We start from the raw sequence: 142,606 nt of genomic DNA on the forward strand, positions 1-142,606 counted from the left end.
GGGATCAGTTGAATGTCAACATATTTCTTTGTGAAGTAAAAGTCTCAGAGCCCTGCTTTAAGAGATGTCTGATGTCGCATCAGTTTGAGGTGGATGGAAACACAGCTAAGAGCCTTAAAATGTGCCATTTCAAGCCACATGAGAGTTGAATAGTTTGTATAACTTGAAGAGTAAACAACAGCAGCAGCAGAGGAGTAAAGGGTTGATTAAAAAAAACCTGAATAACTTTTTAACGTCAAAGGAAGGAGGGTAATGTAATTGCCCATTGAAGTAGACTACACATTCCCCAAACAGCAGCATCAAACCAGAAGAAAAAGTGCACGTTCAAAAGCACTTAATTCCCAACAGGGTTCTCAAGTACTGCGTGATTATATAATTATCGCGTCAAAGTATAATTTGTTATGGTTATATAATTATCACCTCTACAGACTGATCATATTTCTGCATCACCTGTCAAGTGTGAGAATTCAAGCAATTTAATTATTACAGTCAGATCACTTCTGAAATTAGGCCTTTAATTTTGGGGAGAAGCAACGTTGAGCTGCTTTGATACTTTAGAACACTGGAGATTAATTGAATGGCATGATAATTTGGAAGGTCTCAACGTTTCACTCACAATGTGTCAGAAATGAAAAGCCTTTTAGATGTTCAAATGCTTCTACAAACATTGAGAATCTGATGGGAGAGGCCTATAATCATATTACGGTCGTGTTTATTGACAGTAGCCTATGTGGAGTGGCATTTAACTGGTGTATCCTGCAGGGAAAAGGCAAAATAGATAATAAAGGCAGGATGGTGGGCATGTTTTCTGCCCTATTGATACACAATATATATAAAGATAGAGAGACTTGAACGTTTAATGCGACCCCGCAAATGTGTTTCTTGAATACACCCCAAGCTGCACTACGACTACCAGGAAGCAACAAGAACTGACACTGGCGCGTTCATTGAAAATTAACCCCGGGCAATCAACGTTGTCAACAACAGAAAAAACGGACGAACTGCTTAGGCTACTGAAAATATAGTTATCAATCCTTCGTTGGGTTATAATCATACACCGGCCATGGAGATACGATCTCTCATTAGGAAAATTGGTAAGAACGACGCAGTTTGACAAATTAACTAGCCCAATAGCTACTGTAGCAAGCTTCTAGCTTAAGTTGAAAAGTTTGAAAACAACTAGCTAACCGCAAAACAATGTGCCAACATGTAGCAGAGCTACTGTACTAAACCATATATTAATATATTTACTATATAAGAGTAGAAGAACCAGACTATCTAAGAGTACTAAGAGTTGGTTACAGATATGGTGCTGATTAACTTTAGGATAGCTGTTCAGACTTTACAATAGAAGGCACTTGTCAATCATGTCTGCCCCTCAAAACAGGTCATTCTTTGTTGGAGATCAGAGTTCGTGCTCTGAAGAGCATCATATGTAAACTGGACCATTTCCTATTGTCCATTTCTGATGTGGTCCAAGAGAGAATGCTATTCGTCCTTCTCCTGGAATGGTTTAACTTTCCTGAGGTGCCAATGCAAGAGGAGGTCCTTCAACTGCTGAAAACACTATCTAAGGTAGAAGCCTGGTATACATTGTAACCAACCTACTGTACTGACAGGCAGTTTTTCAGGTCTATACACTATTTTGAATACCTTGCCAAATAAAGTAAGCTAAACACAACATATATAATGAATGTCAACTGGACACTTAATGCAGTAATCATCTACACTATATGACAGACATAGGCCATGTCTGTGCGACACACTGAAGAAGACACCACGATGCTTAAATTCTTGTCCAAATGCCTCAATTTTTAAGTTCACTAGCTAGCTAGACGCTTACATTTTTGTCCCCAAAGCATGAGACAGGAGCCCAGATGCTGAGAGATGTTGGGGCAGTGGAGTTTTTCACACAACTCTCCCCCAACGTGGAGCCCGAGTTAAGGAATGTTGTTGATGGCATCGTCGACCAGCTGTTTCATCTGCCTGATCTGTTCACTGCGGGTCCGACTGTCTACTCCCAAGAACAGGCTGTGATGACCTCTACATGTGAGGGGCAATGAATCTTTGTTGGTGATTTGTAGATGAATCTATAAGGATTTCATTATTTTTCTATGTATGCCACACATCTTTGATGGCAAATAATACACACACACACACACACACACACACACACACACACACACTGCTAAATATTTATTGACTATGCTAGGCCAGGGCTACTTACTTGTTTGGGGCTAATTCATGGGAGTGTTCTCTAGTTGGAGTACAGTTTCATTACGTCCAATTTAAATGTTGTTGCAGTCCCCCCGGAGCAGAGTGCTCCAACAGTTGGTTACTTCCAGAGCGGCAAGCCAAACCAGGCAGACATTCCACCACAGAGAAAAGCAGGTATGGAACCACCTGCTCTGCTTTTGGCCCCATCCACATCAGTATCACATAGGAAAGAGCAGTCATCATGTATGGATGGTAATCAACATGCTGTGAAACACAATTGGTGTTGATCTATTTGTGTATATCTACTTTTACAGTGAGTAACACTGTGAGATGCTTAAAGTTTTCTACATTCCCTTGGCTGACTTTGACCACTACAGACCGACACATACTGTCATCCAATGAGAGGTGAGTGTTTAACGATCCGTAGTTTGCAGATATGAACATAATACAAGTACATGTTTTGCTACAAGACGAGGCCACGTACCCAAAGCGGTTCATAATAGCTCAGACGCAAACAACCTGTGTGTTTTCTTTCTGCTGTTTCACAGCTCTTTGAGGAGTAACAACCACAACCTGGTCCGTACCACATGCGAGCTCCTGCGTGATGTCATCATGCAGGACTTCCCAGCTGAGATCTTCCTCCAGAGACCCAGCATAGTCCAGGTAACACCACTTGATTATCCCTTTCTGCATTTTCACACACCTTGATCCAAGATTTTTGATGCAACAGTCGTTATTGGCCTTCCTTCTGCCGCTAGACCTGCGTAGATCAAAGGACTCTGATTTAGAGGCATGACGTTACTGGCAGAAGGCAGGGAAATTCATCTTGCATTGTACAAATGGCAAGTTGAAATGGTGAAACTCCAAGTGCTCTTTTTTTGTGCCGATTATCCAGGTTCTATAAGAATTTTTTTCTTCCCTCCAGTATCATGTGGTTGAGCACCTTGTGTTGTTGAAAATGATATATGATTTATCTGGAAATGTTGTATGTTGATATATGATTTATCTGGAAATAGTGTTGTTGTTCTGTAGCCTACATGATTCTGTGTTTGCCACTGTCTCTCCTCAGAACCTTCTGTCCCTCTTAAGGCTGGGTCCAGGTGAGGGGGAGGCAGGCTACTTACGCCTGCAGGCCGTGTCCTGCCTGCGACAGCTCAGTGTGGCTCTTAGAACCAGACTGCGCTTCCATCGAGACCCCAGCTTCTACTCGGCAAAGCAAGGTTTTAAAATGTTACCTTTTTTTAAACCAGCAGATCCCAAACAAACGTGAGATAATAGATAGAAAAGCAAAGCTATGACCCTGACAGGAACTGAGTTTCTTAACTCATATGTCTAAGTATAGAGAGAGAAAAAAATGAAAAAAGCTGATGATTCACATGGTAGTCTTATTGCTCCTAATGCATTAATTATGATTCATTTGCATAGGTATCAGGCTGTTGGAACACCAATTATCTCTCAACACCTCTATTTATAGATCTATTCACTGTTAAATAGTCCAGGGACTTGAATGGCCACAACTGACTACAGTATCAGGGAACATCTCACTTCGACAACACAAAATCTAGATGATACCCATTATGTGCTGCCCACTCTAAAATAGCACGTCTCCCACCTACATCTTCATAGGCGTATTGTATCAATTCCCAAGTGGGATGGTGATAACCAGTTTTAGACTCTCCTAGACCCAGTGTCCCAGAACTCGTCCATGTCCTACTCCCAGATGGTGATAAGTCGCTGTGGATAAGAGCGTCTATAAAAAAAAAACATGATAACCAGTTTAAGTCTATCCTAGACCAGTGTCCCAGATCTCGTCCATGTCCTACCCCCAGATGGTGATAACCAGTTTGAGTCTCTCCTAGATCCAGTGTCCCAGAACTCGTCCATGAGCTACTCCCAGGACGTCCGTGGGACCCAGGTCCAGCGCTCCTTGGCCTCCTCTCCTGGGGCGGAGTGCTCACCCAGGCCCTCGGTCGTGGGCCGCACAGGCCAGAGGGCCAGCGGGGACGGCCAGGACGGCGACGCCGCCTCCAGCAGGTTTGTCTCCTTCTCCGGGCTTGTTTTTCCTCTACAGCCCTCTTTGTTTCTGTCGGACCCACTTGTTTCGTGGTTTTTCTTTCATTCTTCGTTTGCGGCTCTCCACAGCGGCAGCTCTCGTGGAGCTGGAGGAGGCTCCCAGGCCTTGAGGCTGAGCCCCCAGTCTCCTGCGGAAGCTGCCCAGCTGGAGCTGCCTGACCTGGGGGCGGAGGACGTGTTGGAGCTGCAGCTGCAGCAGCTCAGCTTGCCCCAGTTCGCAGTCACCACCATGGAGCACGCCATACCCCTGCTCAGGACAGGTGTGCGTTTGCGATCGTGCGTCGATCAAGTAGTGTGAAATTGTTTCTTTTTCCTTTTCGGTTGACACGTCAATCATATAATTTTTTGGTATCTACTCTGCTGTCTTACCAGTCTTCTCTTTTTTTTTTTTTATAGAGAGTGAGTGTGAAAGTGTCCCAATATGTGTGCCTGTAATTCCTAACAAATTGAAGGTGTTGCTGGTGTGTTTTTTAAATTTAGGAGTGTACCTTTCATTATTCTCACTCTTTCTCACCTTATTTGTTCTCCCTTTCTCCCTTTCTCCCCATCATCCTCTCTCTCTCTCTCTCTCTCTCTCTCTCTCTCTCTCTCTCTCTCTCTCTCTCTTTCTCTCTCTCTCTCTCTCTCTCTCTCTCTCTCTCTCTCATCCTTTCTCTCTCGTTCACTTTCTCTGCCTCTCTGGGACTCTCAGATGGTGTGCGTGTGTTCCAGCGTGTGTTGGAGCTGTTGTGTGAGACCTTAGTGCTGCTGGGGGACAGTGTGTGTGAGCTGGTCTGGGAAGACCACAGCCTGGTGGGAATGGATCTGGCAAGTCGAAACAACAACAACATTTATCTCTATGAATATTAATTGCTGTACTTCCCAACAAGTGGGTTGTATACAATGCAGATTGCAGTCACCTAGGGCATGCTTGATATGGAACATATCAACAGTGTGTATTATGTTAAGGGTGAGTTTAGATGTGCTCAGTTTGTACATGCACAAGAACACACATGCTCACAAAACAAACACATAGCCTATTTAGATCATTATCCTACATAAGCCAATGGTATTCACATGCACAATTAACTTCACTTTGAAATGGGTTCTTGCTAGCTAAGGTTTTATAGCTAGCGATATATAGAGTGACTGATTTTCTGGATATGTTTTTGAATGTCTGATGAATGTAGACATTTTGTACCTCAGGTTTTGTAAACAGCATACCGTTCGTTGCCACTGCCCTCCTGAGAGGCCCAGTGTGTAGGTCTGGCACAGGAGAGCAGCCTCCAGCCTTGTTCCTGCAGAGCAACCTTCCTGTTCGTTTAGGCTCCAACCTTAATGTAGCACACTGGGTTCTAATAATTTGCTGGGCTACCGTATTGAAGCAGGTATTGAACCATTGAACTGCAAACACCTACGGGAACGTAGCTCTTCAGACACAGGGTAGGAGAGCGCTGGTGTTGATCTGTTTGTCCCTGCTGGTGTTTACGTGCCTTGTGGGGAGATTTGTAGACTTGTTAAGCCCCCTGCTTTGAAATGTTTTACACAGGCCCAGAGTATGATGGCTGTTTTGTCCAGTGTAAGACCAGTGTAATGGGATGGACCTTTGGGGTTGTCCTGTGAGATTGTAAGCCGGTATATGGGAAGGATATTTGCTGCCCCCTGCTGGGCATTCCCTGCTGTTGTAGCCTTGAATTATGAGGCTGTTAACTCTCTTGACTACTATAAAAGATTGGTTCAACGATTCGCCACTGGTAGCAATCATTTCTATCAATCAAAAACCTCAAATGTTTTTTATGACTCCCAGTAAGTCAGCTAGATTTAAGTGGTGACCGATTGCAACTTCAATTGCTTTCCAGAGAGAGAAGCTGCAGAGCAGTGTTGCCGAGATGGGAGAGATCCTGAGATATCACCAGAGCTGTCCAGCCGATAGTCCTCCAGACTGCCTGCTCCACCACCGGATGGCCTACGTAGGCACGGCCGTGTTCAGCATCAGGCTCCTGCAGACCGTCCTGCCTCTGGAGAAAGTGTGTGTTTGTGTGTGTGTGAACTCCCTGTATGTCTGTTTCATCTCTGCCGAGGCTCTCTTCAGCCTCTTCCTCTTCTCCGTCCCAGGCCAGTGAGAACCTCCCAGAGAGCACTGCGGCCGTCCTCCTCCCTCTCTGCCTGGACCGGCCCTTCAGCCTGGTGTTTCCCAGCATGCACGAGGCGGCCGTGGCGTACCTGGAGCAGGTGAATTCGGACGGCCACGCCCTCTACCGGCGGGTGACCCGTGCGGCTCTCTGGATGGAGTCCACCTGTGCCTTCCTCAAGGAGATGCAGGCCGAGGTAACCGACCCCCTGAAGCATGTTTCTCAACACCAAAAATAATAATAATCGATTTTTGAAATCTGTGAATCGATGTTAATCGATAGAAGACTGAATCGCGATTAGAATGTGAATCGATTTTTTCCCCTACCGAACACGTTTCCCTACACAAGAAGGGGTTCCGGAGCGATCCTCGTGTTGCACATGAGATGCTGCCAGCTGGGGCGTGCACTTGCATGTGAAGAGCATGTTTCCTCTCGTCTCACAGGGAGAGAAGAACTGGCCGGAGCTCCTGGAGCTGGCAGACCAGGCCGTAGAGGGGCTTCCATTTCACCAGCACCTGCCCATCATCAAGGAGTGCATAAACATCTGCTCAAACCTGTAAGATCCTACCACTGTGGACTGGAATTCTGCCAGTTGCCATGATGAATAATGGAGTTTTTTTTAAAATATGTTTTGTATAGATATAATTTTCTGTTATGAGAAACAGTCAAGCTACAAGGTTTTGAATGGCTGGTTTCCAGAATGTAACTGTTGCTTCATGTCCCTCTGTTCATGTCGGGGGGGGGGGGCTGTCTGTCAGGTGGAAGATTGACCAGGCCAGCCCGTTACTAAAAACAGAGAGTCAGAAGGTGTTTCTCAAGCTCCTGTCCCACCCCCTTCTCCCGGTGAAGACTGAGACCTACTCCTGCACCCTGACTGTGGTCAAGGTGAGCGATGCCATGCCTCTAATGGGGTTTGTCACGGTCGTCTGTGGAGCGGTGCCTCGGAGAGTCATAACAGCAGCTTTTATATTCTCACATTTGCCCCCTGTAGGATTGTCTGGGGGTTCAGAATAAGTCCAAGCCTGGGTCATCAGTCTGCGCTGGGGTCCGCTTCCTGCTTCATGCAAGAGTCCTGTATGAGATCAGTGCCTTTGGCCTCCAGGACCCAGCGGAGAAGGTGTGTGATCCATGAACATATACTTATCATCACTCAGCTATCATGTTGTCCTAAGTGACTGCTTGGGAGTCACTTAGGGAGTCAGGTGGCTGAGCGGTTAGAGAATCGGGCTAGTAATCAGAGGGTTGCTGGTTCGATTCCTGGCCGTGCCACATGACGTTGTGTCCTTGGGCAAGGCACTTCACCCTACTTGCCTCGGGGGGAATGTTCCTGTACTTACTGTAAGTCGCTCTGGATAAGACCGTCTGCTAAATGACTACATGTAAATATAAATGTAAATGCTTACGGTCAGGTTAGACTGAGACGTGAGGCCGTCTACATGCACATAGCCATAAAGCATCCAGAAGCATCCATGTTGGCTCTGTTAGCGCTTAGGTGGCTTGACTTATAGTGTAACAGCTTGTTTAATGTTTACTGTTGTGGGTTCAAAAGTTTACGTGTGATCCATAGGTGAATGCGGCTGCCAAGGATATCCTGCTGTTCCTGCTGAAAGGGAGATTGATGATGACAGCCTCCACCTGGGATAGATTCAACGAGGCACTTTACCCAGTCATCCCTATACTGCAGGTACAGCGCTGTGTGGCCCTGTGTACGCTCTGAGAGCTGGGAACCACCAGGGTAGGGGCACACAGCTCATAAAGGGAAATCTCATTTGGAACCTGTAATGCAGGCATTTTAAAAAGGATTTTCTTATCTTAACAAACAAAAAAGTCAGTAAAGTAATCAAAGGGTAATTTTTCTATTCCTGCAGTGCAGCAGCAGCATATTGAACCTGGGCCAAACAATATTTAGTAATTTTCAAATTTACATATATTGTGATGTTGTTTTTTTCATGTCAGAAACAAGCTTTTATTAAATGCTTGGCAAAAGCAACATCAGTACTGAAAAAATGTGCATGAATATGCAAAAGTTCTTGACTCGGTCGTCAAGTTAGATTTGATTAGCCTAGCCCATCCAGCACTGTGCCTGTCATGTTGGCAGAGGCTGCATCAAACCATCTGTAATCAAAATTCTGCATATTTATTTACTTTTGTGCTCAGCTAGAATTCCCAAGTGTCACCCATTGTCTGTTCAAGCAGCCTGAAAACAGTGTGTGTGTGTGCGCCTGTCTGCTTTGTTTTTCTATGTGTGTGTGTGTGTGTGTGTGTTTCAGAGTTATGCAGACACAGAGGATGCGCTGGGAAACTGTGTGCTGCTGATAAGTGAAGTGTCAAAGCTGGGGAGAGACGACCTGGTGCCAAACACCACCAGGTTGAGAGCAGCGCTCCGGCTCCTCTTCACTAAACAGCAGACGTGAGTGTGTGTGACTGTGTGAGAGTGTGTGTGTGACTGTGTGAGAGTGTGTGTGTGACTGTGTGAGAGTGTGTGCGTGACTGTGTGAGAGTGTGTGTGTGTTTCTGAGCAAATGTGTGTAGTTTGGTGTGCATGCGTTGAAAGGAAACCTGCTTGTGCGTGCGGGGTCGGCTGTCTGATGAGTTGGACATCAAACCTGGTGGGGTTTGCTGAATCAGAGAAGTGTCTCGGAGTGGAGTGTTTTCTGCTCTGCAACAGCTCTGATGGACGTGTTACAGCTGGCTCCTGCTGCATGCTGATGTTCTCATCAGCCAACCTGAACCTCACTATGCTGCTTATCCACACAGCCATGCTGAATATGTAGACATCAATCTGCTCAAACCTGAACTCCTGACGGTCCTAAGAGGGTTATACAACATAGGCATAATATGATTGATTTAATTGCTGAATCAAAAATAACTCCTACGTTGATTTATTGATGGACAGGCAATAGACATGGATTGATTAATCAATTGACTGGTTGGCTGTTGGTTGAATATTTGATGCGTTAAAGTAGATAGATAATAGATTATTTATTGTGTTGTTGCGTTATGTCTTACATAAATCTATATCTGTTCTAATTGCCATAAATGTGGATGTATTCCGTGTTTTATATTAGAGATTGGAATATATCATATCTTCATTCAGGCCCTAATTTATGGGTTTCACCTTCATAAGAAATAAGCTGTGTGTGTGCATGGGAAATTTCTGGCATATTGTTTCAGCTCATTAAACGTGGGATCAACGCTTTTCAAGTGGCATTAATACTTTTATTACAATTTTGTCAAAGCTGCCTCTTATTCTTCAAAGGTGTCTTTTGCAAGGATATTATAAATGGCATGAATAGTGTTTTCTAGACTTAACAAATTAATGAATAGCTGCTGTAGTAGAAACAGGTGACTGCCTCACGACCCTGTCTTTGTTATTTCAGGGTGAGAGTGAAAGCGGTGGAGCAGCTGGTCTCCTACCTGGCCAGTGACGAGGCCCTGACCCTGACCCTCACCTCCCTGCCCTCCATCTTCTGCCTCAGCAGAACCCTGGACATCACCCTGGACAGCAGCAACAGGTCTTTCCTTAAGGTTCGGCTTCATAACCGCATGGACTCTGTCTCACACACACACACACGTGCTCAGAGGAAGACACACACACACACTGTGCTCACCCTCCTCCTCCTCCCTCCCTCGGTGGTGTGGGACCCAGGCTGAGTCAGTGGAGAAGCTGTTTGCCATCTTGACCTCTGACAACGTGGACTCCTCCCTGCGCAGGTCAGCTGCCGAGCAGCTGGCCGTCGTCCTGCAAGGTAACGTGGAAACCACGCTTTAAAGCACCTTCCGCTGCACCGCGGGAACACCCGTCGCTAACGCGTCTGTCCGTCCACCGTGTCTTCAGACACAGCCATGCACCCTGTGCTGAAGAGTCTAGGAGCGGCCGACACGGTCACGTCCTTCATCACAGAGAGCGTCAGCGGGGACGTGAAGGTGAGAGCCTGCACACACCGCTCAAGGTCCGCCTTGGGGGACATACACCCAGCAGAAATATAAAAGCAGCATGCAGCCACTTTTTGGATTTCTGACTGAGTTACAGTTCTTATAAGGAAATCATTCACCCTACAAAGGGAGATGGGAGGGTGAAGGTGACACCTGAACATCGAACTTAAATCAAGATGGAAGTCCTCCATCACTGGAAGGAGACGGCTGCCCTTGAATCAACCAGTAGAGTGGATCGTTGTGTGTCTGTGTTTCTATGATGTGTGTGTGTGTGTGTGTTCAGCTCCTGAACATGGACAGTGTACTTTGAAGCTTGCGTGTGACAGGGATGAGACTGCCAGTCAGAGTTAATGGTGTCCAGCATGAGCCAGCCCAATGGAATTAGAGTTTTTAATCCAGGGCTCCCCGAGCGCTAATCCGCTGATTCTATGGGATTGAATTTCATTCTGCTAAAGGGAGAGTACTAGTCCAGCATTGCTGGTTTTGCCAATTACATACAAGCCAGAGTATACCCATCTGTTCATTCAAGTTCACACTAGTGTGTGTGTTTGTGTTTGTGTTCCCTCAGGGCCCAGGCAGCCTGCTGGAGCCCTGTGTGTGTATCCTGAGGAAGCTGGTGTTTGCAGACCCCTCCCTGAGGCACAGGCTGGCAGAGCAGAACGGTCTGCTCCTCGCTCTGCTGAGGGGTACGTTCACCACACTCAGGTCTGCTCCTCGCTCTGCTGAGGGGTACGTTCACCACACCCAGGTCTGCTCCTCGCTCTGCTGAGGGGTACGTTCACCACACTCAGGTCTGCTCCTCGCTCTGCTGAGGGGTACGTTCACCACACCCAGGTCTGCTCCTCGCTCTGCTGAGGGGTACGTTCACCACACTCAGGTCTGCTCCTCGCTCTGCTGAGGGGTACGTTCACCACACTCAGGTCTGCTCCTCGCTCTGCTGAGGGGTACGTTCACCACACTCAGGTCTGCTCCTCGCTCTGCTGAGGGGTACGTTCACCACACTCAGGTCTGCTCCTCGCTCTGCTGAGGGGTACGTTCACCACACTCAGGAAGGGCCGTTCACAGCCCAACACAGGATGTTGCGTAGCTTTGAGGCACACTCGCAAGACGTCCTTTGATAATCATCGTATCAGTGTAGCACGGCTCTGAGCATCTCTCACAAGACTTTCACAGTCACTTAGTTACATTCGCAGCTAAGTACATGTTGTTTACCACTTTTGCCCAGAGCCACATTGACAAGACCTAATTACATGTACCGAGCGCTAGTTGCCTAAATGGCGGTGTTTTCATAGCAGGCGGTGTACAGTGAAGCCCCTTCCCCCAGCCTTACATTTGTATTTTAATAAAGTGACTGGGTGGTTTTAATGGTTGTTTTGCCTCCCTGCTAGCTACACTGCTCATTAAGGAGAATGGAGGAGATGTGCGCGAGTTGGCTGCTTTAATGTGCTTGCTGCTCTTTGATGAGATAGCCACGGTAGACACATGGTGAGTACTCTCATCTTGCGCAACGGCCTGTTCATAGTCAGCTGTTGTGACAATGTCTGGCTTCAGTCTCTTACTCTCTGACTTTTATCGCTCTGGCGCTCGCTCGCTCTCGCTCTCTCTGTCTCTCGCTCTCTCTCTCTGTCTCTCCTCTGTCTCTATATGTCTCTCTCTCTGTCTCTCTTTCTGTCTGTCTCTCTATCTCTGTCTGTCTCTCTGTCTGTCTCTCTGTCTGTCTGTCTGTCTGTCTCTCTCTCTGTCTCTGTCTCTGTCTCTCTCTCTCTCTCTGTCTCTGTCTGTCTATCTGTCTCTCTCTCTCTGTCTATCTGTGTCTCTCTCTGTCTCTCTCTCTCCAGGTGTGACAAAGCGGGCACGTCGTCTCTCTCGCCCTTCTCTCTCCCTGTGTCAGTACTACGCAGGTAACGCAATCCCCTTCTTTTTATTGACTTTATTTATACAAAATGATATATCAGCGTGTGCTCATATGATCTGAAGCCTCAGTGTGAACAGTACCCCCCCCCACTTCTCCCTATTAAATTCCAGGTACAATCTCCCATTTCAATCTGCCTCCCATCATGCGGTCAGCCCCCACTGCTCAGTCCTGCCCCCCTCTGCTGACCTGCTGTCCCTCCCCCCAGCCCGACACGCCCTGCAGCTGGCCTGGAACTCTGCATGGCACTCTGGGATAGACAACCTCCTGGAGGAACGCAGCAGCATGGCCGAGTAAGACACGTTTCAGGCTAGGAATAAGCTGCATTATGTCTGGGAAACTGAGCCTATGAAAACCCTCAAACCCTCAGCACGGTGTCTGGCTAGCATGACTGTGACACAAGTATTTTGGAACTCTGAAAGGTTGTTCAACACTTTGCACAGATTGCATTACCATCATTACGTAGATTGCCCTTTAAAAAATTCTTAAGGGCCGTTATCTGCGGTTGCTACTGTATTCATCTTGTGCCTGGGCCCAGACATTCTAACGTCATGCAGCTCATGCACAGGCTTTACTGACCCACCTTCTTCAAATCAGTCAAGTTTTTCTGCAAAGTACCAATTTCTACCCATTTTGCCGGTGATTGCCTGTTGGGCATGATAATTATATTTGTGCTACTGGCATTGTGCTTGCGTAATCAATATCCCACAACTTCACCCTCTCCTCCCCAGCTTCCACAGTGACCTCATCCTATCAGAGGCGCAGGTACTGTTGCTCCGGGCAACGCACCTCCCCAGCGGCCTGCAAGACTGCATCCAGGCCATCGTCATGGCGGCGGGACACAGGTCTGTGACCTCTGCTGTGTCCAGGCTCCGCCTCTACCGGCTTACTGATAGGCTGGCCCTCATGCACGCCCACACACCGGGCTTCCAGAAAACACTGAGTTCACTCACCTGGCAGCCGGCCATCGCAAGGTACACAATCCTGTTTGGTACATGGATGTCACGCACAAAACGTGTCTCAAAAGTTAAAGGTAGTCCGACATATTATCAATTAAGTTTTGTCTTTCTATCTGTCTGACCCCCTCCTCCCTCCCCTTCTAATTCTCTCTCTCTCTCTCTCTCTCTCTCTCTCTCTCTCTCTCTCTCTCTCTCTCTCTCTCTCTCTCTCTCTCTCTCTCCCCCCCCCCCCCCCCCCCCCCATCCCTTCTCTGCCTTTGCTCAGCGCAGGTTTCTGCAGGTGCAGCCAGCATGCATGGAGGACGAGAGGTTGCTGGTGGACATTGTAGCGTTTCTGAACGGCCACTTCGAGCAGCCTTGTCCTGAGTCTGAGAGGGAGGACCAGGATCTGCGCTGGATCATGGAGCTACTCCTGAACCAGGTAGACTGGCGAGGCTGGGCATGGGGCACACATCACACACACACACCAAACACAGGACTGGATGTCTATGTATATTAACTAGTATGTTGTAAAGCAAGCACAGTATGAAAAGATGTTCTTGGCTGTGTGTGCATGTGTTTGCGTGTGTTTGCTTTTTGTGTGTGTTTGTGCTGGTGCGTGTGTGTGTGTGTTTCCATGTGCCATGCAGGAAACAAACTCCCTGCTGGCCCCTCTGCTCGGCACGCAGCCTCAGACGCAGGCTCAGACGCAGGCTCAGACGCAGGCTCAGACGCAGGCTCAGACGCAGGCTCAGACGCAGGCTCAGACGCAGGCTCAGACGCATGGGGAGTCTGAGGAGGTGAGGAACCTGCTTCACCAGAGACTCCAGAGAGAACTCACCTCCTTCTTTAACACACTGCTGCGCCGCCTCCAACACACCACCGACAGGTATGTACACAGCATACACACACTCCTACGTACACGCACACACACACACACACACACACACTTTACCATCCACTTCATTCTGCAGATATATATATCTCCACGGAATTAGGATTCCTTGTTGAAAATGGATGAATCAGTGTTATGCACACTGATATATGCTGACTTGTGGTATTATTTAGATGCCTGTAGGGCCAAGATGAATGTTTTAAAGTGCTACCACGTCTAATAGAACAATGCCTATGGCTGCATGGGAAGATGTTTTCTCAAGTCTACTTTGCAACCCATCTGATGTCTGATAATGTGGAAGTTAATATCGAAAATCCTAGGCGATGACTCCTATAATGTAGACAATAAATTCAATTGGAATTTAAGAAACGATCCATACTTTACTTTGAGTAGCACAGCTGCTCATCGATCCACATAAACTCTCTCATTATTCCTTATCTGTGTTCTGTCCAGGCTGTGTCTGACTATGGCGGGCCCGTTTGAGAGCCAGTTGGCCATGCGTTTGCTCCAGAGCCTGCGCGTGTCGGACGCCCCACGCTTCTATGGGCTGCCCAGCCTGGAGAGGACTCTGCTGGGCATGGTCCACCTGACGGCCCGGCCTGGCTGGAGCTCCCAGTGCCACTCACTGGAACCCCACGCGCTCCGTCTCAAGTACCTCAGCGGCCTGCTAGAGGTAGCTGTGTGTGTCTGTGTCTGTGTGTGTGCGCTTGTGCATGCATCTGTGGTCTGTCTTTATGTGTTGTGCTTTAATGTGTTTGTGTGTGCATCCAAGTGTGTGTGTGGTTTGGGGGAACTCTCTTCCAAGCAGAGACAGATGGAATTTGCAGTGGCACAATTTTGTTATGCCCGAAGAAATTTATTCATGTCCTAGAAGTATTGGCCTACCTGTGGAATTAATTAAAATCCCCCCCCATATATGGCTACGAGATACGAATAGATAAAGTTTTCATCAATTAAATATGCAGACCATGGCGTTAAGCTGCTGATGAGATATCATCCCTGCAGATTCCATCTGGCGCTCAGCACAGCCTCGCCTGGCCTCGGACCAGCTCCTGCAGAGTGCCAGGATGTACAACCAGTCCTTGTTCAAGCTAACTCTAATATGCTTTCAAACGCTTGGCCAAGGCGTGTCAATTAACCTCAGCTCACCCCAGCTGCAGCCCTCTCCCCTAGCCCTCACCTTTTCTCCAACAGCCCTCCAGCCCTAAGCCCTCTCCCCTAGCCCTCACCCCTCTCCCCCACCTCCCGCCCAGCCCTCCCCCGCCTCCCTCTGCCATGTAGCCGCAGGGCTCATCTGGCCTTGGCCTCTCACGTCTCCTTGGAGACGAGGCCCACTCCCTTTGAAGGGAAATCAAAGCAAAGGCACAGTCCTTTTTCCAGCTGTACTTAACCCTAATTTACATGCAGTGAATGACGATACTGTAACGGACTCAGGCTCTTTACTCAGAAATGCAGCGCAAATGATCACCGTTTTGATGTGAGGGCCGCCTCCTCTTGCCCTCGTTGCTCAGACGGACCCTCCCCCCTGTGCCTTCCTCCCCCAGGTCATCTCCTCCTTCTACGTGGAGTGGGGGGGCAACTCCATGTCCTTCATGGGGAAAGGGGTCACCAAGAATGCAATCATCTGCCTGCTGCATCTGTCCCATGAGATGATCGCAGAGGGCAAGGACAAGGTCAGAGCAACCAATGAAATGTCTCAGCCACCTGAGTGCTTACTTTACGTTATGTAAATATAACAACGTGCCAGTTGTGGCTTCAGGAATGTATAAGGATTCAGTCTGTCCTCTGTTTGACTTCTTTATTTATTCTGGACTGGTCTAGGACTTCATTTCCCAGTGGTCTTTGGGGCATGAGGCGGGTTCTGAGGAGCCCAGTGGGTCTCAGTTGGGTCTGGCTTGGCTCATTCCTTTGTGGGTAGACCGAGACCCAGAGGTAACCATGACAAAACACCACAACAACCGCAACCTAGCAACACACAGACACTCTTGTAAAAATGAAAACATATGTGAATGAAAAAAACTGATTTGAGGGATAATACAATTCTCTGTTGGACCTATGCTCCAGTTCCCTTGTAGTGGCAATGAAAAGCAAATGGCAGATTGATAGATGCTCATTTGCAGACTTCTGTTCTGTTTTATTTTCAAAATGTAAGTTCCCGTAGAAGTCAATCTGAGGGACTCCCTAGACAAGCAGGATCTCTATTTGCACTCCTCACTGTAAATGCCACCAATGCCAGAACAAATAACCAACAAATTCAAATATGCATGGAGAAGCTCTCTGGGGGCACTGGAGGGACAGATGGTGAGTCAGGTGTCCATCACTTAATAATCTGCTGTACCCACGCAGACACACACACACACACATGCACACACCAACATGTGGTACTTGACTCTCTCTCTCTCCTTCTATTCCTCTCTCTCTCTCCATCCCTCTATTTCTCTCTCTCTCTCCTTCTATTCCTCTCTCTCTCCATCCCTCTATTTCTCTCTCTCTATCCCTCTATTCCTCTCTCTCCATCCCTCTATTTCTCTCTCTCTATCCCTCTATTTCTCTCTCTCTCTATCCCTCTATTTCTCTCTCTCTCTCTATCCCTCTATTTCTCTCTCTCTATCCCTCTATTTCTCTCTCTCTATCCCTCTATTTCTCTCTCTCTCTCCATCCCTCTATTTCTGTCTCTCTCTCTATCCCTCTATTTCTCTCTCTGTTTCTATTTTTGCAATTCTCCCTTCTACACCCCTCCTCCTCCCCCCCCCCCCCCCAGGTGAGGTTTGCCAGTCTGGGAGTGGGCTCCTCCCTGTCCTGTCTACCTAGTGGGTGCCATGCTCTGTGTGCCAGCTGCCACAACATCAGTGGGGGCTTGTGGGGCACCCTGCTCAACATCCTGCTGGAGCGACAGGAGAGCAGCATGGTCCGCAGAGAGGTGGGGCCAGGCTGCAGGCCACAGGGAAACATATTACACCACACCACTCTCGATCACGCCACAAAATCAAATGGTGCAACACAATATATACCTCGCAGCGGAACGGGCCAGGCAGGATTTCAGCTTCCAAACGACATTAAAGTAAAATAACTGGTGTAAAATGTCTCGTCCTCGAAGAGATATGTGTCTCTTATAAATAAATACTATGTTGTCCTTTAATCAAAGTAAACTTGATCAGATAGTAATGCTTAACTGGCCTCTTTTATCTGCACAAACATCAGGAAATCTGCTGCCAAACCAAAATTAGTTTTAGACTGCAGGCTTACTGCTCATGCATTCAGTTAGGTACCAGTAGAGGGCAGTGTTGCTTGTGTTCTCAGCTCACCTTGTGTTTGTATGTGGGTGTTTTTATCTCCAGGCAGCATTTATCCTGCAAAATCTGTTGGTGATGCCCATGCCTGCCAACGCAGACGAGGCCAAAGACTCCCCTTGGCAGGTCGCTAACCAAACCCCACAATGACTGAAGGAAAAGAGAGGCTTCAATCTTTTACTTCCACCCCTCGCTCTTTCCTAACTGTCTCTTTCCCTTCTGTCGCTGCATATTTTGTATGCTCTCTCTCTCTCTCTCTCTGTCTCTCTCTCATGTCTTTCCCCTCCTCTTTCTGTCAGGCTGTTATGTTTTCAAGGCCTCTGGTCGTTTCATAACTCAGTTATTTTGTAGTCCTGCTGTCTTGTCCCAGTCGGGTGTTGCATGAGTTGATTTACTTTTCCTGCTCCTCCTCCCTCCCTCTCTCCCTCTCTCTTTGTTCTCTCCTCGCCCTCTCTCTCCTTCCTCCCCTGCAGAACCCGTGTGTTCATGACGAGGCATCCGGGGTGTCCTTGGTGGGCCTGCCTGCCCTTCAAGCCTTGCTCTACCACTGCCAGTTCTTCCAGCACCTCTCCCTTATGGCCTCCGTGTGCTACCGTGGACGCTACACCTTCCCCCTGCAGCCCTCCCCCCCTGCCCCCGCCCCTAGCCCACAGGACGGGCGCGAGGCGGAGGACTCTCTGAACCTGTGGAGGTCCTGTGCTCCTGCTGCCCAAGACCAAAGCAGGGCCTCTGGCTCCCTGTCCACCTCCAGCACTCTGGTTAGCATCACTAAATGTACTCCCAAGGTATGGAAGTGCCATAGGCAATCAGAGTGGCTGAAAGTACTGCTCCACTGGAAGCCAGTCTGCCATAGAAAACCACCATGTAAAGCTTTAAGATATATATGTATATATAATATTTGGAATACTCCTAAAACCATAATTCACCAAGTTGCTACCCATGTTGGGAGGTGGGGTCTGAAGTCTGATTGGTCCTTGTGTTTTCTCCGTCACAGCTCCTACCTGGGGGGTCCAGACCTCACTCCCCTGCAGCCACCTCCCCCTTTGGGACTGCCCAGGACACACCTGCCAGCAGACTTATGGCTCAAGGTAGTGTGTGTGTGTGTGTGTGTGTGTGTGTGTGTGTGTGTGTGTGTGTGTGTGTGTGTGTGTGTGTGTGTGTGTGTGTGGTATAGCATGTATCATATCTAAAGCCAATAACTTTTTTTTGGTAAATCCAAACTGTTTTTTTATTATTATTTTTTTTGTAATTCTTTTTGGTAATTTGACAGTAAATCTCTTGTGTCTGCACAGGCCAGAGTGACACAGATACCAGCAACTCTGTCATGTCCCAGGATTCCCGGCTAGGCGACCCCTCAGCCGAGGCCTGTGCCATCGTGACCCCTGACCTCCTGTCAGCACTGTGCAGCCTCCTACACAACCTTCTGGCCGTCCTTCCAGACTTCACCCTCGGAGCGCTGCAACACAGCCAGCTCCTCCAATCGCTGGCCAGGTTAGACCTTAAACACACCCACAATTGGACCAACACTGAAGCTCATGTGAAAGATCCCTGACACCTGAGTGCTAATTGTTATGGTTTGGTCAGCATCTCCAGTCAAAATGTCCAAAATACGATTGCTAAAAATACATCTGGATTACAGTTTGAAGCTGGGGTCTCGAGGCTACAGGCTCGCTAGGTGTTTCAGAATAAGAAAAGTAGTTCCCAAAACCTGTGTGCGAAACATGACAGCCTGACCAACTAGGATAGATGTAACTTCACCACGTCCTGTTTCTCTGCCGGCTATGTGTTGCAGTCTGGTGGACTCGAGGGCCATAGAGCGCTGTGTGTCTGAGCTGAGGAGTTCCCACACCCTCCCTGGAGACAGGGAGGGCATCAGGAGTCAGGTATGTAGAGCCTGGACTGTACTCTCCCAGTCAGCTCTCCCCGTACCCACACACACTGTCAAGGGCACAGCTTTTGAAACGTGGCCAATATATCAAGTAGTACACAACCTTGTCAGTGGGTACCAGAGTTGCTTCGAATGCTGTTAAGCTGTGGAGGTGAGGAGCTGAGGCTGACGGGTGGTCTGTCTGTTTGGCCTCCTCTTCCAGGTTCTCACCCTGCTCCAGTACCTGTCCAGCTACTGCAAGCTGCTGCAGACGTGTGTCGTGATCAGCAAGGAGCTGATTGGTCAGGCTGACTTCCTCAAACCGCTGCTGACCAATGTCTTTGCTGTCCTCACGCTCGATAACAAAGACTTGGGTGAGAGAGTCTCTGGCGGTGGGACGTATCTCTCATACCAGACTGGGTGTCTGTCCTCAGTCCAGCAGCATGTTCACACACTATCCATAATACTCTGTTAACAACATCTCTCTCAGGGCTCCACAGAAGAACATTTAAATTGATTTGAATCATTACAGTTTTTGAGTAATTACATTTTGATCGTTTGTGGGCGAGTCAATAGACTCAAAAGACCACTGTCCTGCCTATTATACTATAAAGTACCAACATGTCTGGATTTGGTGTTGACTAATGCTTAGTAGTCCTTGGTGATGTCTTATTTAACATAAGATCAGCCAGCTAACCCAGTCTTTACCCCACCGCCATTATTTAATCCCCTCTGTTTGTGTGTATGCGTGTGTGTAAATATCTATGTTTCTATATCTCCGGTTCTCCTGGGCCTCTCGTCAGACGTGCCTGTCCAGGCTGCGGTGTCTGTGTGCTGGACAGACCTGTTGACGCTCCTGGCTACGCTGGTTAGGAGGGACGGCTTCAAGGCTCATCCATCTGTCTGCGCTGTGCTGGGACCAAGCTGGCTAGCATTCACAGGTACACACTTACCCCCTGCTGTGTGTGTGTGCCGTGGCCAACTGCTGGGGAGTGAGAACATGCAGTTTTGTCCGTGCTTCCTCCCCTCACGGTCCTCCTCCCTCTGACAAATCGAGCTGTGGGGGAATCCGATGAGCCTGACACAAGATCAATGTTGAGCTTGTCTGTTTGCGTGTGTGCGAGCGTGCCATGTTGGCCATGTGGTAGGTATAATGAAAGGCCTGAGGCTTGGATGTGTCTTTAAGCCTTGTGCTGCCACATCGTTGTGTTTACCCAATTTTACCCAATACAAAAACAAATAAAAATTATTTTCTTTTAACCTTCGCAATGTGGGGGGTCTGAGACAGCCCAACGGTTAAAAGAAAATGCTTCACTTTGTTTTTGTATGCGGTAAAGTTGTCGCAATACGACGGTGGGTCACAATGACTGATGGGTCACAATGACCAGAAGATAACACAAGGGTTAAGCTGGTTAGGGGTTTGAGTCTTGTATGAATTAGTTTCAGTAGGCTGCGCCATGATGATTCATTCATAAAACCTGAAGCTAGTCTAGTTCTGTCACACGCGTTGACCATGGTGTGCCTCTTCAAATCTTCATCTAATGCGTCTGTGTGTGTTTGCCCGTGTGTGTGTGTGTGCAACCATGCGTGCGTGTGTGTGTGTGTGTATATGTGCGTGTGTACGTGGGGGTGTGTGTTTCTCCCCAGACACGTTATCTGTGTGTGTGGATCACTCGGAGCTCCCTCTCCACGTGGCGGCGCTCGACTTCCTGTGTGTTCTGCTCTCTGAGGAGGCTCACAGACGCTCCCTAAAGGTCACCCCCGTGACCCCGCACCCTGTGACGCCCATCTCGGAGGCCCTGAACGGCGCCCCCGGTGGCCAGATGTGTGAACTTCTCCTACAGGTACCACAACCTTCCAAACTCTGACCAGGCAACAGCTCTCTTTTAATTGATAGGAGCACAGAGGTACATTTCAAAGTGACATTAGTTTGACTGCAGATGTACTGATGTAGTCGATGTGCTGGGTCTCCTAGTCCAGACAGTGATTCTGCTTCCCCTGGTGTGTGAATACTAGAGCTTTGAGAAGAGGTCCTTCCAGGACCCGGTGAAGAAGCTGACTGCCAGAGCCCTGGCAGCCCTGCTAGCCTGCAGCCCCACAGCTCAGGACCACGCAGCTAAGGGTAGGACTACCAGACTATACTGGACTGGACCTTCTCTGGAGGAAAACTTTTACATTTGGCATTTTCTAACTAGGCCAGGAGCATGAAATAGCTTCCCTGTTTCTAGATAGAATTCCTTAGTTTAAACTTCCCCTGAGAGCGTCTGCCGGCTAGCTTCATGTCCAACACTGTTCTGTGTGTAGACTGTTTCACTGACTTTGTCTGACCTTTGTGTGTGTGTGTCTGCCTGTGTGTGTGCGTATTTGCATGTGTGTGTGTGTGTGTGCTGTAGCCGGCCTGATGGACAGCTGTGTGGAGCAGCTGAAGCAGAGCCAGGCCCAGCTGCAGCTGGAGTCTGTGAGGCCGGGCAGAGCAGTTCCCAGGAGGAAGGTGAGGAGGGCTGGAGGGCTGGAGGGCTGCATCTACCTGGCAACACAGCCTTACAACAACAGACACAGGAACAAATAGGAATGTACCCGAGGAATCATCCACTAAAGGATGTTTGAGTCTTGAGCTTGGTATTTATGTGTTAGGACTAACAGATGTTTACTCTCTCTGACGAGGTTCCTGATAGCTGTTGTAGATGTAAAGCCGTTGGATTGTTAGTGTTCTGAATCAAATCGATTGTCTCCCCACTGAGGTTTCTGTCACGGCATATTGGTGTTTATTTACACTGTCCACTGTGCCATTAGGAGGAGAGCTACATGAGGGAGGTTAAGATGGCTGCAGAAATCCTCAGGAATTGTCTTTACCACAACGACGAGTGCAAAGTGGGTATTGGCCTTTGAATAGCCCCCCCCCCCTCACACAAACGCACACACACACACACACGCTGATTGTTTTTTAATGAAGGCCATTGCACTGGTGCTGAGTCTAGAATTAGATTCACTCACATGCTGATGGGCCTGTTTATGTCTGATGAGACCCTTAACTCAGACAGCTCAGCCCTGCGGCTGCTGGCTGCCCTCCACCACCGTTACATCACAGATGGTAATTGGTACATATCCTCAACCAAGCTGTAGTTACATTTGCATAGGAGGGTCTATATGGGAACAGGCTTTAATGAAACACTTCCCTCTACAGTTATGAGCTAGCCTTGTGTTTGTGCACGGTTAGCAAAATGTAGAAACATAAAAGTACGTGTGTGGGTGGTTGTGTGTGTGTGTGTGCACGTCATGTGTGTGTGTGTGTGTTCAGGCTGTGGCTACTGATGCTCGCCTCGCCGCCGTGCTGCAAGCTCTCTGGCCCTGGCTCCTGGGGTACGACGCTGCTATGGAGGCAGCGCTGGAACTGCTGTGTGTTTACACCGCCAGCTGCACTGCAGGTAACCTGGGTGGGGGCGTGTTTGTGGAAGAGAGGGCAGGAGAAGAAGTAGACAGGGAGGGAGAGAGATAATTGGTCTCTGGGCGTGTGTGTGTGTGTGTGTGTCTGTGCGTGCAGGCGCAGTGCCTGGCTCGTGCGTACAAAAGTCTGCGTCTGTGGTCAGAGATCTGACTGAGTCATACACAGTCCTACCAAAAGCCCCATTGTCTGCTCTGATGACTGTTAAACAACATTCTGTTCCACTGTATAAGGCCAGCGCCGGCTAGCCTGCTGCCTGACAATAGCGCCCCTGTGAGGGGCCCTGAGCAGGCTGCCCCACCCTGCTGCTGGATGGTGCTGCTCTGCTCTGGCCTGCACATCTCTGGGATCTTTAGACCAAAACCACAAAGCACTCCAGTGTCTCTCACAACATTGATATTCCTTTGTGTGAGAGAGTGAGTGAGTGAGTGAGTGAGAGAGTGAGTGAGAGAGTGAGTGAGAGAGTGAGTGAGAGAGTGAGTGAGAGAGTGAGTGAGTGAGAGAGTGAGTGAGTGAGTGAGTGAGTGAGTGAGAGAGTGAGTGAGAGAGTGAGTGAGTGAGAGAGTGAGAGAGTGAGTGAGTGAGTGAGAGAGTGAGTGAGTGAGAGAGTGAGTGAGAGAGTGAGTGAGAGAGTGAGTGAGTGAGAGAGTGAGTGAGTGAGTGAGAGAGTGAGTGAGAGAGTGAGTGTGAGAGTGAGTGTGAGAGTGAGTGAGAGAGTGAGTGTGAGAGTGAGTGTGAGTGTGAGTGAGTGAGTGTGAGAGTGAGTGTGAGAGTGAGTGTGAGAGTGAGTGTGAGAGTGTGAGAGTGAGTGTGAGAGTGTGTGAGAGTGTGTGAGAGTGTGTGAGAGTGTGTGAGAGTGTGTGAGAGTGTGTGAGAGAGTGTGAGAGAGTGTGAGAGAGTGTGAGAGAGAGAGTCTATCTCTGTGTGGGTGGTTGAGTGTGCAAGAGTTTGAAACCCACTGTATAACGGAGAAACAGTCATGGGAGATCAATAGAAAGAGTTTAGAGTTGTGTGCAGGAATGAGCAAGCGGGCTTTGACTTTGATAAACGGGTACTGGGTCCTTTCATCATCTACCCATTCGGTTTGTGTGTGTGCGTGTGCATGCTATGCTGGAATTTTGAAGTCGTGGAAAGCAGGGGATATAGAGACAGGATGCTGTGTCTTGCATCTGAGATCCTTTCAGACAGCTTCCAGTCTGAATGCGTGTGACGTGTGTGTGTCTGTGTGTAGGTGTGCGACCGCATGTGTGCTTCTCAGTGTGAGCTTAGATGATGCAATAGCAAATTCTCAGGGTCAATATTTTCTGACGTCAGTCATCTTTTTTCAAAAATTCCATTATATTTTTTGCCTTTCTTCAGTGTAAATGAAGCAATAAGACTGTTAGTCTGTTAATAGAAACTGTTATCAGTGTTGTCAGTGTTTTTGACTAACTACATACATTCTCCCCTTGTGTTCCATGCCCCCGCCCCCTTTCCTGTTTCCCAGCATGCAGTGCTCTGTGCAGTACTGGTGGTGTGGGTGTGGCTCCTGGCCCTAGAGGAGCTGGCTCCCTCATGCACTTGGTGATGAGGCTGGCTTCAGGGCTGGCCTCTGATCTCAGCCTGGTCCAGAGGCTGGCCTTCTCCTTGCTGGCCAACCTGGCTGTGTCTCGAGACTGCAGGGGCATTCTGCACAAGGTGACAAACTCGGCCTGTCCCAGCTCTGCACCATGCAGACGTGACATCCTGGAAAGTGGTTTGGAACACGATTGTGTTCCTCTTCCAATTCTTCGTCAGTGGAACCACAGGAACTGTGTGACTTTCAGTTTCAGAAAACGACGGAGATCATCTAGTGACCGAGTCCCTCCACCTCAGTACCCCTCCCCCCTCTCCTGGGAAAGCTTCAGTGCTTGGAGCTGTTTGGTGTCACATTGAGAGGCAGAATAGATTACCTCAAAAACGGATTACATGTGATGTTTAGAAAGAGTTGCCATTGAAAAATCAATCAATTAAAATGTACCACCAAATTATTCATGAGACTTATGAGGGAAACCAGTGCTGGAATCGTTTAGCTGAATCAGAAACGCAGTTGGTACTTTCCTAACCATTCCGAAGTCTAATTAAGGATAGTGTATTTACTAGGTTATACATTTGCATATTGGTGCTGCAGATTTATAAATCTACAATCTACAAAATAAAATGTAAAAAAAGCTTGCCCTCATTTTCTTGACAGAAAATGTGTTTTAGCCTCTGGCCATGAACCAGCAGAGACACGTAGTGTCCAGTACATGTAGAGTACTTCATGCTTCTCTTAGTCCCCATCTGCAGCTTTCTCCTTCTCCTCTTTATGTTAAGAGAGCAGCATGCTGATCTATCCTGACGATCCACTCTCTCAGCTTAGTCTGAGCGAAGCCTCACAATTCACACAGCTCTCCTTTCCCTTCTCCTTCCTCGTCCAGAGTCATTTCCTGCAGGGCTTCCTGGCTGTTCCAGTCCCCAAGGCAGGCGGGGGGAAGGCGGGGGGTCTGCTGGGGCTGTGGCTGCGCCTGCTGGTGTGCCTGACGCAGGGCGAGGACGGCCAGCTGAACGTCCTCAGGCTCAACGGAGCTCTGGAACTGCTGGCCGACGTCGCCGGGCAGCATCGCCACGGCAACAGGCCGCTGGCGGCCGACGCCGTCCTCATCCTCCACAATGTCTGTTTCAGCTCGGCCAACAAGCCCCGCCTCCTCGCCAACGGTACGCAGTGCAGCGCACGTATGGGGAAGATGGGAGGGATGAGGAGAGGGAGGGATGAGGAGAGGGAGGGATGAGGAGAGGGAGGGATGAGAAGAGGGAGGGATGAGGAGAGGGAGGGGTGAGGAGAGGGAGGGATGAGGAGAGGGAGGGATGAGGAGAGGGAGGGATGAGGAGAGGGAGGGATGAGAAGAGGGAGGGATGAGGAGAGGGAGGGATGAGGAGAGGGAGGGATGAGGAGAGGGAGGGATGAGGAGAGGGAGGGATGAGGAGAGGGAGGGATGAGGAGAGGGAGGGATGAGGAGAGGGCTGTTTCCACTGGAAAGTCGGCTCTTCCAGTGATTGTTGTCTGAAACAAGTCTTGGCATTTTTTAAGAAATGCTGGGTGTAGAAGTATCTCACAGTGAACTGAAACCCAAAAGCCAATAGTGTATTGTTTGTGTGTTGCAAGAGTGGAATGTGACACTTTGGGGGTGTAAAAGGAAGTGGTCTTTCTTACATCCTCAAGCTGATTCCCCCTCTGTGTACGAGTTGTGGTTAATGACGTCAGTGGAGAAAACTGTTAACCCATGCCAAAACCCTCCTTTTGTACATATTTAGAGATGAGGATTGGAGAAGTTACAAAAATTATCTTTCCTCTGCACATAACATCCACAAGGTTGATGCCATAAACCAGGCCATGTGTCATGAAAGACCACAAATATGCTTCTAACGTCCTTCTGTTCGTTGTTTGCATGCTGCATCTCAGACAAGGCGATGAAAGTGTTGGTTTCCTGCCTGGACAGTAAAGACACAGATATCCAGTCCATGGGAGCCTCAGCCCTGTGGGCCCTCCTCCACAACAACCAGAAAGTAGGCTACAGTACAGACCTCTCCCCATTAGATTTATACTGGTTTATTAGCAGGGTATAGCTTTTCATTGTTTTTTCAAAATGCAAAAGTAAGACATTTGTTGGAGAGAGTTGGAATTCTAAACTGTAAAGAGAATTTCAGCCCCGTAGAGAGCCATTGAGTTAAGCTGTTGCTAACCTCTCATTGTTTTCTCCACAAAGGCCAAAACCACTTTGAAGTGTCCTTCAGTCAGATTCCTGGTCGATGAGGCCTACGCTGCCACTAAGAAAGGTACAGTAGGGGTTATTTATTCTCTTTGATTACCAAGAATGTGTCCTTATAGAGAATTAAAAAAATAGCTGAGTTAGTAATCTGTAGAACTAACTGTGTTTCTGTGTGTGTCTTCCCCTCAGATGCAGAGAAAAAGCAAAACCCTATAAATGCCTACTTGCTGAAGTGCCTTGAAAGCTTGTCCCAGTTGTTGAATACCTGATGCTGATGACAATATATCATATTTTCCTATTTTATAAAATGTAAAATGTTAACTGTATTTGTATGTTATTTATGTTTACATTGAATAGTTTGTGTTGATGTTTGTTAGTTTTAAAGAATGTGATTGAATCAGGCAATAAAACGTCAGTGGTTAAATGCTTTGTACTGTAACTTTATGTTGAATGTGCTGTGAGGTCATCTTGGTGCTGAATGATCTAGAATGCAAAGATGTTTGTTTGTAGAATTTATTTGGATCTTTATTATAGCATCGAAATCTAGTACACATTATTACGTTTAATTGAATAATATTCTTAATATTAATGTAATAGAAATGTCAACAACATCCCTACCATAAGAACATATGTCTTATTCAGGAAACTCTCAAAATACACTTTTGTGGTTTTTTGACACAATGTGGCTGTGTGAAGTAGATAAGAGATACAGAAACTAAACTGAAAACAAATTTCCTGTGATTTGAGTCAACAGATTCCTACAGTATCAAAGGAGATAACAAAGTCCTACAGTACCACTTTGTTATTCCCTAGTCTGTAAATAGATTGTAATGTAACTACAAACTAAAGTGGATGTACTCTTTATTGTAAATATTGAGTATAACACTCTAGTTTTGGCATCATTGTAACCATGACAACATGTGTGTGACTATTGGGGCAGGGCTTCTCGTAGTGGTGGGCCATGTAGCATAAGATGGCCACCACTGCTCACCCTGGCCACAAAGAGTGTCTGTGTAGAATGAGCAAAGCGTGGGTTACCATGAACTGTCTGCCAGTAGCTGAAGAGCCTCTGTGTGGCTAGCCTCACTGCTAGCAGGAAGTGTAGTCTTGGTTCCTCTCCACTCATCTCATCAATGCAGCTCTCATTCTGCCTTGGAGGGGCAAGATGGAAGCTGTACAAAAGGACCACTGGTACTTGTTGGTACTCCTTATCTTTTTCCCGCTTCTCAAAGGTAGGCTTTTTCGAGTTTTGGTGTCTTTTGTAGAGAAATATGTAAACGGTTTCCGATCAACGTTGACATTGTAACTGAGAATGTTGTGTTTTGGGAGAGATTTATTTCCAAGGCTAAGTTTCTTGACTATGGAACACTTCAACCACCTGCTTTCTTATTTTCAACCAACTGTCTCATCTGACTAATAGTGTTTATCTCTCCAGCTGTCCTTATAAAGACAGGCGAACATAACTGAGCTCTCAACAAGCTGATGAATATGATAAAGACTCAAACTGTACCCACCTCACATCAGCCAGAGCTCCCAGAGGTGTAAAACCAGGCATGGGATCTTTTATCATCTAGCGGTGATTGAGGTGTTTGAAGGTGTGAGAGTTTGATCACTGGCTTGTGTCAGCTCTCTTGATTTGTGAGGGCTTCAATTAGCCTTATTAGTGAATCCCCAGTGACACACACACAAAGCTGGAGTGACTGAAGACGGTTGCATCTCAGTCTAAAATGTAATTTGTGCAAAAATCCAAATCTTTTTCATTGTCTTGGAATTTTTTTTCCAACCACTTTCAAACCAAAGACCCAAGGACATGTATTGGCTAAAAGCAAACCTTAAACGTTTGTAAGCAAACCTTACATGATACACTGTGATGATTATAAATGAAGCATATTAACGACATACACCTGCCCTGACTAGTTGCCGTCCAGCAGAGAGAGAGTGTTGCTACGGTGAGTCTAGAAGAAGGGATGGTTCTGGACTGTCTGTGTCCGTGGGAGGGGAACCTCAGCATGGTGTCCTGGACCAAGGTTCCGGAGAAGGATCCTGTGGCAGTGTTCCACCCTGACTACGGCGTGGCATTCTCCCACCTGTACCAAGGCAGGGTGGCCTTCATAAGGGGCACACACCTGGACGGCAGCATAGCCATCAGTAACGTCAGCCAGCAGGACCTGGGCCTGTACCGCTGCTTTGTCCAGACGTTTCCTCAGGGCTCCTGGACCAGAGACATCATGGTGGAGCTCCATGTCTCAGGTACACCCCTCTGAACCGCAGCTGTTCCCTACTTCACATCCATGGTTATTTAATTTGTGGACTGTCTTTTTTTCGTAACTGCTATTGTTTCTCAGTGTAGGTTATAAAAATAGATATTTACATTTATTCATTTAGCAGACGCTTTTATCCAAAGCGACTTCAAAGAGAGAGCTTTACAAAGTGCATAGGTCACTGATCATAACAACAAGATAGCCACAAAACATTGCGAGTAGCCAAAACAGCCAAAGCACACATTGTGAACAACCAAAGTAAGTGCCAAAGGGAAGAACCATAAGAGCATGTAGTTAAATAAACAAGTTACAATTAAACAACATGAACCGCTATACGTGCAAGTGTACCTGTGGAAAAAACAAGCAAATATTTGAGGAACAACAGCTCTTTTTTATGCCACAGTTGTCACAAATAAGACTATAGTTATCAGGCTTGACGGACTTGCTTGTGTCTCTGAAAACAGAAGAGCCTGAGCTCTTCACCACAGCCGTGACCCCCGAGGTGATCAGGGCCGATACGGAGATGGTGGCCGAGAGAAGCGACAACCTGACCATCAGTTGCAACCATGAACACAACGGGACCGTCTACCAGGTTACCGTGGAGAAGCTGGGCCGCAGCCAATCGGGTGGCAGCACGGGCACAGGCATCATGGCGGTGTGCCGGGTGGTGAACGGCGGTCTGGTGGGGGAGGAGTTTATGTCCAGGGGGAGGGTGGACTGTACGGACAGCCTGGACGTGAGTCTTCAGCTGACGGAGGTGGTGGAGGAGGACGGGGGATTCTACCGCTGTCGTTTCTCTACGGATGCTGGGGTCCAGACCACCACTGTGCTACTGACGGTGCCCAGCCCAGGTGAGAGGTCAGAGGTCACACACTCACACAGTGTTTTCTCACCTGAGTTGAGAGGTCAGAGGGTTTAACCCTTGCGTAGTGTTCATGTTCGTGCGAAGCACCCAATGTTTGGAAGTCTGACAGGCGTACGACTATTTGAGTTTGTGAAACAACATGGCTATAACAATTTCCCCCAAGTGAACATTGGGTCCCACAGACCCAAACACCACACAAGGGTTGGTATTGTCTTGAAGTCAGATATCACGTTCCTATACTTATGTAACCCATGTCAGGGTTTAGATATCAAACACAGTCACAGTATAGTATATGAAAGTGACAGATTGGTGAACAGGTACAGTATATCACAAACTACGTCGGGTGTTCAAGCGTATTACGAAAACTTTATTCAGCTTATAAGACATCCATCTCACTCACATACGGAAACATCATTCATGTAAATCAAAAAAACATTAAGAAGACTACATCCGCTAATCCATGACACAGACTCACTGTGGATTACCACCTCCACCATACCAACCACTTCGTAACGGGGAGATCCACTAACCAAAACGAAAGACTAACCAAAAACTGAACAGACACTAATATGTAGATGATTCGTACAGAACCAGCTCTTACCACAGGAAGTGATGTGTGGGTGGGTTCCTTGTGAACAGGTGCCAGGCAGTATGAAAACACCTCCCTCACCCAGCATGCGTATCTCTTATCTTACCTTTGAGCCTTAACAATTGTATTACAAGGCCTATTATAGATGCTAGTTATTTTTACGAAGGTGTTTTAGTATAGCTGTTTTCTCTCCCTCAGTCTCTATCTCAGTCTCTATCTCAGTCTCTATCTTGTTGTCTTTGTTCCACTCTTTCACTCTCTTGCTCCTTTCTCTCTACTGACAGGTGAATCGAGCCTGTCTGAGTATGTGATCTACATCTATGTGGGAAGTGGAGCTGCAGTAGTTCTACTGCTCGCTGTCACTCTACTACTATTTGCATTGCACAGGTGAGAATCAAGCATGAAAACATGATCCGTATTCAGAGAAAACCACGATGGGTTGAACTGAGGTTTAACAATGCGTATGTGTTAGTCATCCTAGCTTGAGGTTAACATGCAAGGCAACCTATTTTGTGAGAAAGTGGTTTTGCTGTGAAACTGCAAACTGTTTTGCTGTTGTATCCCTCTTTTCTCGTTGCCTGAAGATGGTGCTCTCCTTTTGCTGTCTTCCTAAGAAGGGCTTTGGCACTGTGCTACTTTTACATGAAGTGGACTATGTGATGAGCTAACATCCAACTACAGGAGTCACTGAAAAGAGCCTCTGTCTCTCTCTTTCCCTCTCTCTCTCTTTCTCTCTCTCTGTATCTCTCTCCCTCTCACCACAGGAAGAAAAAGAGGAGAGAGGAGTACAAAGTCAGACTACACCCAGCTCATCGGCGGGTAAACATGACTTTATCTGCCATTCACACTGAGTGTTAATTGTTTGTGCTTACTACTGTAACTATACACACTGATACTTTAATAACCACCCTCTTAGTAGCTGCTACGCTAACTATCTACAATTCTGCTATCAGTCAGAAATCTGCCTTTAACGGCACATCTCTAACTCTAACTAATGTCAAATACTTGATATCTCTAATTTCTTCCTAGCACCCTAACACATATGAGAACATAGCTTTACATGACAAGATGGAGAAGGGGAGGACGGCCAAGCAGCCTAGAGAAAGCCCAATGTATGCCAACGTGCAGACCATACGACAGGAGAACAAGAGGAAGCGATAGCGAGCACTATTCTCTGGAGTATCTATCTGGTCTGAGGCCCGCTGTCAGAACCCATCACTCTGCATCTAACAAGCTGGGGTGGATGAATGAACCGCAGACAGAGGCCCTAAACCCTGGGACTGAAACTCTGCAGTACAAGGCTTCTTTGTACTGTGGGTAGTTGCGTTGCCATGAGAGGCTGTTGTTTTGCCTCAGATGAACAGTGCACATCTAGTCCATGTGATGTTCCTACAGAAAATCGCCGTATTTTTTTGTTGCTATGTTTAGATGCAGCTCATGGAATGTAACATGTTTTACATATTTACCACAAGATAGTTTATGTTTATAGAGACACAGATGGGAGATGACATCAGTAGTGATTCTGAGCACAGAAGTTTGACTGAAATTCCTTTAATCATCCTCTCATTTCACCCCTCCCATTTCTACAAGCCCTGACAGTAGCTTCTAACTCAATCAGCGTAGACAAACAATAACCTAATCAGGCTGCATCGTCCCAGAAGAACAGTCCCTTTGATGATTCTGCTGGGAGGGACTGCTACTGTACTGGCATGTGGATCTGGATGAGCCTGGTTGCTCATCAGCAAAGGGGGACAATTAATTAAGACAAATGTTTATATTGTCTGCATGTCAGCCATAGAGCAACGTTATTTTTTATAACTAGAGGAAAACAGAAGAAAAAAAATCTGATCATAACAGAGATTGCAAAACTGGGAATGTTTGTTCAATGTGAGAAGAAGCACACTTTTGTGAATGTCCTCCCTCTGTAGAGATGGAGACAGTGGCACAGGGAATGACTGATGCAGCGCGTCTGGCACTCGGCTAGAAGACGGCCCTCCTGAGGAGGTGAGGCGCGGAGAGATGGACAATGTACATCTGGAACACAGGGTTGTCTTTTAATTCATTAAGTATACATGGCTTCCATGGTATGTTGGGTGTGGAGGTGTTTCCTGTTCTTGTATTGATCTCACAGACTAAATAAAGGATCCTTCTGTCAAATACGGTAGGGTATGTCAAATGCATTGGCTTGAATTGAAAAGAAAACAATATGAAGGCCTTGATAGCATAACTTAATTTATTCTCTGTTTTTACTCAAATAACATAGTGTATGTACATTTAAAGTGAAAACAGTAATCTACACTCAAGGTGTGAAAAGTGCTATGAACAGATATTAAGACAAGTAACAAAATGGGGTGATCATTTCCACGGACGTGTACCAACATCAAACTGACATCTTAAGTGACAAGAACTGACAAAAAGTACATGTTTTTTTTTCTACATGATAGTGAAAACAAGATGTGGTAGAGGAGAAGGACGATAACATATATATTAGGATAACACTTTACATTAGTATATGTGTTACAGTGTAATTGCCTAAGGAAGTACAATGTAATTGGCAAGATGAAGACATGGGCTGTACTTGTATCATACATACATTAATGTTGTGGAATAGACTGTAAATATACACTGTGATGGTATTGCCACCAAGCATCACTTTGCTCGTTCATGGGGCTGTAGTAAGACTCTCCAATTAGGTATTTTTGTTAAATTTGTGATTATAGTGTTCCACAACTTAATTACATGCTATGTACAAGCAACTCAATTTGTTAAATGCCTTTTACACAGTACTTGCTTATGTAATTAAACTGAAACAAGAATACTAAAGTGTTACCTAATAATGAATATAAAAGTGAAACTATAACTATCACCTTGACTGGCATGGGAGAGATCCTCCATGGTAAATGGAGCTACTGTGTTTCCAGCTGTTATACTGGAGGTCTTGTGGAATTGAGAGAAGGCAAATGAACAACACAAACAATATTTTTTTTTTTTTTTTTTTTACAGTTATTAGAGTATCTTAAAGATACTAAGGACCTTTCTTAGAACGGCACTTTCTCTGAATATCATTTACATTACATTTAGTCATTTAGCAGACTCTGTTATCCAGAGTGACTTACAGTAAGTACAGGGACATTCCCCCCGAGGCAAGTGGGTGAAGTGCCTTGCCCAAGGACACAACGTCATTTTGCGCGGCTGGGTATCGAACCGGCAACCTTCTGATAGGTAGCCCGATTCCCTAACCGCTAAGCCATCTGACCCCCCATATCAAACCCATCTGTGGGTTTAATCCTGCCACAAACAATGTTTTTTTCCCCCAATACATTTTAAGTGGTATGCAACTGTGAAATATAAACAACTTTAGAGTGTTTTTATGTATTAGTTCAGCATGTCTTGGACTTTGTACCCAAATCTGTTATTAGTTTTCCATCATTGAATCCAAATACATTTAAATACAATATTCATGATGTAATGAATGTAATAGTTAAAAACAAATGTATGATTTGGCAGATATAAAATGGATGTCTTTGAAATTATAATACAATACAAACATTCACACAGCAGAGGAAGGGGTCGAATGACATTGAATACGGTGCCTATCTGTCATTTAACCAAACCTCTGTCTGATTGTCTCTAACTGTACATACTGACATTGTGTTCGTACCCTGTCCATGTGTTTCACCATATCTTTTATTTTACATAGTTACTCATGTCAAGGTACTTCACAGATACTGTCAAGATAACATTTTGGAATTGTGAGGTCATATACTTGGATCTCATTTGATAACCAGCTCAGTTCCAAGGAGGGAGATTTGACTTGGTGTTTGGCTCACACGCTGCAGATGATGTCGGAAGGCACTTCATACTGTGGCTTATGGACAGGGACTTAGGTCGCTAAACCCAGAGGAAACATTGGTCAAACCAGTTACACGCATATCTCATTGCCATGAAGTACAAACATGAAAAAGAGTCACATTCAAGGGGCTTCAAACAGTGTTCAGTCTGCTTGTTAGACTTTATGACTTTACGAGAAAGTAGGAATTTTGTTTTACACCAGATATGTGGAATCACTTAAAATAAATACTTTTGTAACATAACCTTCTCCTCAGCATTGCTCTGCAATCTGCATACCTATGTTTTTTTGTCATTTAATTTTTGTCAAAAGCAGTGATGAAAGGGCTGTTTGGAAGAGAGGTCTACAGTGAGATGACATAGTACATAACATTACATGTCTCCATATGAAAACTAAAAAACGTTTTTTTTGGTGCAATATTTTAGGCAACTGTTGTCACGCAACACCAACAAAAAAAAGTCAATGATAGTATCATAACTATAGATACTGTATGTACCACTCTGCATTAAACACTCATTTATGGACGTACAATTGTATTTCATACATGTTGCTATACAGATTTCTACATCCTTCGTAAGGATTTGGAATGTCCAGTTTTGGCCAGTCAGTGCTTGTCATTGGAGCAGTTCGGGGCTGCTGTTTGACTCGTAGCCACTGGAGGGCGATAGCACCTCTTCCTGGTGCTCTGGTGTGAGTTGCTCCTCTGTTTGCTCAGACAGGAAGCTGGGGAAAGTCTGTGCTCGGGGAATAAGTGTCATCGTCAAACTGGTTCCTAGACAGAAGGGAAAATGTAATGAACATTTTCTAAATCCCAACAAGCTTAATTTTATATTTCTGAGGTATAATCAAATAAGCTGTTGGTCACGTGGTTTGAAAACTGACTCAACAATATGGATAAAGACCCACATTTTCCCTATACCGCTAACAAATATATCTCATTTCCACTCGAAGAATTCTACCACAGATCAGGCTTCTGGTAGTCCACTTTAGATATGATGTGTGGGAATTATATGGTATGATGGTTTTCCTGGCTATACCAAAAAAACAACAGTACTCTGAAGAGAATTTCCCTTTCCCTAATTTAAATTAATTACCCAATCAAGTGCACACTTCATGTCATTTGAGGAAAGAGGACTGGATGCTTTGGGGAGGTAAATAAGGAGGGCTTCTGTTAGACTGGGATCATCAATAATGAATGTGAGGCAATTTGGAGATGTGCAACAGAGGTAAGATAAGTATACAGTGCCAACACTGGTGATTGTTTGCTAGACAAGTAGAAAGTGTCCAACAATCAATATTTCATGAGGTGCAAAATCCTACAAACACTGTAATCAACTATGCCCAGCAGTTTTACTGGACAATCCACCAGTCTAATGGGCTCAGCAGTTCAATCACACATCAATATGTTCAAGAGCTGAGGACCATTACTTTTTGAGTTCACTCAGTGCAGAACACGAACGCAAGTTTGATTAATGAATTTAAAGGGACTCAATGGTTTTTGTACTTCCATTCAATAATCTCAATTAATCAAGGGTTCCTATAAACGACTGCCTTTGCGTCTCTCAGCAACTGCCTTCGTTTCATATTCAGCATGTCCAACATATCAACTGATGCAGTGCGTTCTGCAGGGACAAGGACATGTGCTGGCAGGCCTGTGAAGTGCCAGTGCAGTAAGTTGGAGCTGGAGTGTCCTGTGGTAGAGCTGGCACTGCTGGCTGGCTGCACTGTCTGTGCCACTCTGCCAGTCTCCTGTGTGGGGTGCCAACCGTGCCACCATGGGGCCTTGGGACTGTGTGTGGTTCTGCCAAGACTCTGTTACATCCTCTAACACATAAAACACACCAGGTCACCTTGGCCAGCTCTGCGAAAATGATGTTAACACTGAGGTGAGAGTGGTAGGAATAAGAGGAAAGAGAGGAATGAGAGAAAACAGAGAATGTTTACATGTCTGAGAGAATGAGAGTTTGTGTTATATATATATATATGTGTGTGTGTGTGTGTGTGTGAGAGAGAAAGAGAGAGAGAGGCCGATGGGAAAGGGGTAATGAGGAGCCGGTTGCACCAGTGGGGTTTCAGAAAGAACAGGTGGAGGGAATGAGTCACACTCACACACACATACACACACACAGTCCCACTCTTAATGATAAAATGAAGTTGTGTGCCCTATGAGCCCGGTGAATGTTGTTTGCAGTCCACTCCCTTCGACTAACTTTGGAGAACCAGCAAAACTATCCTTTGAACATTTCAGTCAAGACTGGAACACAGGTGAATATCCTTCTCATGTTTCAGTCCAGACAGTCTGGTCTCCTCCTTCACCAGTGACATGCAGGTGGGGAACAGAGTTACCGGTAGTGAACCATGTGTGTGTGCTTAGTACGTTCACTAAGCACACACACACACACAAGTGCAGACATACACAATCACACACAAACTCTCACAACACAGGTTCCCTCATAGTGAACCATCGAGCATTGGTACGCATGCGCACACACACACACACACACACACACAGACTAAAAGGCAGACAGTGATTTGTCAGTGCCTTTTCATTACAAGGGAAGGTCATGTCACCCTATCTGGTCTAGCGTGACAGCTGATGATGGGCAGGGGGCGGAGGTGGGTTTGGAGAGGGAGTGGTACAGGCACCCTAACCCATACACACTCATACACACACACACACACACACACACACTCATACACACACACGCACACACACACGCACACACACACACTCATACACACCCATACACACACACACACTCATACACACTCATACACACACAAACACACTCATACATACACACACACACATACACACACACTCATACACACAGACACACTTGCACAAGTCCTGCAGTGTTTGATCACCCCAGATGGCCATCTAGTAACACCTGCACCAAGAGAAGGAGAGTCCCTTCCACCTGGCCAGGTTAGGTAAGAGCACTGACAGACCAGGCCAGGTCACTGGATACAGCACTATAAGCTCTGTTTGTAAGAAGACAGAGTGAGAGAAAGCGAGAGAATGAGAGAGGATAGTTAAAGACATTTTTTGATTGAGATAGAGGAAGACATCAATTGAAATGGCACACACTGTAATGGAGGAAGTCTTGTACATTTCCCATTCCAGTATCTGTGCTGGTAATTGAACCATTTCAGACATAACAGGGTTGTGCTTTTATTAGAACTTTTATTTCTGCTTATTATTTCTTTGCATCAGCAATCTGCCTGCGAAAGAAACAGAGATCGGCTCTGAAACTGCATCCCATTAAGTAAAATAGGCACCAGCAGATGAAATAAAAGGTAATTATTTCGTGTAGTTCCGACTTTGGGTTGAGAAGTGATAGACTTTGCAATATAATTTAACAAAACTTTAGATCTACAGCACCTTTACACTGTAACAGCTACATAACATGTTGACATTGTTCTACAAAACCTAACCTTAACTTCGTCTCCTCCCAAGGAGTAGGCTACGTCTACAAGTTTTTAACATTTTTGGCAACAGTCACACTGAAATAGGTAAGTATTCAAAGAGGGTAATTGGCTTGTGTGTTCCTGATTAACTGAATAAAAAATCAAAATAAATAATAAACAAAACAGCAGCAGAAGTAAGGCTCAGAGGGACAGGAAACAGTGTTCCTTAATTATTCCCCAGACCCGGGGGGATTTGAACGCCACCCGACCATGACTCAGCAAATTGAGCGTGCTGATTGGATATTCATCATGTGCACACTGATACCCAGGGAGCTGCTTGTCCCACCCCAAAGAAAAGCTCAATCTTTCACTTCAGCTCAGACCTAAATCAGCATCCTTCCCTCTTTCAAGTAATCATGTACTGATACAGCCTCAGTCTTTAAATACATCATCTTTAATTACAAAGTTAGCCTTCGTATGAGGTTAACACTATCTGTATTACTAGATCTATCATGTGCATCTGAGATGTTTTTGTGTGTGTCTGCTTTGTGTTTTGTTCATTTTCTATCCAGTATCCAGTAAGTGTACTGGATACAGTGACCAGTAATGTAGGCTTCAACAGAGCAGGCACAGGTCAGTGTGTACCTGTGTGTCATAATGATAACTTTTCCGACATTTCATAACTATGGTCACATGTAAGTGAGTCACTGCAGATCTGGTACACAGCAGCTGCAGATGAAATCGTGGGGTGAAATCACACTTGGGTACAGTACCTACGTCACATCAGCTTGTGCTGAGAGGTTTGATAAGAACAAAGAAAATGTAGGAAAATAAAGAATTGTCATTTATTCCTAGGAAGACAGACTGGTGCGTTGTCACTGCTGGGATGGTGTTTACTTCCAACAGCACCTTGAGGGGCTGGGAACTGAACAGTGCTGTCAGGTCACCAGGAACCTGAAATGACTTCAACTGAGTAACATTCAGAGGGCATACTTATACTTTATAAACTGGGACTTTAGATGGCATTCAAACGGTCGTAGAACGGCCCTGTCACTCCAGATCACCGTGTCCCCTCACTGTAGCACCGCAGGGCTGCACTGCCTCATCAGATACACTGACACATTCAATTTATTCATTGAGGACGAGAATAAGACAAGCTGAGTTGAATGTGTACGAGAACAAAGAAGGAGAGATAGGAGGAAGTGGGACAAGGAGGAGACCTCGGAGACGTAATGAGTAGGGGAGACAGTGAGGAGGACAGGGTGGAGAAGAGGAGAAGCCAGGAGAGCTGGTGAGGTGAAGGAACGAAGAAGAGGAAGGATGAGGAGCGATGAGGAGGAAGAGGAGGGAGGGAGGAGAAGGAGATGAGAGAGGAGGGGGAAGAGAAATGAGAAAGCGGAGAGAGAGGAGGAGGAAGACAGATGAGAAAGAGAATAGATGAGAGGAGAGATGAGAGAGTCCTGTGTCAGAACCCTGCTCACCAGGGGGGTGGACCTAATGGGCCGACAGGAAGATGAAGATGAAGAAGACCCTGGGCTGCCCACCACATTGATGAAGGATCTCCAGACAAAATGTTTCAGGCTTTAGAACCACATTTTCAGACCAAGCTGATTTATAGACCTTTGTAGTATGTGATACTGTACATAACCATTACAGTTTTAATGTACATCAAAATATTTATTTAACTTATTGACTGTACAAGTGCTGAAAGTAGCCTCTAAATATACTGGTCACACCAGATATATGAATTAAGTAAATTCCATCTTATCAAGTAATTAGTAAGTGAGGAAAATATTTCTTCGTAAAGATTAGTCTCAACCCTACCAGACTCCAATTTCTTTGATCAGTGAAAGCCCAAAGGCTTACTTCTTAGATAGGTACACTAATAAACTAATGCTATCTAATCTGATCAGGCCCTCCCTCAGACAGCATCCTGGCTGAATGCAGGCTGTGGTTCTGACCAGATGGCCTGTTCAGGCAGCAGGCAGGTTAAATATTACGTCTCAGTAACATTACCTGTGCAGCATGATCCTCCCACACACACACACACACACACGAACACACACACACACACACACACACACACACACACTACTCTTTTGACTTAATGCGCCCACTCTTTTGTTACCCCCAACTGGTTGTACAGCACACACACACACACTAATTTACTGGAGCAGATAGACAAGTCTGTGTTCTGTTCATGGTCATTACAGTTATACATCTGGGCTGTGCTCCACTGTACCTTGGTAACTGTAGAGGTCTCCCACGCTGTTCTGACGCATAATGTGGTGCCAGTAAGCACTCCGAGGCAGGGAGATGGACTTAGTTAACGTCTCGTTAGAGTGCGTCTGAAACATAGACCATAAAAAACATGCGTTTCTGAAACAGAGACTTTACCGAATCTCTACTCCAACAAGGACAGCTATAAAAAAAGAAAATCATCATTAATAAATACTTAAATATGATACAACCGTTCTGCTGTTTCAGTGGCTGATTCGGGAATGTACCAGCATAATGTATTTCGTGTAATTTTCTTCTAAATTTGCATTAGAAGACCTATTCCTAAAGTGCTGACCCAGAGCTAAAGCCGTCTGTGTTTTCCTACATGTAGCTTTGTGATTTATAGTTGTGAGTGTAAAGCCTGATTTTGGAATGATTCCCACACGGCGGGGTCCAAGACCATGGCCATATGGTCAAGGCTCATCAACCTCTAGGAAAGGCTACATAAATAAAGAATACAGATGATAGCAGAGAGGAAGGAAGAAAGGAAGGAAGGATCATGCGGAGGGGGGGGGGGAGACAGAGGCTAGATCCATGGGATGTCAAAAGGCACTGATCCAAAACCAAACTTGGGGGAGTGTGTTTGAGTACATGTGTGTGTGTGTGTGTGTTTCATGGGCAGCTGACTAGTGAAAAGGGTCATTCAAAATCCGAGGGAGGATTCCATAAAACATTGTCTCAATACTCAGAAGAAAGATGAAAACCCAAACGCATATAGACAGCATAGGGTAAATAATTTTCCAAATGAATATTCAGTGGCAGTAGAATCAAGGCTAACCATTCCAGCTCTGTGAAACATCTTATTGTCTCAGGTTTATATAATGAGGTTTTTATTTTACCTTGAGTGTCTGAGTTGGGGGAGGGGGTGTCTATCTGTATCCTGCATAAAGGCTAGTATGTGTCTTGTGTGCATGTGTGTGTTTGCCTGTGCGAATGTGAGTGTGTTTGTCTGCGCAGATGTGTGTGTGTGTGTGTGTCGCCAGTACCTGGGAGCTCTTCTCCATTTCTTCCATCATCCTCTCATGCTGCTGGGCGATGGACAGGGTGGCAGAGTGGACCCGCTGGTAAATCATCTCCCCCTCCCTGGTCTGGAACGTGAACAAGCCCTCCCCTGTGTCACACATCCTGAAACAGGGGAGACACACACACACAGACACACACACAGACACACTTTGATCATAAACCGTCTTTGATTACAAATGTGCAGGTGCATACAGGTGCGCTGCGGTGAGCCAGACACACACACACGCACACAAACTCACCCACACACACACACACACAAATACAGACACATAGCCTCAAAGGTCTACAGACACACACACCTGAACAGACAGCTGTCATTTCATTGCCAGAGGGCGTCTATGGCACATGCTGATATCCTGGGATGTTTAAAGTTCCAAAAATTCCTTTAAACAAGTTACTGACATACAGTAACTCACTAAGTTTATAATAGTAACTAAAAATAATTAAATAAAGCATGTGCATTATTCACTGTACACGCATGCACCAACTTACACACACACACAAAAATGAACACACACTCACCTTCCTGACTCGAAGGTGAACCAGGTTGAATCACGCCCGTATCTCCTCAGGGAGTTCAGCGGCCACATGACCAGTTTGACGCGGGCATTGTGGATGTCCCATAGATAGATGTTTTCGTGGGTGATCTGCATGGTGCACTCCCCATAGATGTCCAGGTTAGGCGTGGGCATCAGGTAAACGTTGAAGCGCTCTGGTGCGAGACACACAAGAAAAGCAAAACACAGGAACAGGAAGAATCAAATACTGTAAATTTATTTCAGACAGAACATTGAAAGGCAACATATCGAAATGTTTGATTAAATTATATTAACTTGAAATTCTAAGGCTAACCTGCGAATAAAGGAAGTCATTTCAGAATTTGTTATTCTAGTGCAAGGCTACAGATGAGTCCTGCTCTGTAACACGTCAGGAGAGAGTTTTACAGTCATTCAGGGTTAGGAGTGTGAATGGAGTGTATACCCTGGTAGACTACTCAGAGAAAACGACAGAAGCTTTTACCATGGCACAGTTTATGTAAAAAACATACACAATATCTGCACATGTTGGAGTTCTGCATGACGTGCTGCTTTGTTGCACCACTCAAAGTAATGGATCCAAGTTATGTCAGTCCAGATTATGTATGTTCTTAAGGATTAAACATTAACTTTGAAACCTACTTACAAGAGCATGAAATTCATGAATTGCTGGGATAAAGCAGTTTCAAAAAAGTAATGAGGCAAACAGAAAAAGTTGGAAAAGTCATAAGAACATGTGAATTGAAAAGTTCTTAGGACCGCTCACTGCACGGCTTAAAAAAAGTCTTAAGTTACAAAACTGGCTTGGAAAGATACCTAACCCTCAACCCCCTACCCTCCTGTGTGGAGTAAGGCTCTCACTAGAGACAGCAGGCACCAGGTGTCTGACTCTGACTCTTGTGAAGGTCACAGTTCCGTTGCTAAGACAAAGTTTAGAATCTGAGACATCGTCATGTTGTCAGTAGCCAACCCCAGGGCCGCAGTACAAATCTCAACCCAATCAATTTAAACAGGCTCTCTGAGAGAACTTCATAATCTAAATTAATGCCCGCTAATTACGCCTAATGTTTCAAAATAAGCCATGTGTCTGGAGCGCAGCGGAAATGGCGATGTCACAGCGAGGGCTATTTTTAGAGTGACTGAGAAAGAGAAAAGTGAAAAGTGAACTTGATTTAATTAGCGTCCGCTACCGCTCGGGGTTTCTAATTGAAATGTAAGGAAAAGCAGGGCCTCTGGTTCCTACCTCAATTTGATATCTTTCTATCTTGGTTAATAAAGATTAGAGGAGAGGACGGGAGAAGAAAGGAGATGAAAATAAGAGGAGAGGAGAGAAAAGGAAAGGAGAGAAAGGGAGAGGAGTGGTGAGGACAGGCGGGGATAGGAGAGGGATATTACTTTCTAGACACCTTTATCTCACTTTGTTATGAAAAGAAATTCTTACTGTATACCCCTGTTGTTAAACTGTCTTAGTGGGTAAAAGTTTGTGACGAGCATTTTTACTGCTGATTAAATTAAATGGTTCTGTTACTATAGATTTTGCACATTCCAAAAAAAAAAAAACGATGTCCAAAGCATAGTAATGAAAAAAGGATTAATTGTGCTGCAAGAAAGGAGAGACGAGCCCATGGGCCCGTTTTCTTTTTCAATTACACGTATTTTTCTTTCATTTTTTTCATTTTTCTTTCTTTTCTTTTTCCTTCCACAGCGAAGGTACAAATGACACCGAGCGTATGCGGTAGCCCTCTGTCCTGCGTGCTCCCGTCTGTTTCCTGGGTGGAGGATGTGGGGAAGCACATTTATTTCTCATGGCTTTAAGAGCTATAATCTCATCCATCTCTGTGACACGCTTCATTATGAGGGAACCCAGTGATGCACAGCACCTCTCATTAGGCTTGGAACCCAGCCCTAGCCACAGCCAGGAACCTGGACACTTTCTCTTTCTCTCTCTGTCTGTCTGTCTGTCTGTCTGTCTGTCTGTCTGTCTGTCTGTCTGTCTGTCTGTCTCTCACACACACATTACATTACACACGTTCATGCACTTGATCAAGAGTGCATGGGAGTCAAAATACACACACACACACACACAAGCGCACGCACGCACCGACAAAACAAATGCACACACGACTAGATGATATTGACATCGCTCCCTGCTTGCGGCAACTAATTGGATAGTCGTTGCTGTGCTCAGGCAGGCCTTAGGGGGGTCTGCGTAACATTAACACGTTTGTCTCAGGCTCTAAACACCAGCCGGGGGGGGGGGGGGGGGGGGGGGGGGGGCCGGGTGGAGGCCGGGGGGGAGGTCGGGGGGAGCAAAGGCTGACCCGGAATGGCTTGTGTTAGCAGGGCCTAATTGGGCACTCACCGTTCTGCTCCCTCTGCGCCCCTGCAGCCAGCAGGTCCGGCTCGCCCAAGCTGATGTCGTTCAGACGGGTGCCCAGGCACTCCACGCACAGCAGCTTACACCACTCCTCAGCATCCAGCTCTGCTCGCGCGGCACAGGCAACACAGGGTTAAACCAATTGCAGGTATCTGGGTGTGTGTGTGTGTGTACTATACCGTTTCGCGCCTGCACGCCAGCAAACACACACTTAGGCGCACACACACACACACATGTGCTCACATGAAAACACACACATACAATAACTGAGGAACCCGCACATACAAACACGCACACACACACACAATAAACACATAAATCAAACAAAGATCGCGGAAAAGAATCCCGAGTCTGCAGGACATGAGTACAGGTAACCAGACCTGTAGAAAAAAATATATGTGATTGATTCAGGTCTGATGAAAAGAGGCAGGCAGTTCATGAACACAAAACGGCAGATGAATGCTGAATTTCCTCTCTGTTTTCTTCTTTTCTGTTCTCTCCATCTCCTCCCATTGCAGTGCAGTAGCCTTGGTACAACAACACAGTCAAAAGCTGATGGTATCAAAAAGCTCACAGCTGGAGATCAACCGACAAGACAATCGATAGCCTATTATCCAAATTGAAGGACGGGACAGGTTTTTCTGTTAGAGAACATTTAATTGGAGAGATTTCTCTGTGAAAGAAATAATTAGCAGGGCAGAATTCTGTCTGTAAGACTGTGAGAAGGCATCAGCAACCTATTAATCCAACTTGACTGTCTCAATAATCATTCCATCAAACACTATGCAAAACCACCAGGTTTCAGACGTGATTTGTATTAGGATTTAAATGTTTAATTGTCGACTGAACTCTCAAGTTGCACAGCAGAAAGTTGTATGAATAGCAGTTTTTTTTAAGTATATGATTACAATGGGAAATAAGATCTCCAATTGTTTTGTGTGAGTTTTGGTAAGAGTCAGTGAGGTATGAAATGAGGCAAGCGCCCGAGTTGTTTATCTTTGTACAGCTCCTCCACCCTAGCCCCAACAGAATTCTGGGATATGTCACTGTGGCCACTGATGTGTACAGAGATGCATATGAAAGTGAAGGGATGCCACAGTGAGCTTGTGTGTGTGTTGCTCTATTTTAAGACACACACACACCATTGCTCACTTCACTTCCACATGCATCTCTGTTTTCATTTGTGATGTCCCCAGAACTGGTGAAGTTACGGTTCCTTCCCAGACCTCTCTCCCTCAGTCAATCCCTCGAACACACACACACACACACATACACTTTTTGGGCCGCTGAGTGGAAAATCGTATAAACAAACACTTCATCAGTGAGGCAGTTTCTCTAGTGGATGGGATGATGCATGACAGGACTGGAGAGGGTGATTGCATATGAGTGTGGGGGGTAGAGAGAGACAGAAAGAGAGAGAGAGACAGAGAAAAAGAGAGAAAGAAAGTGAGAGAGAGTTGGAGAGAAAGAGAGAGAGGTGGAGAGAAAGAGAGAGAGAGAGGCGTACAGCCATACTTAGGGACTGTGGGAGGGCCAGAGAGGGGGGTGGGAAGTGAAGGACCCTGGAAGGTCAGCATGCTACATGTGGTGGACCCGGGATGGAGCAGACATCCATATGGCTGGGGGAGAGAGGGGGAGGGTGGAACTGAGGCCAGGGAGGGTGTGTGTGGAGAGAAAGAGAGAGAGGAGTTCACTGTCCTTCCAGTCTCATGAGATGCTGTATATTTTAAGAGTATCAAACACTTGTCCTACTTTGTTAGAAAACTTGAAAAACCAGGTGCCTAATTAAAGAAAGCTAACTTTTGTTGCGTTTGTTTACTTTCAGTAAACAACAGTCTGCGTTTTTCAGTCTGGTTTGTAGTTTAGCATAACTCAGTAACAAAAAGGTTCTCTTTTAATAAGACAAAGGTAATATTTTACAAATACAAGGCTTAAGGTAGGCTCCAAAGGCAGCCTAGCACATTGCAGACAGTTCAAAGGTCATAGTTCAAAGGCAACAGCAATAATTACAGTGTGTAATTTGGCTTGAATCACATACTGTAGCAAATTAATTCTGTAGTACCTGCAATGGGAAAATCAATAATTCCAGTTATATCCCTCCTTCTTAATACAGCAGAAATGAACAGAGTTGGATAAGCTCCAGTGCTCGCCTCTCTCTCTCTCTCTCTCTCTCTCTCTCTCTCTCTCTCTCTCTCTCTCTCTCTCTCTCTCTCTCTCTCTCACTCTCACTCTCACTCTCACTCTCACTCTCACTCTCACTCTCACTCTCACTCTCTCTCTCTCTCTCTCTCTGTCTCTCTATCTCTGCAACTCTCTCAAACTCCCTCCCTCAGTCTGTATCCTGTACTTTCTTTTCTAACTGTCTGTCCTTCCCACTCCAGCAGATGAGCTTCAAGGTGATAAACAGATGAGCTTCAAGGTGATAAACAGATGAGCTTCAATGTGATAAACAGATGAGCTTCAATGTGATAAACAGATGAGCTTCAAGGTGATAAACAGATGAGCTTCAAGGTGATAAACAGATGAGCTTCAAGGTGATAAACAGATGAGCTTCAAGGTGATAAACAGATGAGCTTCAAGGTGATAAACAGATGAGCTTCAAGGTGATAAACAGATGAGCTTCAAGGTGATAAACAGATGAGCTTCAAGGTGATAAACAGATGAGCTTCAAGGTGATAAACAGATGAGCTTCAAGGTGATAAACAGATGAGCTTCAAGGTGATAAACAGATGAGCTTCAAGGTGATAAACAGATGAGCTTCAATGTGATAAACAGATGAGCTTCAATGTGATAAACAGATGAGCTTCAAGGTGATAAACAGGGGGCTCTTGCTTACCTGACTCACAGGCAAAGGTCTTGGACGTCTCATCGTAGAAGATGATTGCCACTGCGTGCTTCTTGGTCTCTCTGGGCATCCTGGTGATGTTCTTGATGCTATGAAGCTCTGTAATCTGACACAACACAGTCCAAACATGACCTCCACCAGTAAGCAGCAGAAGGAAAAACCTAGAAGAACATGCTGTCTGGACTGGCAGTTTCCTGTGTGCTATGGTCAAACTTAAAAGAATGAGTGAAGACAAGATGGTTAAGTCATGAATGAAGTAAGTCCTTCATTAGTAGTGAGACTACAACTTGGTGTTGAGCTTGTGGAAGTACAAATGCTTCGTTACTGTAGATTTTTCTGGTATCAGAACAACCAGAACTATACATTTTCAATAAACTTATGTCGTGCCGTGTGTGAAAAGAAAGTTTCTGTATTTTTTTTACGAAAGTTTGAAAAAGAAAATTATGAAAAAAGGTTTTGGGAAAAATACGGACCCCTTGAAGGAAGCTTTTTAGTCCGCACGAGAAATGTTTTTCGCCTGCACCCGTTACAGTTTCCGGTGTGTGGAGAGCATCTTTGATCATGCGATCATGTGGTTCATGTAGGCCTAGCTCTCGATACCCGTCAACCAGTTTGAATGGTTTTCAGTGGGACAGATAGCAGTAGTCTACCAAGTAGATTGACAGCAGCTTTCAATAAATTAACACCATTAGGTTACTGGTGTGTTGTATCGTTAACATGTCTGCTACTGTTTTATTATTGACATGTAGCCTATTTATATTATGTTATAGGCCTGACACTAGGCAGTAATATAGGCCCTAGTAAAGCAGAGCAAAGACTATCGTTTCATTTGAATGTACGGTACATTTAGGCCTAACTGTTTTGGTAAAGGGTGTTCAGTTCCCCTGTTCCCCCTGATTTCCCCCGAAATCATCACGTTTTCTCTTGATGCTTGGTTGAGTTGAATTTGATATAATCGCGTGTGTTAGCTTATAGCGTACTCTACCTACATTCCATGAGCATAAGGTAATAGTCAATGTGAAGTACCTGTATCCAGTGCTGTGCAGGGGAGGCTGTAACACACTAATGAGGAACAAATTGCAGCTCACAAAATACAGTATGTATTATCTTTATAGTAGATCTGTGAAGTCTCTTCAAGGAATCCAAAATCTCCCCTCACTTCAACATTGAAACCCTTCGTTGACATTTGTAACTACAACTACACCTCAGCTCTAATAGTGAAGAATGCCATCAAAAGCATCTAAATCATTTTACAGCAGGATTGATTGGTTATATAAAAAAAAGAGAAGATTACAATTCATTAAATATCGTCTGCATTCATTGGCCATTTGATTCCACAATGTGCTCAGTGTTCTCTTTGCCAGAGATAAGAACCATTACAATATTGTAGTCCCAGCTCCCAGCTCGCAGTGGGCACCATGCCAGCAAGTTGGGAATGAATTACGTGGGCTGTGAGCCCATACAGATATACAGATAGTATAACCTTCATGTTAAAGCCTCGAGCCATGATTGAACAACACATGTATGAACAATCCTTTTTTCTTCTGTGTGTTTGAAAATATTATAGTTAATATTACCTATTTAAAAAAAGCAACTGTGGTTTAGAGGGAGTTAGTCGACTATTATTGGGATATTATTCCGAGACAAGTTATTATTTTGGTTTGGCTACTGCATTGCCTTATCCTGAGAATCCGAATCCGAATGTTGTGTATGTATGGAAGGGGATGTGGTGAAAGAGATAACACAATTCAAACAGACAACTGCCAGCAGAGACCAAATCAGCAGAGAGGGGATGTGTGTATTATCACTCTCCTATCTTATTCGTTTATGAGATGTGAGTGTGTGTGTGTGTGTATGAGAAAGCAAGATTTGAGCATTGTCTCAGCCTGCAGGGCTCACTAGTGATGTCCTCCCCCCTCTCGACCCCTGTTCTTTTCCCCCACTTATCCCCAAACACCCAGTTACTACTCCAACTACTCCACAGTTTGCTCGTTAAGTCGTATGCACTGCATGCTCATATCAGTTCACTTGAACACAACGTCTTCTGTCTGTGGCCTCCTCGTCGAGAGATCTTCAAAAGGCAGAAAGAGAGACCAGAGAGAGACCAGGGAGAGGCAGCCAGATAGAGGCAGCCAAAAATCAATGATTTCTCTGACCATTTGAGTCCTGATCAAAAAATATTCAGGAACCATTCAGCCATGTAAAGAAGTACACAACCACACATCAAACCACAAAGACAAACGTAGCCCATACTGTTGTTTTACGGAATCAGGAGAGTGGCCTGTGATTCTTCTCCAGTTTGGCTGTTTGAACAAACTCCCTCTGTCAGACAGAACCTTGTCTGATCTCTGGAGCCAGGCATTACCAGGTGCACTGGTGCATGTGTGTAGTCATCGCTCACTCCTCTGCTGTGTGCAGAGGTCCCTGGAGGGGGTTACCACACCTTGGGAGCCCCTCTCTGACAGCATGATGCAGTGCAAGAGACGAATTTCCCTCACAACGTTACTGGAGATGGATTGTTTAGGTCTGAGACCCTAACCTAAATGTTATCAAGGGACTTCACGGAGAGCAGAGGGAAAATCAGGACTCCAGTCTGAAGTTTTCCGCCCGTGTCTCACACTGCGTCTCACCCACTGCGTCTCACCCACTGCGTGTCTCACCCACTACGTGTCTCACTCACTGCGTGTCTCACTCACTGCGTGTCTCACCCACTGCGTGTCTCACCCACTGCGTGTCTCACACACTGCGTGTCTCACCCACTGCGTGTCGCACCCACTGCGTGTCTCACACACTGCGTGTCTCACACACTGCGTGTCTCACCCACTGCGTGTCTCACTCACTGCGTGTCTCACCCACTGCGTGTCTCACCCACTGCGTGTCTCACCCACTGCATGTCTCACTCACTGCGTGTCTCACCCACTGTGTGTCTCACCCACTGCGTGTCTCACTCACTGCGTGTCTCACCCACTGCGTGTCTCACCCACTGCGTGTCTCACCCACTGCATGTCTCACTCACTGCGTGTCTCACCCACTGCGTGTCTCACCCACTGCGTGTCTCACTCACTGTGTGTCTCACCCACTGCGTGTCTCACCCACTGCGTGTCTCACCCACTGTACCACACTGTAAGATAAGGCTGTGCGACGTGGTCACGGAAAGTCTGACTTGTAATTACGGGAGTATTCGACAGCCTGTTATGGGACATTAAGGGATCTCACACAATGAAGTCACATCAAAAACCTGTCAAGAGTGGCTATCTAAGAGTCCATCTTCCCTCATTACACCAGTACGCTTCTCGCAGTGTAACTCATATAAGATAATCTGCCTCTGCCTTGATAATGAGCCCTAATTGGGGTATTTTCAAAGGACTTAAGAAGCGGGGAGAGAGATATTATATTCAGGATTATCCTCCTCAAAAGGAGAAAAGGCCCCAGAGGAATGAGATAAAGTTGCAAATGTCTTCTAATGGATTCTTAACTGTATTATCTGTGTCCAACGTGCAGCACTTTCATATAAGGACAAAAGAGAAAGGATATTTTAACTTCTGTGTAATATGATTATCCGGTAACACAAGAGGTTTTCAAAAATAACAAAAGCATCAAGAATAAAGAGGCTTTTGAATCATTTTTACTTAATCAAAGTGAAGGGTGTGACTATATTGTGATGGCTGGACACCAACCAATGACATGGTCAGATAGTTCAGAGTCATAAATATGTATTTATCAGACCAGGGGCCACCTTTAAATCAAGCTCCTTGTCACGGGTGTCATGATCTCATACCATATCATTCTGACAAACAATGGAGTGAACTGTATGGAAAACCATGTTCGAGTGATTGACTGCATATTACATTACATTTACATTTAGTCATCTAGCAGACACTCTTATCCAGAGTGACTTACAGTAAGTACAGGGACATTCCCCCCGAGGCAAGTAGGGTGAAGTGCCTTGCCCAAGGACACAACGTCATTTGCACAGCCAGGAATCGATCCGGCAACCTTCTGATTAATAGCCCGATTCTCTAACCGCTCAGCCATCTGACTATATTATAGTAAAAGAGAACTTCAGTTGTCAGAGACATGGTGTTTACCTTGTGAAAACTCCTGAAGTAGGCTGCCTTCTCGTCTGGATACTTCTCTAACCGCCTGGGTCCTTTACTGGAAGCCTTCTTGAACACCAGCCAGCACCTCCTGAAGATCTGCACACACAGAAGAATCATCCAGTCGCATAAATCACAAGCCCTAATCATTCAAATCAGACAACACAAACTCCCAAACCTGAAACAACAGACTCAAATCACCTTACTGTAGAACACCAAAACACAATATTAGTATTAATATGTTAGTCCTCTCAGATATCAGAACCAACCAACATTAAGGCAATCAGAAAACAGAACAAAACTATGGACATCATCCTCAACAGAACACAAAAACCATGATCCTCAATGCTGTCAGAAGCAAACTTTAAAATGTTTCAAACCTGCTTCATTTTAAAAACATTTAAAATGAAGCAGGATCCATTAATTTCTTTTGAAACCCTAACATTGACGTGAACATCATCCTCATCAGAACACTATAATCATTAACATCATCCTTATTCGAACACTATAATCATTAACATCATCCTTATCAGAACACTATAATCATTAACATCATCCTTATTCGAACACTATAATCATTAACATAATCCTTATCAGAACCCTGTAATCATTAACACTATCCTCATTCGAACACTATAATAATTAACACTATCCTTATTCGAACACTATAATCATTAACATCATCCTAATCTGAAGCCTACAGGTAGAGATCTTCAGTGGTGATAGTATCTGCAATGTGTACAGGTTTCTCTCTTTCCCTGGTGCTTAGACATCCATCAACGCCAGTGTCTAGTCTGGCTGTGTATTCATCTTGGCTACCATATTGAAATTAGTCAGGCTACAATGCATGGACAAAAACAACCAGTGCAATAGCATAGGTACCAAATAGAGTTAATTCATCATTTAAAAGCACTTTTCAAACAAAACATTTCAACGATTTCAAGCAACATTTGGATGGACAATTAAGCAGAAGAGCAAAAGTATCAATTCAGAGAATTGGAAAGGAGCAGAGAACAACAACAAATAGGATTAATTGAAATTCTTTCTCCTTTTTAAATGCTCTGTTCTCCAAATGGTTATTTGTTTATCTATTGCACCAAGCTCATTGAAATGTTCATCCATGCATCACTAGATTAATAGCTCACCGAGCAAACAAACACTTTCCTTGTGCTCAATTGAAACCCAACACAGTTTGAGCGGTGTCATCTATTTAGTGGCCTGATCTATCTGTGTGGATAGCCAGGAGTGTTGATGCAAAGATAGGTCAGCAAATGCTGACAAGCACAGAGCCTGCAAATTGAACCATCTGAACCATAAGTAACTTTGGTTTCAACAAAATCGTATGTTAGCCATTTCATCCTGGCTGGACTGGCACACTGAACACACTGGAATTATTTCTGGATGCTCTTCTCAGCAGGGCGTTGATAGTCATTTTCTTGCACCTGCGTTTCTCTAAGGTGGAGCAGCTTACTGAGTATTGATTGGAGGACCAAGATCTGGTCCATTCTCGTCAGCAGGGTCTTAGGGCTGTTGGTACACACACGCGCGCACATACGCACACACACACACACACACACACACACACACACACACACACACACAGACAAGCTCTGTGTGCCAAGGGGCCACCTCAAGGTCAGAGATTGAAAAGAGACACACGCACTTAGATTCAAGAACGCTCTTTAACAATCTCTCCACAAAGTTGTCTCCCACGTACACATTCGCACACACACTCAAACACATCGACAACCTGTCAGCAATGACAGAATATTTTGTCATGGTAACCTATCATATAGGCTTTCGCTGTAGAAAACCGCCTGAAAAAGACTGTCAATCACAGCATTTTCATGTTTTGTATAGCTTCGATGAGCAATGGGTCCCTTCCTTTGTATATCTAGGCGCTATCTTTCCACCTACATTATTATAATACCTCGATGGCACCTGAAAATAGCAGGCAACCGGAAAATGAACCACCCCCACTAATAGTGAATGTCAGCCTATAAGCAGACAATTGCGCTATGCTGCATGGTGCTGTGAAGGCAATCGCAGAACACTTTATTAGCCCTGTGTTATCACGGCCAGATCTTAGTGACGATCCCTTTATTTCCTCTTATCGGACAGCTGATAATAATCTGCGTGATGTAGGATTATCCCTGTCTGCTTAGTGCGGGGGAACATGGAACTGGGATTAGCTTGTTTCCTCAGCTGATGTACTTCACAAAAAGGAAAACGAATGACCTGAACTGGGCACTCTCGGTTAATTGACTGCAGTGGGTTTCCAGGGTCCTTATCTATCTGCCTTGGTAGGCCCCCCGGTTCTGTTGACGGCAAGGCCCATTATACACTGCAAACAAAACAGAGGCACACAGCGAAGAGGAGCTGGGAGAAATCTGCTCCTTGCCTTCCTGTGGAAACACAGCGTGGAACAAAGCAGCCATTGCTTCAAGGACCTCTCGTTTCCTCTCACGACTAAGTTTGGTAAATGCAAACAACGGTAAACAAAAATCCAGAGTGCAATGCAGCAATAGGTGAGGTCATGGATGTGATCGGAGTCTGTACTGATTATGTTCAACACATTTCCTATCTGAGCTCAACAAACAAAGAAACCCTGAATTAACTGTTGCTTCAAATCCACTATGGGGAGAGAAGAGTAATTCACTCAGAATGTGCACAGATTAAGTAATTATCAAAGTACAAAGGAAAGCTTGCAGAGGTAGCTTCTGCATAATAAGAACAAAAGGGTATGAATGGGAGGGCTTAATTTTGTCTGTTCCCCAGTTGTCAAATGCTTTTGTCAGTGAGGTCCTATCCTCTGTATTCTAGAGGGTTTTATCCAGAGACACTCTCACACTGATTTTAATTACACCAAGGTGAATGAAACCACTGCTGCTGGGTGACTCATCTGCATGCCGGAACATTCTTGTGAGTGTTGCTCGGCGCCGAACAAAAAGAGGTTAGTTCCCAGTAAGACACAATAATTATCAAGACAGAGCTGGTGAAAATATAATCAGCGTAATCTGCTTTGCGCTGTCATCTGATTACCATCGTGTAGAAGCAGCAGCCTTTTCCTTCCCTATAATATTACACTTCATGCACAGCCAGAAACCAGCTGTGTCACTTAATTGCGTCATAGTTATTCCAAAACTGACACGATTCAATATTTAAAAAGAATTATTGGCTCTATTGGCTGACGTATGTCACATGCAACTAAGCACTTAAGTGTGTTCAATACTGGCACATCATGTAGAAATCACACCGTTTTGTAGTGGTGCTCTTTCATAACTATACCAACGTACTTCCAAAAAAATCCACATAGATTCCAAATGCACCAGCCAATACACCAGCATAAAGGACTGAACGCAATCAGTGTGTGCTTTATTTGACCAGCTTCTCAACAGGGATCTGGGGCTAAAGACGGACAGTGCCTCTCTCTCCCAGCTCTGATTGCATGTTGACATCTGAATGTCTGATTAACAACTGGAAGGCCTGTAATTGTGAGACAGACTGCAGGCTGGCCTGACGTTTCCAATCACCACCCTCTTTACTGCTCCTTACAAAGACAGGTCAAATATGCCATCCATATTTGACTGCAGCTTTCGTTTTTAACACGTTTAAATGGAATCTATTCATACAAACACAGGATTTCCTCTATGGAGAATAAGGATTTATTTCTCCAGCGTTGTGAGCCTAGGGGAAACTAGTGTCTAGTCGCAAAGCATTCATCATTATGTATTCATAGAAATGGTCAGGGCTACCACTTACAGCTTCAAAATAATCAATTGAATCCTTAAATTTGAACAAATCATTATAAAAGTCCCCCTGAAACAGAACTTTATACCACTGTGTTGATTATATTCTTTGGGACGTGCATGCTTGTGTGTGTGTGTGTGTGCTTCTCTGTTCTCCTGAGTACAGCATGTGCAATGAGATGTGAAAATCATGTGTGCACAGGAGCATTCGTGGGTGGGTTTGCTGTGCATGTTTTTTCTTCAGCCAACAGGAAGACAAACAAACTAACACCAGCCAGCTGTGTAGGATTGAGGGAGATTTTTTCTCTCACCTTAATATAGGCTCTTTGTGTGTGTATGTGTGTGTGTGTGTGGGGGGGGGGGAGGGGAGTACCTGAGATGGCAGCTGCCAGGGCTAAGTGTTAGCTCATTAGCGCTTTTCACCAGGGGACGTACTCATGAGTGATAGAGATGTAGACGGTAAAAAGAGAAGGAATCTAAAATAAGGTTACAGTGGTAACAAAACATTCATTTAAATAATGCCTTCTCCAACTAGATATTTCCATTTTTAAATGACAGTAAAAAAAAAGACCACTCACATCAGGCAGTCATTTTCTAAAGTGACTCCATACGCAGAGTCCATTCACTTCACAGAATTATGTCATTTCTGGTTTATGGAAGACATGCCTAGTCTTTCAATAAAATATAGGGCAGACTCCCTCGCATGATATTAGTCACCATTTGAATTAGCATAAGTAACCATCAAAAGACACGAAAATTATTCCAAATGACAGGTTGCTTTGGGTAACTGACTAATCAGAACGGATAAAAATAGCCAGAGCTCTTGGAAGTGGGGGACAGTATTCAATATTGAAACACAATCAAAGTGTTTCAGTAGGATATGCTTACATTCATCACATCTCAGTTGTGGTTCTGTCCACTGTCTTAGAGAAACACTGTTGACGTTTTAAACTTCAAAGCTAATAAACATACTCAGTAGTATTGAGACAATTATGTAAAATGACTTGGTGACAGTCTGCTGGGTTCTGCTACATAAATACTGTTCGACCACATGTCCAAAACAGGAGCTCAATCTAGCACAGAAGGAAAGGATAGCACTGTTTGAATGTTGTGTGTATGATAATCACTGTTTAATTAGCATCATATGTGGGTAAATATGTAATAAATAGCAAGCTGGGAGGCCTGTGTCTGTACCTGTGCATGTGTTTTGTGTGTGCGTGCCTATGTGCGAGTGTGTTTGTGTGTATGTGTGTGTGTGTGTGTATGGAAAGCGTAGTTACATGGTGTGAGTTCTCTGCCTATCAGGAGTGCTCACTGTTCCCCTGGTAATAATGAGTGCTGATGGACTATGACAGACCCGAACCTGCAATATCAGCTGCTGGTGCCGGCAATCAATTCCAGCCAGTGTCACGGGTGTCCATCTTCATAATTTGATTTGCTATCCCGTCAGACAGTTGGTACAGCAATCACAGCAGTGATCCCACCCCACCCCACCCTCTTAGGACCATTTTTACATTCCCCCAGTAAATGTGATGACTAAGGGGTTTCGACTTAATTGCACCCTGCTCCCTTGTCTGTCTCTCTCTCTACCCTTCCCTGTACACCTCCACCTTTTGCTCCCTTCCCTCCCTGGTGTCCCTCTCTTCAAACACACCCTTCTCAGCCCCCAAAATGTTTGGACATCCCATAATTTTGTAATTCGCCCCCGACTACAGCTGTTGGCGGGGTAGTGAGCCAGCCGCGTCCCAGTTAATCATAGATTACTTTATCTGGGCCATTCCAAATCCTCATGTGGAATGCAGTGCTACCTCAGCGGAAAGTCCTTGCAGCATTCCTCTCTCTCCTTTTCACGCTCTCCTTCTCACCCTCTTCTTCTTGCTCTCTCTCTTCCCTTATCCTCCTTTCTGTTCCACCCTCTCACCATCCCTCTCTTTTTCTTGATCGCTTTTCCTCCCTTTTTCTCTCCCTTCTTCCCACAGTTCCTCTCATTTCCCCTTCCTCTCCTCCACCCCAATCTTTCTCTCTCTTTCACTATGCATGGATAGAGAGAGATCCTCATCAAACATTCATGGGCCAAACTAGTCCGGGAAAGTAACACCAAAGATCTGTAATGGTAGCCCCACGGTTCGTTAAGACAGAGCAGACTGGGTCCTGTGTTAATGCCTGAACGCCCTGCCCTGTCTCACCTGTCAGAGTCACTGGATGTACCTGCTACTGTATCGGGAAAAAGTGGGAAGCAGTGGCACTCACTCACTTCTAGCTGATGTCAAAGGATGTGATGTGTGAAGGTGACAGCTGTGTCTCACCTCAGGCACAGCAACGATGTAGCAAGCATAACACCAGCAACACAGCTGCTATTCATGGCAGTGAGAGAGACTACTGTGAAAAGGATGAAGAGTGACAATGATAGAGAGAGAGACAGAGAGAGAGAGAGAGAGAGAGAGAGAGAGAGAGAGGGACAGGGAGAGAAAGAGAGAACGAGAAACAGAACGAAAAAGAGGGAGAAAGTATTAGGCAGCAGCTGTTGACCAAGTCTAGAACAGGCTGCATCAGAAGTCTGGCACAAGCATCTCCTGCAGTTGGCTCTTGCCTCTTGCCTCACATTAAGCATCATGATAAATTATGCTTTTTAAATAGGCCTTATAGTCAGAGGGCAGTGAATAGATTTTAACACTGAACTTAACAGCACACGGAATCCAAGGCTCTGTAGCCTAAAGGGATCCATCTTTCCCTCACCCCTTGTTCACACAAAACTTCATCCAAAGCTTTATGCTGATTGGATTGACACGTACAGTAAACTATGGGCCTACCCACACAAAACAGCCTCAGCTCTCATGCAAGTATTATTGTGGGAGAAAGCGTTTCCCTTGGTTTTCTTGTTACCACGTCAGCAGGGGATGTTTGACCTATGTTGAGCACCGTAGGCTAAAGCAGGGAACATTAGTTAAAATGTCAAACACATCGTAGATCTGCGAATACAGCCATGACACCCCAAAAAAGCGTACTTAAGCACAGGACAAAAATAGCAGCTAGATTATTCTGAAGGAGATGTAGGTCAATATTGAAGTTTCTTCCTCTCAGGTGTGTCAGAGTGGGGAGGGGATGTTTTGGTGTTCGGCTCGTCGTATCGCTGCTGTCGGCTCCAACCTCAGCCCTGCAGGACTCGGCGAGCCTGGCTGTCACAAAATACATGATTGATGGCCAGGGTTCTCTCACTGAGGAAGCATGGACAAGAGTTTGACATTAAAGTCGGGGGAAAAGACGGTAAAAAAGGGTGAGTAGCACACCATGATCTGGGCAACATTTTCCTGTGACACTGTACTTTACTCTGCAATTACATAGTTTATTGCTACACCCGGTTTTGGGTTTGATGGATGCCATTTTACGACTGGTGATATACAGGTGATAAATATATATTTCATTATTGGACCAATGATTCCAATTAGGATGAACAAACTTAGCTAGAGTGGTACTGGCCATAAGAATGTCTGTCCTGATGTAGATACAATAAAAATACTTGTAGGCCTACAGTGGAAGGATTTTGCTCTCAGTCATCATTATGACAATTGCCTGCTCTTTAAAGCGTCTCTTATCCAAGCCTCTCAGCATTACAGCTTTAGTCAGCAGTCTGTGTAGAGAGAGAGCAATTTCCATTTAATCTATCTACAAGGATGAAGCGCTCTGTTCACGGACAATAACACGCAGACAAAAAGGGGATTTGACTATGCAAGAATAACCTGTCTGACAGTGTGCACAGCTCCAGCACTGACACAGACAAACAAACGCTACAGGCCAAATCATCTACTTTAGGAGATTGTCCGTTCTTTCCTATTACAGAGTATTGACCAACTGACAAGCAGCACGCAGAACCTGTAAAGGGGGCATAAAAGGCTAAATCTACTTCCTCATGTCCACATCCTCAAAGGTCTACATCCAAACTGCACAATGAAGGTAGTTTTTCTTTCTAAAATCATAACGTTGCACTTGGGTGCTTTTAGCATCTCTATATTAGCGTCTCTTCTTTAACCAAAGACAAATTAGCATGTGAGCCACACAGGTGTGTTTTGGTTGTTCAGGGACTATAGGCCGTGTGCCTCTGAAGGGACCCATCAAGGCCTCAAAGGCAGCGGAGGAGCCAATAATAAGGGATGAAAGGGACCTTTACTGAGAACATTGCGATCCAGATACACCACTTGACTACTTTAATTAACATTAGCTGACCACTTCATTATCATATAAATATACATTTTGATCTGAAGGTTGAGCGGTTGGGAGAATAATGAAATAATAAAATAAAATAAAAACAATATGTTTCGAGGACACTTTGTGGGACATTGCTTTATTGGAAAATCATCAGAGGCTCAGAGTGGTAAATCTCATGCAGTGGTTCAAATCTTCCCTGAGGATTAATTCTAAAGAGGTACTCTACTGATGTTTGGGCTGCTTCTCTGGTGCATTTAGCTGGTAAGCTCAAGCTGTGCCTGAAGCGTATTTCCCCATCATCCTAAAGCAGATACCCATTTCTGCTGGAACTAACTAGATTCAGCCACAAGCTCTCATTTGGACGGCAAATCAAATTATACACTGTGGAGTAAACACATGTGTACTGGGGGAAAACACATTGTAGCATTTTAATGTCAAAGGAGGTGTAGAAATTGAGTTTGTCATATTATTTTTGTCTCATTTTCACTCAAAGAACAAACTCCGATGGAATAAGAGGCTTGTGATTCAGTGTCACTGTACACCTCAGCATGAAGTCATTGAGGAATGCAATTATCACTTCGTCTAACAGAGTATTCACAAGAATGAGATGGAAAATCAACAAAAGTGGAATTTTCAACGTTATGATTTTAGACAGATGAATACCTGGTGCAACATAAGCTCCAAACAGCCCTTGATCAAGTTAGCTAAACACTACGTCCATACTAAACTTTAGATGATTTCCACAAGGCTTAATTCCCAATTCTCTCCATGTTGCACATAACACAGATGTTTTTCAATACAAAACTTTGTCCAGTAACCATGGTAACAAGTTTGCCATGCATTTTACGTCTGAGAAAGTCCTTATTTTCTCCATCATGGGTCATGAAAGATTTTTTGTCGTGGCACTGCCAAGGTTGGTATTGTGCTCCATTTACTATATATCCCTTGGCAGACCTTATTCAAAATTCATTCCTCAAACAATAACTCTTGAGGAAATATTAAAAGCTGTCTACTAGAAAGTGGATCGTCTTGCAGTACGACTGCTCAGCTCATTAGAAGACAGTGCATCTTCTGAGAGCAGGCGGCACGGTGCCCTGAGTTGTTTCGCTGGTATCTATTCTACTCAGTTGGACAGCTACCTAGACTGTCACCGGTTCTTGGAAATAAAGAAACTGTCACCTTCTTACTATTTTTAAAGAAGCCTCCAGAGAGATAGAGACAGACAGACAAATACAGACAGACAGAGAGACAGATAGAGAGATATACTAACTCTAAGTAATTTTCCAATTGGAATACTAACTGGAACCACAATTTGTCAGACTTAGAATTATAGTATGTATGGTATCACAGGGGGGGGTTGCAACTTAAACGGACCACCAAACCCTCCATAAAAGATTACAATTCTCTCAGAGCCAGAGTTGCGGCCAGTTGAAAGCTGAAACCAACTGTATGATTAGATTGCTGAGGACCTCCATTTTCAGTTTGGACAAAGGTTCACCCTGAACCTGGTTGTTTATTTAGTTTAAGTTTTTTTCAGACTGGAAAGGGGCATTTGTGAAAACATTTAAAACAGCACCCGATGTGCCCTTTCTCTGCATCACTTCCTGTCTACTCTATTGTACCTGTGAAAGTCCTACTCTTTGTACAATAATCTCTAAGTGGTTACAGCAATTTATGCCAATTACATTCTAAATTGTGTTAAGGAAAAAGCAAAGAGGGCGAGTGAGGAGAAAATAACATGATTATTTATTACGATGTGATTCTAATAAATAGTAATAGTAAACGTATTGCTTCCTGATAAAAGCAGAATTGTTGTCCACTAAGGTACTTGATTGTTTACCCAGAAAATACAAAACTTTCCTACTGGCAGTCTAACCAACACAAACACACACGCACACACACCAGGACAAGGTAGATCTGAGCCTAGAGGAATGGTCTGAAGACTAATGGATGGAGAGAGGACAGAAGGATAGAGCAGAGGTGTTAATGGAGCTATGATAGCTTCCTTCAGGCTCTAGATTTTATAGGAGAATCTCAAGTGTGGCCACAAAATATATTATAATACCGCAGAGAACCATAAAAAAAGTATCTTTGAAACATGAAATTGTCACCTGAAGTTGGATCTAGACAGGATTCAGACGGAAAGGGGAGATTCAAACTATGGAAAGAACTCTCTGTAAGTTAACAAAGAGTCAATAACAGGGGGTAAAAAGTTTACAAATTTATAAGATTGTCATTTTGAAGAACATCCCTAAAGTGCATCCTTAACCCTTGTGCTGCCTTCGGGTCACAAGACCCAAAGGTTCATAACGAACCATCGTTGTTTTTGCCCAATTTTACCCAATACAAAAACAAATACAAATAATTTTATTTTAACCTTCGCAATGTAGGGGGTGAGACAGCCCATCAGTTAAAAGAAAATACTTCACTTTGTATGCGGTAAAGTTGTCGCAATACGATGGTGGGTCGCAATGACTGATGGGTCAGAATGACCCGAAGATAACACAAGGGTTAAACATCCTTAAAGTGATAACTAAAACTGTACATCTATCTGTGTGTTTCTTCAGTTTTTTGTTGTTGCTGTGACCAGCAGCTCTATAAATCACTATTTCGGTCGGCCGGTCGGTCAGTCGGTCAGTCTCTGGTTCACCAATCGCCTCCCTTTGAACTTCACTCTTATTTAGTGGTCGGAAGATAGGAGATTTGATCATGTCCATTTGAGATGAATGAAATGTGCTGGCTCCAAGCAAATCCAGAGCATGAAAGTGGCAGCTGAGGTGACAGGAGGTATCAATGCTAAATCATTAATGTCACAACACGTTCGTCTTGGGTAAGTAGGTAAAGGGTTGGGGGGTTAGAGCGAGAGTGTGCGTGTCTGTGTGTGTGTGTGTGTGTGTGTGTGTGTGGGGAGGGTTTGCGAGGTCAGCGTGTCTGCCTGGTGGGATTGGGGAGATTAAATGGTATGGTGATGTGGAGGTTGTCCTGTCTGTCCTGCTGCTGAGCTCTGCCTTCTCCCCTCCGTGTGGATTAGGGATCCCTGCACTTTACAAAGCAGCTCATCAGAACACACAGGCTCAACACAAAGCTGCAGCGTGGAGCTTGATGTTACGCGTCGTCAGAGGATTTCAGAGAGGGAGGGATGGGGAGAGAGGGAAAGGCAGTGAGAGAGTGAGACAAAGTGATTCAGAGAGAGAGAGAGAGAGAGAGAGAGAGAGAGAGAGAGAGAGAGAGCGAGAGAGAGAGAGAGAGGGAGCGAGAAAGAGATAGAGAGAGAGGAGCAAGAGAATGAGAGAGATGGAGAGAGAGAGGGAGGGAGGAAGCGAGTGAGGGAGGGAGAGAGTGAATGAAAGGGGGAGAGAGAGAAAGAGAGAGAGGGAGAGAAAGAGAGAGTCCTCTGGCATTATGAAAGAGGCAGAGAGAAAGAGTGTAATGACACACACAATGGTGTATTGTGAGTACCGGTCCTACTATGGAGCACATTACTTAATCAATTCGGCCTTAGACATTGCTAACTGCTAATAGCAACATTTGTCCCTGTTCTGAGTAAAAAGCTTTTTTGATAATTAAGAACAGCGGGGATCAATGATGTGAAATGTTCAAGTGAGGTTGGGGCAAAGATTTATTTATGAAAGAAGCTGTATAATAGTGGCACATTTTTCACTGTGAATAACGTTTGCGTTGTTGTTCCCATATCCTGTGAGATGCAATTCATCAGAGCCAATAAGAGCCAGCAATTTGTCTTCTGGCCTTTGTCTGATAGCAACTGATGAAAGTGAAAACGAATGGCCAAACAAACTGCACACAACCTTGCATATTTGTGAATTAATCCACTCAGTTCAACAACATCTATCAGGAACAAAACAGAAAGTAGGCTACAGAACTTTCAGCCAGAGCATCCCACAGTATCGACGCCTCTGTGATGATACCTACAAACGAGACAGACTACTGAAGGAGGATCATGAATATGCCCGCCATGTCCTAAAAAAAACACAGCCGTCTCATAATTTATCCCTTCTGAGTTCTGATGGCTTATTTTAGTGATTAGTGCCACTTTTGCGGCACTCTCTGCGAGCAGAGACACTCACACTCACGCCCTCTCTTTTCAGTCTCTGTCTCTCCTTTCAGATCGGCTCGGTGTTTTAATAAAATGGAGTCTCTGTTGACGACTCAGACTCCCCCTGCATGGTCCTGTGGCCAGAGCAGTAGGAGGTTGGGGATCTCCTGACGGCCTCTATTCAGGCAGGCCTGTCAGCGCCAACAGTGCGAGCCCACAAGGGGCCAGATGCTATCTTAAATGGCCGGGCCATCTTTCACAATAGGGACATTGTTCTGCACTTCTTCCCTGCTCTCTTGTGGGCCGCAGTGCTGGGCGTCGACAACTGGGAGTGTAGCCACACTATGACAATACATATTCCTCATGTACAGTCCAGTGATCCCCCCCCAACACAAACCTCCTCTTGTGAGTGAGTCACAGCCCCCCACCCCAGAGAACACAAAAGGAGGTTAGGCAAGTTAATAAGAATGGAGGGTGGGAGAGAGTCAGTAAGAGAGGGAGAAATAAGGGGAGAAAGGGAGAGAATATAAAGAGGTGGGAAGGGGTAAGGCAAACCACCTAGAACAGGTTCTCCTGAAGATAACGTTCTATTCAGATGCTGCAGTTTGACCGATGTGGACCGTCTAAGCCACAGTGCAACATGGTGCGACATGAAGGAAGTTGGGCAAAGTACGTTTATCAGAATGGACTCAACCGAAATTACCACACAATCACCAAGCGTCCAGAAATGAGGTCAGATTAAATAGAATGTCTCTGTCTCGCCACCATTCTCTCAATTTCTTTCACTCCAGTTCTCAAGTTAGGAACTTTCCCAGTGCACAGTAAACCTTTCCCAGTGCATTTGTGTCAACAGACACACGTTGGAGTGGTCGTCAGTCTGACTTGTAGGAGACCGGAGTCGAATGGACCTCCCTATGCATTAAAGCTGCAGCACCATGAAATTTGTGGAGTAAATATATTCAACGCCTGACCTTTTCAATTTACTGCAACCACCTCAAACTGTGAAACACGGACCTGGATTCAGACTGACACACAAATTACTCAAAGGTCATGTTATGCCTCTTTTCAAGACAGTCCACCCTCCGTCCGATAATATCTGCCATTCCTCACAGAGACCGACAGGAAAGGGGGACAATGGCAATATCCTCTGCCACCGAACCTGTTCCTCACACTACACTGGATCTATCTTTTTCATTACATCCGTGTCTCACCACAGTTTTATCATATTCTCTCCTGTCGGGCCACTCTCTATGCTTTGTCTTGTATGCATATGCAGTCAATCAACACAGTTTAGGTAGGGTGATGGTTTAGGATACAAAGCTTCGGGATTACATTTAATTGTGGATGCGCACGTCTCTGTGGCAACAGATTGCTAGCTTGTTGTCTGTGTGTTTTGGAGCCCGTTCTTCAATGTTGGATCAGTATGTGCGAGAAACAGTGTCGTCTGAGATAGAGAGAAGCGCGAGTGTGTGTGTGTGTGTGCGTCCAAGAGATGATGCGCTGTAGGGGTTAGGCAGTGTGGGCAATGAATAGGTCGCCAATCCCATTTCATTTAATCACTCAGCTGTCCATGATTGTCAGAAAACAGAGGTGACGTAGAAAGAAGTCGCAAAAGAGAGAGAGGTGAAGAGGGAGAGAATGAAAAATATATAATAGAGAAGTTATAGTGGAGATAGGTGAAGGGAAGCAGCGTGGGGAGTGCGACTAGAGGGGAGAAAAATGGGGAACGAGGAAGATGAGAATTAATAACAAACTGATTTTTTGTCCACACCAAACAAAACGACAAAGTGGGCTAAAGCAGCAACCAGCGAGCTTCCAGGTCAAACAACAGATACAAAAGAAATGGAAAGAGGCCAGGACCTTTCTGGCTATTCTGCACAACACCATGGATACCTTAAATAAGCCAAACACAATTAGAGGTGTTGATGAGTTTGGCCAAAGCTTTTGTCAGCAGCAGTCATGTTCACCAAAAGTATCTAGTATATTATAAGACAGAGAAATATAATGGATGAAACATTTAACTTAAAATAGTACAATATGAAGCAAAATGTCATAATATTGAAAGGTCAGTGATATTTGCCTTGATGCTTGATATTTGCAAGACCTTCCCCGTATAACTGCAATAGACTTTGCCAAGAATAAAACCCACTTAATACCACAGATGTAATCTACTGTATGTTACATACATTTTTAAATACATTCAGACAAATGTATAGATATCAATTGCATGTCTTAACACAAGGCCTTGTGGTAGTGGTGGTGGAGGAGGACGTCTTAAATAGACATGAAGAAACAAACTAAATCTCTCAGAAAGGAGACAAATGTGAATGTCTGCTTTAGCTCACCTTGTCATATGCATGCCAGACTAAGCAAAGGTGGCAGCGAACATGGTATAATTAGAAGCTGGAATTACTGTCTGTCTGGAAATCTTGTCAGTAAATAGGCTGGGTACCCTGGTGTACCACTTGTGGCTGCACACACACACACACACACACACAGAGACACACATGCACATTTTGTACACATTTGTATTGCTATTCTTGTAAGGACTCACAATTCAAAATCCTGTTTCCCAAACCCTAACCCTAACTTTAACACTTACCTTAACCCTAACCTTAATGTTAATCTGAACCCTAAACCTTAAACTATCCCTAACTCCTAACCCCAACCCTTGATGTAATTCTTACCCTAACACTTATTCTAATCCCTCTAAAACAAAAAGTACTTGGACTTGTGAGGACCAAGTCAATGTCACCACAAGTTAGTCCTTGTTTTACTATTCTTAAGAGGACTTACAAGAATAAACAAGCCCACACACACACACAAATGCACGCATGCGTGCACGCACACACACACACACGCGCACAAAGGCACAAACAAATTCAAACACACACAGGCAACCCCATCTCAGCATGGCATTTTCCAAGAAGGGCAAGAAGGGTGAAAAGGACACAATAAACATGTTGTTTTTCTCCAGCTCCACACATCGACAAACAGCATGAAGGGCAGGGGGGTGGATGAGTGAGAGAGAGAGAGAGAGAGAGAGAGAGAGAGAGAGAGAGAGAGAGAGAGAGAGAGAGAGAGAGAGAGAGAGAAACAGGGACAGAAAGGGTGAGAAGAGAGAGATAGAGAGAGAGAGAGAGAGCAAGAGAGATAAACAGGGACAGAAATGAGTGAGAAGAGAAAGAGAGAGAAATATGGAGAAAGAGAGAGGGGCAGAGAGAGGGAGAGGAGACAGCACAGATAAGACCTTTACCTCCAGCACTGCCAATCGGTGTCCACTCTGTCAGTAGACTACAGTGTATCTCTACATCAGACCGCATAGAGGAAATATTAAGCCTCCTATGTGGCTGTGTGTGCTTCAACATTGAGACATAATGTACAGTGATTACATGGGATTAGATTTTTTAAGTAGAACAAACTACAGATTTAAGATTACACACAAAAAGAGTCACGCCTTAATTCAGTGCCTTCAGAAAGCACTGTTGGTGATGCTCTGGTAGGCTGGGATCATTGTCCTTCACTGCAAACATCATCCAAATACATTTACAATACATTTAGCATACGGTCTTATCCAGAGCGACTTACAGTAAGTACAGGGAAATTCTCCCCGAGGCAAGTAGGGTGAAGTGCCTTGCCCAAGGACACAACGTCATTTTGCACGGCCGGGAATCGAACCAACAACCTTCTGATTAATATCCCGACTCCCTATTCGCTCAGCCATCTGACCCCCTCCCCAACATCATCCAGATACAGCAGCTTTCATTTATCATTTGAAAGCTGGGGCTCTGTCAGCTAAAATCAACCACACGGTTTTATGAATGAATGAACAAAGCAGTCCGTGGCAATCTAAGAATGACAGGCACATTCCATTCTGATAAAACCTCTTTTGGTCCACTGACATTCTCTTATTAGATCTCAAATATACAGCCTTTTATCTTGACCAGCAGCTCCTGCTGTCACTCCGGTCATATCTCAAACTAGTTCCCACAAGCCCTCTGAATTCACCATCAACATGACAAGGAAAAACTAGGGGAATTGAATAATGAAAAGTACAAACACAGGTGATGCATGTTAATATAGAAGCTATCCCACAGAACACTGTGACATATTAAACTCCTATATGAGCCTGTGGATTACATTGCATTGCCTACTGTACATAAAGCAGATACACACAAGGCAAGTTTTACTGTGCCATGGCAGTCCAATGATTAGCCTAAGTATAGGGCTTCAAAATCAATACATGCCTGCTCTCGTGGTACAGTGTTAATCACAATATTTATGATACATGTAATAATATTTTTATATATACAAATGTATACGATTAAAAACAGTTTCCCAAACACAACAAAGTTATAAAAATGCATCCCCTGAATTAATGAAAGATGGCATTGTCATAGTACATGTTAGCACATGCTATTGACGAAGGAGAACAGTATATTTAGGACAAGCTATACAGGTTATGTACTGTATAAATACTTGGAATTAGAATACATTCCTTGCACAAAATACAAAAAAAAATCAGTTATGAAAGGAAAGTTCACTATGTTGTTCTGCTCTGTTTTCCCTCTTTAAGAGCAACCCGCAGGACAGCTGCCTATAGAGCAATTAAAGCACTTAGTCCAGCTGCCCCTGAAGCATCTACCACTGCCCGCAAATAACTGAATAGCAGCAGGCTATCTTCAGTAACATCCAATGCCACTTACCCCCAGTTTTTTACTCCGTATTCTCACGTATCCCTGTTTCACTATATCATTGAAGTTAGAGGCCATGGTCAACGCCCACCGTTACTGCCCGGAAAAGTAACCTCCTTTTCGGCAAAGAAGTGTCCTCAGAGTCAGTCCGACATTCAACACGATACACCGTTGGCAACCTGCTCCGCTGTCAGCGCTCGGGCACCCGGCTCCAGCGGCGCGTTCCATCCGGGAGTAGGGAGATACCATTCGTCAGCTGGTTTAGTTCAGCTGAGAGAAGCGCTTCCTGGATCACACCATCCCTAATCGGCAGGGGGCAACACGAGTCTGATATGGGTTGAAATGGCTATCACTGCACTTAGCCCAAGGTGTAAGTATAAAATATAACAGTTAAGGACAATAATGAGGGATTTGTTTCCATTCATTATATTTTTGCTCACAGTAAACAGTTGAGGGATGACCTGGTTAAAGAGACCTGGTTCATTTCAGGGCAGACAGATGAAGAACAGATTGTAATGTTTAACCCCGTCTTTAGATTTAGTTGCTGGTGTGTGTGGCACAGCAGTCCTCATTAGCATGCAGCTACAGTAATTGTTGGTTCTATTTACTTTGATATAAGTCGGATCATACAAATTCATGAACACCCTGATCTTTCTCTTCAGGGTTAAAAATAATGCGATATGCTAATGACCAGCATTGTTTGGCATTCATACTAATTTGCATAAAACTTTGTTCTTTGTATTTTGGTTATTACCTGACTGAGAATGAATATCATTTCCATACATTTCATGAGGCAGCCCAATATTAAGAAAATCCATTTTCAGATCGCCTGTGTGTTAGCAATCGGTTTGGTCATTATTAGACATCTTCGTATTTGTTCTGTAATACATCAGTATCCGCCGGATTAGACATATTTCAATTTGAATTTGAATAAAAAAAAAAGAATAAATGCAAACCAACCAGCAACCCCAACTTACACAAACAACACACGGTAGCACAGATACAACGCTGTTGAAACAAATTACAAAACAAACAGAAGCACTTTTTCTTATCCATGCCAAACCTAAATTACTGTAAATCCTGTAATCCTTATAGGGGAAAGGAGGGGGGGGGGGGATTGTGTTGGTTGTGTGATTATAAAGAGTGTATTCTAGGATATTAAACTGACAGATTGCTCAGGTACTGCACATTGATATGCGAATACTGATGTTGAATTGCTAAAGCTGAATCAAAATATAGAACCAAACCAGAGGCTTGCTCATGTCTTGTAAACAATTTAATTCAAGGAAGATCAAGTTTGGACAACAAATACCTTTTCCCTGTTTCCTATTATGTTTTCAATCTTGCATCCAAGATCAAAAATGGGTGAAGGAGGATGTTTGAAAGAACATCATGAAAACTGCCCCTGTTTCACAAAATAGACTTTTTGCTCTACATGGACAACATGGACTGCAACATTTCAAACAATCCCATTTTGCACCACACAATGCTCCCCCAGCTTGCATTTTTCTTTTAAGCCATTGTACAAAAAAAGCTGTTTTCCACTCAAAAAGAAGAGTCTTTATTCACTGTGGCATATAGATGATTGATACTTTGAACACTGTGTTTTGTCAGTGTCAGCTGTTCAGTGTGAAGGTAAAGCACAACGTGTTCTCTGTTGTATTTGTCATGCTTGTAGGGTTGAGACAGAGCTCCCCACCAACAAGCAACTTGACTTTGATACATATCTTTCCAGAGGTGTCCTAAAATTTCAGACTTGTCAAAGTTGTTTTGTCGTCATAATCATGTTTTAGCAGCGTGCCCATAGCCAGTTCCCAAAGCGAGTCGTGTTATACAAAAACAATGACAACAGCAGTGTTGCATTTTTATTTTCCAAAACATACTTCTTGCCATTAACAAGAACTGCTCTCCTTTTCAGGGGGTTGAAGAGCAATGAATGTCATCATACAGGACTACTACAGGGGCTCTGTTTATTTCAGGTACGGTAAGTAGGTCCCCTCAAAGACTCAGCGTATGGCCATGTCATACATGGGTGCTTGCCAATGGGGTCGGGAGGAGATGGGAGGGAGGGAGGTTCAAGAGCAGAGGAAGACATTCACCAAGGTCACCGCTGGAAACATATTTTTTCTGCTGACGTGAGTGGAAACACTCAGACAATCTAGAAATGAATCAGCTGTGGACCATGACCATTTTTCATAGGTATTTCACAACAGGAATGAGTCTATCCACATCCATGATGATTAATACTGGTAAGTCAAAGTTGCTATCTTTGAAACCTGACAATTTATTACATCATCCAGGGGTGCTGTGACAGCTACATAATATGCTTTCTTCAGTACCTACAGTGCTCATATTACTACGTTGCACGGATAATATTTCTAACCAAAATGGGTCACTGTATTGGTGAAATATTGCAAATGTCCTAATAAGAAAGGGGTGAGGTATACTTTCATTGGGTTCCTTGGCTAATGTTCAAGAGAATAACTGAATAATTAACACATTTAAAAACGTGAAAGAGAAAAAAGGAGAGAGAGAGATGAGATGAGAGAAATGGGGAAGGAGTGATATACTTAACGCTTAGCTGTTTGCCTTGTAAGCATTTGCAAGTGTTGGAAAGAGAGGGGGAGAGAGAGAGAGTATCAGGCAGAGTTATGTTAATGTCTTTCTATGGGTTTCTCTGTGCAAGCTTTTACAGCATCCCACATCAGTCTGATATGTTAATAGGCACAGTGGGATTTGGGCTTGATTAAATGTCAATGCCTTTAGGAGAAACAGAGGACGAACAAAAAAGGAAAATTGTTCATAACTCCTGCTCTATACTCCACTTCTCCTGCTCTGAGTCTAAGTGATGAGGGCCAACGCTGGCTCTCTGGGTCTCGCCCCTGGGAGGACATTACACAGTAGATAGATTTTCTGTAACATGCCTGTGTGCTTCAGTGTCCCAGGGGAGCTCACAGTGTCATGTTTGTGATTTACTCTGCACCCGTTCAAACCGAACATGGTTGGAGGCTCTCTTTGTCCTTGATTGGAAGGTTAGCTGGCGAAAGCTGGGCTCTGAGAGGGTCCTTTACCAGAGCTACTAAATGTTCAGAGACAAGTACAGAGAGAAGTATGTCTAGAGCTTTAAGGAGGGTTGAGGCACTTTGTAACAGCCCAAGTCAGAGAGATTTCTGAGAGCTTGGTTTGAGTTGAAGCACATTGTTTTTGCCAAAATGTTATTCACAAGTGCGTGGGAGTGATGAAATGAAAATTAAGTTTTTTCTTACGCTTCAGACAACTGTCGGGTGGAGCGCTGTGGGATATTTATATTGATGACCTGCAGAGGGCGACGTTGCCCTCTATACCTCAGTCAGGCGCTGAGATCAGACAACCAGAAAGTGTTTTGTCTAAGCTTGTACTGTTGTTGATACAAATGTGATGCGCCTTCCCATAGGCTTTCAATGTTGAAAACAATTCTGATTCACTTGGCCACATGAATAGTTCTCAATTGGAAATGCTTCTGCCTTTTATATCTTTATGAATCCAAACAACCGAAAATGTGATGGTGATACATGAATTAGTCAGGGACTGTACATTCACTTTCACACATGATTCATATTTTAATAACAAGGGCAGTCTGGCAGGTTCTTTCAAGTGCAGCAACAACTCAGCAGCCACATCAGGATCAATAGTGCTGCCTGGTTTGACAGTGTGATCAGATCTCCTGTATGGATGTGCAGTCTCTTTAGCCAGAGATCTATACAGTATCGAATCCGTGGGGCAAAGGATCACGAGAGCTTTGCATTCTGGCCGACAGCTCCACACCTTCAGAAAGGCAGGTTATTGGTTTTTCTTATTTAATCTGACGGGCTTAATATAAAACAGGTGAGGGCTGTGCTTTTCTCAATGGCAGTGGCTTGTGGGCCTTTCTCCACGAGGTTTGGCACTGGTGCATGGCTCCAGGGCTCACCATCCCGGTGTGGACAAAGCCACTCTTTTACCCCGGCGCTGCTCTCCACAACGGCTCATGTGTGAACATGGAAAAAAGGGGCGAAATCAAACCTGTTCTGTAAACACAGAAAGGTCAGCGATGACGTCAGAGCCCGGGGACGGCCCCCGTCGTGATTATGCGACCCATCTGTGCCTCCTGATTGGCTGCGGGTCTTCACATCTGAAACCCTGTGCACCTTGACCATGATCCCAGTATAAATAGAGTTATGCATGGATTGGACATGGTTTTGTCAGAGAGGTGTGTTCAGGATCCGCCCTCGGAAGGCTTCGCTGCTGACTTCAGCGAAATGTTGTTGGTTATTTTCATGTTGTTTTACTGTGATCTCTAGTCGTATTTCTGCACAATGTGTCTTGTTGTAACAACTACTGAGTCCTTCCGAGCCCTTCCAAACTTCCTCTCTTAACATGGAGACAATAATATCTATGTTTATTATCGAAAGGGGTATGCTTTATCTATCATGCAGGAACTTATAGTTTCTGCATGATTCCAACCATGGGCTTGCTATTTTGTTCGGCCTTTCATGCCCGGTATCCAGTCTCAGCGCTTATTAATGTTCCTCTCTGTTGCAAACATGTTTGTTCTGGCTTCCTTACTGATTGTGCCTCGAATAGAACAAAAGTTTTGAATGTGGGAGCCATTTCCTCTGTGATGTGGAACTCTGTCTGTGAAGGCAGACACCAAGCTTCCAGAGGTGTATTATCACAGTCTCCACTGACCCACATCCCGGTCTGGGAAGAACTCACTTCTCTGTTCTCAGTCCAAATCAGCTTGAGCTTTGAAGGTGTACCTCCCCTTTAGCGATGTCGTTACACTGAACAGTGCGATTCATAAGACACTCTCTCGATATTCAGGATATTAACTGTAATTCTGCTAATTAGAATACATCTAATCCAGAGTGCCTCCATTGGTTTCTGGAGATCAATGAATGATTGATTATCTCTAGATGTAGTGGAAAGCAAGTGGTGGACTTTCTACAACCCCAGTGTACTGTATATCTGTAGGCTCACCTTTACTCCTGCCGGGATACTCCTAGTTGGATTCTCGCTATTCCAGTTTGCTTGTTTTAAGAAGATTTTACACGTGCTGCACATCTGCATCCAGTGCATTTAATGGCTCCACTGACGTCCATTTAGCGAATGCTACATTAGCTTCAATACAATTCCTGCGAATGAAATATGTGAGGGTGACTGGAGCCCCTCAGTCTCTTACGTGACCACATGGTGGACAATAAATTTTTGACGTAAGTCCTTGGTTACTACGGAAACATGAATAAAGCGGTGTGTGTCATCTATGTCTTGGCGTCAGCATTGGTGTGTGGGTTGTATGTACTGTATAGTGCTACCATAACTAGTTAGTGCTGCATAGGTATTAGATTTGTATTTCTTCAGTAGTAACTTGCCAGTTGTGCCTAATCCCTAACTACACTCACCTGATTATGTAGCTACAAAGGAAATAATCTTTCAGCAAGACTTTCAAGGAAAAAAAAAATGTGTCTGCTGAACAAAGAAACCTTTTCTCTTAGTCACACAGCAGAAAAGACTCATTTATTTGTCTTGGAATGGAACGCCGAGAAGGCATTTGATTGGTTAAAGCCAACTGCAGTTAACCACAGGGACCATAGAGGGCCAGGCTGAGCGTTTGACAACTTGCATAGCCCACTCACACCATACATGAGGCTCAGACCATATTGTTTGGCTCCATGACCTGTGCTTACAGCACTTTGGCTCACATTACACACAAAAGCGAGGATCATACACATTCCTGGGCAGTGCTCTGCCAGTGCTAGGGCACCCTTTGCTGCTAACACTTTGGAATAACGACCCTGCATAAGAACTCCTCGGAACCCCAGCACGTGTTCTCATTTTGAACAGTTTACAATATAATTTGAATGCAGCATTGTTGTGGTTAATGGACAAGCTGTAGTTTACGACCCACTGTGGTATAAGGTCACAAACAGCCTTTTGTGTCAGTGGTGGTGAAAGTATTTCAAGGTGGAAAAGTTAGGTTTTCTTGAAGCCTCAACACTAAGGTTTTAGCCAAAAAATACAAACACAGTACATGTGCATGCAGCACACTCACACAAACTGTACACACACACACACACACTCATATACACACACACACACACACACACACACACACTCATATACACACATACACACACTCAAAGAAAGTGGTAGAGAGTGACAGACACAGAAACACACACACACATCTGAGACTTTATCATAAATTCCACCTGAAGTGTGAAAATCAATCATCCATCTCTATATGTTTTATATAAAGTGATTAATCCACGCAAATCTAATATCTGTTCTGCTTTTGATCTCATTAGACCCTACCTGCACGGCCCAGTTTTCAGAAACTCAATGAACCTAACAAAGTTTCATATCCCCCAGAAAAACAGGTGCTAGTGTTTCAGTAGTCAAAAGTAGAGTCGGTGGGTAATGAACAGCAATTCAAAATCAAACGTCTTTCAATTTGTCAAAGGGTTGTTTCAAGAACATAAAGAGAACCCAAAATAACTGAAAGGTTTATAAGTCAACTTGCCAAAGTTGCTTCTTAAGCGAGAAACCGTTCAGTGTGTATGTAATATTTTTGGATCATGGGAGAAAAAACTCACCCCGTCCAATTTTTTATGTTTAGTTCATCGGCCAAAGTAAAGCTATGACAAGAAGAAACACAGACGTTACAACAGGTAGCCATAACTCACCTCTGTGTTGACAAGCTCTGAGACTGCATCCCCACTGTCTGAATGTGGTTGAAGCTGGTGGTGCAGGAGGCGACATATAACATCAACAAACATAAGAGTCAATGAAAGCGGGAACACATCCAGTGTGCGGGGCCGCAAAGGCAGAAAATACACACGTGTAGTCACACACTCACAAACACTGCCACTCACCCACACATGCATGGCACACACACGCACAACACCCAATCTCTCTCTCTCTCTCTCTCTCTCTCTCTCTCTCTCTCTCTCTCTCTCTCTCTCTCTCTCTCTCTCTCTCTCTCTCTCTCTCTCTCTCCTCTCTCGTCTCTCTGTCTCTCTCTCTCCCTCCCTACCTCTCTCTCTCACTCCCTCTGTTTTTCTCTCTCTATTTCTCTCTGTCTCTGTCTCTCCTCAGATATATCAGATCTGCTGCACACAGACTCCCAGGCTGCTACCAGCCTGCTACCATGCAGCGTTACACTTAGAGCAGGTCATTGCAGCTGAGGAAAGTAGCAGATCATCTTATAAACAATAACAACATCAAAACAACTCTGTGGCATTTGAGCTTTTGTCTTTCATCCGTCTTTCAACACCCTGTCTCCCACTGTGTCTCTCCTCCGTGTCGGTCTGCCTGTGCAGCCATGCGTCCGTCTATCTTTCTCTCCATCATGTCATGTGTGTATCTATGTCTGCTCATCCATTGGGTCCTCAGTGTGTGTGCAGTGTGTGTGTGTGCAGTGTGTGTGTGTCACACCTCCAGCTAAACAAGTGTATCCTCTGGAATAATTCATAAATCAGGCTTTAGCCAGGCGTTGTCATTCACCTTTATGACACGCTACCAGATCCATTATGGACAGTCCTGCCAGTGACTTCCAGGATTGTTTTTAGTTTTATGCTCATATTCTGCGCAGTTTTTTCCACATATTCGCTCTACTAAAACAGGATAAAGAGCTTTTATTCCTTGGAGGGAGGCTCTCTCTATGTTAGCATTATCTTCTACCCCCTTCTTCATTTTTTTCTTCCTCTTCATTCTTCCTGGATAGCTGATCCGCTTCTTGTGAGAAGATTCAATACAAACATTCAGTTCATAGATAATCTCTCCAAGGCCTTTCTCTCACTCACACACATGTACGCACCCACACACAATTCAAGTCTTTGTCTGCACCTTCTGGTTCAAAGCCAGCGTGCCTGCTAAGTGGTCTAACATACAGTGTAAGGATCAAAATGTCTCCATGCTTTGTCCTGTATGGAGCGAGAACTATTCTCTCCCATGTACAAAAACATCCCTCACATTAGTCTTATTGAACCCGTTTTCCACCTTGTGGCAAAGAAAATATTTTTGAAATCATCTTTTTATTTTTTTCATCCCATCACCCTGGTTTTGCAGGGCCAGTAGCGGCATGTGCATCACATCATAAACCAACACTGTAGTACAGCTTTGGTTACACTTCCCCATTCTGTAAGTTCGGCCAGCAGCCTGAATCCTAACCCACTGGCCCCTCCAATCAGCGGGTGCTGTATTGCAACCAGACATCAACGCGCTGCGGCCAGGCTGCCACACCTCCAGCCTTGAGTGAGATGAGGGGTGACAACTCATCTCCCCAGTGACTGGCTCGCCACGGGGGGGGGGGAAACAGAGGGATGAAGGGAGACACTTCCCTTCTGTGTGAAGGAGCAGTGGACTAGACCTGGACCTCTGGAGGTGTTTTTCCAATCACCGAAGAGTCATGTTTGTCTAACCTCCTGGACCCGGTAAGGGCCATGGGCCTTGTTCAAGTTGAGAAAAGGAGCTCAAGTTCCAGTTAGTACTACTACATTACTTACTAAACAAGAAACATTTCTGTGAGACACCAGGGAAATATCTAACGGATCCCGGCCAAAGAACCACAAAACATCAGTATGTTGGCTGTTCAGGGATAACATGTACTGTATTACAGTCAAAATCACGAGGAAACTATGTTGTGTTGTATTTAATAATTTGCTAAATTCCCTGGAAAAAAGGAGGAAGGATTCCTTAAATATGACACAAAAGACAAATAGTTGAAATGTTTTATTGCAAAATGAACTGATTTTCTCTAACAAATTGAGGTAGGGAAAATGCATGTACAAAGACAACATAGCAAATTGTGTGTTTTCATTATGCATGATGTTGTTGAAAAGAGCTGTTTCATAAATAAAGTTTTATCGTCTACCACACAAATATCAAGGTCACCAGAAACAATATATTCTGATTTAACATGTGGGTAGTAGGCATGATTACATTATAAGTAGCATCTTTGAATGTTGTGTGTTTTATTTTTCTGTCACAAACCATTTAGTGTGCGTACAGTACAGTACAGCTAAAGGTCAGATGAAGGCTTTATATACCCATGTACTGTCACTAAGTTGTACTTGTTGTTCTATAAGATGGTCTTTATTTCACAGTCCAATCAGACAAAATACTTACTAACTACAATGCTAAATTTTATTTTTCTTTACAAGCACCATAATCGAAGTCACGTTATGTGACACTGACAACCGGAACAATTACGATGTTGGGATTACTGTGTGAGAAACAGGTGAACACAAAGCAAGAACTCAAGCATGATGGGAGAATAAAGTAGGATTGTATGTCCTGGATGTTTATGTACTTCCCGACCAGCAGGGAGCTCAACCTCTGATAAACATTATCTTACACAGTCATAACATCTCTATAGGAATAATGACACAGCAAAATTATAGCAGCATTCCTTGACTCAACTACCCATAATGCAATATAAAAACTCAATACAAAAATAAATGCATCATAATTTGCACCACCTATATTCTTTAAAAGGACAACCACAAAATCAGAATACTCCAGAGCACCAGTAACATGTGCCTAACTTGAACAAGTTTAACGCAACATGCTCTAAAAACAACAAAGAGATGAAAAAGAACAGCAAATAATATGGTTTATTATCTTTAAGTGCCGACTACTGTATCTTTTTTACATTTTCTGTCAATTTGTCAAAGAGACAAAGGCAAACCATTACAAAATACAAGGAACAAGATCCACTTACAGTATGTGCAACATAACATATGATGAACGTATAAAATATATTTACAGTTTATACCATTTCCCTAATGAGACAGCATCTAAGTAGGAGCATAGGAACACCTACCCATAGCTCATCCCTAGCGCTGCGTTTGAGTGTGTACAGTTTCCTTTCTCGGTTTACGTTGCCGTGGAGACGATCTGCAGGCAAAGGCAAGGTCGGCGAAGCCTAGCGCAACCCCAGGAAACAGACGGCGGGCCGGCGGACTGCCTGATAAACATCCACATGCTCGGTAGTTCGGCCAGTCTGCCCTGTAGGGTGCTCAGATCACCGCGAAGACCTGGAAAGCCTTTCCTCCTGGGGGGTTCTGGAGGCTGGAGGACGAGAAAACACATCCAGAGGTCAGGCAGGGTGTGGCACGCGTCCAGAACAGAACCCGTTCTGCCACTGTTCAGACGCCAGGATGAAAGACACAGTCAGGTGAGATCAGACTTCAGTGGTTCATAGAAAGACATCCACGTCAAGTTAGAACAAACACAGATGACAGATACAACTCAGACAGTTGGGTTCTGGCGCTCTTCAAAACAAGCACAGAAATAGCTGGCGTTCATACGCCAACAATAAAATACATGAAAAAAGTGACATGTATGAAGGGATTATTGAAAAACAAATAGATGATAGACAGACACAAACACAAAGACTCCTGCCATGAATCCAAACCAGCACATAGAGAAACAGAGACAGATAATTTTGACTTTTTGAGTATTTGATACTGACTACCCACTATGATGAAGAATACTTTCCATTCTTCCTCTCAGCATTTCCCTCTCTCAGACTCCCTGACTCTCTCTCCTCCCCGACTGGTTTAACGTGCTGACGAGTGCTAGCCACCATGGCCAGATTAGCCAGCAGACTGACGGATTAGCCATCCAGCTGTACCTCTCGGAGAAAATGCCGTTTTGGTACGAGGCGATGTACTGTTTCCGCTTGTCCACCGGCATCACGTCGATGTAGCCCCCCACATCGTTCCTGAGGACCCCAGCGTGCACTGCTGAACGGCATATGCTGGACTTCTGGAGACCCCGACGCCACAGACAACAAAGTAGACAATGTTGAGTTTCTACGTTTCAGAATCTCACATCGTTCCAATTTTGTTTCCATTACAAAGGTTGCATAATTTCACGTTGAATTACAATCTATTTAAATATTTTGTATATATTTCTAAGACCTGATGACTTACGTCTGAGTATGTTCTGGTGCCGATGACCCGTGATATGTGAGGGTTCTCTTCCATACAGTTACTGGGGCAGTACAGTCTGAAAAGAGTCAGGCTAAGTCAGTATCAGGCAAACTCTGTATCAAAGAGAGAAAGTAGAAAGGGAGAGAGACTCGAGGTTGAACAGTACCTTGGACAATGCTTCACAGGCTTCTGATAGGAACACAACTGTGCTGCGGATGTCTCACAGTTAATGGCTTTAACTAGAGAGGGGATGACAGACAACACAAGATTCACAGAAGATTCAAGTGAGACACCAACACGATGACTTCTGTAGTGTAACTGATGAAGAAGATGACACGGTGAAACTGACCTGTTACTCTGTCAACAATAAAGGCATTGGCACTCTGGTACTTCCTGTGAAAGAGCACACAAGGTGAGTCAAGAACGGATAGGATATCAAATTGCATCTCACCTCACATCTATAGATCATCAACATGACCTTACCCAAGGGACTGGACACCATTTTTGTTGGATTTGATGAAGAACTCCTTTCTACCTTGTCTTGTCACATCCAACCACCCTCCGTCGTTGTCTATGACACCGGCATGGAGGCCAGCTCTGCAGATACTCGATTGCTTTGAATCAAATCCAATTCAAACAAAATTGTATTCATGTTTCCATTTGAATTGAGTGGACACAGATGAATACTATCTGTCTCTATAGCACTCACCATCTCATAGTGCACTGTCCCCACTACTTTCCCTCTGCTATCAATACAGCCAGCTGGACACTCATACCTGTAGACAAATAGCAAGGTGTTGGTGTCGCATTCATTCAAAAAATTATGGAAAACAATGGATTTTGGCTGTATTGATCGTTTGTTCAAAGGTCGAGTGTGAGCAAATGATTCCATTACCTGTTACAGGTTGTTCCTTTGCATTGATCTCGTAGTTTAGTATCACAGGTCACAAGTTGAGCTGAATTGCACAGAGACACAAACCCACACACACACATAAACACACACACACACACACACACACAGAGCTGTTAGCCTAGCATGAGCCAGCATGCCTTGCATGTCCCCAGCATGTGGAGTAGCACCTCTCTGAGGCATGGGCTCCACTATAGAGAGCCTTGAGGTGGATTATCGGGCTGTTCTTTTGATGCTTCCAGAACGAAGCATTCCTGACGCAGGGCTGAGCAGGGTGGTCAGTCGAGAGAAGCAGGCCTCAGCCTGGCCCCCTGCTCAGGAGAGAGGAAGCCATTTAAAAACCACAAGCCCCTGCCCACCCGTGCCCCCCGCTCTTTACTGTGCAGGCCAAAAGCAAACACACACACGCAGGAGATCTATGCTGAAACAGAACAATAAGACATTCCTCCCTGCTCTAAAGAGTGACTTGCAATATTAAGTCTGCTGAAGAAAAAAAACTGTCAGGGTGAATTAAGGACGTGACAGATAAAACCTGCAGAACTTCAAGGCAATTTTGAATAAATTGCACCAAAACATTTCCGTAGAGTTTTCGCTACCCGTTTTGCTTAATCAACAATAACCGGTATGAGATGGAGGGTTCTTAGAATTCCATGGTTTTGACCTGCTTTTGGAGAAAGCACTTTTTTGCTCCTTCGACTCTAAAGCCCAACCATCCCACCCTCAAAAACCAGAACCCGTATCCCCCCCCATGCTGAGAAGAAACCGGACCCAGAATAAACACTTAAATGGCCGCTTACACATCTGCTGTGTGCTGACCACCTCGTTCCTTTCCAGACTCTCAGAACGGGGGTTGGTGGTAGTGGCTGGGGGGAGGTTGGGTTTGGGGGCCCGGGATCGAGGTTTCGGGGGGTTTCGGGGTGCCTCTTGTTCAATGAAGTTGTTTTCCTCTGTTTCCTCTTGTGGAGTAAGGGATTCAGAGCCGTCGTCTGCAGGAAAGGGAAGGAAACAGTTTGGGTTCAGAGCGAAGGGCTGCTGTTTTGCTACAGGGCCGGACATAAAAGAGCAGGCTATTGGGCTCTCCCTTACACAAACCCACACGCACCTTTGTAGCAGAGGTTGTCCTTGCATCCCCCTCCATAGCTGGGGGGACAGGCGGAGCATGGGGTGCCATGTTTGTAGGGGGCATGGCCCCACCAGTTACCTCTACAGGTACAGGTCAGATATTACAGGTTAGTGGAACACATTATCTCTGACAATATGCAAAAATTCCCTTTATTTTGATTTATTTTAAAGTCTTAATGCTGGTTTACTATGTACTCTCTGAAAATGTGGAAACTGTATACAATAACTTTAGTGAAGAAAAAAAAACTTTTCCTAACAGACGTACTTTGCCTGATAGTTGCAAACCAGGTAGACAGCTTTGGCCCAGATCTGACCCCAAACGTTCATGTTGTAGCACATGTTGATGGCACAGCCGATACGATTGCTGGTGGCCCACACCAGCTGTGGAAACAGGAAAGCGAGTTAACAACATAGGAAAACACAGTCAACCAGGCCCACACTGGATACCCCCATGTTCGGAAGAAGTGGTACAGTCTACACGTTACCTGTGTATAGTGTGTGCAGACTGGACCGGAGCATCTGTAGGGGCAGTAGGGGTCACACTCCTGTGGGTAGGGGAAGGAGAAGTCTTTCACCTCGTCATACCACGCCTGGACGTGAAACGTGGGGGGACGAAATCTAGGATGAAACATAGTTAAAAATAAATAAAAAAAGAGTCAGAGCCAATCTTAAATGTGTTGTTTATGTTCTGTGAGGCTCAACGTGAAGTCAACTCCTAACTGTACACAACGTGTCAAGTGAGAACAGAGTGGTTTTAGTTTCAGTGGGCTGGATGTTGTGTGGTGTCTGGCACACCTTCCCCAGTGAGCCCCCAGGTTCTGTCCTATCTGAGGCAGGAGGCTGGCAGGCCCGTGCTCCCATAAACACGTCTCCGCCCACTCCTCCGCCGTCCTCTCCAGCTCGGTGTCCCACGACTGCAGACAGAGAAAGAGAGAGAGAGAGAGAGAGAGAGAGAGAGAGAGAGAGAGAGAGAGAGAGAGAGAGAGAGAGAGAAGAAAAGAAAGAGAGAAAAAGAGAGAGACGCGTGAGGGGACAGAGACCCGGAGACAAGGCTCTCGACACAGAGCACCACACGTGGACGCTGTACGTCAATACTGTTCTGCTGAGGCCGACCGGGAGAGACGACGTAGACCCCACGAGCGAACGCTACGCTGCGGATCTGCTGTTGCTGTAAAGTGAACGGCTGGAGAGGGATTTCCCGTTGGTTGTGCTGGACCAGGCACAGGCTTATTTTCCCTAAAGATTGAGGTTATTCAAAAAATGAGAAGGAAAAAAAAGAAGAGAGACAAGGCAGGCTGATTTTCCTTAAGTAATACATCCCATATGTCTGCAAAGGGGTTCAGTCTGGCTGCCCCTTCTACGATGCCCTCTCGCCAAGTTTGGTTATGGTCGGAAGCAGAACACACCAGCCGTTCTGGAGGTTTTGCGGCGCATTGCAAAGACTGACGTTTTTCACATAGTAAAATAACAGTAATCGTTTTGTTGAAGGTAACTCTATTTTAAATGCACACCTTAACTTTCACCTTGGGCTGAGACACCCAATACTTGGCGATTGTGTAAGTGTGTGTATATAAATGTGTGTATGTAAGTGTGTGTATATAAGACTGCGGGTGTCAGAGCTTAGATATTTCACACGTTGGGCCCTGGAAATCCAAAAGTGTGGCCCCCCAGTAAATCTCAACCAATCACAGGGTCTAAAATAGAGCCCCCCCTTCCACTCTCCCCTCATTTTGTGCCCCTAAAAACAACTGCTGGTCTCCACATTTAGTCCTGCTGTGACACAAGCCTGCCCAGCAACAGGATGCCTGGTAGTGCTTCACATTAACTCTCTAAACAAGTTCCACAGTTCATTCTGGGAATTTAAAGCAGCTGAGTGGAGCTGTTTGGTTAAAGCTGGGATGTTGAGGCAATGTTGATAGACTGACACTGCCATGGCAACACAAGGAGGTATATCAGATACCTGAGAAGGTCTGTTTTAAAAAACGTTGAAGGAACGTTGAAGGAACGTTGTATAAATAAACCAAGGGGGCCTTCCTTGGTAATGTGGGGGGAGGGGGGGGAGAGTTTGTTCATTCAGCACCTGTGCCTGTATGTGTTTGTGTGAAGTACATACTTTCTGCAGTCCCTTTTTCTATCTGTAGGGTGGACTGTACAGTAGTGTGTAACACTTGCTGTTTAGCACAGCAAGGGAAAGGATTAAAGTATCTGTAGTACTATAACTCAGATAATGGTTCGTAGACCATGGCTTTTCTTTATTACACCCTTGTTCCCTAGCTATGTCATACTCTTCATCGATTTTCCTGACAAGTAACCCTATTTTCCCTTGCCAAAAGACTAATCAATGTGTTTACGCTGGGAACTCAACCGCAAAACATTACCGATGAAATGTGAAGATTGGCAAAATAGTTTCTGAATCCCTCAACTTTAGAAATGTGAGCACAATGTAATCCTGTGAATGGCTACTTTGTAAGGGTGACAGGAGTGTTTTAGACCACAAGTGATCAATCCAACGGGGGGTCACTGAGTCCATTCGAGTGAGCCACACCAACTTTGACCAAATCTTTAAAAAAAAAGAAAATAACTTACTGTGGTTTTGAATGATTACAGATATATGTTTTCAAACATTAAAGTAACATAATTCAGTGAGCACATAAAAAAGTGGCAATTTTCCACACGGTATACAACCACTTTCCCGCAAAAGAGAAGACGGACAAAAAAAATAAAACATAACCATGCGAGTTATAAAAAAAGCTTTTTACCAAGACACATTTTTGGGATCTCTTGTGTTTAGTGCTTTGTGCTGCCTGAATGTCAAAGTGCTGCTGTTTGCACAGTCAAACCAGTGAGGGGGGGGCTCCAAGCCCCAGCCTCTGACCGCACTTCTGCTGGGGCTTGTAAAGAAAAACATGTCCCCTGCTAAATGCTTTCAGCACCGTGCACACTGCATTGTTTATTTCACTTAACACCTCATTTACGTCCAGTTCTTTTATTTTTTATTTTTTTTACTCTTGGTCATCTGGTCTTGCATTCCTACGGGTGCAGAATGGCGAACTTCCCTTTGTGAGTTTGAGAGAGAGAGAGAGAGAGAGAGAGAGAGAGAGAGAGAGCGGCAGAAAATACAGTGCACATGAGAGTGCGAGAGAGATGGCGCACTGAAGAAAAAAAGACAAGATAGAGAGAGAAAATAAAGGTGTTGGTATAAAAACATGGTTGGCCGGGTCGTGAGGAAGCATGCGAAACAAGTGTGAGAAATAGAGGGAGAAAGAGAGATAGACCAAGAGGCAGACAGGAAGAATAAGAGACTGTTTATCTGAATGTGTGCATGCGTGTACAGTATGTGTGTGTTGACAGTTCAATGTCCAGACCACCAGTTGCATTCCCACAACCACAGAGCAAGTCCTGCCATTGTCACCCCAGTACGTTGTCATACTGTGAAAGCTTGACTCCAGCTTGACTCTCTCTAGGCAGCCTTTGACGTCTGGTCAAAGGCTGCCTAGAGCAGTACATCAGTACATCATTCCTCATCCGCTCCCCATAATGCTGCCTTCTGATTGTGGTTTGGAAGACGAAATCAACAGGGGTAATGCCAAGTTGGTCTGAAAAATACTCTGAAATGTCAACCGAGAAATACTTGACTCAACTCTGTAAATCACTTGATCACCAGCAGACTGCCCGGGATACAGTGCAGATATGTTTAACAAACGTTCACACTTCCCAGATAGAGAAGAAAAGTCAACACAGCTTCCTCCCAAAATGTAAATACCAGCACCTCAGCTCTAACTGGAAACTAGCCTCACTCGCACAAATATCAAAGCTAGGATGGCCCTCTTTCACAAGATGTCATCTGTTTGTCATACAGTGCTTCAAACCCTTACACCCTACTGTTTATATCAGTAGGTCAACCTGGGAGTGAGGAGAACGCCTTAGTCACTCCTGGCTCTGGGAGGACGGAGGGCCGAGAGGATGGCTGTGGAGTGAGTGCTTATCCAGGAAAATCGTCTCAGCCGCTGTGTGGGATCATGCCAGAGTGGGAACTGAGCCACGCGGATCAGGGAAAGAGAGAGAGAGAGAGAGAGAGAGGGAGAGATAGAGAGTGAGAGAGAGAGAGAGAGGCAGAGAGAGAGAAAGAGAGAGAGAGAGAGAGAGAGAGAGGGAGAGATAGAGAGTGAGAGAGAGAGGCAGAGAGAGAGAGAGAGAGAGAGAGAGAGAGAGAGAGAGAGAGAGAGAGAGAGAGAGGAGGGGAGTTTTGGCTTGATGTTATCTACTAGAGCTGCTATTATGATTACTACCGAGGTCAATAGGGTTGTTCTGTAATACTAAGATAAACTACAAACCCAACTGACCCACAGTGTGTGTGTGTGTGTGTGTGTAGGTGGGGATAAAAAAGGGATAGACACTGTAGTGAGGCATGGTACCAGAGAGTACAACAGCTATAAAGCCGATTCTGAAAGTTGCATTTATTCATTTAGGAAGCCGGTGTGGGAAAAATAGAGAAAAAGAGAGAAAGAGACAGAAAGAAATAGAGAGAGATTGAAAAACAGAGCCCTTTGAAAATCTGGGCCGAGGCCCACTCTGCCCCTGCACAAAAGTAAGGCAGTTAGAGCAATAATACACTTGATACTGCATGCCATCCTCCACAATAACAGGATTACACAAGATTCTCCAATCATTCTTCGCTCCTTCATTTGTCCCTGCCTTCTCTCTGTCCATTTTGTGAGCTCTCCATCATCATTCTTTTCGAAGGTTTCTCATACTTGTATTTCCCATAACTCCCTCTCCAAATTCCTCAAACTTTTTTGTCTCATTCTGATCCTAGCTCTTCTGATGTCTCACTCTCCTGACCACATCGTCAACAGCCCCTCCTATTTCTCCCTTCTCCCAACTCTCCACTGTCTTATACAGCCTCTCCTCTCCCTTCTTCATTCCACACTATCCCCAATGTCCCTCTCTCTCTCACGCACACACATCAAACACGCATTAATTCAGTCCCGTCTTCCTCTGTCACACACGCACACACTCTCAAGATCTACCTCTCTCTCTTCCTCTCTCTTTTGCAGTCTTATTGTTGCACGTCTCTCAATATTTCACCCCTGGGTGCCCCTGCAGCTAAAAAAGTCAGCCAACTGTAACAGGAGCCAGTAGGCTGCGCTCTGCTGCCTCAGCACCTCCTTACTGGAGCATGTCCCAAACAGGGGGCTGCCACGAAGGGAGACAAACCTTCTGTCTCTGTCTCTCTCTGTCTCTTTCTCTCTCTCTGTCTGTCTCTGTCTCTCTGTCTCTCTGTCTCTCTGTCTCTCTGTCTCTCTGTCTCTCTGTCTGTCTCTCTGTCTCTCTCTCTCTCTCTCTCTGTCTCTCTGTCTCTGTCTGTCTCTGTCTGTCTCTGTCTGTCTCTGTCTCTCTGTCTCTCTCTCTCTCATACACAAAAACACACAGAGAAGAGGTCGCAAATACAGCTTCTCAGTGACCCAATCAGCCGGTCCAGAGATTAACTGGAGTGAATTTCTTATTTGCGTTGCCGTCATCACGTATCATCCCTTCTTCTAGGGCTTTCTCAGCTGAGATGAAGGGAGACAGACGTCAATGCACCCTGCAAACTTCATCTGAGACAAGCAACCTTAGTGGCACTGCATTGCACAACATCACTGACAGGATCATCGTGGACACAATCAATAATGTGCATCTGTTTCCGCTCCATAGAGTGCTTATGTAGAGCTGGCACTACCAGAAGGGTAATGGTTTTTGTGAGTACAGCACAGGACCAGGCTGGGTGGGGAGGGCTTCAGGGGCGCAGGGTGGGGGTAAGGGGGGGGGTATATGGAGCGGGAGGGAAGCTGATAAAACGAGAGGTGGTCTCAAACAGCTGCTGGGAGTGTGCTGCACATGCTCCGTGAAAGGTGATCCAGCTCCAAACAAACACACACACACACACACACACACACACCCTCACACACAACCAGAGACCCGATGAAGACAGTCTAACCACGCTCATTTGTATATGTCAAACAACAAACAATGAAAGGAAAGTCCCGACCACAGCACCTGATGCTACAGCAGGGAGTGTTTGAGTTAGTAGCAAGGGGTATAACGCGGTGTGTTTGTGGTTCAGCCCAATGGGCACCGTGCCAGCAGGTCTGGTGACGCGGGCGGAGGAGACCGTGGCGTGCCCTGCTCATTAGGCATTAGTATAGGTCGCGAGGAGGCCACTATTTGGAGAAAAAAACAACATCTCACAGGACTTCAGGAGCCCCTGCCTATCCCTCTGACCTGAATAGTAGTCTTTTACTGTATTATTGAAAAGACAGCCAAACTCCACAGCCATACTTCTGTTACTCCAGCTGCTCTGTCTGTGCTGATACACTGACAACGTCAAGATGCATTTGTCAAAAGAAGCTGTTTTTAGGACAATGAAACCGACTCGTGTTCGGTAGACCAGCTACAGTGTATGGGTGAATTGATGTGTTGTGGAATCTTACCATGTACTCCATGTTAGAGGCCTGGGGGTAGACCTGTCCTCTCAGCTTGTTGTGCAGATCCAGGATCATTTGCATGTCGCTGTCTGTGATGGCCCTCCGGCCTCTCTGCTTGGCCTGCCACCACTCCCCATCCTCCTCCAGGTACTTGTCCAGCAGGGCCTCCCAGCCTGTGGAGTTGGGCTGCATCACCATGGAGACGGCCGTCCGGAACACCAGGAGCAGGGACAGACCCCTGAACCATCCCTGGGATGCAAACCTCATGATCGGGGGAAGACGATGAGCTTTTTAACGTCTCCTCTGCTGGAACGGGACAGAGAGGGGAGGTGCAGAGATCTTCCCTTTTCCTTCTCTTTTTTCTCTTTCTCTCTCTTGGTTTATTTTCCCCCTCTTCCTCCACTAAATGAGCTGGCAAAGAAAGACATTTAAGAGAGCAAAACAGTATTATTGGTCTGGGTTCGCAACCTGTATCCAATTCGCTAAATAATTTGAGTCAATATTGAACTTGGGAGGTTGAGTTCATTAGACCGCAGAGGCTTGCTGGTGTACAGTAGAGTCCTGGCTTGGTGGATTGCCATTAGAAATCTCTGGGGGTTCACTGGTAGTAAATTGGCACGCTATTGATAGCTATTTGCCCTACTAGTGTTTTTGACTTCCTTGACATTTCATGCAATGCTGACAGATTTCCTTTTAGTTAAAACTGAACCTCAGATTGCAGCTAAATGGCCATGCACTGTGTCTGGAAGTGTTGAGAAACATCTAAAACCTCCAGGGAACACAACAGCAGCTCTTAAATATCCTGCCATATTTATGTTCCCATGATTGTTTTGGAAACTACGATGATACGCTATGATGGCGTTTCTGAACTGTAACTAAGTGTGTAAAAAAAAAATACGAGTCTCCAAAACCACTAAATATAAACTTCAGTAATTAATCAAGAGAGCGAATAGCCAAGTAATTACCTTAATTCCGTATAAATATTTCCAGTCCTGCGAAGATGTGACGAATTCAAAACGTACTGCAATATGCAGAATCGACCGTATGAGGCAGCGATGAATACCACAAATTCATGTGGGCTAGTTTGAATAGCACAGGTGACTGGAATGTTGCCACTCAAAGCGCCCTGCATGTGAATATTTTTAAAAGTATGTGTACACTTCTCGAGACGACTTTTTGCAGCTGAGAAGTCTTTCTTCTTGCAAAAATCTTGCACTAAAGCCGCAAAAGCATCACTTCACATTTATCCTCAAGTTGGCTGCACAGTAATGTGACGTTTCTGACCACGCCTTTCCCAAAGTTCTAAAACAACCTACTTGTTCATGCCCACACCGTGTCTATGTGCGTGTCTTTATGTGTGTGTGTGCGTGGTGTGTTTGTGTGTGTGTGTGTGTGTGTGTGTGTGTGTGTGTGTGTGTGTGTGTGTGTGTGTGTGTGTGTGTGTGTGTGTAAATACATAAAGCAAAGCATAGAACATAAAATAATTCTTTTTTTGACTTTATTGTAATACCACAGCTATAATGGCATGTGAACAGCTAAACGATGCCTGTAAGCCTTCCTCGTGTCTTCATTAGAAGATATTAGGGCGCAAATTGTCTTTATTGTCTTAGGTCTGCCTGGTTACTGGTAGCTCTGTGGGAGTCCACTTCTGACAAGGTATCCACTTCAGCCTGTGCTGCTGGTCATAATTTCCTTGCTATTTATACATTACAGTACCGTTTAACCTGGATTCTGGGAACAGGGAGCTGTGTATGGAATAGATGGTCTGTCCTTTTTCAATGACAAGACTGAAAACAGTAGCCAATTATCAAACCTCCATGAGAGGTGTGTTCTCTCTCCCCTAGAATTACACAAAGTTTCCATGCTTGGGACATAATCCCCTTGTATTCTACCTGACAAACACTATTACACCAACCACTAGCCAAAGCAACCCAACCCTCATTGAGCTAAGTGTTCAGCTACTGGACTCCATATGTGGCCATCAACATCTAGGGTTTTCCACTGAGTCCCACTGGTGGGTCATGGTCGTTTCCTCCTTGTTGCCAAGCTACCTTCTCTGGAATTGTAGATACTGCCTTGTTGTTTGTGTGTCAGAAAAATCGAAGGGTTTGGAAACAGAAGCAAAGAAACCTAGCAACATAAGTCAATGGAGATACTGTATGGTGGCTTGTCCAAGATACAATTCTAATGCAGGCGTTGTAGAATTATTGTTTTGTCACAACATGGTGACCAGCCAGTGATATATTTTCAATATTAGTGGTCGTCCTCTTACAAATACTAGGGTGGTATGTTTAATGGAGCGAATGGGGGAAACCGGGAATGGTTATTTCTTCTTCCAGGTTGGAGTCTATGCCCACCCCCACTCCTGTACAGATCTAACTTACTTTTCTGTCGGAGTTAGAAAGAGCCCTCACATTGGAGACCCACCGCGTGTTGAACTCCCATAAACCCCAGGTTTACTGTCTGCTCCACGGGTCAGCAGCAAGGGCTTCAGCCACAGCCCTGCCAATGGTGCTCTCAGCGGCCACCCCAGTCTGGCCCTCCGACCCCCCCCCCTACCCCCTCCCCACGCTCTGCCCCTTCCCCTGGCCCTGCCTGGCCACTGCAGCTGAAATAGCACTCTCCAGCTTCACTCACTGCTCCCAAGGGGAAGCCCCACAGAATAACATTAATTCATCTGCTATAGAATTATTCGTACTGCTCTACATTTAACTTGTGAGAGAGGGAGTGAGCGTGTGTGTGTACATGTGTTTCCTTATGAACAAGTGTGTATGTGTGTGTGTGTGTGTGTGTGTGTGTGTGTGTGTGTGTGTGTGTGTGTGTGTCTGTGTATTACGTAAATATTTAAGCTGAGACACTAAACATATACTTATTTTTGAAAACCCAAATATGTTTTATGGTTCAGAGACATGAAATGGCTTGTGTTAAATTAAAGTTGTAGCTGAATTATACAAAGGCTGACTGTGAGTGCCTGATACAACCATGTTGCAAACTCTGCAACCCCACTGTGAACCAAGAGACCTGAGTATGAAGGAAAACACAGGCCATTTCTCACACTGTTGTGATTTACAGTTGGGTAGTTTTCAAGTCAGTGGATTCATTGAAGTCCCTTTGACACCGTCTGATAAATGCTTATTGAATACAACTCCAAACGTAGTATTCAGGGTAGCAGTGAGGATGATTCAACTGTTCAGGTTCAATTGTATCTCAAGTAACTGCCAGGGCTTCTGCAACCCCCACCTTCCAGTTCTGCTTGTTTCATCTCTCTCCGTCATCCTCTCTGTCTTTTACTGCCTCTCTTTCTCCCTCTTGGTCTGGCTGTCCATGCTCTCTTAATCTCCCCCCTTTCTCTCTCCTTCTTTATAGCCCCCTCTTTCTCTCTTTTTCATTCTCACGATACTGCATATCTCTCCTAGCTCTCCCTTTCAGTTGGAAGAACGATTCATTTCCCCTCCTCCTCCTCCTCCTCCTCATCCACCTCCATTCCGTTTGACTCAATATCCCTTGTTCTCTGTGTCTTACCAACACATTCTCAAAAAATCACCCAGGACCAGATGCTGCATTCAGTACACCAGCGCTGCTCTGTGTGTATTCTTGCCAGACTGAGATCAGAGAATGTATCTACACAGCCAGACCACATCCAGCTTCTTCATCAACAGTAGCCCGGGGACAGAACCACAACCCACACGCTCTAAACGGACCAGGCACAAAGCTGGGTTATCAGGCTGTTTAATTTGGAATTATTCGTGGAACATTACAGTTTCAGAGTTCAAGCGAGCTCCGGGTTGGATGGGAGTGAAGCAGGGTGAGAGTGAGAGTAGAGGTCACCAGGGTCATCTGGTTGCTGGGCTGCTGGACTGGGATGGGAGAACTCTCCATCCTGCTCTGGCACCAGTCCTGCTCAGGCACCAGTCCTGCTCAGGCACCAGTCCTGCTCTGGGAGTCAGGTGGCCGAACGGTTAGGGAATCGGGCTAGTAATCTGAAGGTTGCCAGTTAGATTCCTGGCCGTGCCAAATGAAGTTGTGTCCTTGGGCAAGTCACTTCACCCTACTTGCCTCGGGGGAATGTCCCTGCACTTACTGTAAGTCGCTCTGAATAAGGGCGTCTGCTAAATGACAAAATGTAGACGTATGTCAGATTTAGTTGGTCTAACTCTGCCCTCTGCAGGTTCCTTTTTGTCAGTGCACTGCGAAACTCGACAGATCTGCTTGCTCAAATGTGCGTGTGTGGGCCCCCAAATAGCAAACTGTTTTTTATTAAATGTTCATATCTGATGCCTTTCTGAAATTTTACACCACAAACTAATCCACATTCAAGATGAACAAAAACAGATAGGTGCGTCCATTTTGTATTCAAAGTGTTTTATTTGTTATACCATACTGCAATGCTTAGAAACCTTCTATCAGAAAGGGATAAGTGAATCACGTTTTAGCGTAGTTTAATGTTACTAAGTAGGGTTGATCTCTACATCGCAGTTCCTGATTTCCTTTCATCTGCTTCATGATTTTCATCCACATTCACTGATGACCAACAGGGGGCAGTGTCCATCAGTACCTCTTCAAGGCATGAGCAGTCTCACCACACCACTTTCTCACCATGGATTTTAGCATGTGGTCACACAGCTATCTATTACACAGTGACGGTAAGTTCAATAATAAAGTGATTCGCATTCTGTTAAAAATCAAGATTAAACTTCAGATTTACCAATGTTTGTCTAGACAAAACTACATGAGAAGGACCGTGAAGACCAATAAGAGGGCCAATAGGATGTCTGTGACCATGTCAATCAGCAGAACTTTAGATGCTAATGAGAGAGTGAGAAGGACACTGTTTGGATGTTTGTGTGAATGTCTGAACATCTGTGCTCGTGTATGTCTGTCAGAGCATGGAGCCGCTCCACCAAAGCACACAACTAAAGAGTCCAAGCATGGTCTCAACGGTCCCCTCGCTTTATCTGAAGTAAACATGAGCGAGCCAGAGTCAGGGAAAAGCTTGTCTGATTACATGTCAGTGGGAAAGCAGAGGGCCCCTCCAGGGCCTCAAGTTGGGAGGGAAGACAGTCCAAGACAAATGTCTCGTAATGTCAGACTTCTCTACAGACAGTCCAAGACAAAGACTACAGCAGGAACTACACAGGAGCTAAACACAGGACACAGGTCACTGTTCGCCACAGTTTGTGTTCTTAAACGTCACCATGGTCAGAGATATCCCGGGAGTCTAGCCTGGGGGCAGCCTGCTTGGAATGGTTTGGCCTGAGACGTTGCGATTTGGGATGAAGGGTGACGTACAGTGGTACCCAGGTCCAACGCAGTGTATAGGGTTGGATTACATTCATGTCAGATCTGAGGTGTGGAAAATACTGTAGACTACACTGCAGAGGCACGTTGATATCTCCGACCAGTCCAAAATCATAAAATATCATGCCAATGTTGAGGTACTTGGATATGCTGGGAGTCAGGTGGCTGAGCGGTTAGGGAATCGGGCTAGTAATCAGAAGGTTGCCGGTTCGATTCCCTGCCAGCCAATGACCTTGTGTCCTTGGGCAAGGCACTTCACCCTAATTGCCTCGGGGGAATGTTCCTGTACTTACTGTAAGTCGCTCTGGATAAGAGCGTCTGCTAAATGTAATGTAATATGCTTTACTCATATTTTATTAGTTCAACTAAAAGGCATATTTGGCAGAGCGGAAAGCCACCACACAGTACAAATAATTATGTTATAGCTTTTTCATACTACACAGTAGTACAATATACTTTGCCTCCTCATAAAATAACTGTTGTTTGGATGGGTTGTCTGCCGACGCGTTACACACGTGATGATGATACTACAGGTCCCTCCAAGCCATGGAGAGCTGAGAGATTTACCCCAATGTTATGGGGATGTTGTCCTAAATAAACGGCAACATGAGCTAAAATAGCCGGCCATGTCACCGCAAATGATCTGTCTACCACTGCAGCTTTATTTTTTCTCTTTTGAAGCGCGTGCATCCGAGCCAGAACGTAGAGCGAGAGAGGCTCAGGCAACACAAGACCTCACCCAGCCAGCCTGGGGGGTTGGGTATGACCCAGCCAGCCTGGGGGGTTGGGTATGACCCAGCCAGCCTGGGGGGTTGGGCATGACCCAGCCAGCCTGGGGGGTTGGGTATGACCCAGCCAGCCTGGGGGTTGGGTATGACCCAGCCAGCCTGGGGGTTTGGGCGTGACCGAGGAGATTTACGTCTGTGAGGGTTTTTTCATATGTACATTCTAACATCGGAGAAGATCTCAAAACGTTCCTCCATTAGGAGGCCTTAGTCAAACTGTCAAACATGGCTGTCAACAGACCTCTCTGGTATTGAACTCCCACCTGGGGGCATGGACTCTTTGCCCATAGTTTATAAGAGAGGATGTTAGGACTGATGCTAGTGTGACATGCAGTTCTACCTGTGAGTGAAGAGATTAAATACTATGACCACCCCAAAGCTTTTTCAAAAGGGATTTCTTCTTTGGTCTAGTTTACATTTAGTCATTAATCAGACGCTCTTATCCAGAGCGACTTACAGTAAGTACAGGGACATTCCCCCGAGGCAAGTAGGGTGAAGTGCCTTGCCCAAGGACACAACGTCACGGCCGCACGGCCGGGAATCGAACTGGCAACCTTCAGATTATTAGCCCGATTCCCTAACCGCTTAGCCACCTGACTCCCCTGTAGTTGTACAACAGATGTTTGGGTTCCCCTGTGGAAGGTTGGTGGATTGATCTCACTTTTCCCCATCTATTCTGTATGCATTTCGAAGTATTACCAAGGTCCTTGGAACACAGCAGTACAAATTATGTCCAGAGCGAAGACAACAGTCTCTTCCGCCCTTCAATAACACCTTTTCTCATCTTTTTCCCTGCACACCTGAGGTCGGTAGCTAGTTTGGAACAAGCAATGTCTGTTAACTATGTAATGTATTTTCTCTTCTCAGCCGAGCACATCTAGTGAGTAGCCGTCCAGATGATGTGTCCTGCCTAGCAGACCAGCACAGTCCATTTCATCCAAATTGTTTACGCTGGGATAAGGAGGTGAATATTGACACTGTCCGTAACCAAATTTACGGCCTTGTTTTGCGAACCTTATTTTGACTGAGTTACATTGAGCCTTCACCCTGGATGCTGTTTTGCAAAACAGCAGACTCATTCTAACAGCACAGCCCTCAGTGCTGTTTGGGGCAGAGTGAGGACATCCTCTGGTTAGACAGCCTGGGTCCTGTAGAGAAGTCTTAACATTGTGAGGCATAATGCAAAAAGCTAAGAAGAAGAGAAGACTTGTTTAGAGGGACCTCAGAATCTGCTGTGATTTCAATTTTAGTTACACCACACACATCATGACAGAAAAGATCAATGACAGAAATACAATGGCTGACCATCGATTAAATATCAATCCCAAATTAAAGGGCCCGGTTTTGCACCTTCCTGCACTTTCTTAAAATGCTGAGCAGAGCTGCCTGTAATGCCATCTAAACTTGACAGTTTGTTGGAAATCATTTGCCTCCACCCATCCCAGAATTAATCAGTCTCCTCCCCTTTGACGTCTTCCTACCCAAACAAACAATTCACCTCTCTCTCATTGGAGCAAAAGTTACTCATTTCAACACTTATTTTATTTTAACAAGACGGTAATTGATTTTAAAGTTGGATTATTAGGGCATGTGGGGAAGAGGCGGTCGATATGTCAGAGCAATGCAGTGAGCAGCTGCTGGCACCGGTAGTGGCTAACTTGGTCGGTAGGCAGAATGATTCATTACTGTTGGAAACCCCAGCCCTGATTTCAATCTCCATGCTGGTCGTACTGTAAATGTGAGCTCATTCATGCTGTTCATGACAGACGGAAACCCAAGCTGCTTTAACTTCTTCATCTTTAACTGTGGTGCATTCACCCAATCGGTACCTCTGGTACCACCATTTAACCAGAAGGTCTTGACCTCACATATCCTACGGCGTTGTGTGCTTGCCTACGCCTTGTACAGTAAGCATACAGTGCCCTCCCTAAGCCTCTAATTCGCTTCATCGTCAGAGTCACATTATCCTGTGTGCATGCTGACTAACCTAAATCCATTTCATTTCCCTGCTTCACTGCTGTCTCAGGGCCTGGTGGATGACTGCTGCCTGTCTGACACCAGGCGGCCGAACTCATCACTGCCTCTCGCTTCCGTCCTGCCCAAGTGACTCAAACAATCACTAGTCATCCATTCTGCTGAAGTTCCGCTTTGTGCAGACTGACGGATTTGTACTCAAGCATACTAATCCATGCCTAAGCTCCTCTGCAAGAGTTTCCAGGGTGTCTGATGGTCCACTAGGCCTGGTATGAAGCTGGCTAGGGACGAGTCTACTCTGAGGAACCCAGCTGGATGTCTGCAAGTACAGGAACTGCAATGTCTGCCCAACACATCAAAACATTTATGGCATCATATTTCCCTTTTCTGATTTTTTACATACCTTCCTCCAGTCTGAGAGGATTTTTAGGCTGTGAAAGCTGTTTGACTGTGTAGGGAGAAATGTCAACTTTCTCTCGCTCTCTTTCTATCCTTTCCATTCTTTCTCTGGTTTTGCTTTCTTTACTTTTAACCCCCTCCCTTTTTATACTTACTAAGTCACTCTGTCTTACAATTTCCCAGCCACTCCTCCCTCTGTCCTTCCCTGCCTCTTTCTTTCACCGAGGTCAATGGTTTCATGGGACAGAGCTAGATGAGAGGGCCCCCAGAAAACGTATCGCTTGCCTTGGTTTGTGTAGACACAGACCCACAAGGCCAAAGTCAACATTTTCTTATTAGGATTCAATTGTAGTTCTGCTGTGTTTTTCTCTCTTCAGCTCAGCCTTTGATATCCGGGATTTGGGCTTTGCGATGGCAGTGTTTAATTGAAAGTGAAAACAGAATATCAAAGAAACGGGATGAGACTGGGTTCCCTGACAGATCTTCTAATCAATATCAGACGAGGGCAGGTCCTGTGAGAACTGACCAGACAGGAGACCTTGAGGAGGACCAGAAGCAGAACACAATCTAGGTGGAGCGGGATGGTGAACACATAACAAACTGTCCAAATTAAGCAAGAGGGGTTTTTTTTATTACAAAATACAAAACACAGCAGCTGAAGCACAATTCATTGTATAAATACAACAATTCAGAATTTAAATACAGTCAGTGCGGATTTAAAAAATCATGCTAATTGCTAATGCTGGTGTTGTCCTGTTAATCTCTATTTTACATCTAAAAGTTTTTCATTCAATTTTATGCTATTTCTTTACACTGCTGATTTTGCTAAACGCCATTGTTACTTGGTTATCAGACACAAGCCCATACAGTGAATGTGGAAGACTGTTCAGAATCTGACCTAGTTTTTAAAGGAATTTGGAAATAGTGGAGGCATTAACTTGCCAATACTGTCCTAGTGCTTAGTTCATATAAATCACTATAGTCTGCTCAAAATGGGAAATGCAATCATACAATCCATTTCATTCTTTCGACATAAATGCAAAAGGAGAAAACACATTTAAACATTTCTATATACATAACTTTTTACAAGACACCGTAAAACATTCATTTTAAATTAAATATTTCTGGCATATAAAAATGAATAACTTAGAGTATGCATGACGTATAAGGATAGTCATAGTTAGATTATGGTGATTATATACAAAAATAGTGATTTCTTGATATTTGAGAATATAGAAACACTTAAGGTGCATTTCATTATCTCAGAACTGAAAACAAATCTGTGAACAACATAAAACAACTTCAGACAACGGACATTAGATTTGTCTACTGAAATTTTTCTCCTTGTCCCATCAATCTGGATAATACTGACTGAAACCTGTGAAATGTGCTCAGATATGACATAAAAGTACAATTATAAAAAGGTTAAGCATCACAACCAGTGCACACTGAAACTCACACAAAGCACCACTAAACTCACTATGGTGACAAAACACCAGCATTACAAAAATAATCACCATCAACGATATTGTAGTGTGACCTTCCAGCTTTTGCCAACTGGCTACAACACAAATTGAAGCTATTATCATGATGTTCCTCTGACCATGACAGGGCCAAGTTTTAACACACACCGACTCAAAGTGTGACACCTTTAGCACCATTGAAGAGAATTAAGCAGCTGTGATTGGTTATTATCAATATTCCATAAACCATTAAACAACAAAGCATCTTGACCCTTAATAATCAGGAATAAAACAATAGTGAAACAGAAAGAATGCATGCACCACCATCAGATATATTCTCTCATAATCTTTCAATTAATCGGCCTTTCCAAACCTTCAAATCATATCAATGAAAAGTTTTTGTACAAAAACATAAAATAATTGTACAGTTTATATACACATCATGAATGACCTCACATCATCGAAACATGTTCTGCCTTTAAATGTGTGCTGGACTCTTAAATAAGCCCTTATATACAGAAAGGCATGGTCCAGGACTGTTGTGCAAATCCTTTCAGGGTAGAGAAGTCCCTATGGCAGTAAGGGAGTCAGCTTATTTAAGGGAGAACTTGGAGGAACCTGTGTTTATTTGAACCAGTGCAGGTAGTTTGTTTTCAGGGCAGGGAAGCACATGTTGTTGCTGCAAGAGCCCCCATAGCTGGGAGGACAGGCAGAGCAAGGGACACCTACTTTGTAGGGGGCCTCTCCTATCCAGTTCCCCCTGGAAGACAGAAGACACACAACCCATAGGTTAGGTTAAGAGGATGAAAAGTTCCAAGTATGATGACTACCGGTAATGATTTACTAGTATTACGTCAAAAATGTACTTGGCTTCTCCGCAGTACCCTCATATGTCTCTCCAAACTAGCAGAACATGGTGAGTCACTACCTACATAGCGTAAGTTGAATTAGCTGAGTCAAAAGAGGTGTGTTGAATTCGTTGTCTTAAGCGTAGGTCACAAGTCAGTCACAAGTACCAACAGCCATGAAAAACGACCCTTTGATTTTGGCATTAGGGAAAGAATTCTTCTGGAATTATGTGAGATTCTGGAGCTTTTGGAATGCGCTCCCCATACACAGTTTGACTTGGGTGGTAGTGGAATGTGTTTCGAAGTTCCACTGTCAAGAACAAACTCTCTCTATTTGGAAATTTAATTTTCAACGTGTAGGTTAGCATTTACATTCCCCCGAGGCAAGCAATGTAAAGTGCCTTGCCCAAGGACACAATGTCATATGCACGGCCGCAATCGAACCGGCAACCTTCTGATTACTAGCCCGATTCCTTAACCGCTCAGCCACCTGACTCCCTGTAGCATGCTTGCTAGGGCTAATCCACACAGGATGTTTGCAATCAACAGTCCATGGATCTAATTCAGGGACCTTACAGTCCTGCAAGGTGTGTTATGTGGTTGTGATATACTTACTTAGAAGAGTAGTTGCACACTAAGTATGTGGCCCGTTTCCACACAGAGCCCCACACGTTCATATTGTGACAAGTGTGTACAGCACAGCCCACTTTGTTGGATGACGCCCACACCATCTGAACAAAGGTGAGACACAATTCACAGTGAAACCATGCCATGCTGGCTGTGAGACTTAAATTGGCTTTAAGGGGTCATGCTCATTTGTGGTCATGCTGCTTTGTGGCTCTTTGGTTCCACCCACCTGTGTATAGTGTGTGCACATGGGTCCGTAGCATTTGAGGGGGCAGCGTGGGTTGCAGTCACGTGGGTAAGGGAACACGTAGTCCTTGACCTCGTCGTACCATGGTTTCACCAGCTGGAGAATGGAGCGATAGCTATGGACAAACACAGACAGTCTCTCGTAAGAACAGTAGGTTTTCAAGCCTCTTCCACACAGACACACGGAGACAGTAACAGAGTCGAGTCCGAGAGGTCTTGAATTTGAGCTCTCTGGGTGAACCACAGACGAGGTGTCAGGCTGAGTCATGCACTAAGGCTGAGGTCATGCCCGACGGGTCAGCGGCCACCGAGAGGTTGCGACTGGCTCCCTCTCGACCATGTCTGGAGAAACCGCTTCTGTTTATTTGCTGGGTTCACAGGAACATTCCAGGACCTTCTGCCGGGTCACAGTCAAAAAAAAAAAAACCTTGGGGATGGCGCAAGGCTAGGAAATGGCCATGACTTCTCTAGCCAGTCTTGGGAAGTGCACATGTGCGGGGTCAGAGGTCACTCACCGACCCGTCCTGACGGAGAGGTTCTGGCCCAGGAATCTGAGGAGGTGGCGGGGCCCGTGCTCCCACATACAGGCATGGGCCCAGTCTTCCGCCGTCTTGGCCAGGTTCTCGTCCCATATCTAAACGTAGAGAAAACAAAAGCTCTTGTAACACACAGAAAATATACACACTAAGCCTCCTCCTCTTCACTGCCTGCCCACCGGTGTGGCTGTGAGAAATCTTTCTCACTTCAACTAACTTTGCTGTGTCATTATGTCGCCAAACTGAAAGATGGAAGGTTACGGGCACTCGGAACTCCAAAACTTTTATTTGTTCCACACACTAACAGTCCGATAGATGTAATGAAGGATGAAGGCAGGAAGTCAGTGAACTTGGTCCTAGTCAGCTGCCCTCACACATGTTTCCTATTCTGAAGGATGCACTGTGCGATGGGGAAACACTTCTGCTCATGACTTCAGCAGTAGAGTTGACCTACATTACCATGACCATGCATATTTGTATACAGATGTAGTGAGGGAATGCACCTTCAAGACAAAGTCAGTTTCCCCCTTTCATGAACCAAAACCATAAAATCAGCTTTTGGCATCCAAGTCAGACACTTCAGTGTGCAACATGGTATTGGCCACTGAGCACATAGTATGTCTAATCTGATGTGTGAAAAGGTAGTTTCAGATTTCAGTATTGAGGCTCTCAACACTTTCTCACTAGTGGACCACTGGTGTTACAGCCAAACCCACTCCAAGCAAGGGTCTACTTTGGTGGTCCTAAGCTCCAATGTGCTCAACAGCTGGGAGTGCCAAAGGGCTAAAGGACATTTGTCATTGTTGCTTCCTGCAAATATACATCAATTCATACCAATCAGTGCACTTCAAATATGATACCATTCACTCTTAAACTGTATCTCTTTTATACAAAGTCTTACTATGAAAAGGCATGAAACTGACAGAGCTATGTAAACACAAAATAGAAACAATAAGTACATAACATCACAGTCATCACTGTATATTGGAAAAACTCCAGAATTGCAAAGTAACGACTTTGGTTAGAATGTCACTTACCATATACTCCATGTTGGAAGCCGGGGGGAAAACCTTTCCTCTTACTTTATTGTGGTAATCAAGAATGGCAAGCATGTCATTTTGGGTAATATAACGCTTCCTCCTGGTTTTGGAAATATTGCTGGTGTCCGTTCCATAGTTGAACGCTGCGCCAAGATTGGTGAAATTGGTAGCTGGCAACGTGGACACGGCAGGAATACTCGTTGCCAAAACACTTGCTCCACAAGATATGCAGAGAAGCAAAAAGTCTATGGAATAGTACTGAACGTTCATGTTTTATTTGTTAGGATTTCTGACAGGATGTACTCCGAATACTCCTGAATCAATCTGAAATGAAATATAAAAAATCCTTTTGAATTTTCTTTTCAGTAAATAGGCTACTTAAAATATGTCGGTAGGCTATGCAACAAAACGATTTATGCATGTATATGAATTGAGCCGATGCAGCTGGCCGTTCAAAATGCTTTGCAAAAGTTCAGAATTATCCCAAAAATCATAGCCTACTTAAAAAAATACACCAGTGACAGGATGGATAGAATTTCTTACTTGGAAAAGGTCCTACCTTCCTTCAACAGTGCTGCGGTATCTTGTGCCTGCGTTGCCAAGCGATTTCTTCCCAAGCTTTTGCAACAGAAGAGAGAAGGAAAGTGTCCAATAGAGGGCTGTTGCTCTTGTCAAGCTATAGGAGTACTTGGGCTCACAGCTCGACTCACTGAGTTTATATATCGCAGTGGACGGTGCAGGAAGTGGGCCAGCTTTAAAGGTGTGCGCAACCTCTCCCTGTCACCTGAAACAAAACATAATTTGGAAGCGTAATGTTTGGTTTCTACAATCGCGTTCCTGGCAGGTCTTGGTGAACTTCTCACAAAACATCTGCTATAAGTTTGCGCAGCTGCACAAAGTGATGAAGAAACACATAGGCTACGAAAGAGAGTGAATAATACAGTTACCTTACAACATGTCAAAGGTAGAGGTGAGGTCACTGGCTATGTCCAAAAATACCTGATAGACAGCGCCAGGTTATTTTGTATATTAATTAACACAATAACATGTGTTGTAATATGACAACATTTGATATCTACATATATAACTGTAATATAAATGATCATTAGGTTACATTTTGCACTTTGGTTCAAGGCACTCCAGCTGTTACAACATGCATAAATTGTGGGAAGAACCAGCCGTTTCATAGGTAAAGGTGAGTGTTGGGTTCCTTTCTCCTTCTTGTTTTCTTTGTCATATTCATTATACTGTGAAGATTACACTTGTTCAGTGTTTGGGTCCTGCTGACATCTGTGCCAGAACTGACGCCAGGCCAAGGAAAGAACCCCTTTAGCAGGTCATCATTTTCTTTGGCAGCCGGTTAGCAAATGAAAGCAACGTGACGCAGGAACACCCCTCCTCCCCCTTCTCTCTGTATTTCGCTCTCTCTCTCCCACTTGCCTTCACATCCCCCCACACCCCCAGCCCCACACCCCCTACACACTCTGGAAATCAGTGCTCTGGTTAGTTTTTTTGGGAAGTGATCGACTTTTCAGGTGCTGGAATAGTGGTTTTCAGTATGATCCTTTGGACCGCTTGAACTTGCGTTGCACTTTGATATATTTTCTTTTTGAACAGTGTACAACACATCTGTACACAACTGTGAGCCATGGATACAAACAAAATACTAAAAACTCCCCATACATGGTTTGATTTTTCCAGAAAATGTAAATCAAGTTAATCAATAAATTGTTACTTATTGTTAATGTGAATTATTAATGTTGTTCCTTCACTAAGTTTTCAGCTTGGATCTTATTTCCCCTATGGTTGGGAAACATCACACCTGGTCAGTGTTTGGACTCATCATTTAATATGGAAACAATGAGCCTCTCTTCGTTTTGTTCTCCTGCCAGCTCAGACTCCAGCCAAAGATTGTAACGTCACAGACACGACAGACTCCTCACAGCTTCATAGACTCGCTTGATAACAATAGCTGATCGAGTCCTCTGCTAAATAGATTTTGAATTGTCAAATGGTCTCTTTTTTCCATCTCCTTTTCGCTGTCTTATGTAACCCTCCTTTTGCCTATTCTCTCTGCTTGTGAACTCAGTGACCATATATGAGTTGAACCACTATTATATTATCAGCAAAGTAATTAGGCCATTATTTGGTGCACAGGCCAGTCAGAGGGCCTTGGGTCTGTTTTGGAAAAGCATTCTTTTTCAGAGAGACCATTTATTTACTTACAAGATATTGTTCCAAGTTCTCCCCTCTTCCCCCCCTTTTGAGGCCTCTCGAAGGCCCATGTTGATGCCAATACAGAGTGAGATGCAGGGGGAAAGAAAGAAAGAAAGAAAGAGAGAGAAAGAGTGTGAGAGTAAAATACAAAGAGAAAGAGAAAGAGAGAGAGTAATTAGAAAAAGAGAGACGTTGAATCAAATGTATTTTCTTCTGTTAAAAGTTTGTTCAGACAATGTAGTATTAAACTCCTTTTTCTGCAGTAGGATATTTTATCCCAGTGGGGTGGGAGGAGTTTGGCAACTAACTCGATTTAATTAAATCTACAGTACTGAAAAATAAGTGAAAACTAGAGAGGGTACAATTTCAGGGGAAATTGTGAGGTGTGCTTGCAGTTGTGGCAGTTTTTGTGTACTATATCACCTCCAAACCTATTGTTTAATGTAAACTAATAACAAACATACAAACATTTGTAGACAATATTTTTCATGGGTGTTGGTAGACTACATTGAAAGGAACTGTTGCGACCAAATACATTGATTTGTGCGATCGATCATAATTACAATTTACAATAGGCTACTTGGACCGTGTCCTGACAATAAATGAAGAACATTAGCTCCACATGTTTTGCCAAGATAACTGGATATCAGACCATTGAATGTTTATGAAGTCCCTGTGTTTTTACTTTTGACTGGGGACAAAACAACCCATTAATGATGTTCAAGTCCTGCTGATACAATTGTAGAGAAAACAATTATTCTTGATTTGAAGCTATAGTAGTGTTTCAGAAAGACTCAAAGGGCTTTGATAGTGGGTCAAAATGGCGCACACAAAAAAGGTTGGTGATGTCACAAGTTTGATTTTTTTGGCCCAAGGGCCAACAGAAATGGTGACAGGTCAGAGCCGTTTACATTGGTCAGCAGCCCAGCCTTCAGTTTCGAGCTCACCAGAGACCGCTTCTTCCACACGCATCTGTTAAACATTGTATCACTTAAATATACGGTTACATAGCAAATATTGTATATTTCTCTCAGTGGGCAAACATTCAGCAGGGCAAATGCTTGTTGACAGTAAATATATCTACGGGTGACAACGTTGTGCTTAGTGTTCTCATAAGATGCTGAGAGAATGGCGTTAGGCTCCTCCCTTGTTGAAAGAGTTACAGGCCCAGTTATTGTGTTAATAAATATAAGTCCTTTGATCAAAGTCTTCTATTAGTGATTATTAAAACTGAAATCCCTGCCCTGTAGGTTTATTTATGTATTTATGCTGATGTTAAAAGAAAGGCTTGTAACACTAACTGGAAGTGAAACTCTATATTTCTTATCGCATAAAGTAAAGCATAAAGCTGCTCCATAGAATGTAACTTCATAGACATCAGTTGACTTATTGTGGGATATTGCAAGAGTACTACAGCACCTACTAACCTTTTTGTGATCTTGTTGAGTGTAGCCGTCAACACCTCCCACAGACTCACTGGAACAGTTTGACTGTTCATATATAAACTGGACCTGAAACCTTTTTCAGGACTGAGAGTCTTTCTCGTGTTGTTGTCTAGAAACAAGGTTGGTCCCTGATTGGCCAGTCAAAGCAGACAGTGGGACCCATGGTGACTTTTTCCGGAACCCCGGTCAGGGGAAAAACACCATAAAGGCCATTAAGGCAACACCAACCATCAAGAGCAAACAGGCCATAACAGAGAGGTAACCATTGAAACCTTGGAGCATTATCAGGAATTCTCGGGATTTTTCTTCATAATTTCACCATATCATTTGTTGAATCAACCCTGATGGAAAAAAATCTTGTGCTATCTTTTCCGATATTAGGACAATATGCAACAATCGACATGAATAAAAGCGTAATGCGTGCTTTAAAACTTTCTTGACAGGCATTTTCTATAGAACATATGTAACATTTTCCCGATAACACTGTTTTGAGCGTGGGAACACCACCGACATTACGAGGTAGCAGACTTGTGCTTCAGGAATAAGTCCTCTGTATCTATTTTTGACATGCCACATTCCTTTGCCGCCAGATATTCTCACCCATCTATAAGACATTTACAGCCATCTTTGATGGTCGGGGCTTGTAAGGGAGGACTGAGACGAGACTGTGGTCGCACACAGACATTTCACAAGAGGTTCTGATGTCAGCTGAGCGAGAGACACGCAAACATGAAATATCCAGCAGGGTCTAAAGTTAGAGCAGAGACGTTTTATGATGTATCTTTATGACAACAGGTAACAAAAACTATCACCTGAGATTTAGGAAAACAGTTGGAATGCAAACACAGAAGAGGTGCATTCCTGTACATCTGACATCAGAGTCTCTCTTTCCACAAAAAAACAAATGTTGACTTTTAGGACCATTTGCGAAGCATTTTCTTTTTGATATCGCACAGATGCACCATTCATTCAAATACATACTGTATGTTACAGGACCATATACTTTTTTCTCTCACAGAAACAGGTGCAAAGTAGTCCTGTAAGGGATCTGTTTTAGTCATCAGAGAACCTGTCTGTTCCCCTGGTGCTGCAAGAGGGGTGGTTGGCTGCTGGTGGGATGGTAGTCTGGCTGGGGTTGGGGCTGATGCTGATGCTGGGGCAGGGGCTGGGGCAGGGGCAGGGGTTGGGGCTGAGGCAAGGGCTGGGGCTGGAGTTGGGGCTGATGCTGATGCTGGGGCAGGGGCTGGGGCAAGGGTTGGGACTGAGGCAAGGGCTGGGGGCAGGGGCAGGGGCTGGGGCTGGGGCTGTGGGGCAGGGGCTGAGGCTGGGTCTGAGGCTGGGGCTGAGGCTGGGGCTGATTTGCAGTCTGACTGTAACTGAGGCTGTGGCCGTGGCTGGGGAGGCCTGGAGGCTGTCTAGACAGCAGATGAAGGATGAGCCGAGGCCTGGCAGAGAGGCCCTGTGTCGGGCCCCTGGTCGCTATGAGCCTCTGGTTGTTCTAGACCACTGCACCAGCCTGTGTGCCAATGTGGATCCACTGGAATGTGCACCGTCTTCTCATCCATTTCTGACCTCACTGGGTGTTGTATTTTGTATGAGTTTTATGCAATTTTCCTCTTACGAGTTCCATAAGCAATTACATGGGCATCGGCCTTCTCTCAGCACACCCTATCAGGCTGCAGACTGAGTTAACCAGTGTGACAACTCACTTATAGAAATGTCAGATTTGCCATGGCTCTCATCACCTGGTTGATTCATGCAGTTTTCCTTTACAGTTCTATTTTTTCAATTCTTTTTTCAAACAAGCCAACATGCATGCAAGGCAAAGCTATTCCAATAGCACTGCTGGCAAGTCATTTACATGATGTTTCAATGGATGCAGCAGATTCCTCCAGGCATTCCTGGACAGTCTAACCTAGAAAGCAGTTTGTCTACTGCTCTGTCCCTCAGAAATCATGAATTGTATAAATTGCTTTTTCCTATGATCAAAATGTAGCCCAGGATTTACAATCGGACTGGATTTATCATCACCAAAAACCCAGATCTTGGATCCTTTCTTGGAGGTTGGAGACAGACTCTTTGCTTACTTGGCACCTAATGGGAGCTTGTGTGTGGCTGTGAAGCACTGGGGAAAGTTGCAACTGTAGAAGTTGCATTAGAAGGGACTGGTGACATCTGGTGAACTGCTCCATTCATTGCTAAAGAATATGCAAATTGTTATACTGGATGTCAGATTGTGTTCGTTCGATCCTCTTAGTGCCTATTAAAAATGCTATGAGCTGGTCAAGTAACCACCTGCCAGAAAACAAGGCAACTAAGTAGCCTAATGCCAGTAATCCTATTGTTATGCTGTGGTTACCTACTCTGTGAGGCAATTGGTAGACACAACTGAAAATGAATATTCCCTTGTATTGTATTTTGTGCACATCTTGTGTCAAAAAGTGCTACAGTGGCAATACTAAAGAATAACACAGGCTTTGTAAATAACATTTTAGCCATTTTCAAAATGCTTTAACCATGTGAAAATATACCACCCAGACATAATGTAATAAACCTAGCCCTAACACAAAATTGTGATGCCCCCTTTTAATCTGATATATACGGGGCTGTTACAAACTCACTAGTTTAGCTAAATTATTCTATAGTATGTCCCCCATTCCTCCTGTAACCATATGACAGCATACCATTCCAATCCTCTCCACAACATATCTTTCAGAAACCTGGATTTAGACAAGGAGAGTTGAAATTACATGCCAAACCTAACTGTGGGATATTGTAGGCTTGAAGTTTAACACATCTTCAGAGTAATGAAAATAGTAAACGGTTTCCAAGCTAAATGTTTTGCTTTTCTTACTGTATCTCCGGCTGTGGAGCTGCATACCAGTTTACAGCAATAGGATGGCTACATGACCTTAAAGAGAGAAGTGGACATTCACTCACAGCAAACCCTTGTATTTACATGTGTTTTCAGAGGCCAGGCACACAAAACAAGTGCCCGAAATAGAATGGTAGTATTTACAAAACTCATACTTTCTGAACATTGTTTTCACTGTTTCTGGGTGTTCTTGTTCCAGACTAAGTTATTTTCACAAAGTTATACTGTATTTTGCTCAATCGGAATCAGACTTGGCCCAGGAAGAATTAGCTAGAACTCTTTTTCAATCTTTATGTTCACACCGTTAGCCTACCATGAAGACACATCAGCTACAGTTTCATAAAAAAAAAGGTATTTTCCTTTGGTTGAGTTACCTAATTCATCTTGAACATGTTCAAAAAACGATAAATCTGCTGTTTGTAACCACGCTCTGCCTGTGATCTGTGCTGACATCACTGTTTGTGTTGGGTCCCCCTTATCAGTCGAGTGGTAACGTGTCGCTTAGTCTTGGTGTGGGAGTGATGAATGGAGGTTTCTGTGGAGCCAAAGCCCCTGTGGGATAGCTGGGTCTCACCTCTTGCCCTTTCTCTTCGTCATCCTACCAGTCAGTACGAGGGTAGCTATTATATCAGTGTATAATAAACATGGTCAGTTTCTCAGACCAGGGTCTGACCATGGTCAAGTCATGCCTCAGACAAGTGCTTCCCAGTAAGGGGGTCAAGACCTAGACATGGGGGCTGTTCCTAAAGACTGTTTATTTTGTTGGTCACAGGGAACCTTCTGTAGAGTTCTGCAGGTCATGGTGTGGTGACGCTTTCGTTTGGAACCTCACTGCTTTCCTGTGCTTCCAAACTTTGAGAACATCCCCTTAGTTTCAAAGTCGTTTTTGAGTTGCGTTCAGCTGTGTTCGATACACATCGATCATGACGACACGAGATAAAGTCAGGGTAGTCTGTAAAGGAAGGTCAGGCTTTTCACGGCGATTGCTACTGGGGTTAGCATTCAGAACATCTGTTGAACACATACACTTCAACGTAGTTGTTCACCCTACTTGAACTATAGAGTGTCTTGTTTCAGACCATCTTTAAATTCATTATGTCCACTTGTGTCCAACCTAAACAAAAGCCCAAAAGCTAAATAGCAGTACCCGCGACCTCTTTTTAGCCAATATCGACCTGGCCAACTCTTCTGTGACATGCAGACCTTGCAGGCTCTAACCCACTGTGACAGGTGACATATCCTTCAGCAATTTATGACTTGGCTCATCGCAAACAAACAAGTTTTATGAGGAAAAGAGTGATCTGTCTGTCGTTTGATTACTTTGCAGTTTCATGGTGTTAAAACCAGGTGTAACCATAGTACAATATGATCTCATGTGGGAGGATGTTTGGGCTTACTTAAGTCTTTATAATAACTTTGTAGTGCAGTAATTTCCTAACTTCACAGAAATATCGGCATATTTAGTCCAAACAACCTATTCACAACATTGCATCATAGATATTGTGGCTTACTTGAAATGTACTATCTCTTGGCAATCCAATCACACAGTTGAACTGACTGTATTGATGTCAACAGATGAAGATAAAGTAAACCAGTAAGTAGTACAATATAGTGACGTGGTTCTGCATCTGTTGTTGATAGTTAAGGTATATTCAACCTGTTTTGCCTCGCCCAGTGTTTTGACTCCTTTTAAATTTGATTTCTCTCCCACTATTACTTTTTCTTGGCTTTTGTCCCTACACTATTTCATCTGCCAAACAGCATCACAAGCCTCTGTTTTCATTCTATAATCCTGGGATATTACATTAATCTGCCCAAGCATACACATTGATTTTTAGAAACTGCGCAGACAAGTACGTCTAGGAAGGCCAGCTTAGAGGGTCTGCTCCAAAAACCGGCAAAACATTACATCACCTCACATCACATCACCCTGGCAGTTTGACCCGATGTGCGTCTTCAAACTGCCAAGCCATCTCATGTTCCATTGGATAAGATGGAACACCGGCAAGTTGTCATTGTAAAGAAAGAGATGAAGGCTACGCCAGGTTACTACGAGGGCCATCCGAGGGTCACAGGTTTTTTTTGTTACAGATTTTTGAATCACACCCCTCTTCTCCCTCTCTCATCTGACCAAGGCCTGAGAATCCCCTCACTGTTATTGACTTACAGTACCCCTCATCTTTGGCGGACACCAATATCCTATTCCAAGAATTTAAACTTGAACTTGTCGGTTCAATACTTCAATCAGTTTGATCAGGATGTAGACTTTGTGTGACTGGGAACAACATTAGACGAGAGTTTTCACCCAACGCTGTGTCTGTATTCAAGCGCTGGCAGGTCAACTGTGGGTCAATAGTAAATCAGGCCAGCTGCTGCCTTCCTTTGTGTTTCCTCAAAGACGAGGGAGTGAATACAGTACTAGATTAAACTCTTGATGTACTGTACTCTGCTTTTCTGCATCCCTGCGCTGGCACACGTATCCAGTTCCTGTTTCAGGCCTTGGTCCCGGCAGAATACTGTATGTATGAGCAGCACTCACCCAGAGACATGCATACGCAGGGGCGCACCCTCGCTGCCCTCAGGAGGGTCTCCTGGTTTCAATAATCCCTCTGAGGGCCTGTGTCCACTGCCTTCAGGCAGAGGGGCAGCACCTCAGAATACCAAGCAGCAGTAGGAGAGAGGGGAGAGCCCAGGCCTCGGAAGGAAACTAAATAGAGCAAACCTAAACAACAGGTTTTATTTTCTATGACCGCAGCCATTTATGAGCTAGAAACATTTCGAAATTGAGTATGAACCTTGAGAGAACGTCTGAAAAATGAACCATTGCTGGCTCTCAGAGAGTCATTTTACAGTTTGTGGGTTCAGCGATGAATAAAAGGCAGGTATCATTTTTCATTACTCTGGGCTGAGATTTGTCTGTCATTTTACAGGCAAATAATATATTCAGTGAAAATGGAGAGTAATCCTCTCTATCCTTGGTTATTTCACTGTCAGCTTTGTCAGTACAACTGATGATTTCTTGTCATTGTGCTAGTCATGTTACAAGAGCAATGATTACTGTTTATGTCGTTTTACACCTCCACTTTATCCGTTCTTTGTAGTCAACTGCTTTCTTTTCCAGTGTTGTTGTAGGCTGGCCAGGTTTCAGTCGAGGAGCTTTGCCTTCTGAGGTATTTATCCGTGCTGTTGTAATGACAAACCTTTAAGTGAGCTCTGACTTGAGGAGTCTTGTCCATAGACACAGCAGCGTAGTCATTCCAGATGGAGAACACACCACTGGGACATGAACGTCAAGATGGCCGACCTGAAGGTACAGAATAGGGTCAATCAATTAAGATTTATGAATCAAGATCTTGTTGCACCTTTTTTTATGAATCCCTGTGTTGTTGGTCTGAATAGATATAAACAACCTCATTCATTATTTGACATGAAATTCACCAGGTGGCCTAATTGTTAAATTGGGTTGTGGAAAGACAGAGTCATAACCCTCTTGATCTGAGTGACAACAAGGGATGTTTTCAAACTTATTTAGTCATCACATTAACAGTCGCCATAGTGAATATGCAATATTGAACTTGGAGCAGTGTGTGTGTGTGTGGGTGTGTGGGTGTGTGTGTGTTTGGCTGAGTCAACTAAAGAGAGAAAGCTGTCTGTTGTGCCTAGAAACCCAGACTCCGGCTGTGGGGATGCAGATGCTGAAGAAATTATGTAACATTACCTGCCTTGAAAATACAAGTGTATAAAAATGAATACAACTGTTAAGGGCACTGAGAGAACAATTGACTATTCATATTTCTTCTTTTCTGTCTCCATATGGAAGGGCTCAGAATCACAGACTGTTTCATAAAGCAGTCAGACATCTCACCAAATTGCATTCTCCTCACCATCTGCACGGGTGAAGCTAAGCAGGCTAGATCTGAAACCTGCTTTTTCAGTTTGTTACAGGTTGAATCCAAACCATTCAGAACCATTAGAGCACCAACTTCACTGGATTTAACAACACATGCAGATACAGTTTGTGGTTCCTTTTGCAGAAAACTTGCAGAACACAGAGAGCTGGACTGGTGAAGCCTGCCTTCTGCTGCCTAAAACGACAATGAGTTTTTGGCTCAGTGTGCTCTGTCGCCATGCATCCATCTTGCTGATTTAGCAGCAATAACATTTGAGAGATTTATTTGCTTGAAAATGAAAAACAATTGGAAGGGAGTACTGGCACACATGCTGGGAAAACATGATGATATTAGATTTAAATTATGTTCAAAGGAACTCAAAATCACTGTAGAAAAGTTTGTGTTTTTTCCTCCCAAAAACGATTAAATCATCATCTCGTACCATACTGCTCTGTTGATTGATCAGGTTGTTGTCTGATGAATATATTAAATGATCCATATCGCCTTATGCACAGTGCCAAGTTTCCACCTAAACTAGAATGGGTAAACCTTCTGAGCCCATACTAGCAAGGACAGCTGCATATTTGCAACACCAGCTGTAAACTGGAATACCGACCCTCAACACTTAGGTCAACAGAGCATGCTGTACAAACAAAAGGTTTATTTGGGTTTCTTAAATGTCATGTGCATTTGGAATTCCATTCTTTCAAATTCAATGAGAGGACGGCAATTGACAGTGTGCCTCTGACACTTGTGGTCCATAAAGACAGAGCACATCTCAGTACATCAAAGACGGAATGGATGGAAATAACCAACTGAGGGGACTTCATTGAGACAGTGCCTACTCATCAGAGAGCAACAGTCATCGTCAACATTATAGACGTTTAAACTTCTGTACAACACCAACACTACTTATGTACGCCCTGTATAATTCCCTCTGAATGTCGTGAACGTTTTGTGCTTGCTCTCTGAATAGGTCAGAACACAGAGTTACCTCTCCTCCACCCGTGTTTGGAAGATCCCCAGCCTGCGTTGCTGGTCTGTCTTCCTCCACCTCCATGTGTTGCTCTGGCCCAGCTCGGAGAGGGCCGACGAGGTGACCCGTGTCATCAAGAGCAGGCAGAGGAAACACATTCCTGCCCCTCGCCCATATGTGGAGGAAAACCCTGGGTGGTAGTGACGTAAAACGCACTCAAAGAACACACTATGAGCCTTCGCAAAACAACATTCCTCTCTCTCTGCCTCCTCCTTCACACAGGTTGTACATGCATTAACATATGTTGGGGACAAAAGCCAGGGTATTTTAAGTGACTCTCACATGTGAAATGTACCGTGGCGTTATTTATTACAGAACGACATGGTTCTTTGTGGTCAATTGTTCAATGCGTGATGCGTGGGCAGGTCTGAGGGATCCAGCTGCTCTCCCTGGGTAAATGGGATTGGGAATCCAAACGGAACAGGGAAGAGGGTCACTGATGGGAAATGATGCTGAGCTGGTCTGCATGTCACGTGCCTCCATCAGTCCTAAGTTGCTTGGACGAGATGATGACAGTTAGCTCGTAAACACGCAGGTCCTGCCACGTGGCCGAAGGCGGGTTCCAGAATAAAAGATTTATTGAGAGGCCAAAACATGATCGCTGGACGTCGCACAGCTTCTCTCACAGGGCTGGCAGACAGTCACTCTTCTCCTCTGAATTTAACACTTTTAACCCGAATCATACCTAAAGACAGACCATATTAAAGGACCACTTATGTCTGACACAATCGACATTTGCCATGACTGTAACAAAAGAAAGCAATGGCTCTCAAGTTATATTATCGATCATTCTCTACTGATGGATAATATATCCATATACCGTATATATTCATTCTAAGAGCTAAAACTCCATCATCACCTACTGATGTACTCGCTGTGAAATATTTTTACTGTTGATTGTTTTTTCTACAGGTACACTCTTGCACTCTTGTGGGGAGTTTCATGTTGTTCAATTGTAACTTGTTTAACTGCATGCTCTTATGGTTCTTCCCTTTGGCACTTATTTGGTTTTCCACAATGTGTGCTTCATGTTTTGGCTGCTCGCAATGTTTGGGGCTATCTCGTTGTTAGGGTCAGTGACCTATGCTCTTTTGTAAAGCTCTCTCTTGGAAGTCGCTTTGGATAAAAGCGTCTGCTAAATGCATAAATGTAAATGTACTGAGGAATATTAATACTAAGATAGTTACCTTTTTCACAGATTTGATTGCGGTCTCACATGGAGTGTTGAGTACAGTATAACAACTGGCTCAGAGTGGATGTGGCTCATTTCACATCAGGGCCAAAGCCCGGTGATTCCCCGTGGATATCATTGACGTAAAATCTCCCCCTGTCAGCAGGGTGCCCTAGTTATTACTGACGCAGGCTGGCACAAAAACGGCTCAAGTCAAACACGTTGAACAGAGGGTCATTGTCCAATTCGCGGTGGAACACACGCACAAACGCGTAAATGCGTGGACATATACAGGAGCGCACACACACACACACACACACACACAGGCACATTAATGTATGCACAAAAACACATTGCACACATCACACATGAACTCAAACGTATCGTAATAATTGCTCTGCTCAGGATTAGGTCTTACATTGCCTTTTAGTTGAAAATTCAACCAGAGGTATCCTACTAAGTATAATGCTGTGTGGTGTGTGACTTTTTCAAGCAAATAAAACATATTATAAGCTTTGGAATCATTAAGCACACAGCTGCTTTTGAATTTCAAAAATATACACTTTTGGTTGGAATTGACCAAATTTCACAATGTGGTATTTTTTTGAAAGCTTGTATTTCAGATAATGTTCATGACGTTTTCTGCGGTTGGCAAATAAGTATGGGAATGGTTTCAGAGACTCGTCCAAAAATCATCTTTCAAGTTGAGTTTCCATGTTACCTCTGTCCACTACCCTTCCTGGACACTATCAGTGTGCAAACAACGTCATCCTCTCCTGTCTTGGCAGGGGAAAAAACTTAAATCACTCTTAAAAGCCTTTTTGAACAACATGAACTGGATGTGCTCTCCAGGAAGGAGAAATACAAGCCTTGTTTGGATGTGTTATCAGCGTTATACTGAGTATTACATATAACATCTCTCTCTTTCTGTCTCTCTGTCTCTTTGTCTCTCTGTGTCTCTCTCTGCCTCTCTCTCTCTCTCTCTCTCTCTCTCTCTCTCTCTCTCTCTCTCTCTCTGAGGTCTTCTCAACACTCCAGGTCAAAGCCCTAACTTGTGCTGTTAGTGATTGTTTTGGCCCAGTGTAGACCAACAGAGTACCATGACATGTGCTCAGTGTTAAGATATCAAGATATCAACAACCAGTATATGAAAGAGTAAAAGATCTTGTGGAGTTTGGGGTCATCATGTTTTGCAAAGTCATTTGTCCTTAATCTACACACAGACTCTCACTAAAGCAACACAGCTCAAGGTAAAGTATAAGTAGTGTATAAGAAACAGTAAAACTCAACACATTTTCGTAACGTTGAGAAAAACAGCATCTCGTATTTTACGGGCAATGGGTGTAAAAAGGCCATACTTTCCATAACTATGTCTGATTTATATTCATTCTCTCGTGTCCCCCCGTTTCAGAAAAGCCATAATTCTGAAACAAATTGTGAATCCAGTCTTTGTTTATGTGGAGTGTCATATTTTGACTGCGTTTGATAGGGTTTATTTTATGTTCTCCTACCTGTCAGCCCTGCACATGCCCCATGCCCATCAGCCAGCATGGCTGAGGTGAGGTCCAGGCCACAGGGCCTGTGGTCAGGGTCTGGTCTGCTGGGACGACCGGGCGAACAATGACACTGTCTGGCCAGCTGGACTCAGTGACCAGAGAGTAGCTGTGTTTGGAGAAGAAGCCACATGGTGGAGCATGTTCTCCTTCCCTTTCTGCTGCCTTTCCTTCTTCCTGCAGCCTTGTTCTCTCTGTTTCTCTCCCCCTTTCATTCTCTCTCTCTCTTTCTCTCTCCCCATCCTTCCTTCCTTCCCTCTGTCTCTCTCTCTCTCTCTCCCTCTCTATCTCTCCCTCCCTCCCTCTCTCTCTCTCTCTCTCTCTCTCTCCTCTCTCCTGCTGGTTTCTCTCCATCTTCCTCCCCCATACTCCCTAACTCTTGTTCTTTGTTTCTCTTGTTTTTCATCACTTTTCCTCTCCTCTCTTCAGCTCCTCTGAGTGGAAAGCAGGATGATGGATGGGGAGGGTGACAGTGTTTGTCTTTCGTTCTACCTCACCTCAATACCGCCACTGCCGCTGCTGAAAGCGGGTGAACAGAACATTGTTTTACACGATGGCGTTTATGTGATTCTTCAAGGAGATCAAGGTTTTCTGCTACAGTGTTTGGGGTGGGGTGGACTGTGTTGCTCCAATGTCAGAAAGTCAGGCCGTATTCTACTCAGTGTGGCCTTCCATAGACCACAGGCCAGCTCCTGCATTGCTTCATTTCCAGATCAGTCTCTATGTGGCCTGTGGCATGGTAATAAAACAAAGGAAAACCGGCCAGTTCATAGTCCTGCTCTTTGATCTGAACCAAACAGACTGGCATGACCCACTGACTTCCATAAAATAATAAACCTGGTGTGGAGGAGCGTCTCTGCTCAGATTTGTTTTCAGACTTCTGGAGCACTCAACCAAAAGCACTGGTGCAGTACTGTTAGAGTTCCCTTTCAACGGTATTCCCTCAACGGAAATTTCAACAGGTTTTCAGTTGTTTTTCAGCATTTAGGCACGTGGCGGGATGTCCTGAGTTTGGTTCTGGGCCTGAGGTGAGAAAGATCCTGACAGAACGTTTTCTAGAACCGTGGTGAGACCCATGGCTCATATCCTCTCAGATTGACTGGTGAGATCTGTGGGACTTCCCTGAGACATGCCTCATCCCCTGTCAGGTTGCAGATATTTGGGCAGAACTCGCCGTGCGGCCTTCGATCCCTTAAGAACACAATGTATTATGATGTCACACCTGCTGTTCATTTGAGCTTTGCCTACTGCGACTTGAGATCCAGTGAAGTATCTGACGTTCCATGGTTTCCATGGTCGACTCTGAGAGTGGAGGAGAGGAGGGAGGGAGGGAGGGAGGGAGGGAGGGAGGGAGGGAGGGAGGGAGGGAGGGAGGGAGGGAGGGAGGGAGGGAGGGAGGGAGGGAGGGAGGGAGGGAGGGAGGGAGGGAGGGAGGGAGGGAGGGAGGGAGAGAAAGGAGGCAGGGGAAAGGAAGAGGAGAGGATAGAACAGGAGAAGAAAGAGAGGAGAGGAAAGAAAAGGAAAAAAGAAAGAGACACAGAAGGAGAAAAAAAAAGAAGTAGAGAGACTGGGCTTGCCTGCTCTGTGGTTCTAATGTTCCCCTGCAGAATAGTGGAAAGGTCATTGTAAAGCCTTACTTTATACTTAAACGTTTGAATAATGGTAGATGAGCCTATAAATCCTCTGGTGCTACACCCTGATGAAGATGATGAATGAGGAGGGTGCTGCAGGGGTGGAGATTTGCTGGTCTGCTTTATGGCGCTGTGAAAGGTTCTGGGAGCCTGGTGGTGATCCTTCATGTTGTCATAACACGCAAGGCTTACAAATTATGGATTTCAGTGTGGCTCGTTGCCAAAGATGACCTACTCTTCATCTAACAAATTGCCGGACATTGTCCTGTATTTTGTCATTTGCCTTCATGATAACACACTTGAAGTAATTCACTGCCGTTCAACTTAATGAACCGTCATTCGAATTAAAGAGGGTTCTCTTGGAGGCATTTCGTGTGTTGAATATTTTAGGGACATTAAAGCTAGACATGTGTGTCAACAGTTCAAATATGGATCATCACAATGGAGACTTCCAGCTGATACTCAGTGTCAGTTTCTCTGGGTCCTGCAGCATCAGACCAAGCAGCCTGAGACCAGTGCGGTCACCTACCTTGGTTCAGTTCTCCACCAATCCCCTGGTGGTTGTCTAGTGTTACAGTTTTTCTCAATTGTTTACACACAAATACTGGTACTTGAGACACAATGACCACAACATGTAACTCATGCACCAACCCCATGAACCAATTGTGCTAAACCACAATTCCTGCTTTACACTCAAATTGCAGTTCTAACACACACTTTTTTCAAAACACTACACACAATTCTCTGCATTTGGCACAATTTTCATGAAGAAAATCTTTTGTTTTCACAAAGAACACACTGCCATTCAAATACGCACACTGACTCATAGCATGGACAAACACCTGTCACACAGTTTTACAAATAGCAATCAGAGCTTTAGAATAAAAGGGCAACAGGTGACCTTTTTTGTTTTTGAGCAATGGATGCCAACATTGGAAACAGAGGCAGAGGAGTGAGAGTAAGAGGAGGACAGGGAGGACGAGGATGAGGAAGGCCAAGGACCATAATCTCTGATGAGATCCGAGCCGCTTTGGTTGACCATGTAGTCAACCATGGTCTAACAATGAGGGAGGCTGGGCAAAGAGTACAGCCAAATTTGAGCAGGTACACTGTAGCATCCATCATCGGGACTTTCCGAAATGAGAATAGGTAAGAAATCTACTCTCACTACAAAATTGCAGTAGGCCTACTGCATATCAATACAGTACTCAATGAGTACAGTAGTAAAGTATTGCCTGTGGACTGTTCTGTAGGACTGTAAAAATAAAGTATGTTTCAAGTATTTGGAAAATGTATTCCTACTTTGTATTCCTACACAGTATTTACAGTATTTTACTATATGTTTGTCAGAACTGAAAGATTACCAACACAAGGTGGTCGGGAACGTCTTCTGTCTCCTGAACAGGAAACTGAAATCATGAACATGGTCCTAGAAATTAACGCCATAACATTACGGCAAATACAAAGAAAAATAATACAGTGATAATGTAACTCTATACACTATACAGTAAATTATTCTGTTGTTTTGTATGTAAACCGCTGTATGTGCAACTTTGTGTTGGTTGGGATGTACACTGTGTACATATATGTAAAATATATTTGTTACCGTGTATTTCTGTGTTCTGAGTATAAAAACAATATTCTCAAATATTTTACAACACACTTATGTATGTACTGTCTGTAGTAAATGTAACACTGAACAAAAAAAGGCCTAACTCACTATGATGAATGAAGAAGAAGTGTTTTCCATTCATCATAGTGTTTTACATTGAGCACATCAGTGTTCAAATGGTTCTTATAAATGTCTATTCATATGATGGTTTGTGTTTGTCATTTGAAAACAAAATACCATTTTGAGATTAAATAACATTGTTTTGAATGTTAAGTTTAATTTTGCAGGAGAAGTGAGGGGTTTTGCCCATTGTGTGTGTGTTTTTTTGATTTGTGTGTAGAGTTCTGAGAGTATGAGGTATGCATTCAGAAAATGTGTGTAACCAATCGAGAAAAACTGTAACAGCTGCACAAAGCATCAATGCTAGGTCAGGTCAACCTGGTCTCGGGTCCTGGTCCCAGTCTCAACCCTGTCTGTCGTCTAGCTGCTCTCTCAAGTCAAGTCAATGCTGCTCTCTCAATTTAAGTCAATGTTGCTCTCTCAAGTCAAGTCAATGCTGCTTTCTTAAGTCAAGTCAATGAAGGCATTATCACAAATAATATAGGCGTCAAGGTCAGTTTGAGTATTACATATAACATCTCCCTCTTTCTGTCTCTGTCTCTCTGTCTCTCTGTCTCTCTGTCTCTCTGTCTGTCTGTCTGTCTCTCTCTCTCTCTCTCTCTCTCTCTCTCTCTCTCTCTCTCTCTCTCTCTCTCTCTCTCTCTCTCTCTCTCTCTCTCTCTCTCTGAGGTCTTCTCAACACTGCAGGTCAAAGCCCTAACTTGTGCTGTTAGTGATTCTTTTGGCCCAGTGTAGACCAACAGAGTACCATGACATGTGCTCAGTATAAAGATATCAAGATATCAACAACCAGTATATGAAAGATCGTGTGCACCACAGTCCAGAAGAAGGTGTGTCATGTGTGAATGCTACTGTCCACATCTAGCTGGGAACTAGAACTGACTTTTCCTCCAGGTGAAAGCTGCAGCTTGCTAGTTCCTCTCCCTCTGCCTCGGGCCCTGCTCAGGATCGTGAGGTATTCAGAGGAGCAAGAATGGCATCAGCAGTGGAAAAGCGTCTGTCTGTCTCCAGTTGGCCAGTGTTAATGGGTTCAGCCTAGTCAGAGAAAACAGAGCTGATCCTCCATGGATAGGGCGCGTCAATAAAACTCTCTGCCATGTTCTTTAGTGCCTTGCTGCAACAATGAATAACTGTTGGAGCGAGTCGAGCAGAGCTCCAGTGATGAACTTTGAAGACACCTGAGACAGCATTTTTTACTGTTATAAATCAGTATGATAGGGATGAGCTGAAACAAACAGTCACAGATGTACTGTACTGTGCTGTCTGTAATGTCATTTGTTACCCCAGAGTGTTACCCTGGATGTCCACATACTCATTATAATCCCATTAGATATGTTCAGATTGATTGTTCAGACAAGTTCAAGACACACTTCTGATATACAGTACCGCTAGACTTATGAGCAATTTGTCCTAGTGTGTTTTTTTGTTTGTTTGTTTTGTTTATTTCAATGTGCTAACTGCCAACGTACATCCCCTCTTGCACGGCTAGTACATTACACAGGTTTCCACTGGAAGTTGAAGACGTTGTTTGCAAAATGGCCTCTGCAGCAGATCTGAAGAGAAACACAGGTTTCCTGAGGAGCCGTGTCAAATGTGACCTGTACCACAGTGTTCTTTCTCTTCATTTCCTCTGCAATGTTGTTTTTGTTTGAGATGCACTTCCCCTCTCGTGCAGTCAGAACCCTGCACCTTGAGAGTTCAGACACAAACAGGGAAAAGTTACGATTACTGAAGGCCACAAAGCAGTCCATTTCAACCAAGACCACCCTGTATTCATGTATCATGTTTGGTCTCCTGTGTTGAAGGCTGTTACTCTAGAGGCAATTTCTCTGTATGCTGAGTGGCATTCTGAGATCTGAATTGTTCATTTTAGAGGCAGGTGTTTCTGATTATCTCTAGTATTGTGCTTGGCACTGACACATACATACAAACCCTGCCAGTATAAAAATCTGCTTCCAATATTACATATAGTTTCACCTGTTATCTGTCTGGTGTCTTCGAGGTGATCCGCAACTCAGTGTGGGTGAGTGTGTCTTTACGGAGGCGTTGATGGGCCATATGGGATATCTCAGCTGTTATCCCATTAAGCTGACCTTCGCATGCAGGTATGCGAACGACTTTGATTTCAAAGTTCCCAGTTCTCAAGTCAAAGCTCTGTTCTTTTGATTGAGAGAGTTGAGATATGGATCACGGTGCGTGTACTGAATCAGCTCAATATTAGCCAGTAAGATTCAGAACTCAATAACCTCCTCCATGACTGCTTTAGCACTGAACTGACCTGTGTTGGCACTCAACAGCATTCAAGGCATTGAATGAAATGCAATACATGAAAAAGAAGTTAGTCGTGCCAGAGATAAAACTAATTGTGGAAAAATGTACACGTGTTTTCCAAATGTGATTGAGGCAGTAGGAGTGCGTGAAGAACGCTTGATAATGATTATGCACAATTTTTCAACATGCATAGCTGGAGAAGCTATGCTTGAATATTCCGCTTGCTAAAAGGTATCTTGAACAAGCTGCCACCTTGAGAATCACATGTTGGCTTGAAACAGACACGTGGAATTTGTGAGCCGCAAGACAGGATTCAGCGTTGGCTCCGCTCAACAGCTGGAATGTCCCTTTGAAGACGTGTAGACATTTAAACAACCTCTAATGTCAGGCATCACCAAATAAGAAAACATCCCTTGTCAAACAAGACTTGGTACTAGCAGTACCAACACCACTTGGTCTATCATTTTTGCCTTTGAAAGAGAATCAACAAGACACACGTTGACATAACCTCAGATGAAAGTCTATTTACAGTTGAGTCATTCCGCATTTGAAGAACCCATCTATCATTTTCATAGAGGCCTTGATTTACTAACACAGCTTGTAATCGAGAATATTATCAAGAATATTACAACTCCAGTCTTCTTATGTACTTATTGAAAATACCCTTCAGAGAAGTCCATCTGGAGGTATACTGTAGGTCACCTCATTACTGGAGTCTGTGCCCATGATGGGCAAAGCAGCATCAGTTGTTTGATGTGGTGTAAATGTGTCAAAGGACATTGCGTGTGTACAATATTGATGGATCACTCAGACAATCTTCCTCTGTATCTGTCACATAAATCATTGCAGCCCGTGCCTACTACAGTACTGACGTGACTGTGCTCTATTAGTTTGAAGCTTAATGTTCATGGTCATTAATATCCTCAGTGTCAGATCGAGATTTTAATGATTAGGCAATGAAACCTACTTAAAAGCATGCCAGATTCAGCCAGAGCCAACTGTGTATAGTATGTGGCTGTGTGTGTGTGTGTGTGTGTGTGTGTGTGTGAGTGTCTCACCATTAGCCAAGAAGCCAAAGCAGTCCCTGTTATCATTGGCTTGAGCATCATTGATCTGTATTTGTCTTTATGGAGAATTGCTCCTCATGCAGAACCAAAATCAGCAATAAATAAATGAATCAGTGGCTGTCTTGCGGGTCCAGCAAGGAAGCATTGCGTTGAATTGCAAAAACTGCATTAATGTGCATATTTTATGTAAATATCTCCTAAGATCTCTGTTCAGCAAACCCCATGAACCAACACACATGCACCTTATGCACACTACAGTTCCTGTGGATTTCAGTGCTTCATGCTGCTGGCGCTTCTTATCAAAGAGAGCAAGCAGGAGAAGGGGGGGCTCTTCCTTCTGAGTCCGGGGGAACCCTCAGAGGGTCCACATCCTCTGGGTTTGTCATTGACGGGCCTTGTTTCTGCTGATGTTTACTCTGTCCGCCCACCATCAAAGGTAATACCTGGGATAATCATTCTGCCTTGCTTATGTCTCTCTCTTAGCAACCAGGCCAGGTCACACAAGGGGGGGGGGGGGGGGACTGCCGTGCTGAGGATTCCTCCAGGATCCGTGCACACTCATCACTTTCCACTCTCTCTGTATCTGTAGTCCGTCACATCATCTCCGTCTGAGGCGGTTCTGAATGCTGGAGCAGTGAAAACAGGCGTAGGTGTGGACCCTGCGCCGGCCCTGCTTGCGTTGGCTCTGGGAGCGTGGTGTGATACTGTAGACCTCCCTCTGAACCAGAGGAACTCTCTCTCTGCTGAGACCCATTCGGAGGTTAAACAACGACACGCTGTGTAAGTCATTTATTGGACTGCTCTTCAACAACATAAGTTGGAGTGCAGAGCCTGGCGGTGCTCAGGTAGGCTGTGTCCCAGGCCTTTTGTTAGTATGTCCTCCCGAAACACACTTGGGTTTCCCCTGCGAGGCAGACCTTTCTGTCTAAGGTCAGGACAGGACAAGTCCTAGACGCATTCAACATCTCCGTTTTCGTTCTAGGTTGACCTTCCCCCCCCCCCCGGGGTTGGGAGCGCTGGCCCGGCCTGACGCCTCTTCTCTCTCTGTGTTACCTTAGCTTGGCCACGGGCCATTGAGCAGACGTGGAGCTGCACATGAAGAGTGGATCCTCCTGAGGTAGGATGAAGAAAAACGCTCGCGTGTTTACATGTTCATACCAGCTGGCCGGGACGTTCTCCGTGTCTGTGTTGGGAGCTGTGTACCATGTGCCAGTGCAGGCCCCCAGACTCTGGAGCATTGCATATTCCAGACATGTTATACCTGGGTCCATTGACTGCTATGAATGCACTGGACAAGCTAGGTCATTCAGTGGTATATCTGTCAGCCTTGCATTGAGTGGTCGTTTACTGACAGATAAACTGTACCAATGCTGGTCTCCATATCCCTTATGTTAACATTTAGTCCATTCATTTGAGTGGTCCATTTCTTTGAGTTTGTCTTTGTTGTGGTCTGAACTTATCCTGCCCTTATTGTAAAGAATGTCACTACATTCTGACCTTTTGTACCGTTCTTTCTTCATTTTGACAGATGGATGTTTCACAGGTTCGATTCCCCATGCAGCAGGTCAGATCTGATTGGCTGGGCAGGTCATGGGAGAGGAAGTGTTCTCAAAGCTAAGGTAGGCTCAGTATTTACGTTAGGATGTTCATCCACTGAGCACTGGGACGGCTGACCCCCACATGGGGAGGGGAACGTACACAACACACACCCCAGGTGGACGGGGCCCCTCTGACCTCCAGAACACAAGATATATAGGAAAAAGATATATAGGATTCATCTGTCTCCCTCTCCCTGTCTCTCTCTCTGTCTCTCTCTCTATCTCTGTCTCTCTCTCTATCTCTGTCTCTCTCTCTCTCTCTTTTCTCTCTCTCCGTCTCTTTTCTTCTCTCCTCTGAGTCTCAATCTATATATCATGTTGTCTGAACACCCAGTTTATTTCATCCACCAAGTGGATATGTGGATTGACTGATAAGCTATGTGTGTAAGCATACGTGGATGGGATGATAAGCTACTACGCTACCGGAAATTGGCGCAGGATGTTGGTTGCTTCAGAAAAACTGAATTTGGTACTTCAGTAATATCCAGTACCCACTCAGTCACACCAGTGGTATTCCTTTGCATGGCAATGTCTGGTTTTTTAAACCTGATGAAAAATGTATTAAGGGTGTAAAAACATGCTGGTGTGCTTAGCTTGGCCCTATCTGGCCAACAGTGCCTGGACTGATGAGGAGGAGGACTCTCTCTAAGCGGTGTTGAGTGTTGCTCCTCTGAGCAGAGCTGTTTATGTAGGCCCCGTTTAAATATTTGAGGAGCACATGTGGGTCTGGGTGATGGCACAGGGTTTCACCGTAAAGCCATGAAGGAGGAGATTTGCAGGGGGTCATTCTAACAGTAGTGTCAACAGACCAGGAACCTGCCCGGTCGACTCAGCAAACACACTAAAGCAGAGCCTCTGAAATGTGGTGACGGCTGCTGTTCTGGAGAAGCACCTTGGGTTTTCTGAGAACAGCTGGGAAGGAGCCAGCGGATCCAGGAAGATGTTCCTGGTCTATCTGATGTCTACTGTTAGATTTGCTTGACAGAAAAGCTTTCTGGGATATTCGTCAATGAGAGAGAGCGAGCTTGACGTCATTGGCTACTGTGCCCCATGTGCCAGGAGGTATTGTGCAACAAGGTTAGTCTGCAGTGGACAAGGTTGCTGTGGATATCCATTCATGGGGACAGCTGTTCCACTCAGGAATGCCGGAAACCCATTGTACTGGTAATGGTAGACTATTAGATTTTGTGCAATAAACCACTTGAATGGGCCTCATGGGGGGAAGAGAGAGAAGAACAATCTCAGCTGAGAGAGCAGGTCCATGTGACCAGAGCTGAGGGGGTTTTGGGATGCAGGTACTCGCTCTCTTTTTGATCCTTCTATCCTCTTCCCTCTATTCCGTGCTCCTCTGAGACACGACTGAGAAACGAGTGTGGAAGTTTCCATTTCCCACCCACTCAGCCTCTGGAAGCGGCTCTGGAAGTGGAGGCCTCTGGAAGAGGTTCTGGAAGTGGAGGCCTCTGGAAGAGGTTCTGGGAGCGGAGGCCTCTGGAAGAGGTTCTGGAAGTGGAGGCCTCTGGAAGAGGCTCTGGAAGTGGAGGCCTCTGGAAGAGGTTCTGGAAGTGGAGGCCTCTGGAAGAGGTTCTGTTAGCGGAGGCCTCTGGAAGAGGTTCTGGGAGCGGAGGCCTCTGGAAGAGGTTCTGGAAGTGGAGGCCTCTGGAAGAGGTTCTGGGAGCGGAGGCCTCTGGAAGAGGTTCTGGAAGTGGAGGCCTCTGGAAGAGGTTCTGGAAGTGGAGGCTTCTGGAAGAGGTCCTGGGAGCATAGGCGTCTGGAAGTGTCTGTTTGTCTGTCTGTCTGACCCAACAGCAAGATCCTCACACGGGACATCTTTGGCACTTTGTCCGTCTAAGCTCCGGTAAACCACCAAGTCTCACCACACTGTCCTTTTTTCTCCTAACCTTTCCATTGAACACCCCTTTCCTGAAGGTAATTTCCTCAGCCATAACATATTCACTCTACTCCACTAACACCACCACCCTCCTCGCCTCTTCCTCCCTCATCCTCTTCCCACTTGAGGGATCCCGGCCCGACACACAGGCCTGGCTGTTTTTCTGACCCACAAAGGTTTCCATTTCTCTGTCCCATTCCTTGACCCCCTTCCCCCTCCCTTTCCACACACACCCCCTACACACAACCGCACCCCTATGGTCCTGTGAGAGGGATGGAACACAGTTCTCGGTAGTTCCACTGGAAAGAGGGCAAAGAGAAAGAATGACTGTTCAGTCTACTTAGAAAGTGTGTGGATGTGTGTGTGTGTGTGTGTGTGTGTGTGTGTGGAGAGATGCCTGCAGCAGACACAGTTGGTTTTGTTTATTTGAATGGCAGCAGGGGGAACATGCAGCTCTGTATTAGTGGTCCGGACTGACTAGATGCCAGTCACAGTCTTACGCACAGGGGGGGGTTTAACATGTCTAAATGGGAATCCAAATAATCTTCAAGCTAGCCTTCTGCAATGAAGACGTCTCAAAGCTCAAGTTATGTTTCTACTTCAGAATTAATTTAGCCATAATTACAGTCCAGTCTGGTGTCTCACACTGTAAGATGTGGTATGTGAGTGACGGAGAAGCTGCTGTTTAGATACAGACACACACTCAACCAAGAGCGGCCAACAACTGGGCAATGTCAGGCTGAGACGACTCTTTCCCTGGTCAAACGTTTGGCACAGGACATCAGAGTATCTTTAGAAGTGTGCCTGTACTGACATGTTCACATTTGGCAACACTATTTTGCTGAATAAAACCAAGAAATGATTAGTCCTGGAATATTGTGGTATGTTATCCAGCATTTCTGTGTTCTTTGTATTGTCTATACACCTTGGACAAATGTCCATGACTTTTCATTTCGACTATGAAGGGAGCTTTGTCCAATTATTGCAAGCCACCTGTTTTACAGCTGAATAGCAACATGTCAGGTCCAATCAATTGAACAATATGCAACCAAGTGCTGCTCCAGAAAGAGGTTTATTTTGTCAGCTGTCTGATCTGTTGTTGGCTGACTGTCTCTGCTGGAATATACAGCAGTCCACACAAACGGACCATTACACACGATTGCAGCACTTTGATGGCATTCCCACTCTGCCAAGGAATGTGGCAGGATCTGTTGAAGATGGGACAATATTGACACCTAGTGGTGGAGAAAGTGGACATATCCTTATGGTATCACTGTCAGGATATTAGACTAATCTGAGAAACCTTCAAGGATGTCCAAAAATAATGTTATCAGTTTAATTAAAAGGAGGAAAATCATCGTTTTTTTTTTTCATCTAAAAAAGTAAATATTTATTTCAAAGGTTTTCATGTTCCATCTTGGTAAGTTATCACGTCTTGAAACGACCTCGGCAGAATACTTAAGTCTTTTACAAATATTGGGATTGGCTTGGGGTGTTCATAGCCTAATGTCAGTCAAACAAAGTATCTCTTCTTGTTTATTATTTTAGTGGCTCCCTCCTGTATTCACACTCCTATGTGTGACTGAGGACGTGACACAAGGTGGGAAGCATACTCAGTGTATAATGACCATGTGTGTGTGTGTGTGTGTGTGTGTGTATGTGTGTGTGTGTGTGTGTGTGTGTTTGAGCTGAGTAATACTGTAGCTTGTCATCTGGCCATGTGAAGTCACTGGGGAACCTGGGCATGGGTGGATATAGACCCATGCCCAACCATGATTAGCAGTGTTGAATGTATTTATATGAGGTTTTAAGACATTATATAAAGCTAAAAACAGCATAAAATAATATTCTGGTTTTGCCATGGAGTACTGATATGCTGTATCAAACAGCATGTGTAAGTTTCCCCCTTATGAAGTATAACAATGAATGTTCCACTCAGTTATGTTCAGATCATGTTTTGATAAACAGTCACAAAAACATGAACATGCACCTTTCAGAATTGCTGATAGCAGATTGCTGGTCTAAGCAATATGTTGCATTTTCACACCACCAGGTATTTTAGCGTTTTATAAGTACTGTATTTGGTCATAAAAGTAAGCTGTTTTGGTTTGTAAGATTCCCATACATGATCTGACAGAAGCAGCTGGTGAGGTGAACACAGTATAAAAGGATGACTCTTAACTTATCTGGCTTCGTACACAACACAGTTCCTATGTATGTGAATGACTAAAAGTGCTTTTTTATGCAATCAGCAACAGCGCAGAGATAATCGTCCACGGCATGTGGAATGTATCTCCCTTTAGTTTTGTATAAACGATAAAACGCATAGACTAATGTTACTGCATTGTACAGATTTGACTATAATTGTAGCTGTGTGTCTTGTAAAGCAACATGGCTCAAGGATATCCCCTCCCCTCGCTCTCCATTTATACATTTATATATACTGTATACAGTACCGTATATATATGCATATTTTCTTTACACTCTTTAATCTTTCTGCTTCTCTCTCACACGGTGTGGACCCCCATCCCATCTGAGGAACATGGCCCTTTCTCTCTGCTGTCTCAGCTGAGCATCAGCCTCTTCTTCATGTAGAGGAACGCCAGGTAGGCGGCTCCTCCCAGGATTCCTATCACCAGCGTGGAGCCAATCAGCGCTGGCGCCCTTTTCCGGGCCAAGCGGAACGCCACCGGCAGGACCGCTGAGATCAGGATGTTGTTGACGTGACCTAAAACCCTTCGGAAAGCCGGCCGGTCCAGCACACGCTCGTAATAGGTCTCCACGTTGACACGTTTGCCGTTGCCCCAGTAACGGCGTGAGAGGCCCAGGAACTTGAGGCGGTGGAGAGTGACGGCCAAGGAGACATCCGCCATGCTGAAGAAGTCTCCACACAACCAGGCCTGCCCGCCTTCCTCTACAGGGCGAGATGGAGGGAGGGAAGCAAGAGAGAGAGGGAGAAAAAGAGAGAAGAGAGAGAGAGACAGAGAGACAGAGAGAGAGAGCGACAGAGAGAGAGAGCGACAGAGAGAGAGAGAGAGAGACAGAGAGAGAGAGAGAGAGAGAGAGAGAGAGACAGAGAGCGACAGAGAGAGAGAGAGAGAGAGAGAGAGAGAGAGAGAGAGAGAGAGAGAGAGAGAGAGAGAGAGAGAGAGAGAGAGAGAGAGAGAGAGAGAGAGAGAGAGAGAGAAGGCAAAAGGAGAGAAAGGGTGGGGACAAAGATAGAGAGAGACATTAGTCGTGCCATATCCAAAGCAGGGTTCAAGGCTCAAAGGAGTCCGTCACACCTTTTCACTTGCACTGCTCTGTGGGCTCTGTATCCCCTAAACATATCTCCAGAGTGTCCTCTACTCTGCTGCAGTACCTGGAGTCTCCTCCACCCTCCTCTGCAACTCAGTCTCCACCTGGTCCATCACATTCTCCAGCTCATCCAGAAGTTTCTTCAGGTACTTCATGTTGTCATGGTCAAACAGTTTGTGCTGAAGGAGACAGAGACATGCTTTATACATTGACTCGTAACGGGAAAGTAAGTGCTTTGTAATTGAACAGACTAGTCATATTCTCATTTAGTCGATGGAATTGACATTTTGAGAAGACAAGGCTCTACAATTACTCCCCACCCCCAAAAAAAGTTTTGCCAAGCAAGCTATTTCCATGAATAATAGGGAGTAAACAACACACATCACACTTCAATTATCCAAACCCTGACACCTACTTTCAAGCGCCTCTGTTTCGCTATGTAAGCATCTTTTAGATCCGGGTTCTCCTCCGCCAGTTTCTTCAACTCCGATTCAGTGTTTCCTATTTGCGCTGTCACACACAAACACGAAAAAAAACAAAACTGCTTAGTGTGTGTGTGTGTGTTTAGTATTTGTTCATGTGAGTGTATGTGTGTGTGTGCGTATGCTCATGTTACTGCGTATGCGTGTGCTGGCATAGGCCGGGATGTGGGAGTCCACGGTTATCTCTGGGTGGAGGATGCAACCGTGCGTGTAAGCGTCCATCTGCAGGGAGTCCAGGAGCTCTCTGTAGTGCTGGACTCTGTGGTAGTACATACTACCTTCCTCTGGGATCAGCTTGGGAGTGCCTTCTGGGTAAGCACAAGACAAATAAACTTATCAACAAAAGGGTCTCTCTTTGTTAGGCTAATCAAACTAAATCTTGTTTATACAGGAGCAATGACTTTGTACTGGTTATCCAGGTCACTTCAGTATAGCTTCTCATACTTACCAGTCTCTCTATCTCCACATGAGCACCACAGCCACAGTGAACTTAAAATGGGTCAATGTCAAATCAAAGCAAAAGAGGACAAATTAAGAGGGCAGATCCAAATAAATAATTGAAGGAACAGTAAACATACACAAACACTCATACAGACTCATTCTCTAGGAAATAAATCTCAGGCAAATTAATAAACGTATAACCAATAAAAAAAGGGATGGAAATGGGTTGAAACTAGACATGCAGGAATACGCACTCAAGGAATATACAGAGTATATCCTTATTGAAACCAACCCTGCTACACCGGATAAGGTGCAGTTCACAGAGGGCCGTCCTACCATCATTGAAGTTCTGCTCCAGGTAGTCCATGATCTGGACAGGGTCACAGATGACGTTGTCGTTGTGGGCGAGGACGGGAACCTCCCCTGCGGGGTTCAGGTGCATGAACCAGGGCTCGTTGTGCTCACTCAGGGGCAGACTCACATCGTACTCCTCACATCGCAGGCCCTTCTCCGCTACGGCCAGGCGTACCTACAGCAAAGCAACAATTACAGACCAAGCTCATGTCTTGGGCTGTTGTAACTTCTCTCTCCATGCTCTTAAGCGCTTGTTCGTTTTATTCTCTCGAAGTTTGAACTCTTTTCTGCCAGAAAACTCACTATTACAATTGTGCTATTGTGGCATTCACTTGCAGTTATGGAAGCTGATATATTTTTCTGAATGGCTAATGTTTGTATGGGATTCAAAACCATACCGTTATAATAACCATGTTGTGGGGTTTCATGTCTAGAATGTCCTGCAGCATCTATAGCATTCCAGTGTTTTTGTGAGGGGCTTTGATGGATGTAATTCAACTCAAAATGTTGGATATGGAAAGTCAGCCTTGGTATAATCTGTATTTCAGTGTAACCGATGTTTATCACTTGCTTCATGAGTTTCCACTGCATGCAAACCACACATCCCATGAAAACTAGGCTATCTGTCTGAATATGTTCAAGTAGGCTACTTTGAGATTTGGTGCAAGAGAACCATTGTTAATCCACTGGAAGATAGACAGTATATATACCCGCACATACAGTAAGATTACACGATGATACCCTTAAACTGTCCATTGCTGTGGTGCTGAAATACGAGAGCGGACATTCACCTTTTGCGAACTGAAAGACTGCGTCCAGTGATAGAGGGTCAGTTTGGACTGTTGGAGCTTTGGGCATTCTGTTACAGCTCCACTCAGATCCTTAATCTCCTGAAATGCGTCCTCCTTGATGAGGATTTCCTTTTCATCGTTAGGTTCTGTGCTGTTTTCTGCCGCCATTTTAGCTGTCAGTGTATTAGGGGCGGATGGGAGTTAGCTACATCCACCCATCCAGCTGAGATGCTGACTGTTGCGTCATCAGTACCCCACCCTTACGGAGGTTTGTGGGCATTAGTCCACAGAAGGATTTTAATGAGACTGCTTATTATATATCTACTGCATGAATCGGAATCATAATTACAAAATTAAGTACGTGTAGGCTGTGTCAAATTATCACATTTGTATTCAATTCCAGTTAGGAATGCTATATTTGTTAAGACAACACATGTATTAATGTTCATCGAACTAGTTTGGCAATGAACGGATGATTGAACCATCATGTCTACCATTAGACAGGCATAAACCGTTTTGATGTTATAGAGTAGACTGTGCAGGTCCTTGTTCGATTAATGTAGGTTGTTGCCCTAAACGAACAACAGATGTCACTGTTATCCACACAAATCTCGGCCTATTCAAAAAGTCTTTCATCAGATGATTAAATGTTTATTTATTACAAATTTTCAAGCATACGCCTTTATCTCGAACCGTCTTCAATAAATTGGACTATGAAGAGATTGTTGCGCAATATTATGTGTGCCTAGATCTACATCCGGCATTTGTGACGATCTACAAATTATAACCTGACTGCAACAACTGTATTGCACTAGAGAAGCTTACAAACATGGTATTTCCCTCTTGGCCATGGCACACTAAAAAAATAGAACCGCGAAAAACACACCTGTGCAAGGCAATAGGCGCGTTTTTCAAACGTTATGTCTGTGGCAGATTGAGCGGCAGTACTAGAGGTGCTGTGCCATTTGAAGTATGATTTATTGGCGAACAGCGGTACATTATTCAGAGGACTCGAGCGCGTACACGCTCTTAATTAGCTGAGGGGGAAGAGAGTGGGAGGTTCCACTGGCATGACGTTGCAATTGGCAGTGTCTTTCTTCAGCGACGACTCGATGTTTCTCTCTCTCCCTCTGTGATCAGTGGGTGAGAGGGGGGTGACAGTAGCGTCAGACACAGCGGCGGATACAGGCGTGCTACTTGGGTAAATGACGCTTCCCATTCATGGGTTTCACACACTATATTACGCATGCTTTTTATTAGATATTGATCTTTGGAATTGCAGTCTCTTTTGGTCACATTCATTGTTTGTATTCATTTTCTTCTGTAAACAGAGTCATCATCTTGTTGGCTCATCCTTTCTTCTCATCTTCGGTCCTGGATCCCGCGGGGGAAATACGAGACAATTGAGTCTACGCCGCGTTCAGCTTTATTTGTAGCCTATTCTGAATGACGGGCGGAAGGTTCGACTTCGACGATGGAGGCACTTACTGCGGGGGGTGGGAGGATGGCAAAGCCCACGGACACGGCATCTGCACCGGACCCAAGGGCCAGGGCGAATACGCCGGGTCTTGGTCCCACGGCTTTGAGATAGTGGGGGTCTACACCTGGCCAAGTGGGAATACATATCAGGGCTATTGGTCTCAGGGGAAACGACATGGGCTCGGAGTGGAGACCAAAGGAAAGTGGCTTTACAGAGGAGAGTGGAGTCACGGTTTTAAGGGTCGCTACGGGGTTCGTCAGAGCCATAATACACCTGCCAGATATGACGGGACCTGGAGTAACGGGCTTCAGGACGGATACGGGATCGAAACCTATGGCGATGGAGGTAAGACACAGCAGCAATGGCCTGCTATGATTGAAAATGATATGTTTGTTTTTTTTTATCGCGTGCGAGTTCCTATAAACCGATATCCATTAAATGGGTCTCGATGTGTGCGCGAGGATGTCCATTCAGACATAATGGGTTGACAATGGAGACGCATTAATCCATTAATCTAAACCGAGTATCAAAAAAGGAATTTGCCAGACTACTGTTGGGGTTTGAGTTAATGTTGCGCACTAGATCTGTTGCGAGTGCCATGTTATTAATAGGCCATCCCTTAATCGCATCATACATTTATTTAGAATCATATAATTATTATTTAATAACCATTTAGATGTTAAACTGACTCCAGAGATTTTGTTCACACCACGTTACTAGCTGTTACCTCACCAGTTTAGGGGAAGTTATCTGGTTTGGTCGGTGACCAGCCACTTGCATTTTCAGCCATTGATTTCTACTCATGTGACAGTGTATTCAGGCCGAGGGCTAAGCCGCTCCTGTCACCGGCGCGATGGTACAATGCATCGATTACTAGTTTTGAATGGTCAAATCAGGGCACACTAATCACACAGACACAATCCAACTAACTATAACAGGACTATCTCAGATCCTTGTGGAAATTTCAAAATAAAAACCGGGAGAAATTCTAAGCATACCGAAATAACACCTCGCGCTCAAGAGTGTCACCCCACTGTCAGTAAAAACGGTTTATTGTTTCGAGGTTAGTCTGCCACATGGGTTGAACTGACACAATCGCAGCTGTTGACGCGTTCAGCAGGGTGTTGTAAGTGAGAACAGACCAGGTTCACACCTCCTGGTGATGTTTGATCTGGCGCGATCAATTTAGAACAGTCACAGACATATAGTCCATCAGAGGCGTGAGCAGAAAAAACACTGGTCAAACATCCGTCGTCCTGTTACCACCCAAACTCGCGGCATGCAGCATAGGGTTGGAAAGAGAGAGAAATAAGGCACCGGCCCTACATTTAGTCATTTAGCAGACGCTAAGAGCGACTTACAGTAAGTACAGGGACATTACCCCTGAAGCAAGTAGGGTGAAGTGCCTTGCCCAAGGACACAACGTCATTTTGCACAGCTGGGAATCGAACTGGCAACCTTCAGATTACTAGCTCGCCACCTGACTCCCTGTAGATAATGGGAAGTCATTGTGGAGAACATTCTTGGTCTCTTGTTTTCAGTCCTGTTTTGATCAAATTGATTTAATAACCAAATATCAACCATCTAGTGGTCTCACCACTAATAATTCATACAGTTATGAACAGGTTAAGTGAGGTCAATTTGATCTGTTGTCATGAAGTGGCCATCTGGCCTAATTGAGTGTGCTGGATACGGCAGACTGCCAGTGTGCAATCCTATAGTTTACCTTCAAACAACACCCTACAGAAACTGAGCATAAATGGCACCAAACCACAATAGAATTACTCTGAATATTTGGTTCTGTCTGAGATGTATCCACAATTCCTACTAGTCAGTCAAGGCGGGTGAACATATCTCCTGTCAGACAGAACACAGAAACAGGCTGTTCACCGAGTGACACGTATCTCTAGTCATCTTGGCATTCCCACCTTAATCACACATACAGTAGGTGACTGTGTTAGATATGCTGGCTATGCCATCCGGTGAGGATATGAAGAGATACTCTCCCACAAGGTACCCAACAGCTTCCCACAGCAGAACACGAGGATCTTGGGTTTATTGTGATCCTAACTGATAACAGGCCTTATTATTTTGGCTGTCATCACAATGACACATTCTCACTGTTTATCGGGTGTGCACCAGAGTCAACCTCAGTCGCACCCTAGATACAACACGGTGTCTGACAATTAAGGACATCTTAAAGGTGAACATTCACCTGACATGTTTGCAGATTGTTCTGTTTCTGAGCAAAGGGACCAAGGCCGTCCACAGTTGGAAGAGTTTCATTAGATCAAGGAGAGCAGATGTATTCAGGTCACTGAGACCTGGACACTGTCTGGTCTCCCTGACATCTTCTCATTGGATGCTGATAAAGACCAGAGGCCTTAAGTGGCTTCATACCACCAATGCAGGAAGCTCAGTAAGGAACTGATTTGTAACCGTAAAAATATCTCCCCCAAGACCACGTAACCACAGTCTATGTGTGTGTCATCCAGTCCTATTGCAGATGCACTGTGGGAGTCACTACTTAGAAACTGTGGGCTCTGTTGAATTTTTTTTTTGTATGATCTGTTTACAAAAAATGCCCACTTTCCTACTTCCCCTCATGGAAAATCACTGAATTGATATGTCGGATGAGGACTGGTGCCAGCTGTGTACAGACTCTTACTGAACTCAACACACCCATGTTACAGGAGATCAGATAGAGCAGGGGCAGAAGCAACAACACATTCTAGAGTGTCTAAAGAAGACTTAGCCTATTATGACGGATGTCGGCTCATCATTTCTCCTGGTCTCCCTCCCCTCCCTCCCCCTCCCCCAGGTACGTATCAGGGCCAGTGGATGGGTGGCATGCGCCACGGCTACGGCGTGCGTCAGAGCGTGCCCTACGGCATGGCCACCGTCATCCGCTCCCCTCTGCGCACCTCCCTGGCGTCCCTGCGCTCCGAGCAGAGCAACGGCACCGTGCTGCAGGACCTCTCCGCGGGGGGCGACGCTCCCAGCGGGGGGCGAGGCGGCTTCGTCCTCAACTTCCACTCGGACGGCGAGGCGGCGAGTGGGAAGAAGAAGGGCCTGTTCCGGCGAGGCTCGCTCTTCGGGAGCCTGCAGCGGCTGCGGAAGTCCGACTCTCGGACGTCCATCTCCAGCAAGCGCAGCTCGGCCCGCAGCGACGCCGCCATGAGCCGCATTAGCTCCAGCGACGCCAACTCCACCGTCTCCCTGGGCGACGGCGAGCTGCCTGACGAGGACATGCCGTCGGAGGACCACGTGGACGCCACCACCACCGAGACCTACATGGGGGAGTGGAAGAACGACAAGCGCAACGGCTTCGGCGTCAGCGAGCGCTCCAACGGGATGAAGTACGAAGGGGAGTGGGTGAACAACAAGAGGCACGGCTACGGGTGCACGGTTTTCCCCGAGGGCACCAAGGAGGAAGGAAAGTACAAAAATAACGTTTTGGTGCGTGGAATACGGAAGCAGTTGATTCCTCTTAAGAACCCCAAAACCAAAGAGAAGGTGGACCGGGCCGTGGAGGGGGCCCAGAGGGCCGCGTCCATCGCCAGGTCTAAAGTGGAAATAGCAGCTTCCAGGTAGGTCCTTGTGTGTGTGTGTGTGTGGGTGTGGGTGTGGGTGTGTGTGTGTGTGTCCGTTGGTGTTTGTCTGCCATTCTGCCTGCCTGTTTGCCTGTTTGTCTGCCTGCATGATTGCCTGCCTGTCTGTAAGCTGGTCTTAATTGCTCCATCCGCTAACCCACACTGGTGGAGGTGCTTCTCCTCCTTCAGATCCGTAGCGTCAGAACCACTGCCAGTTTCCCAAGGCCATCAGTATTATTTCCATTTGTAAGACGACTATTCCTGTGGACAATCATCCGTTTGATCCTGTGGCTAAGGTTTGATTGAAGGCACTGCCCCTACATAGCCCCATGACAAAGGCCCTAACATTGATTAATTTGGCCTCTCGGTGCTTCTGTGTGGCTCTTTATTGCCTCTTGTTTCAGCGCTGGTGTGATCAGCCTTGAAAAGGTCCCACTTCTATTCTCTGCCCATATCTTAGATGCCCCAGAGCAGGCCCACGCTTCTGCTGTGTCATATCACCATACCTGCGGCCATGCCAAGTGCATCTCGTGTGCCCTAAAACGATACCTGTCCCCCTGCCAAGCGCCGCTCCGGTGTGGCACCTGCTCTCTGACAGGTGGACTGGACGTGACCTTTCAGAAACAGACCCCTCTGTTCTCACCAGGAACCCCACTCCCAGGGTGTGCAGGGTTACTCTGTTCTGCAGGCTCGTTTGTTAGTGTTCGAGTCCTTCTGTCTTTCTTTTCTTTCTCTCTTTCTTTCTTTCTTTCTTTCACTCTTTCTTTCTTTCTTTCTTTCTTTCTCTCTCTCTCTCTCTCTCTCTCTCTCTCTCTCTCTCTCTCTCTCTCTCTCTCTCTCTCTCTCTCTCTCTCTCTTCTCTCTGTAGCTTGCAGAGGGGAATACTGTCAGCCAGACAGTGAAAAGGATTATCCACATCTGACTGAGATCCATGATCACAGCCCATCTCTTTAATATAGTAATAGCTGACCCCATGTTACCGTCTGCGTAATACTGACTCACTCACCCAAATGGGCCTAAGCCTTTTGCTATGCCCGATAGCAGTGCCATAAATTTCATATTTCCAAAAAAAAAACACAAAAAAAGGTTATTACTGTAAGATGTTTTTCGTAGCACACAGGAGAATACTGCCGTCGACTTGCCATTGAGTGTGTTCATGGAAGAGAGAGTTTTTGTGTTTGGGTGTGTTTTGAAACAGAGGCAAAGTGTTGTGATCATCTTAGGTGCTCTCACACCCCAGTGTCCAGTGATATCCTAATCCAGTGCTGTGATCAAGGACAACACTGCACTGTAACGTCCAGGCTGCCAAAACAACAGCAGTAAAGCTGACAGACCGTATCTGAGGTTGCCAGGAATGCTGTATTGAATTACCTTTCTCATGAGAGGTTCAGCTTGAAACCTTCCTTTACAACATCCAAACTCCCTTAGTTCAAGACTGAAGTATCATTTGTACGTGAACACAGAGCTAGATGATTATGGTGTAAATATTCAGGTTTACGTCTTGTTTAATGAACAGCACATTCATCTCTGGGCCAGTTGCTTGAAGCAGACCAAGCGGCACACTCGACTGCTACTCAGAAAGTCTGTTTGCTTTTTCTTACATGTAAAGGATAAAGAGTCAAGTTCCCAGGCTGTTGGTGGTGATGGGAAGTTAGCGGTTGTGTAAGTGGCATTATGCAGTGCATGGTGGTGATGTGGTGGTATTGATCTTAGGAGTCATGTGACCCAGCTTCATTGACCTGGAATGGACCCAGTGAATCCAGAGGGGCTGAGAGAAGCGGAAACCAGCTCACGGAGCAGAGAGGAGGTAGGAGGTAGGAGGTAGGACAGAGGGGAGGAGGGAGGAGGGAGGGGGAGGGGAGGAGGGAGAGAAGATAGAGGGAGGAGAGTGGAGAAATGAGGGAGAAGAGAGGAGGGAGGAGAGGGAAGGGAAGAGAGGGGGAGTGAGTACAGAAGGAGGAGAGAGGATGAAGTAGAGAGGATGGAAGAGGCAGGAGAGAGGAGACAGGAGCGATGGGATGTGAGACGAGGGAGGTGATTCATTTAGATGGGGAGCCAAGTGAATTTGCTGAGTGGGAGATTTCTAGAAATACTTAAATGGTCTGGAAGGACAGAAAGGAAGCGATGGCAGAAATAAGAGAAGTGAAGAGACTGCATCCCTGCCCCCCCGAATGCCTTCTGAAAACCAGCCTAGATGAGCCATCACATCAGTCCCTGGGGCAAAGCTGATGACCTCATGGTGTTGATCAGCCAATCAATACAGTCGAAGTGATGCAGCTATGGTCCTAACTAGTGCCTGGGCTTTCTATCAGAGAGAGAGAGAGAGAGAGAGAGAGAGAGAGAGAGAGAGAGAGAGAGAGAGAGAGAGAGAGAGAGAGAGAGAGAGAGAGAGGGGGAGAGAGGGGGAGAGAGAGAGAGATTCACTTGAGGAGTGAAACTCCTCATTCACAGTTTTTTAGATAATCTCATAAATGAATATAGTCCTCTCCTTCTCTCAGCGTAGTGATTGTACAACTGTCCAGTGTATGAATGGGAGAATGGTGTTTGCGTGTGTGTATTGTTGCGTGTGTGTGTGTGTGTGTACACTCGCCAGGGCTGTGAACTGAGATAAGTGAGTATTTGTGGCTGGCATTGCTCCAATTGAAAACCAGCCGTCCTCATAAGGTTACACCCTGTAGCCCCTGGACACACCAATACAGATACAGCAAGCACACACACACACACTTACACGCACATAAACGTCAGTCAACTTACACCCCCAGACATTCAGAGACTGAACTGTAGGCCCCCACTGTACAGCTGTATAGGCTGCAACACGCCATGCTGCTGTTAGACCATGTCAGCACAAAGCAGCGGAGTTTCAACCTCTCCATACATGACCATGTATGTGTGACCATGTGTCCCAGCAATGTGCCGTGCTCGGGGTTTCAGCAAAGTAACCAGAACCAGGACTAATCATCCAGGAAAGGGAGGATGTGATGTGGCCTTCTTAGAGGTTCACGTAAGGACAGGACAGATCCTTTTTAAATCAGGGAAATGATGTCCATCTGTGTTTGAATGGTGGGACACTTTGTCATTGAACGTGACAGTGATTAGAGACTGAGAAAAGTGAAGGCTACCATGATCGTGTGTTTTTGCCAGGGTTGGACTATGTAAAGTTGGCCCAAATTTGGTTGCCTTGTTTGACTTTCAGATCAGCTTGACATTTCGGTTGACATACAAGTAGCACACAACGTTCAATTATGTTTTCACAAATATTAAATGCAAGCTCTTCAAATAAATACACTGAAATATCAAGGCATTTAGTCGTACAATTACAATTCATTTACTGGACTAATATTATCATTTCAGCACAGAAAGACACCCTGACACTGCCTTCTGAACTGTTAGCACATTAGCCTGTATGTGTTGGCCTCAGCTGCCAGCCACCAGACTGGACCACAGACAATGTTTTGAATGGTCAGTGGAGACAGATTGCAGAGGGGAGGGGCACCTGCTTATACACACACACACACACACACACGCACACGCACACACACACAGAGATGCACACCCGCCTTTGTGTCTGCGTCCATTTCTGAGCCTACTTACAAATACTACTTACCCTTCGGTTACAAATACCCTGTCCACCCTCCTATCCAGTGTCTGCTGGTCTGGTGATGTGTCAGCACTGTTCACTGCCTAAATAAGGCAAGGCAGGACTCTGCTTATCAGCACCCGCCAGGAATATATACCCACTCCGCCACTGATACAGTAGTCAGCCATCACCACACTGGCTATCATCTCTCCTGAGTGTGTGTGTGAGTGCATGTCTGTGTGTCAGTGGATTTGAGAGAGAGAACAAATTTGACAGAGAGAAAGATTGGAAATAAGAGAGCGAGAGTGAGAAAGAGAGGATGAAAGATGAAAGAAGAATGAGCAGCAGGGGTTGTTGTTTTTTCTGTCCTGCTATCATCTTCACAGAACTCTGTGTGATAAAGGACCGAAGCACTGATTCATGGTCTTATCCTCTCCTGCTATCACCTGTATGGAGATCTGTGTGGTACAGGACCGAAGCACTGATTCATGGTCTTATCCTCTCCTGATATCACCTGTATGGAGATCTGTGTGGTACAGGACTGGACTACGGCGATCATCAACAGTGATGAACGGGGAGTGAATAAACATGCGAGCCTGACTGGAGGTCTAGTATGTGGTCTTGCATGTGTGCAGCCATAAGTGTGCAGCTCTCACTGGGTCCTGACATGCCAGCCAGATCATGTTTATCCTCTCTCTATCCATTGACCCTCACCACCATGTTTATGGCGTTGTGGAAGGGTGAGGTTACGTAAGAGTTACTGCTGACAGGTTGAGAGGGAGTTCATACACACACACATACACACACTCACACACACACACTTAAAGGGTGGACTGTGCCTTCCCTATCCATATCAGCTACAGGTATTAATGATTCCATTAGAGTAGACTGAGAAGCTATTATTAATGTTGCTGATGGTATATCCCACAGTCTCCTCTGCACACGAGCGGGCTCCTACAGCAGGGAAGAGATTCACAGCAGCGCTAGTATCCATGTCATAGAATGTCATGGTTAACTCTGTTGGGGAATAGTGTGTTGCAGCCTCCTTGTTGTTGAAACCCATCAGCGAAGATCAATAACGTTTAATATGACTGAGTGTGTGTGTTCCAGAGAATAAAGGTTCAGGCGTGAGCTGAGCACACAGGTGCCCCGGTGTTCTGGAGAGATCTGGCGCATAGCTGGTGCTATTATAAGATCTATCAGATTCTGAGGGAAGGAGAGAGCAAGGGAGAAGGACAGAGAGAGAGAGAGATGCTGGGGAGAGAGAGAGAGCAGTGTCTCCATTATCTCCTCCTACTGAAAGCGGTGGAGGTATTATTTGAAGCATAATTATTTTGGTCTCAAAAATGTGGTCGTTCTGAGATTGCTGTGTGTGGCTGCGTGTCGATCGTTAGTCTATGTCAGAAGCAGGGGAGATAGGGTTTCACTAACACACCATTACACTGCCTGGCAGAACCCGGGGGCTGGTAATGTCAGAGAATGATATTTCTGCTGCTCCGGCGATAACAGGTGAGATATGAGTTGGTTAGACAGGCTACGACAGTAAGTGTTTTGACAAAGGAAGAAACAGATGTATAGCTAGTCTGCAGTGATTAAAAATTGAACAAGCTCTTGTGCACTGCTCAAGTGCCTGCTTGGTCTCATGTCTCTGCCTTCATCTGCTTTACAAATCAGAGCTCCTGCACAGTGTTTTCCTACATTATTCAAAAGCTTGTGTGTGTGTGTGTGTGTGTGAGTGAGCCTGGATGTTCAAAATGGGTTGCCCTGGGTGAATGGGTTGCTGGAGACAGTGCAGTGAGCTAGGTGTTACATTCGCCTCTTTTCTCTGTCACTGTCACTAATGAGGCAGTGCGCTTTCATCCTCTGTTAACCGTGGACCCAAGAGACACCATGTTTACATGTCCCCCAGAGAATTGTGTGTGTGGGTGTGCGTGTGTGTTTGAGAGAGAGAGAGAGAGAGAGAGAGAGAGAGAGAGAGAGAGAGAGAGAGAGAGAGAGAGAGAGAGAGAGAGACAGAGAGATGTGTTTCCCTATAAAGACACAGAACATCATGGACAAAATCTTGCCACCCATCACAACTCTTTTGCATCGAAATGATGTTGATGTTCGACTTTGTAAGAGATATGCTGGAGGTGGGAGGAGCTTGTGCACAGCCTGCAATTAAAACGACCTCCAGCGCGGGCGGTTGCCATGGCAATGTGACCTTTACCCCCTTGTCGGATGTAGCGCCCTGTAGTCAAGTCACACACACCGTTGTGTGTGAGCGTCTGTGTGTGTTCACTTTGACATTGTTGTGTCTTAAGCATAGCCCTTTACTTAAAGCCCCTTTAGATCCTAAAAAATCTAGGGGTTTGTTTGTATTGTAAACAGGTCAGATGGACGTACTGTGTGGTCAGTGAGTGTAAGTCACTTTCTTGTAAGTCGCTTTGGATAAAAGCGTCTGCTAAATGAATACATGTAAATGTAATGTAACGTGTGTCAGGGAGTGTGTCGACGGTGTCTGTCCACGATGTGTGTTGGGTCACACATGCGCCCCACTCTCAGCTGTGGGCTCCTTCATTGGCAGCTTGGTTAACACGGGCCAGATGCCTCGGTTAAAACCGTCCGCCCAAGTGTCTCTGATGGTTTCCATGGCAACGGCTCCAGTCGTCTCGTCAGCCGTATGATAGGTTGGTTTTCCACATTAGCTGAGCAGGGGCTTGTTGAGCGAGCGAGCGAGGAGAGCTCACGCCATGTTTACTCACAGAGTGCTGTGGTCGCCAGGCGCCCCATCAACCCAAAGATCGGATGTTTGATGATTACGTCGGCTCACAGAAAAATACCTACAAGAGGAAAAACGTCAACATAGCATGGGAGGAATTGTGCAACAGGTGTGTTTGATAGCTGTTGATTAAACTATGGGAATATGAATGGTGCAAACAGACCTGCTCATCATAATGATTTATACTCACTGGTTTTCTGGTCCTCTATAGGTCTTGCCAAGCTATTACCATAGCAGTCACACTACTGTACTGCAAAGGGTGTTTGTGCATGTTTGTGTGTGTTTGTGGGTGTGTATATGTGTGTGTGTGTGTGTGTGTGTGTGTGAGAGAGAGAGAGAGAGAGAGAGAGAGAGGAGAAGGAGAGGGAGATGGAGAGAGGGAGATGGAGAGAGGGAGCTTAGTCTGTTAGGCTCGGATCACAGTAGCAAGTGAAACCTCATCCAGGTCCAAATACAAGGCCGTCTCGCTTTGTTTTTGTAAACAGAACAGTCTGAGAACATTGTCCCAGTTATCACCTGTGAAGCAGACACACTAGAAGACTGGAGCTGTCATTCCTCATCTCTCTGGAGGTCAAAGACAACATGGGAGTCAGATGGCTGAGCGGTGAGGGAGTCGGGCTAGTAATCAGAAGGTTGCCAGTTCGATTCCCGGCTGTGCCAAATGACGTTGTGTCCTTGGGCAAGGCACTTCACCCTACTTGCCTAGGGGGGAATGTCCCTGTACTTACTGTAAGTCGCTCTGGATAAGAGCGTCTGCTAAATGACTACATGTAACATGTCGTCTGTGGTCTCCACTTCTACATTCCTCTCAGCTGTTAAGTCTGCTAGGCTCCAGTGTTTGGTAATGAGTTGGGTCACAGCGCAGCCTCACGTTCCTGACAAGGAGAGAGATGTGATTCCATGTCACTCTCTCAACAAACCCTGATCGGTCACACTTACACGTACAGTACACAGAGGCGTCCTTTTACACACCCACACATGGAGGCACTCCAATGCAACTGATTTAAATCATTTAAATTTAAAACACCACTAGAGCCATTTGATTTAGTTTAGGATTATTTAAATGTGTTGGTTATTGAATATTTGATATCAAAATCCTTTCATTTCAGGACTCATTTTTGTGATGCACCACACACACACACACACGTGCACAGAGCTGCTTTGATGTGTGAGAAGACCTTCTTGCACGCTCTTATTTTATGTTTTCTAGCATTCATTTGTAAAGCGCATACTTGCTGCGAGACGATAGACTCGAGATGGAAGACTTGACTGTGTTCAGATACATATTCACACACACACACCTACTCATAGCTACGTGGTTGCGTGACTGGCATCCAGGTAAGATCTGTTCTCACACAGAGCGCTGAGTGCCTGCTCCCTGAGAGAGCCATGTCAGGAGAGATTATGTCAGTAATCCACAGAGAGATGTCGCTGCCTCAGGGTTTCCACTATTTAATCAAAGTTGATTCTCCTCAATCTTATGACAATTCCCAGAAAGAAAAGC

At 45.0% G+C, this 142,606-nt stretch overlaps 7 protein-coding genes across 8 annotated transcripts in view; 3 read left to right on the plus strand and 4 right to left on the minus strand.

Annotated features, from left to right (window-relative positions):
• The first annotated feature begins 959 nt into the window (after positions 1 to 959).
• rttn (rotatin) lies at positions 960 to 26,858 on the plus strand. Its single transcript, XM_067251906.1, has 48 exons — positions 960 to 1,094; positions 1,388 to 1,575; positions 1,860 to 2,049; positions 2,305 to 2,391; positions 2,532 to 2,622; positions 2,766 to 2,880; positions 3,287 to 3,437; positions 4,077 to 4,251; positions 4,360 to 4,550; positions 4,982 to 5,101; positions 6,133 to 6,296; positions 6,385 to 6,597; positions 6,845 to 6,957; positions 7,160 to 7,286; positions 7,393 to 7,518; positions 7,969 to 8,085; positions 8,672 to 8,811; positions 9,782 to 9,929; positions 10,051 to 10,150; positions 10,240 to 10,328; positions 10,906 to 11,023; positions 11,726 to 11,822; positions 12,176 to 12,238; positions 12,363 to 12,542; positions 12,981 to 13,223; positions 13,479 to 13,629; positions 13,838 to 14,076; positions 14,536 to 14,755; positions 15,627 to 15,755; positions 15,904 to 16,014; positions 16,844 to 17,002; positions 17,421 to 17,498; positions 17,846 to 18,130; positions 18,367 to 18,460; positions 18,665 to 18,863; positions 19,165 to 19,255; positions 19,463 to 19,613; positions 20,043 to 20,180; positions 20,887 to 21,083; positions 21,256 to 21,361; positions 21,633 to 21,730; positions 22,033 to 22,110; positions 22,538 to 22,664; positions 24,168 to 24,358; positions 25,120 to 25,396; positions 26,142 to 26,245; positions 26,446 to 26,515; positions 26,638 to 26,858. The coding sequence occupies exons 1-48, from the start codon at positions 1,064 to 1,066 to the stop codon at positions 26,715 to 26,717; spliced, it is 6,750 nt and encodes a 2,249-aa protein (XP_067108007.1). The 5' UTR covers positions 960 to 1,063; the 3' UTR covers positions 26,718 to 26,858.
• Positions 26,859 to 27,610: 752 nt separating this feature from the next.
• On the plus strand, positions 27,611 to 32,380 carry cd226 (CD226 molecule). 2 transcript variants are annotated; one of them, XM_067251694.1, is made up of 6 exons: positions 27,611 to 27,680; positions 28,366 to 28,698; positions 29,174 to 29,560; positions 30,448 to 30,550; positions 30,928 to 30,982; positions 31,193 to 32,380. In XM_067251694.1, exons 1-6 carry the CDS (start codon positions 27,614 to 27,616, stop codon positions 31,322 to 31,324), a joined length of 1,077 nt encoding a protein of 358 aa, XP_067107795.1. In that variant the 5' UTR covers positions 27,611 to 27,613; the 3' UTR covers positions 31,325 to 32,380. The 2 variants fall into 2 exon arrangements, with proteins under 2 accessions (XP_067107795.1, XP_067107796.1); XM_067251695.1 differs by having other exon boundaries at positions 32,092 to 32,380.
• A 2,247-nt stretch (positions 32,381 to 34,627) lies between these two features.
• dok6 (docking protein 6) lies at positions 34,628 to 67,360 on the minus strand. Its single transcript, XM_067252085.1, has 8 exons — positions 67,295 to 67,360; positions 50,574 to 50,681; positions 46,477 to 46,591; positions 43,626 to 43,745; positions 41,250 to 41,439; positions 40,691 to 40,829; positions 39,667 to 39,772; positions 34,628 to 34,785 (listed from the first exon to the last, which is right to left on the minus strand). Exons 1-8 carry the CDS (start codon positions 67,358 to 67,360, stop codon positions 34,628 to 34,630), a joined length of 1,002 nt encoding a protein of 333 aa, XP_067108186.1.
• An 8,752-nt stretch (positions 67,361 to 76,112) lies between these two features.
• On the minus strand, positions 76,113 to 87,924 carry crispld1a (cysteine-rich secretory protein LCCL domain containing 1a). Its single transcript, XM_067251401.1, has 15 exons — positions 87,702 to 87,924; positions 86,743 to 87,147; positions 81,065 to 81,183; positions 80,755 to 80,887; positions 80,535 to 80,650; positions 80,250 to 80,350; positions 79,945 to 80,133; positions 79,133 to 79,193; positions 78,947 to 79,013; positions 78,721 to 78,851; positions 78,587 to 78,630; positions 78,404 to 78,476; positions 78,238 to 78,313; positions 77,937 to 78,070; positions 76,113 to 77,371 (listed from the first exon to the last, which is right to left on the minus strand). Exons 2-15 carry the CDS (start codon positions 87,001 to 87,003, stop codon positions 77,320 to 77,322), a joined length of 1,557 nt encoding a protein of 518 aa, XP_067107502.1. The 5' UTR covers positions 87,004 to 87,147; positions 87,702 to 87,924; the 3' UTR covers positions 76,113 to 77,319.
• A 9,355-nt stretch (positions 87,925 to 97,279) lies between these two features.
• pi15a (peptidase inhibitor 15a) lies at positions 97,280 to 100,222 on the minus strand. The gene is made up of 5 exons (XM_067252106.1): positions 99,950 to 100,222; positions 98,892 to 99,010; positions 98,360 to 98,492; positions 98,119 to 98,234; positions 97,280 to 97,415 (listed from the first exon to the last, which is right to left on the minus strand). Exons 1-5 carry the CDS (start codon positions 100,220 to 100,222, stop codon positions 97,280 to 97,282), a joined length of 777 nt encoding a protein of 258 aa, XP_067108207.1.
• A 25,927-nt stretch (positions 100,223 to 126,149) lies between these two features.
• gdap1 (ganglioside induced differentiation associated protein 1) lies at positions 126,150 to 129,859 on the minus strand. Its single transcript, XM_067251992.1, has 6 exons — positions 129,692 to 129,859; positions 128,883 to 129,075; positions 128,240 to 128,413; positions 128,039 to 128,133; positions 127,688 to 127,802; positions 126,150 to 127,240 (listed from the first exon to the last, which is right to left on the minus strand). The coding sequence occupies exons 1-6, from the start codon at positions 129,857 to 129,859 to the stop codon at positions 126,891 to 126,893; spliced, it is 1,095 nt and encodes a 364-aa protein (XP_067108093.1). The 3' UTR covers positions 126,150 to 126,890.
• A 996-nt stretch (positions 129,860 to 130,855) lies between these two features.
• jph1a (junctophilin 1a) overlaps positions 130,856 to 142,606 on the plus strand; it is a 27,832-nt gene continuing 16,081 nt past the window's right edge. Inside the window, exons 1-3 of the mRNA XM_067252008.1 lie at positions 130,856 to 130,892; positions 131,023 to 131,516; positions 133,993 to 134,761. Of these exons, the coding sequence (XP_067108109.1) occupies positions 131,138 to 131,516; positions 133,993 to 134,761 (1,148 nt within the window). The 5' untranslated portion in view covers positions 130,856 to 130,892; positions 131,023 to 131,137. The remainder of the gene's footprint in view (positions 130,893 to 131,022; positions 131,517 to 133,992; positions 134,762 to 142,606) is intronic.

The sequence above is a fragment of the Osmerus mordax genome, chromosome 15 (assembly GCF_038355195.1).
Source record: "Osmerus mordax isolate fOsmMor3 chromosome 15, fOsmMor3.pri, whole genome shotgun sequence".
Taxonomy (NCBI): Eukaryota; Metazoa; Chordata; class Actinopteri; order Osmeriformes; family Osmeridae; genus Osmerus; species Osmerus mordax.

Excerpts from the sequence above, each read along its gene's own strand:
- rttn (XM_067251906.1), top strand. The coding sequence starts at position 1,064 with ATGGAGATACGATCTCTCATTAGGAAAATTG. Across the intron at positions 18,131-18,366 it reads TGTCCACCTCCAGCACTCTG|CTCCTACCTGGGGGGTCCAG; the intron begins GTTAGCATCACT and ends TCTCCGTCACAG. Across the intron at positions 19,256-19,462 it reads GGGAGGGCATCAGGAGTCAG|GTTCTCACCCTGCTCCAGTA; the intron begins GTATGTAGAGCC and ends CTCCTCTTCCAG.
- cd226 (XM_067251694.1), top strand. The coding sequence starts at position 27,614 with ATGGAAGCTGTACAAAAGGACCACTGGTACTTGTTGGTACTCCTTATC. Across the intron at positions 27,681-28,365 it reads CTTTTTCCCGCTTCTCAAAG|TTGCCGTCCAGCAGAGAGAG; the intron begins GTAGGCTTTTTC and ends TGCCCTGACTAG. Across the intron at positions 29,561-30,447 it reads ACTGACGGTGCCCAGCCCAG|GTGAATCGAGCCTGTCTGAG; the intron begins GTGAGAGGTCAG and ends CTCTACTGACAG.
- dok6 (XM_067252085.1), bottom strand. The coding sequence starts at position 67,360 with ATGGCCTCTAACTTCAATGATATAGTGAAACAGGGATACGTGAGAATA. Across the intron at positions 41,440-43,625 it reads GGCGCAGAGGGAGCAGAACG|AGCGCTTCAACGTTTACCTG; the intron begins GTGAGTGCCCAA and ends GTCTCGCACCAG. Across the intron at positions 34,786-39,666 it reads AGACCTCTACAGTTACCAAG|GAACCAGTTTGACGATGACA; the intron begins GTACAGTGGAGC and ends CCTTCTGTCTAG.
- crispld1a (XM_067251401.1), bottom strand. The coding sequence starts at position 87,003 with ATGAGGTTTGCATCCCAGGGATGGTTCAGGGGTCTGTCCCTGCTCCTG. Across the intron at positions 79,194-79,944 it reads GGTCAGCACACAGCAGATGT|CTCAACTTGTGACCTGTGAT; the intron begins GTAAGCGGCCAT and ends TGTGCAATTCAG. Across the intron at positions 78,631-78,720 it reads AATGGTGTCCAGTCCCTTGG|GAAGTACCAGAGTGCCAATG; the intron begins GTAAGGTCATGT and ends GCTCTTTCACAG.
- pi15a (XM_067252106.1), bottom strand. The coding sequence starts at position 100,222 with ATGAACGTTCAGTACTATTCCATAGACTTTTTGCTTCTCTGCATATCT. Across the intron at positions 99,011-99,949 it reads CTTCCAACATGGAGTATATG|ATATGGGACGAGAACCTGGC; the intron begins GTAAGTGACATT and ends CTCTACGTTTAG. Across the intron at positions 97,416-98,118 it reads GTGTGCAACTACTCTTCTAA|GGGGAACTGGATAGGAGAGG; the intron begins GTAAGTATATCA and ends TCTGTCTTCCAG.
- gdap1 (XM_067251992.1), bottom strand. The coding sequence starts at position 129,859 with ATGGCGGCAGAAAACAGCACAGAACCTAACGATGAAAAGGAAATCCTC. Across the intron at positions 129,076-129,691 it reads AGTCTTTCAGTTCGCAAAAG|GTACGCCTGGCCGTAGCGGA; the intron begins GTGAATGTCCGC and ends GCTTTGCTGTAG. Across the intron at positions 128,134-128,239 it reads TGCCAGCACACGCATACGCA|CGCAAATAGGAAACACTGAA; the intron begins GTAACATGAGCA and ends TGTGTGTGACAG.